At 34.3% G+C, this 144179-nt stretch overlaps 4 protein-coding genes and 1 long non-coding RNA gene across 6 annotated transcripts; 4 read left to right on the forward strand and 1 right to left on the reverse strand.

Annotated features, from left to right (window-relative positions):
- The first annotated feature begins 30663 nt into the window (after positions 1–30663).
- On the forward strand, positions 30664–54023 carry LOC108347109 (MADS-box protein SOC1). 2 transcript variants are annotated; one of them, XM_052868931.1, is made up of 9 exons: positions 30664–30792; positions 31342–31415; positions 31550–31743; positions 44302–44386; positions 47362–47423; positions 47520–47619; positions 47712–47753; positions 53083–53142; positions 53447–54023. In XM_052868931.1, exons 3-9 carry the CDS (start codon positions 31562–31564, stop codon positions 53594–53596), a joined length of 681 nt encoding a protein of 226 aa, XP_052724891.1. In that variant the 5' UTR covers positions 30664–30792; positions 31342–31415; positions 31550–31561; the 3' UTR covers positions 53597–54023. The 2 variants fall into 2 exon arrangements, with proteins under 2 accessions (XP_052724891.1, XP_017441727.1); XM_017586238.2 differs by lacking the exon at positions 30664–30792 and adding an exon at positions 30854–31062.
- Positions 54024–56744: 2721 nt separating this feature from the next.
- On the forward strand, positions 56745–58410 carry LOC128194092 (uncharacterized). The gene is made up of 3 exons (XR_008245401.1): positions 56745–56898; positions 56986–57202; positions 57822–58410. It is a non-coding gene; the product is annotated as an uncharacterized LOC128194092 (long non-coding RNA).
- A 19448-nt stretch (positions 58411–77858) lies between these two features.
- On the reverse strand, positions 77859–83854 carry LOC108347189 (agamous-like MADS-box protein MADS3). Its single transcript, XM_017586350.2, has 8 exons — positions 83440–83854; positions 80273–80351; positions 80111–80172; positions 79588–79687; positions 78765–78806; positions 78580–78621; positions 78310–78449; positions 77859–78140 (listed from the first exon to the last, which is right to left on the reverse strand). The coding sequence occupies exons 1-8, from the start codon at positions 83619–83621 to the stop codon at positions 78053–78055; spliced, it is 735 nt and encodes a 244-aa protein (XP_017441839.1). The 5' UTR covers positions 83622–83854; the 3' UTR covers positions 77859–78052.
- A 23040-nt stretch (positions 83855–106894) lies between these two features.
- Positions 106895–112242, forward strand: LOC108346349 (uncharacterized). Its single transcript, XM_017585418.2, has 6 exons — positions 106895–107911; positions 110319–110374; positions 110476–110706; positions 110911–111202; positions 111456–111652; positions 111747–112242. Exons 1-6 carry the CDS (start codon positions 106988–106990, stop codon positions 111898–111900), a joined length of 1854 nt encoding a protein of 617 aa, XP_017440907.1. The 5' UTR covers positions 106895–106987; the 3' UTR covers positions 111901–112242.
- A 28635-nt stretch (positions 112243–140877) lies between these two features.
- On the forward strand, positions 140878–141366 carry LOC128193872 (secreted RxLR effector protein 161-like). Its single transcript, XM_052868061.1, has one exon. It carries the CDS (start codon positions 140878–140880, stop codon positions 141364–141366), a length of 489 nt encoding a protein of 162 aa, XP_052724021.1.
- The last annotated feature ends 2813 nt before the right edge of the window (positions 141367–144179 follow it).

Consider the following 144179-nt stretch of genomic DNA (forward strand, 5'->3'; position numbering starts at 1 on the left):
AAAGAACTTCTCTGCAACCCAAAACCTATACGACAACAATGCAGCAAAAAATCATGACAATTGATAGACTATGACAATGGTCGTTGACAAAGAGAAATAATATGATCAATGATAATTAGCATTCATGCTGTAGAAACTTTCGTTAAAAAAATATTAAATTTATTTTTAGTCTTTAAATTTAAATGAAATTAAAATTTATTTTTATTCTAAATTTTAATATAATTTAATTTCTAAATTTTGATATATGTTAATATATATTATTCCATTTCTCTTTGGAAGTAGTAGCTCGACTCCACTTTTAAGAATCTTATTATATCCACTTTGAAGCTCATCATCCAAATTTAGTAAGAATAAAATATTTCAGCTTTAAATTTAGAAATTAATTATTAAACTTAAACAGTACATGTATATACATATATATATATATATATATATATATATATATATATATATATATATATATATGATTGTTGTTATGCATATACAGGTGGGGCAACCGTGCATAAGGGTGTGGTGGATATTACACAGATAAGGTCCTCTCACAGTTTGACTTATATTAATATATTCGTGGTTGTTTCCTTCATCTGAATCTTTACCTTATCCCCAACAAAGCGTGGACCCATATTTGCATGCAAATGTTCTTCTCTTACATTTCAGAAAACTGCACATAATTAACTGTTTCCATTTCATTTTTCTGTTACATTTCAGAAAACTGCAAATGTTCTTCTGAATTTCCTCTAACAAGCTGCTATGATTATTAAATGTGAGTTAATTCCTGTTCATGTGATTTCAGATGGAAAGTGGGGTCATTTATAAGTTCAGAGTTTAAAGGTTAAGTTGAACAAACTAGTAAAGGAGAGAATTGAAGAATAATTAATTAGCACCTAATAGCTCTGATATCAATATTTGTTTTATTTTATGATAGAAGTATTGTTCTATAATTATGTTTAGAGAACAAAAATATAGAGAAGAAATCTCCACTAAATCTGATCTACCATATTTTTTTATGGTAGTTAAAAGTTAATATAAGATCTTTAATGAATAAAAATAATTGTTCAAGTTTTTTATATTTGAATCTAAGGGCTGTAAAGAGAAAAGAGAAGAAAAAATAATTTATTGATCAAAATTTTGTTTAGAGTAAGTTTTTCTTTATCTTTTTTCTTTATATGATTGCTTTATATGATTGTTTGCATATTTGTGTGTAAATGCTTCCATGTGAAGTTTGACTAACAAAGATGAATATTTACTAGTCAAAGATCATATCAGTATCTTTAGTTTGACGATCGAAGCTTCTTGTTGACATATTTGAGTTACTTTTGTGAATCAAGGGTCAGAGTTTTGTTAGAGTGCTTAGATTTTCCAAATAAGGGAAACTACTCTGAATGATCTTAGTGATGACTATGAAATAAGATCTATTTTATTGGTGAAGGTTCAGTAAATCAATGTGTATTACATTTTGAGTTTGAAATTATTTGGTTGTACTCAAATCTAAAGTTCTTCAATTGCATGTGAGTCTGTAGTTCATCTTATACATGTGAGTCTAGAATTTGGAGTTCATCTTGCATGTTAGTATGATGTTCTCCAACTATATGTATAATTTTAGGTTCACCTACTATATATGAGTTTAATGCTCTTTAGCAACATGTTTAATCTAACATTCTTTAGTTGCGTTTTTGAATATGAAATTTTTGCTTAGCATGTTCAAAGAAAGTTTTTCTTTATCAACCTTTGTAGAGTCTTCATCTTGTTTAGTCTTAAAAAGTAAATTCATTGTGGTTTCTTAAAGAAGTGATTTTATGAATTGGGATGAGAATGTGTTCCAAGTTTAAGGGAGAGTTTCGCTTTTAGTAGTGTCTATGTGACAAGGCAGAAGGTTTTGTCTGAGCCATTAAGTGATAGTATTCTCTTAGTTACTCCCCTAAGTTCTTCATTTATTACAATAGTGTAAAAAACGTTTTTAACGTCATCAATTAACAAAATTTATAAAATTTTTGTCATACAAAAAAACACAATGATAATTTTGTAATTAACGAGACAATTTTAACGACAGTTACTTTGAAACAATTGCATAAAAGTGAAATTTTAGAGTTTTAACAATAGTTATAAGAGGAACCATTGTTAAAAAGCTAGGCAAGAGACTTATAACAACAATTCAAATTGAACTGTATTTAACCGTGTGAGCATAAGACTTTTAATGACGATTGCATGCAAGAATTGTCACTAAAAGTTTGTTCCCCTCTTAAAAAGGGCTTTACCTTTTCACTTTCTCATGTTGAGTTCGTTTTTTCTTCTTATTCTTTTTGTTCGTCACCACTTATCATATTTTTGTCTTTGTCCCATGGTAGTTTTGCCACTCGTCCTACCTTCGTAAGTCATCACCCTCTGTCGTTAGTGTTGTTGTTCACCATTCACAAACAAAGCTTTTGTACAATTTGGTTTTCGTGCCTTCACTGCCTTTGCATTGTGCTGCCTTTGTCACCATCGAGCATCCACTCGCTTGCTTTGCAGTGTCATGTAATTCTTCCTTTGCATCACTCTTTTGCTTGTGTTTCATTACTCTTTTTTTATTTTTAAAATTTGAACTTATAATGATGGTTGTACCCATCGTCAAATTTTTAAGCTTATAACAACGGATGGATTAATAATAGTTGTGGAACCTTCTTTAAGAGTATTTTTTAACCTTTGTTAAAAGCCTTGTGTGTAGTAATGATACCATCACTGAATGAAAGGGGGCACACTTAAGAGATATTCTCTTAGTCGCTATAATAAATGTTTCATCTGATAGAAAAAGGCAAACATGTTTAAGTAAAGATATCGTTTGAATAATTTTAATAAGTGTTATCATCTAATACCCATGTTTAAGTAAAGATATTGTTTGATGTCTATTTATGTCATTTTTCATAGTTTATTTAGATATACATGTTATATGTGAAGTTGCAAGGGGAACACAAAAAAGAAGGGGAGGAGGTGAATAGTGTTTTATAAATTCTTTTTACAAATTAGTGTCAAATAGTTTATAAAGATGGAGTGCAAGATTTTAAAATGATTAGACACTAGGTTATAATGATATAGGTAAATGAAAAACATTTGAATAGAGAATCAACATATCGTAGATTTTTATACTGGTTCACTCAACCCGAGCTACATCCAGTTCTCCCTTAAGAACTCTTAAGGGGTTCCAATAATATTTTCTAAGATTACACGATTTTTGCCTCTCCAAAATCCCATCGAGTATTCTCACCGCTCCTAGTTACAACGAGTATTAGCACCACTCCTGATTTCCTAGTCAACTTTACTAGATCAAGTTTAGCCTCTCAAGGATTTAACCCTAGACAATTGTCTAGATATTCAACTTAACCTAAGCTGAACAATCAAGTATTTGAATTCTCTTAAGAACTTACAATAAATCCACAAATGGATTTTTCACAAGGTACATATGAATGACTTTTAGTGAGAGGATATGTGTACAAATACAATACAATCTGTGACACTTGAAAGTGTTTATCTCTTTATAAAGATTTCTCTCTCAAAATATATTGAGCATTAGACAATGTAAGATCACTTTGAGTTTTTCTCTCTTTTCTTGTTGCTTTTCTTCTCATGTAAATATGTGTTTTTTTCATCAACAACATCTTCTCTTCAAGCTTTATTTTGTATATAGTTTATGTTGTAAGATGCCTATTGGACCAAAAAGTTAACTTATGAAGAGTTGGTAGTTTTTTATGCAAAGTCTGACTTTAGTCTACTTTGTAAGGTCTAAAGCTTATTATCATAACCTTAAGCAAAATTTGAACTTGTACGATGTGACAAAGCAAATGGCTTCAAGGAAACATTCCCAAAATGTTCTTCTCTCACAACGTCTTTTTCTTGGATGTCGTGATTCTAATCATATCTTTCTGCTTTATTGATATACACGTATATCAAAAAATAAAGTATACAAATATCAAAATATTATTTTGTACATGCATTAAATATTTTAAACATTAATAAACATCAAGCAGTGTAGCATTTTTAAGACACTTTGTTACTTGTCATTTCATTAATAAATGAATCGTTTGTGTATATTCATCAGGTATGATCATAAAATGCTTTTCTTCAAGACTAAAGCATTTAGTGGTTACTTATCAGACGATATTCTCTATAGAAGGCTTTGCATGATATAACACTGTTTGAATTGAAACATCTCCTTAATTTTTAGTGTTATATAAGAATTGGACTTTTGTTTTCATGAAAGACTAGCTTATTTTGCTCATATAGAAGGCTTTGCTTGATATAAAACTGTTTGAATTGAATCATCTCCTTAATTCTTAGTGTTATATAAGAATTGAACTTTCGATCTCTTGAAAGAGTAGCTTATTTTGCTTATATGGTCTATAGAGAGATTTCAGTGAGAGATATTTATCCTTAGACGTTGTTTGTGATTTTCTAATTCACTTAAATAGTTTGGTCTAGAAAGCATTGCTTCAGCTTTTGGCTTTAGGCGTTATAAAATACTTCTTGACCATACGCTACACTAGTAAAAATAAAGGATTTTAACTTGCGTATTTGACACCGGTTTAGTCGGAACCGAAGCAAAAAATGTTGCGGTGGCATTTTTGTAATTTTTCTCAAAGTTATATGCCTCGGTTCCAAAAAAAACGATGTTTAAAACTGGCGCGGTAGCATTTTTGTAATTATTGCATAAGTCTACGACCTTGGTTGTTTAGAGAATCAAGGCATAAAGTAACTGAAATTTTTTTTAGAAGGTTTAGGCATGGTTCTTTATAGAACCGAGGTCATAGACCCTTATTGCCTCGATTAAAAAACATAACCGAGGTAATAACATCTGTTTAGGGTTAAATTTTGTGAACAAATGCATTTTCAAACACAAGCTTTTCTGTTTGTGTTGTGCGACACTGCTCTCTTTCTTCCATTTTCGCAGCCATCTTCTTCAACTTTTCTTGCTTTTTTTCTTTCATTTTACGTTGATTAAGTGCTTAGGTATGATTTTTTTTTTTTTTTGACCAATTGATTTTGTGCACAAGTGTTCTTCAACTCTTCGAATAGATGCTTTAGGATGTTCATTTCGTTTCGTTTCAGCCCTAAACTCACCTTCAAGGTTAGTTTCGCTTTAGGTTTTTCAAGTTTTCGTTTGATTGATTGTTCTTCATACACCATACACATCAAAACATAGGTATATGTAAAATTGAGAGTATGCTCAAACGAACTCTAAATGAAATGAAAATTTGTATGAAGATCTAAAAAATCATGAAATCCCTGCACAAAAGAAATTCCCGATAAATAGAAAAAAATGTTTGAAAAAGAAATTCCCGATAAATAGAAAAAAATGTTTGAAACATAGGTAACTATTTTAAATATTTTTTTAAAGTTTGAAAAAAAACAAAAGAAATTCCCGATAAATAGAAAAAAATGTTTTCTGCGTTTGTTTGTGTTTCTCAGATTTTTTTCATATGGTTTATGTGATACAGAAACAATAGTTTCTTTTTAAAAGAAAAATATACTTTAGACCGCGGTTCTCGTAAAAGCTGAGGCAAAAAAGGGTCTATTATCTCGGTTCTGGATCCAACCAGGGCAACAAACCCTTTAATTAATTAATTGTAAGGGTCTACGACCTCGGTTCAAATTAGAACCGAGACAATAGACCCAATTTTTTTTTTAATCGTGTTACTGCTTTGGATTTTTTGAACCGAGGCAAAAAGTCATAACTTTTTACCTCGGTTGAAATATATCTCAGTTGCATAACCACTCTTATAAATCCAAAACAATCGAGATAATATCCCTTAGTTACATTAGTGCTACTTATCTCAAACAACTTTTTCTATGTAATAATATTTTGTTTGTTAAACTTCAAAACTTGAGTAACTTAAATAATCATCTCTCTCAAATATTTTTATCTTAACAATATGTATGTTTATATCCCAGAATTATTAAATTGTATACTTTAGCGAGTTATTACTTTAATTAAAGTGGACTGAATACATACCAATGTACTGAAGATATGAATGACATATGTTTATGTATAACATATTATTTGAAGTCATCAATATGATATGATTTATAGAAGGCATCCATAGATATTTCTTAAGTAACATATGATAATGTGTAATCTATATTTATATGTACATGTCTCTAATAAATCAAAATGACAGTGTAAAATTATAAATTTCAAAATTAAATTGAATAAATTTAAAATTTGTAATATTTTTTTAATTTCTCTTGACCACTTCCTCTTGTATTTGTTACTTTTGTAGTGACCAATTATAATGTATACACGAGTAAACCCACGTAAAATAAATGGGTAATATGTGTGTTTCTTATATTTTAATGACATCCCTCGTTCTTCCTTAATTAGGTTTTAGGACAAACAATATTAAGAAGCATACATTATTTTACAAACATTTTCACTTATAAATAAAGTACTAAACAAAAACGTAATTATACTTAATTATTATAAAAATAAGTATATTAGTAAAAGTTATTATATAAAAATAAATAATTATTCTTAACAATCTTTATCAGTCACGTTTGCTCATATATAAAGAAAATATTTAATAAAATTCTTCACGAAAACCAAAATAGCATAACACTTAAATAAAGAAATTTTAATTGATGGTATAAAAAACCTTGGTTATATTAATCTTAATAGCTACATTATCACCTTTAACCTTTTTATATAAAAGATTAACAACTTTAGAAATAATACAAATGCAATCTTTCACACTCTTCCCTTTAATGAAACCACTTTGATTAGGGAAAATAATTATACTAACAATCACCGTAAGCTTATCAACTAATTTTTTGTGATGATTTTGAAATGAAAAATAGTCATTGTTATAGGAGCAACATATAAATTAGTAAAAAAGACAAAATAAAATCTTCAATTATTTTTTCATCAGAAATAAATCGATCATCATGACAACTTAAAAATATCGTATGTATTATGCCTCTTGCGTACTACAACATGAAAAAAAAATGCAAGATTCGTATTCCTTTCTTCAAACCAATTTGTATTTTCATTTCAATAAACAATTTGATAATCTAAAAAAAATTAAATCATATTTTATATTGGACTTATGAATTACCAAAACATCTCAGATGAAGAAATATTCAAAATACTTTGTTGAATAATAGATAAAAGGCTTAATTGTTTTTCTGATCTCTACATTCAAAGTGTTGTTGCTCGTTAGTACTTGCTTTTAAAAATCCTTCTATTTGGTCCTATATTGTGGTATAAATTATATCAATTAAGTTCCTTCCGTTAAATTGGCATATGACGTGGTTATGAAATCTGATTTTTTTCTTCTCTTCTATACTTTTTCTATGATGTGACGTCCAATTTTTCATGCTAATCTTTTCTTAAATCTTGATAAATATTTTCAATAAAAAGAAAATATAGACAAAATTGTTTGTCCTTATAGTTATAATTGTTTCATAATATTAAAATATAATATTTTAAATGAGATCTAAATATTTCTTGTTTGATTACTTTTTTATAGAAATGTAAACGTAAAATGGAGATGAACAAAATCTTAGTCCAATTTTTACTCTTGCCCAATATCAGGAAATTTGGAATAGAATAAAGGTGTTTAAACCATTGTATTTAAAAACTAACTAAATTTATCAGTTATAATAAAAATTATAAAAGTATGAAAATAACTAAATTTCTAAAATTTGTCCTCTTCTCCCTTGGAATCAAATCGGAAAAGAGATATCCTATACTGAACTTTCAAAGAATTATCAAATGGTTGTTTTATATGGAAAAAGAATTTTCTAAAACATAATTTCTTGTATTATTTCGATTTTTCTAATTTCCTACTAACAAAATAAATCTTCCTCTCTCTCAACTAAATTCTCTCTATATATATATCCCTTTCCTCCCTTTTATTATATGTATATGCATAACAAAAATATTTATATGTTATGTATATGTTAAAAATAATTATATATAATAAATCTTATTTTATAAATATAATTATAAAAATAAATATAAATAATTTTTAAAATTTTATTACAGTTCTTAATAACTTTGTAGATAATTTTTATTTATTTAATTTTTAAAAATGGTTAATTTAAAAAACAAAAGGTAAAATTGGAAAAAAATATAAACACCAAAAGTTGAATCTATTTATATATAACAGTACATAATCAATGTAAATAATAATTATATAATAATTAAATATAAAAGTATTCATTCCCACAAATACAACTAAGAGTCTCATGGTAGATCGTTCAATGAGATGTGCTAACAAATTTAATTAATATTTAAACAAGATCGTTGAATTTGAAGGCTTACAATGGGCATAAAAAACTCATCAAATGTTCTAGATTAAGGAGTGTACGGTGTAAGGATTTTTTTTTTCTTTTGCGAATTATTTTTTTCAATAATCTAGGTTAAAGAACCTGAAAAGTCTCAGAATGAAAAACTAAAAACTCTTAAAACACGGTAACACCCATAAAAAATATTTATCTTAATAGTAATAATTTTATTACTAGATTTTTTTGTGAATGGAAAATATAATAAGTTTATGTAAAAGAAAAAAAATGTGGAAAGCTAAATAAGAAATTTTGGTAGCTTAATTGGTAGAAAATTTTGGTAATTTTAAGAACATGGGTTCAAACTCTTTTCTATCTTTTTCTTTAAAAAAAATCAAAATATTGATAGTGGATAAAACACTCAGATTTTAAGGCATTATTGAGGGATCCAATATGTCAAGTGGTGATTAAAATATTAATATAATAAATAATATTAAAATAATAAATAATATTAAAAAAATTGGTGAATAGTAAAATTTTTGGATTATAAATAGCCATGAGAGAGGAGGCAATTCTGCACAAAGAGAGGAAGAACCAAGTGAGAAAGCTTGAGAAATAGAGAAGAAAGAGTTAGGAAGAAATTTTTAGTTGCAAGAAGAGTAGAGGTTCTGAAGGGTTTTCGGGGAAACAAATTTTGAGCAAGAGATTAAGTCTGCATTAGAGGTAGGGGACCTAACCTTTCTAAGCTTTTATATTATGATTTAGTATTGTTTTATTACTATTCATGTCTTGAAATTTTGTGTGAATACTATTAATGAAAAACATAGGTGCTTACTGTATATCTTTCTATAGTGAATTTCTGTGCTAATATTATATGCTGTTGTTTTGAATCTGTAAATAAGAAATTTGTTAAAACTAGTTGAGGAACACTTTGGCTAAGGAAAGACTTGGTACTTAAGTTGTCCATTGTGACGCACCTCTCTTTCCTGGAAGTCTACTCGACGAGTTTTTAACTTAAATCTTGTTGAACAGATTATGTACTGTTAAATTATTGTATCTTGTTGGAATGAAAATTTCTGATGAATTCATGTTTTTGTGGTAGATATGGAATTATGAATTATAATTGTGATGGTAGGATAGAGGAATCTTAAAAACTGGAGTTGATACATCACTGATCATAGAGCAGCCCTGGTCAAATCTAGTAAGTTGTGACTAGTCATATGTACTGGCGTTTATGGTGAGTTTGATTCGTCAAACATTTGATTCTTCTCCGATGACCATTTATGGTGATATTTTAGTATTGTTAATTTATTGTGATATATTCATTTTGTATGATTTTTGCGATGATTGGATTTTATTATATTGGATTTGAATTTATGCATTTGAACATGATATGAGTATTATGGGGAGATTTTGTAAGGGTATAATGTGAGTTGAGGAATATGAGTATGGTATGAGTCTCGCGGAGAGATTCAGTAATGATATGATATTTGTGTATATGTTGATGTTAAGGGTCCTGTAGTTGGAGGTTATCCTGATACTCTAATAATCATCCAGTCTCAAGTAGAGAATGATGAATTATGTGGTGAGAGGGGCAGGAGGTCCTGGTCTATGTGCCGGTTTCGGACATAGTGTTGAGGACTAACCTTGTGGATGGTATGGAGTATTTTGGAAGTGTATTTGTAAGAGGAAGTAGAAGGCATCACAAGTGCATAACCTCCCGTGACCGCTCATCAACATATCATCGGAATGAGTGTCTATTGGGTATTGTGGAATGAGTGTCTATTGGGTATTGTGGAATGAGTGTCTATTGAGTATTGTGGAACGAGTGTCTATTAAGTATTGTGGGATGAGTGTCTATTAGTAATTGTGGTATTGTGTGATGAGTATCTATGATGTGATTGTTGTATGATGGTATGAGGGTGTCTGCCATAATTATTATATGAGGTTTGTTGAGTGTATCAAAGTAATTATGCATGTTTTATAAATGATTGGTTGCATGTTAGCTCACCCTACTTGTTTGTATTTGTGTATGTGCGATGATCGTATAATTCGTTATACGGGAAGCAGATGGAGGAATGTCGTCTGATTCAGTGCCAATGAAGAAAGAGATAGAAGAATAAATTAGAAGAATTCGAGTTATATTTATGAGTTTATAGTTGAAATTTGAGTTTAAAACATATATATATATATATATATATATATATATATATATATATATATATATATATATATCAAGTGTGAGATTAAGGGATGTTACTTTAAATGTAATGCTACAATATATCAATTATGAATTACTAACTGTGAGATTACGAGATATTACAACGACACATTTTAAAAAATTTTATTGATATAATTTATACCACGTTGAGACCAAATAAAGATATTTTTAAAAACAGATACTAACGAGTAACATATGGAGACCAAGAAAGCAATTAAGTTTAGATATTTTCAATACTTTTTTAATTTTTCAAATAAAAAATACAAAAAATATTATAAAATATGGTTTTACTAATAAATTTTCATATTTCTATATTCTTTTAAATAGTTATTGCTTAAAATATATATCTTTGTAAATAATTATTTTATTTAATTATTTTTACATAAATATTTTTCTAAAAAGGTATTTTTCAAAACCAACTGTGTTTCGAAATAATTACTTTTTAAAAATCCAAAATTATAAATTCTATTTCTTTTTAAATAAAAAGCAAAATAAAATCAAAATTGGTCAATGGTTTCCGGTCAAACTTCACGTAGTCTCGTTTAGAATTTTGAATTCTGAATTAGTACAATAAATCATGATATTTAAGTAATGTTTTAATATATTCGTTTTTTGGAATAAAAAAAAGTATGGTGGAAAAAGATTATCAATTCAGTACTGTATTTGGAAAGAGTATTCTCACATAGAAATGTAAATAAAGAAAAAAGCTGTGGCACGAAATAAAAGGAAGAGAAATGTGATGTGAGGAGTAGTGACATCATGAGATTAGGTTTAGGTTTAGGGTTCAAAAAATGAGATGTTTTTTTTGTGGCGTTGGATGTTGGATACTAAATGCATGTTTGAGTGTGACAGCGAAGCACGCTGAGTGGTCCCCTTCATTCTTACATTGGCACGTGTTCTGTCAGTCTCCACACACGTTTCGTTGCCACATAAACCTAAGTACTTTGACATAAATGGCATATCCCATCTTCTCACACCTCACCACGCAACCACTACCACATCAATACTCCATACCTTTCACATGCCATCCTCACAACTTTTTATAAATATTTTTTTTTATATCACTAAAAAAACTTCATTTTTATTTCTCTTCTCAACAACATCTTCATCCTTTTCTTTTTCATGTTTCAAGCCTACCATATTTTCATGCATTACTATACTGTGTTAAATTAGTGATTTGTGTGAATGTATGTAAGACAAATAATAGTTGAGAACTGTAAGATTGATAACAAAATTATGTAGAGAGTAAAGAGAAATTTAATTTAATGAAAATACAAGGTACTAAGACCTATAATAAAAACAATACTGAGAAATCGGAAGTTAATATCTCATGGAAACATGAGATAAAATCATACATCATGTCAAATAATTTATAAGAATCTTCTGTCCGTGACAATAATATCTAACAACAAGGAATAGAAATAAATTAATTAATAAACGTATATACATTTAACTACATAAAGTTCCAGAAATAAATAAATGAACGTGTATAAATAAATAAATAAATATAACACTAAAAAGTAGTGAATTTTCTCAATATATTATTTGTTTCGGAGGTGTTGGGACTGTGCGGTTCTAAACTTTCCGATTCTCCTTCGATCTTGTCTTAACGGTGGATCTTCTTCCCAAGCTTTGATCTTCCTCTTGATCCGGAGGGGTGGAGACCTACAAAAGATTCTCCGATGCCAAATTCAGTTTTTGAGCAATGGCTTTTCTCAAGGAATAGCAATAAATATGCATTCAATGTAACCTAACCTACCACTCACCGTGAACCTGTATTTATAGTTTTTGCTATGGGCTTAGGATTAGTGAAAAGTTAATCACGGCCCAATAGGCCCAATAGCTTCTAATTTATACTTACCTCTAGATCAGGTCAATTTATCTGAGTCAGGCCCAATCAGCCCAATAGCCACTAATTTATACTTATCTCTAGATCAGGTCAATTTATCTGAGCCACAGTAATTAGTGATTTTGGTCGGTCAGTGTGGTTCGGGCGTCCGCCCAAGTTATATGGGCGTTCGTCTTCCCTACGGACGACTCGGGCATTACCTTGGGCGGACGATCCTCTACACGGTCATCCGACATTTAGTTGGGCGGATGATCCTCTACACGGACGTCCGGCATTACCTTGGGCGGACGATCCTCTACACGGTCATCCGACATTTAGTTGGGCGGATGATCCTCTGCACGGACGTCCGGCATTACCTTGGGCGGACACTCCTCTATATGGTTGTTTGGCATTTCGTTGGGCGGATGATCCTTTTGCTGCTGCCGATCCTCTACCCGGGCGTCCATATGTGCGACGTCGGACACTTGCTGGTGTAGGAGATTTTATAGGGGTCCAGGTTTAACCCGTACCTATCAGGGCAGTCAAGACTAGGGCGATTGAGCATTTGTCTGTGACGGGTGTGACATGGGCGTCCTTTGGGTGGCACCCGTCACCTCAATGGCGTCCTTCGTACGGCGCCCGGCTCTCTCTGGTACACAAGCCCCCCAAGTCCTAGTGCACGTAGTGAACGTAGGATTTTTGGATACGTCGCGTTCTGGATCAGGAACCCGCAATTGGGCTTTATCCATTGGGCTTTTTGAATTTTGATTTTAGGCGGGAAAACACGTGGCGCGTTTCCATTGACGGAATGCCGACCGTTGTCAAATCCGGAGCGTTGGTCGTGCTAAATCTAGACGGCCAGGATACACCCCACGGTTTCTAAATTTTCCCTATAAATAGCGGATTAGAGGATGTCATTTTCACTTATGTTCATTACTCCAGAGCTCAAGATTCCTTTTCCCTCAGGTAATAAATGGCACCAGTGTCCATCGAGTCAGGTTCGGGGTCGTCGGGCGGAGTCCGGGAGGGGTCGGCGCGGGGCAACAGCAACGATTCTCTCAGCTCAGTTTCTTCTCATTTTTTGGAGGAGGCGATTGGGTCTTCTGGGACGGACCCTGAGTCTCCGGTATCGGCGGATGAGCGGATCTTCCACGGCATACCGTTATTCCTGCTTAAGGGCGGTGTTCGTGTAATCAGGTCCCCCTTCGAACCAGAAGGTCAAGGGGTGGTGGCGTGTGACTTGGCTCCCCCTATTCCTAGCCGATATGCATCCTGCTACGCTTTCCGCAAGGAGTTGGAGTGGCGGATCCGCCATACCCATATCGTCCGGGATGTGGAAGACTCGAAGTTAATTCATGCCGGGGTGACTTTGTTAAATGAAAGGGTCTTCCATGATGGGCGGTCTAGTCCGTATGATTTTTTCTTCATGTATGTGACTTTCTTCACCCATCTTTTCATCCGGATTCCTTTTACTAAGTTTCAAATGGCAATTCTTCGGGAGGTCAATGTGGCTCCCACACAGCTGCACCCCAATTCTTGGGCGGCCGTGCAGGCGTTTTTGGCGATGTGTTTGGCAGTGGGGGTCACTCCCACCATCCCGGTATTCTTTCACTATTTCGAAGTTCGCCCTTCTCGTTCCGGCGGTTGGGTTTCTTTTACCTCGGTGCGGGGCAGGACCCTTTTCCGCCCCTTCTCTGACTCATTCAAAAATTTTAAACAACATTACTTTAAAATAATCGTTGACAAAGCCGGCGTCCGCGAATTTTCTGATAGTGAAGGGAGATTGTTGTTTCCATTCTATTGGACAAGAGATCCCCGACATATAAGGGCGACTCCCATAGGAGCCTTGACAGCACCAGACCTAGAAGCTGTGCGCACCATTAACGCCCTCCCCCGCCGGATCTCCGCCCGTCACTTGGTCGAATGCCTTAGTCTCGAGGATTGTGGACCAAAGGCGTTCGGTACGGTCTTGTCACATTGGGTGTGTTTGTTCTTCGCATACTGACGTTAAATTCTGAATTTTCTTGTTTTTTGCAGAGCTAATGACGAATCCGGGCCCCCGCAAATCCAACTTTTTGGCTTTAAGGAAGAAGTCCGGGGCTAGTTCGTCGACCGCCCGGCCGACCAGTGTTCCGAATGCGCCCCGTCCTCCCCCCTCTGGAGTCCGTCTGACGGCTGCTCGTGCTATGCCTAAGGCAGGAGTCCCCCCCATATTCAAAACCGGGGGCCCCCATATCGAGGTGCCGCCTCCCAATCCCCCGCCAGAATCGAAGGCCGCCCAAGCGGGTCCGTTGTCTGAGGCGGCCACTATTTCTGCTGATCTCTTGAAGCGCAAGAGAAATGAGCCCGCTGCTGAAGGGCGTAGAGATAAAGAGGGGTCGTCTTCTCGCTCCGCTTCAAAGAAGGCCCGGAAGGGTAAGGACACGGAGAAAGACCGGGGGAAAGCCCCGACCATCCCTCTACCAGGCGGCATTTTTAGCCCCGCCTTCAACATGAGTGACCGGGCTAAATTCCACATGAGTTCCTCCCAACGGGCGCTCATCGAACCTCTTTCTGAGGTGGAGTTGACTAACGCCATGCTGGAGATGTCTACTCGGACATCCGCTTTGGCTTGGTACCTAAGGGAGTTCGCCGATCGTCCCGGAGTGGCGGAGGTCCGTGCCGAGCTTGACAGAGAGAAGAAGAACGCTGCCTCTCTTCAGCTTACTTTGGAAGAGATGGTCCTCAATCAAGATGAATATGATAAGAGGATCGAGCAGCTGGAGGTCGACCTGGAGAAGGCCAAAAGGGAGGCCGCCGAAGGGTTGGCAACCGCCTGGATCGAGCAGGAACGCTTGGCGGAAGAAAGTCGCCAGAAGATTGAGCTGTTGGAGGCGGAGGTAACCCGCGCCAAGGAGGCTGAATCGTGCCGGGCCAAGGCTAATGAGGGGCTCACTCTCGAAGTGGCCAAGGCCAAGGAGCAAATTGTTGAGTTGGAGTCCACCATCCTTTTTGAACATGAGGAGGGCTTCAACAAAGCCCTTCGGCAAGTGACTCTTCTGGCGGGCGTCCAGGATCCTTTTGCTCTTGGCGTGGATATAGAGAAGGACGTTTTCAATGGCGTTCTCGTGGATTTGAATGCCGCCGGAGAAGATGAGCCGGCTACGGAGGCCGCCGTCGGGAGAAAGCATTAGGATTTTTATTTTTAACTTTTTGGGACGTGTATCTTTCGACCGTCCGTCCAACGTCTGGGGTTGTCCGGATGTTGGGCGGATGGTCTTTTTTGTAATCCTGGCGCCTTTTAGCGCAAACGATTAATACACTGACCTCTCGAGTTATGCTTTTCCTTACGTACGCTGTTATTTCTTTAGCGATAATTTCTTTAGTTAATTGTCCGGCCTTGGTGGAGACTTGCCAAGGCGAACAGTATCGTTTATCTTCAGTTTCTGGCTTCTTTTTTATCCGAGTTTTGTAGGGCGGACGATCCTTTCGTGGTGTCGCCCAACCAAGCCTAGAGTTGTTCTCTTTGAAACACTCGACGGCTTGGAGTTTAGTAGGGCGGACAATCCTTTCTTGATGTCGCCCAACCAAGCCTAGAGTTGTTCTCATTGAAACACTCGCCGGCTTGGAGTTTAGTAGGGCGGACGATCCTTTCTTGATGTCGCCCAACCAAGCCTAGAGTTGTTCTCATTGAAACACTCGCCGGCTTGGAGTTTAGTAGGGCGGACGATCCTTGTGCCTCGGTCGACCGAGCCGAGAGTTGCGCCGAAACGCTGTTTGTACTAAGTACCTACAAGATGCTTCGCAGGAGACAATAGATATTTCGTTTGATTGACTGGGGATTACATCAAGAAAAGTAATCGAAATTAACTAAAATAGAATTTCAAATGTGTGGCGTTCCAGGTGTTGGTGACGGGACGTCCGTCCATGCGTTCCAGCCTGTAGGCCCCGTTCCCGAAGGCTTCCCGTATCTTGAATGGCCCCTCCCACTTGGCGGCGAGCTTTCCATGCGCCGGGTTTCGGCGGGCGTCACCCGCTTTCCTCCATACTAAGTCTCCTTCTTGGAAGCTTCTCGGCCGGACTTTGGAGTTGTACTTTCTCTCGACCATTCGCTTGCATGCTTCGGCTCTCAGTGCCGCCCGGTCTCGCCGTTCGTCCAGGGAGTCCAACTCGATCCTCAACTCTTGGTCATTGAGGTTGAGGTCTTCAACCTCCCGCCTTAGCGACGGTTCACCCAGCTCAACCGGTAACATGGCATCAGTACCATAGGTCAGGTTGAAAGGGGTTTCGCCTGTGGTTCCATGAGGTGTGCACCTGTAGGCCCATAGAACCTCGGGTAGTTCGTCCACCCATGCTCCCTTCCTTTCTCCCAAACGCCGCTTAATCTCTGAAACTATGGTCTTGTTCATTGCTTCTGCTTGACCGTTTGTCTGTGGATGCTCTACGGAGCTGGTGATGTGCTTGATCCCTAGCCCTTTGAAGAACTCGGTGAGTTTTTTGTCAATAAACTGCCTGCCATTATCTGTAATGATGGACTGAGGGAGGCCGAAGCGACATATCAATTTCCAACAGAACTTCTGGACCTGGGCGGCCGTAATGGTTGCCAAAGGTTCGGCCTCTGCCCACTTGGTGAAGTAATCCACCGCCACCAGAAGGAACTTCTTCTGTGCTTGCCCTACTGGGAACGGTCCTACGATGTCCATTCCCCATTGGGCGAACGGCCAAGGGGATGATATTGAATGTAAAGAATGTGGCGGAAGATGGGAGTTATTGGAATGTTCCTGACAGCGGATGCACTTCTGGACGAACGCTCTCGTATCCGCTTCCAAGGTAGGCCAATAATATCCGGCTCTCAGTAGCCGGGCTTTCAACGTTTTCCAGCTCGTGTGAAGACCACAAACGCCGTTATGAAGTTCGTCCATGACATAGCATGCCTCTTCATCCCCCAAACATTTAAGAAGGGGGGAGGAGAATCCCCTTCGGTATAAGTCATCCCCCACGACAAGATAACGGGCTACTTTTTTAGCTTCGCCCGGACCTACCTTCCGACCCTCATCCTGACGGTTCATGATTTCCCGAATTTCGGCACGCCAGTCTTGTCCTCCGCCGGATACCGCTGAGCATTCCACGGAAGGCTGCAGTAGAACCTGCCGTACGACGGTAGTCAACTGCCCCTTTTCCTTTCCCGAACTAAGTTTGGACAGTATGTCCGCCCTCGTGTTTTGTTCCCTGGGAATATGCTGTATATCAATTTTGTCGAATGCTCTGGCGAGCTCGGTCGCTATCTGGTAGTACCGCAAAAGGCGTTCCTCTCTGACTTGGAAGTTGCCATTCATTTGGCCCACCACCAGCTCAGAGTCCGTCCGACAGGTTATCCTTCTCGCCCCCATGTCCTTTGCCAGCCCGAGACCGGCGACAAGGGCCTCGTACTCGGCCTGATTGTTGGATACTTTAAATTTGAATATCAAAGAATGCTCCAGTAAGAATCCATTGGGGCCTTCAAGTACGATGCCGGCCCCGCTGATCGAGCGGCCGGAAGCCCCATCCACATATAAGTTCCAGTCATCTTGGCCGGAAGGGGGTAATTCGGCCGCGAAATCCGCCAAATGTTGGCCTTTAACTGATCCCCTTGGTTCATAGCGCAAGCCAAACTCTGAGAGCTCTACCGCCCATGCTACCATCCGTCCGGCCAGGTCTGGCTTCCTGAGGATTTTGGAGATTGGGAAGTCTGTCCGGACTATGACCTGATAACTTTGAAAATAAGGACGAAGTCTTCGAGAGGCATGTAATAAAGCCAAGGCCACCTTCTCTACCCGTTGATACCGGGTTTCTGCGTCTAAGAGCGTGCGGCTCACGAAGTAAACTAGCCTCGCCTGAGGCCGTTCTTGCATCAATACGGCGCTGACGGCCGTGTCGGACACTCCTAAAAAGATGTGCAAATCTCCTCCCAGGATCGGGCGGTTCATGACCGGTGGGTTGCTAAGGAGGGTCTTGACGTCCCGGAACGCTCGCTCACATTCGTCGTCCCATGACGGGCCGGTCCCTTTCTTCAACTTACGTAGGACCGGCCTCATCCGCTCCGCCAACTTGGGGATGAACCGGGATAAAGCAGTGAGGCGTCCGACCAGTCTTTGCACTTCCTTAAGGGTGGCCGGACTCTGCATTTGCAATACAGCGTCGCACTTGTCCGGGTTGGCCTCAATCCCCCTGGATGTTAGCATGAAGCCCAAGAACTTTCCCGCTGCTACCCCGAACGTACACTTTGCTGGGTTCAAGCGCATGCCAAATTTCCTTACTTGGCGGAAAACCTCCTCAAGATCCTTGAGGTGTCCCTCTTCGTCTGCCGACCGGACCACCATGTCATCCACATATACATCCATGCACCGGCCTATCTGGTCACGGAAGATTCTGTCCATCAGGCGCGGGCGCCGTACGAAGGACGCCATTGAGGTGACGGGTGCCACCCAAAGGACGCCCATGTCATCCACATATACATCCATGCACCGGCCTATCTGGTCACGGAAGATTCTGTCCATCAGGCGCTGATATGTCGCCCCCGCATTCTTCAGGCCGAACGGCATAACTTCGTAGCAGAAGTTAGCCTTCTCCGTAATGAATGCTGTCTTTTCAATGTCTGGCCCGTACATGGATATCTGGTTATACCCGGAGTAGGCATCTAGGAAGCTCAGTACCCGGTGTCCGGAGGCGCCGTCCACCAGGGCGTCAATGCTGGGCAAGGGGTGTGAATCCTTCGGGCAGGCTTTGTTCAGATCCGTGTAATCAGTGCACATGCGCCACTTCCCGTTGGCCTTCTTCACCATGACCACGTTAGCTAGCCATGTGGTGTAAGTGACTGTCCGGACGAAACCAGCTCTCCTCAACTTCTCCACCTCTTCTTCCACAGCCTTACGCTTCTCCCCGCCCATTCTCCGCTTCTTCTGGGCTACGGGGCGAGCGTTCTGGAAAAGTGAGAGCTTATGGTTCATTACTGAGGGATGGATGCCCGGCATATCCGCTGCCGTCCACGCAAATAGATCCCGGTTTTTCCATAGGAGTGCCCTCAGCTTCTTTTCCATTTCTGGGTTCAGCTCCCTGGCGATGAGGGTGGTCTGAGTGGATTCCCTTCCTATCAAGATAGGCTGGGTTTCCCCAATAGGTTCCAGGCGGTCCTCGGTATTCGTCCTAGGGTCGAGGTCTGCCATGGCCACCTCAGAGCCGGCCGGCCGCCTTTTTACTGGACGTGCGTGCAACTTCAACCCCGCCGCGTAGCACTCTCGTGCCGTCTTCTGGTCCGCTCGGACCGTACAAATAGTTCCCTGCTCGGAGGGGTACTTCATCGTGAGGTGGGGGGTAGAGACGATCGCTCCAAAAGCGTTTAAGCACGGCCTTCCGAGGAGTACGTTGTAAGACGTGTTAGCCTCCACCAGTAGATACCGGACCCTCTTCTCCTCGCTAGATCGTCCGGTCCCCAATGTCGTCCTCAACTCCACGTATCCTCTCGTGTCAACTTTTTCTCCGGAAAATCCTACTATCTGGCCATCGTAGGGGACGATCAGATCTTCTGAGATATCCATCTGCAGGAAAGTCTTCCAGTAAAGGATGTTGACCGAACTTCCCTGATCAACCAGAACTTTGCTTATCCCATACCGGGCTATTTCTGCCGTGATGACCATTGGGTCGTCTTGGTCGGGATCAGGGGCGTGAAAGTCGTCGTCCGAGAAAGTGATAGGCGGCATGGAACGGCGCGGCTTATTGACCAGATGGACGGAATGGAGGGCCCGTATATGGCGCTTTCGGGCGGAGGAAGATGATCCCCCTCCCGCGAATCCTCCAGAAATGGTATTGATATGCCCCCTCAAGGGGCGCTCCCTACTGCGACTCCGACTTCGGCTTGGACGCCTCTCCTGCCGGGGCCGCTCCACTTTTGGATTTCGCGGCTTATCCTTACGGTAAGCCGGTCTCTGTGTAGGTCGTTGGGTCGATTGCGGCGGACGGTCGTCTCGGACGTATTTCTTGAGCTTTCCCGCCCGAACGAGTTCCTCTATTTTGTCCTTGAGGGTCCAGCAGTCTTCGGTGCTGTGACCCATGTTTTTGTGGTAGGAGCAGTGTTTGCCCCGGTCAGCGTTCTTTGATGTTGGGAGTCCTTCGTGCTCCGTTATCAACTCTGCATTCAGGGCCTCCCGGAGAATTTTCTCCCTTGAGGCGTTCAGAGGTGTATACTGTTGAAAACGGGGTCCTTTCTTCTGATCCCCGGGTCTAAGGCCGAACGTTTTCCTTATCGACGAACCGGTTTTACTACCGTCCGTCCTTTCTCCCCTAACTTCTTGATTCTCTTTTTTGTAGGAGAGTTTCATCTCCTCCACCCTTATCTCGTCAGCTGCCCTCTCCCTCAGTTCCTCCATTGTTTTAGGAGCACGCCGGCATACACTATCCTTGAACGGTCCCGGCTTTAGGCCCGGCAGGACATAGTGAAGGGCGAGTTCGGGGGTCAGGCCTTTTACGCGACGGACAGTCTTCTGGTACCTATCCATGAACGTCCGTAGTGTTTCGTCCTTCCCCTGCTTGAGGGTCATTAATTCAAACACGGTCAGATCTTGATTGCTGCTGGCCGCGAATTGTTTGATGAACAGTTGTTTCAATCCAGTAAAGTTTTCTATTGAATTAGGAGGGAGGGTGTTGAACCATTCCAGTGCTTCGTCTTCTAACGAGAGCGAGAATGCTCGGCACCAAATGACGTCGTTGCCTGTTCGGAACGCCATTGCGTTCGAGAATGTCTGGATATGGGACGTGGGATCCGTTGCCCCGTTATACATTTTGAACTGCGGAGCCATAAATTGCTCCGAGATTTGGACGTTCATTATGTTCTGGGTGAATGGAAGTAGTAAGGTGGACGAAAGCTCCGACTTGACTATCATCCGCCCGTCCTCTGCAGCGCTCTCCGCCTGCACAGATTTGACCTTGCTTTCTTCTGCCTCCGATCCGGAAGGCCTCCAAGTCTTATCGCCCTCGGTATCTGTGGGCGGGCGCTCTCCTTCCACCCCTTTTCCTTTATCCTTCACTCGTTCTCCCTCGTCCAGTCGCCCCATCTCCCGGGCTATCCGGGCTTCGCAGTCGGCTCTTACCGCTGCCATCTCTTCTTCGTGACGTTGCTGCATCTCGTCCATTTTTTGTTGTAGCACGCGCATCATCTCTGCGGTATCGTCCATGCTCATGTTTCTCGTGGTCACCATTGGGTTTTTTGAATCACACGGCCCCACGGTGGGCGCCAAATGTTTCGGAGGTGTTGGGACTGTGCGGTTCTAAACCTTCCGATTCTCCTTCGATCTTGTCTTAACGGTGGATCTTCTTCCCAAGCTTTGATCTTCCTCTTGATCCGGAGGGGTGGAGACCTACAAAAGATTCTCCGATGCCAAATTCAGTTTTTGAGCAATGGCTTTTCTCAAGGAATAGCAATAAATATGCATTCAATGTAACCTAACCTACCACTCACCGTGAACCTGTATTTATAGTTTTTGCTATGGGCTTAGGATTAGTGAAAAGTTAATCACGGCCCAATAGACCCAATAGCTTCTAATTTATACTTACCTCTAGATCAGGTCAATTTATCTGAGTCAGGCCCAATCAGCCCAATAGCCACTAATTTATACTTATCTCTAGATCAGGTCAATTTATCTGAGCCACAGTAATTAGTGATTTTGGTCGGTCAGTGTGGTTCGGGCGTCCGCCCAAGTTATATGGGCGTTCGTCTTCCCTACGGACGACTCGGGCATTACCTTGGGCGGACGATCCTCTACACGGTCATCCGACATTTAGTTGGGCGGATGATCCTCTACACGGACGTCCGGCATTACCTTGGGCGGACGATCCTCTACACGGTCATCCGACATTTAGTTGGGCGGATGATCCTCTGCACGGACGTCCGGCATTACCTTGGGCGGACACTCCTCTATATGGTTGTTTGGCATTTCGTTGGGCGGATGATCCTTTTGCTGCTGTCGATCCTCTACCCGGGCGTCCATATGTGCGACGTCGGACACTTGCTGGTGTAGGAGATTTTATAGGGGTCCAGGTTTAACCCGTACCTATCAGGGCAGTCAAGACTAGGGCGATTGAGCATTTGTCTGTGACGGGTGTGACATGGGCGTCCTTTGGGTGGCACCCGTCACCTCAATGGCGTCCTTCGTACGGCGCCCGGCTCTCTCTGGTACATTATTAAACATTATTTTTGCTATAAATATTTTGTAATTATATCATGATGGAATTTGGAGTTGATCCTGTGTGGAGAGCATGTGTTGGAGTCTATAGTTTATCTTATTATAGTGTATTCTCTTATGGTATTCATTGGTACTCAACCACAATTTAAGCCAAATCATGATAATATTTGAGTTATGAATGAATCTTTTATTAAGAATTATATATGTTTCTACGAGTGGTGGTCTGTTAGTTGATTATGATTCTTTGGTTGATATGTTTTTTTTGGAGGATGTTACTCCCATTGTCAATAATTTACAAGGTTTATAATATTTAGATTTACCTCATTGTAATTCTAAGACAACTTCTAATTTTTTTTGGCAATTAAAGAAGCTCGTTTTATGAAAGAATTGAAAATAACCTTTAAAGAAGCTAATATGCTTGATGAGATAATTCTAATTATGAGGAGAATGATAAGTCATTTCAAAACTATAAGAAAACTTTGTCATGATAAGTTAATATTAAATCTTTCAAAACAAGATTTCTAAAAATCTTTAATAAGTTTTAAAGGCCTTATGTAGATATTGAGCGAATTTGTTAACAATAAATTTGTTAATATGTTGATAAATTTAATTATTGAGCTTTAGTTTTCTATTAATGTTGTATGGTTTACTTTTTTTCATCTATGAATTTACTTAATTTTTTCATAATAGGTATTTTTTACCTATGTGTGTGATATATTTTTAGAATGAATTTGGTGTGGTCCATCTATTCTTTTATGTTTTTTTCTTTTTATTTTTTATTTTTTATTTTTAAGAAAATCTTCATGATGGTACGAAAGTTATACCTAGAATAATTCCTTTTTGAAAGTTCATACATAGTTTTCATTAAAATATAATTTATTTATTAAATAATTTTATTTTTAAAATTTAAAATATTTTGTCTTTTTTGAGTTTAAGTTTAAAATATTGAAAAAATTATATTTCTTGGGAAAATCTTATTGACTAAGTGATGAGTGATACTTAAATAATGAAGAGTCAATATTTTGAAATAGATTTTTTTTGAAATTTGGTGACTTGATGCAATAAGCTACACTGATCAAACACTAATGTAACACTTGAGCAATAAAGAGTCAACATTTTGAAATAAATTTTGAAATTTGGGCCTCTAGGCCACCAGTCAGCCCTCTGGCCATCACTTGGCCTTCTCGGCCCTCTTGGCCACCACTTGGCCCTCTCAGTCATCACTCGACCTTTCAACATAACGATCCTCAGTGTAATACCTGGCCCTCTCGACCACTACTCGGGCTTCTCGACCACCACTCAATCTCTCAATATAAAGATATCATCAATGTACTACTTGGTCCTCTTAGCCTATAACACCTTTAGCCTCTAAGCATACTCAACCTCATGAATACCACCATTGCCTCTCTCAATCAACTATTTGAGAAACTAATCAACACTTAACATAATTAAATAGAGATTATACACAAAACAAAATCTAAATCATGATTAAGATATGATTGGGCCCTCCTTAATCACCTGAAAGTAAAAGCCCAATAAAAAAATGCTATAAATAAGCAAACACCCAAGGTAAATGGAGGTGAGTTTCTCTAAACTATATGACTTGTCTGAGAACAAACTATCAACACAACACTAACTTAAGCTTCAAAGTGTCCTTGCAGGTGTCCCAACCACCCGAGACCAGCAACTAAAGCTGAAAATGTAGATAAGATATTGAAGATCGAAGAAGAGTCCATGATTTGTTAATTCTCTAAGGTTAATCCAGCCTTCTAAAAACATGTGTAGTACCTGAAACTCTCGACCACCACTAGACCCTCTCGGCCACCACTTGGCCAATCCTTTCAACCACCACTCACTAACAGAAAAATAGCTTTTAACGTCTGTTATTTTAGGCTTTTGACGTTTGTTAAATGTCCGACGTCATAGCGGGAGACATAAATTGACGTCTATTGTCTTTGAACAGACGTCAATTTATGTTTGTTGTATTTATATTAGTCGTTAATTGACGTCTGTTGTAAGAACAACATACGTCAATTTGTGGGCTTTTTTAAAAAGAAAATTTTGCTGCCGTGAAGGTGAGGGAGTAGACAGGTGCCGTTATGAGGTGAGGAGAAAAAGGCGCATAATAACGGTTCGAAAATTGTTGCCACAGTTGTGCTAGAATGAGCTCAAGAATTGCACCAAAAGCCAATGAAAACGATTTTTAATCGGTACAAATTAAAGATAAGAGTTCAAAACGTAATATAATCGGTGCAAAATGATTTTAAACGGTGCAAAGTGGAAGAAAACGTACCTGAACGTTAATGGCGAACGAGAGAAAGAAGACGAAGAAGATGAACGCAGCGAGAGAGAAAACACGTAACTAGTGAACGCGAACAAAGCAAAAACCCAAACGAAAACGTGAATGAAAGTGAGGCTCGCATTTTGAGTGTTTGGGGTTTAAAAGGACATTTGACATCGGCCTCCCTGTAGAACCAACGTCGAATTAGTAAAAAAATCCATTCTGGTGCTACTTTTGGGATATTTTCACAGCTTATTGACGTTTAGGGAAGGGGATTCGACGTCTAATGTGTATTAGACGTCGACCCGTGCTATGTTTGACGTGTAACATTTGCAAAAGTGACCTTTCAATTTTGATTTTACAACTTCTGGAAGAGGTTTTGACGGGACATCGACGTTTATTTCATAAAAAAATTAATATTGACGCTTAAAATGATATATTTTGAGACCTTTTTGATGTCTGATCTGGGAGGCCCGACGTCTAAAGAAGGATTTGACGTCTGATTTGGGGAGCCGACGTCTAAAGGAGGATTTGACGTTTTATTTACGAAAATGTCACTATTATACACGTGACGTTAAAGGCTATTTTTGCACTAATGACTTGGTCTCTCACCATATAGATTCAATTATTTAACGTTTTAAAAATTAATGTTGAATGAAGTATTTTTTAAAATAAAAATTAATCTTTTATACTGTGTTATGATCACTAAGATTGACTAAACTAACTTCACCAGCATCTAACTTCATTAGAACCAGCTAAGCCAATGATACCAAACTAACGTAAATATTTATTAGTTCAAAAAATTAGAAATATTTTTTAAATTTAAAAAACTTAAGATTTTGTGTCACAGACTTAACTAAACAAACTCTAACACTCACAATTTAACTGACGTTAATATTTAAAAGTCAATTTAATATTTTATTGTAATGTACTTGTATTGTTTAGATATATATGTAGAAGATGACATATGCGCTATTGGTAACAGCGTAATAAAGATGTGATGTTTTGTTTAATACATATCTATATATATTGGAAAAGTATGTTGATAGAAATATAGAAATCCTAGTATAGTTAAATGAAGATGTTAGATGGTAATTTTATTGTAGTAATATAGTTAATTGTATTGTAGAAGTAGTTGACTTTGTGATGTGGCAGGGAGTCAATGCAGTATACAACTACTAGATTTCTTGGCATGTTTCATTCATAACATTCATCATGAGCTTATTTTTATCCTTACTTGGTCACCATTCTCGCATAATACAAAATTAGTACCTGAATATGATTAAACAAGTATTAGACACAAAGTACAGTCTAAATGACGAGTAGGACTTTCCTTGCTCGTATCAACAGTAAAAGGTACAATAAAAAAAATACTATAAATAGGACAATCCTTTCTTTACAAGACTCAGAATCTAACCTAGTTATAATGGTAAGTATCACGAGAGTTGTTGTTTGTTTTTAGTCACAATGTGTGGTGTGTTTTTCGTAAAATCATGAGTTTTGATTCTTCTCAAAATCTCTCCTCCACCTTTAAATAGGCGTTGAGTGCTTCCTCCAAAATTACGGAATATATATTTCTTTTATTTCTTTCTTCTATTTGATTCTGTTCTTTTTCTTCTTCTTCTTTTATTATCTTGGATATATTTACTCTTTTTAGAGTTGTTTACTAAGTCTTATATCTTAAAACTTTTAAAAAATTTTAAAAGTTTTTATTGTATCATAGGAAACTTGATAATATCTCACAGATAAGTCCTCAAACACAATAAGCTTACTTTTTTTATTTATGATTTTGTAAGTGTTTACAACATATTTTAATATTGTCAAAAAATTTATATAAATATGTAAAAAAAATTAAAATACTAAAGTATATTAAGGAACGTTTGATCTTGTAAGAACATAAATTTTATATGAATATCTTTCATTTATGTTGCATTATAAAATTAAAAAATAATTTATTTAATTATATACATTATGGATATTCTTATAGGCGCTTTAGTAATAAATTTAATTCAGAAACTTTGAAGCAACATTTCCCAAGCAAGCCTATGATATATATATCACCTTATTTGTTTTGTGAAATTATAAAAAAAAAAAATATGTCATTTATTATTGAAAGCATATTTACCTATAGATTATCAGCATCCCAAAGACAATACTTTCTTTGCCATATCTAACTCAACTTTTCCTAATCTACGTTTAAGAAAATATGTATTATAACAAAAGATGTTAAATTATTTATAGATGACACGTTTCAACATATGATTTAACATATTCACTGTATACGTTAGATAAAATTGCATTTACTCGTTGAAGGAAGATATTTGTTGCACTGTTATGGTTCGTCTGTCGAAGGAAAGTGTTTCCTACTTGCTTCTGATTCGTTTGTCGAAAAAAGTTTTCTTCCAATTCGTTCGTCGAAGAAAGGTTTTATCACTCTTATTTCATTCACTATATTGTAATCTGTAAAACTGCTTTTAGTGAAAATGTTAATCACTATTCATAATGATTAACGATTGGACGTAGAATCTTTTGATTCGAAACAGGATAAAAATCATTTGTGTGATTTTTCTATTCCCTACGCTCTTTATATTTTCTGCTCATCAACTGTTCGATAAAAAGCTTATAAGAAAATTAAAGGAACCATTTTTAAATTTGACCGAACACGCTTTTCGTAAGTTTTTATTTCGCTGCGCGACTCGAAGATACTGATTGTTCTAACCAACAAACCAAGCTTAAGATTTCTACATTCTTGACCAAATTGGGGGAATTGTTGATCAATATTTTTGCATTGCTTTGAATCAATTGGATGACGAAGCAACCTGTCAATTTTTCTCTCATTTGCATGTCATCTAAGTTTTTAGCATCTTTTGGATTTGCAAACAAACGCTTAAGTCTGGGCACAATTAGAAGGTACCAAACTAGTTTCAAAGCAGATCCATTTTTTTCTATCTGACCATTATCTTCACTACTATTTTTTTTACTTGTATCGTGATAACCCACATTTTGGACACTTTTTTAAAAATTCAAACATTTCCTATATAAAATGTAGTCATGGGACAAGCATGTATCCTTTTATACTCCATACCCATCGGACAAAGAATTTTCTTCGCATCATAATTACGAGTGGGTAGTGTATTTCCATCTGGCAACATTTCATTCAACAACGTCAGCAATACTGTGAAACTCTTATCAGTCCATCCATTGGTCACCCTCAAATTCATGAGCCTTAACACCATTGACAACCATGTGAACTTAGTTGAACCAACATATAAAGGTGTTTCCGCATCAGTCGACATCGTCTCATACATATGAGCTTTGGAAAAAAAATTTGCACCAACATCGCAAATCATGTCCTCAAATTTGTCTTCATCCGGTCGACTTTCTTCCATGGTGGAATCAATAACATTTTCAGTTTGGAAGATAGTCGAAAAGTGTATTTCTTCGCCGTGTCATATCCATGTTGTATAGCATCGTAGGAAACCATCATAGAGAAAGTGTTCCCTATTTGGGTTGCATTCAACTTTCTTCCATTCAAACAGTTCACACAAGGACATCTAAACTTCACTTCATCATCACTTCCTCTGCCCCTCTCTCGTACTCAACACTAATGCGTGGTAAATTAATCCAATTTCGATCCATACGATCCATACATAAATAATCTGAAATATTCTACAAAATTACAGTACAAAAAATAATTTTTATATTGATCATTTAATAACAAATTCAGGTTAATTCAATTCAATCATAGAATTAATAAGCATTGAAATAATCACATATTCAACATAAAAAGTTATAAAAATAACATTGCATAATTAAAAAAGTAAACTTTAAAATCATACAATCATACAAAATTGTACACATATTATATGATCATCCAAACAGATATTCAATCATACAAAATTATATGATCCTATTAAAAAGTAAACTTTAAACATTAATATAAGAACCTGATAGTGTGAAAAGCCAATAACAATGGAATATTCAAATATTCAATCATACACTCAAATGATCAATTCAAACATTCAATCATACATAATTACATATATTCAACATACAAAAAAATTAAAAATTAATAAAAGAAATTTAATAAACACAATAATGGAAACTTGAGAGCATGAAAAAGCAAACAATATTATACCTCGGTTGCCAGGAGAGTCGATGCCAAAACACATAAAAAAGGTATATTTTAATTATTTTAAAAGTCAGAAAAGGGCCTATAGCCTCGGTTCCCTACAGAACCGATGTCATATCCCCCTTTGAAAAAGTATGTTAGTTCAAACGTTAGAGTACAAAGCAGAAATGTCAGTTGGAGTAGAGGGGTTTTGACATCAGTTCTAAGAATAATCGATGCCAAAAGATCTACATAGAGATTTTGTCAGACTACAGATAGGATTGTTAGTTGGAGCAAGGGATTTTGGCCTCGGTTGCTCTCAGAACCGAGGCAAAAAACCGTGCACATATATCTTTGTCAGCTAAAAAGTTTTTTCTTGGCATGTGTAACAGACTCTATGGCCTCGGTTGCCCTAGTAATCAAGGCCATATAAACTCTATAACTTCGGTTGGGAGAGAACTGAAGCATATACTTTTCTAATAATTTTAAAAATGTCACCACGTCACGTTATGCTTCGGTTTCTAGCCAATCAAAGCATAATGGACGCTTTAGTAGTTTTTTTACTAGTCATCATTTAACAAAACATAAATAATTAACTTTTATCTCTTTAGATCATTTAAGAAAGTGTAAAATAGCTTACTTCTAACTAGTTACGTTCCCGTGCCCGTTTTATGACATCTCAACTATCGGTGTTTTGACTAACATCTCTATGTCCTTATATATTAAATCTTTAAAATTAACCACTCATTTTATAAATTTTTAAATTATTGTAGATATTAAAAAAATACTTTTCTTGACAAATTAAATACTACTTAAAAATGAATTTTAAAGACAAAAAAACATATAAAATAAGGAATGAGAAAACCGTTCAGAATTTTAAGAAGAATCGAATTATGTACTGGTATAACAAATTTTATTTAAACACGATGAATTCTGCTCGAGTTTTGAACCCGAACTTATATCAGTTACAGTAAACGAGTCATTTATGCATTACAAATAAAGAAAAAAAAACAGAGTGGTGTGTCAATGCAACATAATGGTCATAATTACTTTTGATGGCAAGTTTCTTTGTTTTCGAGGTATTATTGGTCAGTTTTTGTACGATGTTGTACGGACGAAGTTGACGTGTTTCTAACACTGTACCGTTTTCTCTATTTTTAACTGTGATGCTGTGCCACCACAGTTCCTGCACCACCACCACCCTCCCACTTTCCTTTTCTCCTTTCCCATGTTTCACTTTTCACACTTCCTAAATATCAAACTACCTTAACTACAATTTACAAACATTATTATCATGCCATTAAACCAAAACCAGTCTTTCACCATTCATCCTCACTGTTTTTCGCTATTTTTATCACCACCTTTACGTAAATACCACTTCATTTTATGTTTCATGTGTTGGGGGTAGCAATGTAAATGCATAATTGTTTACTCTTCTTTCCCAAACGAAAATATCTTCAGAAGCCACTTTTTGAAGGTATCGAATAATTTTTTTCTCTGTTTTTTTATATTATTCGTAGTACAAAGAAGACGAGCAACGAAGCAAATTGAAGCTTGCAGTAATGATATAAATAAAGGTTTCCATATATATGGACTTCCCTGTCGTCCTTTATATGCATATTTTTTTACATGTCCCTTTATAGAAAAATCGAAGCATCATTTTCATGAATATTTTTTTATTGATGTGGAAATTTCTTTTTGGGTGGTTGGTGTGTTGTTTTTACTAAATGAAGCAAGGGATGAGGTTTGAATTTTCCATAACCATGTATAAAATAATTTGTTTCTTAATATGGTGTTGGGAACACAAGGTGGATGAATAAGGAAAGATGTTCTGTCTATGTGCTTTCTCTCTTGGCTAAAGATAGGTCAAATCCAACTCATTTTTCTTCAACGTATCTCAATTATGTAATGCCATTCACTTTTCCTTCTCTTTCTATTATTTATCTGCAGTTTCTGTGCTTTCTCTTTTGGGTTTCTTGCTTTCTTTCTATTCTCCCCTTATTTTCTCTCTTTCCCATTCCTTTTCTAGCCTCTAACCCTTTACTATTCCTAGCTTCTTCTCTTGGTTACCAAGATTTCCTTTGATTTTGCCAATTTGGTGCAAATCTTCTTCCTTTTCCTAGCTCAACTTTTTCCTTTACTTACCCAGAGAGGCCTGCTTGCGTTTTCTTCCTGGTGAGTATCTAAGCAGCAGAAGAAAAAAAAAGAAAAAGAAAAAAAAAACCTTTTCCTCTTTGGTGTTTAGATACTTTGCTGGGAAGAAGCTTGAATTTGCTCATTTTTTCCTTTCATAATGTTTGTAGGAATTTTGTTTCTGTCGTAGTTTTTGTTTTCTTCTACTTTTTCTTTGACTTAACTTCCATCCTTCATAAATATTTTACTTGTTTTTTGGAATTTAATGAACCCTTTGACTAGTATCACTTCTAATCTCTTGCATTTTTCTATCTGCTGCAGCTTTCTGTGTCTTCAAGTCTAACTCGGAGGGTTGGTATCTGCTGCAAATCTTTCCATTTTTCCATCATCACAAGGTTCAATTTCTTGGCCTGCTCTCTCTTCTTCACCCAATATAATATGTGTGCGCATAAACTATTTGTCTGGGTGTCTATGAAAGGAATTTTCTAGTTTCATATCTATTTTGGGGTACTGATGATTCTATGAGCAGAAAGTAGAAGAGATGGTGAGAGGAAAGACTCAAATGAAGCGTATAGAGAACGCCACAAGCCGGCAAGTAACTTTCTCGAAGCGGCGAAATGGGTTGCTGAAGAAGGCTTTTGAGCTATCAGTTCTTTGTGATGCTGAGGTTTCTCTTATCATCTTCTCTCCAAGAGGGAAGCTCTATGAATTTTCTAGCACCAGGTACCACTATTCTCCTCTTTCAACTTTCCCTTTTCTTGTATGAATGAATCCTTCCGCTTCTGGTAATTTTAGCACCCTTCTTGAAACCAAGATCAGTTACTTTAATCTGTGAGCTAGTAAATTTCATGCATACCTATAAGATACATATGCGTGTATATACTGTTATGTAGCTGTCCTAAACACGAATAAACAGTGGTGGACACTGCATATAGGTCTTGTTTTATTTGTTATCTGTACTTTTTGTATTAGTCTTTTGGGGTGGATTATGGGAGCTAAGCAAAGAGATTTTTATAAAAAACTTGAAATAATGCATGAACCTACACCCTAGAGAGAAGAGAGGGACTATAGTTGTAATATGATTGAAAGAAGAAGAAAAGAGAAATGGTGTGTCCGTGATTGTCTATACTAATTGGTGATTGTCCAGATATAATTACTTGACATTAAGAGACAAAATTGACTGTAGTTGGCAATGTTTGACATCTTCAATGAACTTGTTTAGAGCTTAACATAATGAAGCAATACTTCAAACCTCCTCAACCAAAGGTTGGTGGAATGAATAGAGGAACCTTGTTCCCTCAGTAACGGGCAAAGAATGAGCTTGTACATGTAGGTTAGTGATTTCTGATGTATCATATGTACTGAAAACTGACATTTACAATATTCATGGGATGGATGGAGAGAGAGATAAAGATATTCTTGTGCAGTACCACAAAACGATGATTTGATTCCTCCTGTAATATCAACTGATCAATAAGTATTTTATTTAGAACTCACAGTAGGGTCGACCCTACTTTTTATCATCGAACAAAGTGAGGAAAAACCTTAATGTGGTGTTCCAAAAGTAAAGAAAAAGAAAATATAATTCTATCTGCAAGAAGCTAGTGTTGTTCCATGAAATAATGTGCAGTGTGGTTTAGTATCACGAGTTCACACATTCTAATGTGTATATTATTATTCTTGGATGAAGAATCTATGCATAGAAAGTTTTTCTTTTCTGTATGAATCATCGTGCAGGTGCATTCATAACATTAAATACTAACATTATATGAATTATTATAGCCCTCTTATATATGTGTTTGTTTATTTCAAACTGCAAATGTTGAACTTAAGATCTACTCTATTTAGTAATCAAGTCCCAGTCAACCATGTAACTAAGAGTCATATGTGAGCTTGGTGTAGCTTTTATTACGTATATAACAACTTTGAAGTGACTGTTTTATGCATATATAGCCTTAAGTGATGTAGACAAGAAGATTTTCTAGTTGGAATTCAAACTTGGAGCTTCTCTTTGTTGGAACACTTGAAAATTGCACAGTTTTAACATTTCCTATAATAAACTAAGTTAAGGGTGATGCTTACAAAGCATAATGAAATGCTTCATAAAATAATTGAGTGTCTGCAAACCGACTTAGGAGTAAGAGTTAACAAACAACATGAAGATACTTATATATGAATATAACATTTTTCTATGCTTGTTCCTACAACTTTATTCATGTGGTTTTCTGAAATTTAATTTTTTAGTACTGTTCAGTTGTGTCTGTTTTTCCTTTTTTGAGGGGGGCAGAGGGGTATGGTGGTAGTGGTTGTCTCCCTTAATCAACCCTTTCTGAAATGCTAAGGAAACTAAACAAAATGAAAAATTGACTGAAACACAGAATGATGTGAGGAGACATGCATTCAGATGAACTTATCAATATTTCTTCTGATCCTTCTTACAGGAACAATGAGAAATATCAATTGAAAACGGAACTTCTTATACCTAAATAACAAAATTTTACATCTTTTTGCACCAGGAAAAACGATGCATATTCATATATATTTTGGATCACTATTTTTTTTCCTTAAGTTACTAGTTATCATCACGAACTTTTAAATTATCATTCCAAACAAAAGCTTCTACAGAACCTTGCAAATTATGCTATTAATGAGTATATGACTTAAACTCTCTAGATGTTGTATAGCTCAAACTTTTTTGTTGTAGGAGAAAAGTAGTTGATTATACTCTTTGCCAAGGTAAAATATTTTGCTACATTCATTTGGGACCAAGAAAGAAGATCTTAGTGAGGGTTGATGTCATAACAATGCTCAAATACTAAAATGGTTTCTTTAGTTAAAGCTTACATTCACTTCTATGTTTCTATGTTTTTTTGCATTTTCTTTACTGTTAAACTTACAACCATTTTTCTTTCCTTAAGAAGTTAGTCTTTGAATTTTATTTTCTCCTTCTGTCTTCTTTTTGCAGCATTTACAAAACATGTTGAAAGGTTTCAAAATTTGGCAACTAAAATATGGCAAAAAGTTATACATAGGCTTATGTGTTATGTTTTTTCTATGCACTTTGTTCTTATTATTTACTCAGTACAGATAAAACAACTTCCTTCTTAACTCAACAAATTGAAATGAGTAAACTATATTAGTAAAAGTAAAATGAACTACAACTTAATTTCTTCAACCTCAAAAGACTAGGGTTTCTTTTAACCCTATAAGAAAATATTTGTCCTACAGATTTCTTTCAGTCTTTTATTTTGATGCATTAATTTAATAACATTTATTAACTAAAAGAATATCAACATTTTTCTCTAATGAAAATTATTAAAGGGTTTTTAAAGTACTAAGACTCTAGCACTATATATTCAAGTTAAGGAAAATGTTCTATATTTGTATCTTATAAAAAGTTTACTTTATTTTTACTTTTTGATTCTGATTATAAAAGAGAACTTCTAAAGTAAAACACAAAATAAATTATGTTCAAAATTTCTTGTATAAATGTTTGACATTCTCTCAAGAAAATTGACAATACTATCTTATAGTTTGGTAGAAAGGAGAGGAAAGAAAGAGATAATTAATTTCAGTGGTTTGGTTTAGAGAGGAGATAGAAAAAAAAAACATATTTCAATTTTTTTTACTTTCTTTAAAATTGCTTAAATTTTAAAACATTTTCTCTTTATTCTTTTTACTTATTTCTATTAAACTAAAAACTAAACAATTAAGTTTATTTTTTTAGTTTATTGATACTCTACTTTTACTCTCTCTTTTTTCTTGTAAACTAAATATACCTGAGAGAGAGAGAGAGAGAAAAAAAACAGTACTCTGAAATCAAACACCGTTATTTTCTTTCCTTGTCATGATGTCACTCTGATTCAAAGAAGTATTTAATTAAATGCAATAGTTCAGCTTTAACACTTAAACCCTCCAATACTATAACTGCTTTTCTATTATAGTTCTCACAAAAGTGAACATCTTAGCATCTTTAATAGAGTTCCTAGTTTCACACAGTAACAAATAAGTGAATAAGTTTAGATATTATTTTCCATAAAAACTTGTATTATTTAGAAAAGTTATATTTATTAACTAATTAAGATTAAAGAATATTTGAAGAAATGAAAAATATTAATTTTTAATTATAAAATAATTTTAAAATTGTAGAAAATAATTAAATTGATTTAATGAAATAATTGGTAAGAATTTCATACATTAAATCAATATTGTCTTATCAATTTTTATTGTAATTTTGCATTAAGTTTAATATTCTGATGTTATGAATTGTTATGTTAGATGTCCAATGAATTAGTTATTTTATTCTAGTCTAGGTTCTGGCCTCGTGTTATATTAAGATACCCATAAATATGTAATCAGTCAATTCATATAGTTAAGATTGAAAATATAACTCAATAGTAATGAAAAAAAAATATATTGAATAGTAAAAATCACAAAAATTGAAGATACATTATGTCCAACTCTTGTGGATAAAGGAGTTAGTATATTCCTATACAATTTCAACACTAGAACAAGATTAATGATGAATGCCTCCAGCCTCGAGAACGAGTCTTTGTCGTATATATCTTAAAGTTAGTTTCCTATAATCTGAGGGTGTGTTTTCTAATTTTTTCAAACTTCCTATTTATAGGATCCAGGCAAGTTTGTTTGAATTAGACTGAACCTGAAATTTGTTCTTGATTTTTATAATTGAAGTAATCAAATATATTGACAATTGATTTTGTTGAGATATTTTTCATTCTTCAATAATTTTTGCTTATTTGCACAATATTTTCACAAATAAAAACCAAATATTTCTATTTCTCAATTTATTAAATAAAATTTTTAATTCTTTAAATAGTAATAATAAAAATATCAGTAAAAGATAAAAATAAACAAAATAAAAACAAAAACAATGATAATATCATTTAACAAAATACCTCAAACTTAAATATTGTCATGTCTTCATAAAAACTCAGGTTAATCTATCATAATAACTCAAAGCAAATGAGTTCTCATTCTTATACAATAGAAGAAAATTACACTTATAGTTCCCAAACTCAAGATAGGATGACATGATTTTCATTTTTTCACTTCATTATCCAAAACGATATAAGAAATAATAACTAGACTATTAAATTTAAAATATCAATAATCACTGACATAAAAACCTTAATTTTCTAAAAAGAAATAATAAAAATAAAAATAAAGAAAATAAAAACAATAATAATGCTAATTATCACAAATCAAAATATTGGTATATAGGGTTGGAAAAAAGGTTTCCTTTTAATGGTTGTAGTTGAAAAAAAGCTATTGATTCAGATACCCTTTCTGGAATAGTTTTATAGTCTTATAGCATGTTTGAATCTAATTAGGTTGTTTTCATGTAGTTTATTAGCTGGGTTTTTCATTTCTGTATATCTTTCTATTGGAGTTCCCTTAGTGTACTAGTGACTAGGTTTCTTCTTTTGCAGATAAAAAGTAGAAAATGCTTTTGTAAAAGAAAGAGAGGTAGCGTGTGAGGGGGTAGGATGTACTTAAAGGTTTACCCTTGGTTGAAAGAAATATAAATGATCAAAATAAAAAAGAAATAAGATAAGGGAAGATAAATAAATAAGAAATAAATCGTTGTTTGGTAGAGTAGAAATATATGAAAAATAGAAAGATTAAAAATAATAAAGTGGGTTCTACCATTTTCTTCTCCTCTCTCTCCTTTAAACCAGATAATTTAATTGTGAAAATGAAAGATAAAGCATGAATATAAAGTTTCTAAAAATTGTAATATTAGTAGTTAATATATATTGTGTATATTTTTGTCACATCTTATTTGGTGTAATGATAACTATTTATAGTACTAGTTATATGTTTTTGTGATATGTTTTAAATATCCTATTTAAAAGGTTTTATGTGACAAACAATTCCTCTAGATTGCCACTTGATGTACTTCATTTAGTCTAATATAAACCTAAAAGCATAAACTACTTAATTTATATATACTTCATTAATATATATGTCTATCTATGCTAGTGAATTACATTGGAACAAGCAAAACTAAGTTGAGTTTTAATACTAAAATAACTTATAACGGCATAGTTCTTGGTTTTTTGTGTTAGAATTTGTTGCACATTTCAAGAAACTATAAGAGTAATGAAGGAAAGGAGAGAAAAGCTTTAACTAAAATAAGTACAATAAAACAATGATACACTTAATGAAATACACTTTTAAAAGCTGTGTAACTTGCCCAGAAAACTTATAAATATTTTACTGGCAAAAGTATTTTACTTTTTTGAAGATTTGAATAAACATTTGACAAAACTAATGTTAGATGGCATTATTGTAAACTTATAAGTAGATATATTCTGTAAATCATTTTTATTAAAAGAATTTAATTTATTTTAAGAAGACATGATACATGTCCATAAACTTATAAATAGATGCCTTATGACAATTTTTTATCATTAATTAAAATTAATTTATTTTACAAAGCATGTCTATTTATAGCCATTGACTGAAAATACATATAGGCATATATAAGATACAGAAGATATACCTCTACTCTGCCAACCAATGTAAGTATAAAGAAAATTGTAATATTCTTTTAATAATGTCATTTTTTTTTAAATTTAAAACTCCTCCCAAAATCCTTCAGCAAGCTTAAAAATTTTGAAACTCGAAATTATGTATGGTTGGAATTAAGTTCATTTTATCAAAGTCTTGATATGAAGACATATTATGAAGTATGATTTAAAGGGACTTGGCTAAGTTTTGGTTTGTGATAACACTTTCTATGAAGTAATTTTCAACTTGATCAGTCTAGGGTTTTGCCTATCATGAAGAACCGTAATAAAACTGCTACAAGACACTCCAGAAATAAACCTTGTATGTGTTTGGTTGGATGAAATGAGGATGGAGAAAAATAAATAAATTTTAAGTAAAAAAAGAAGAAGAAAACTTTTGAATTATTTTATAGAAATCAATCTTTCTTTTCATTTAGCAATCATAGTTTCCCTTTAACAAAGGGAGGATTTTGGTTTCTTTCCATTCACCCTATCATTACATTAATTTATTTGAATCCATAAAGACTAATAAAAATGTAATTGTTTGTGTTGTTGTTCTTATTTACTTGTATATTCCTTTTAATTGCCTTTGTTTATGTAAAAGTAGGTATGTAAAAAGGTTGGAGATTCTAAATACTCCATATCTATTAATTATTATTGATAAAAAAAATATATTCTTTTGAAAACATTTTACTTTCAAGTTGAATTTAACTTTGGTTAAACATCAGTTAATTTTGAAGAAACAAACTTAATTTTATATGAGCTAAACCTTGAAAGTTTAAATTTAATCATTATTACGAAGAAGAAACTAAATAATACTCATCCACACAAAGCAATACTAGAATCATAAAAGAATATTAAGCAAAACTCAAGAATGACAATGAATTCTTATAGGGGTCTCTTTTATCTTAGCTGTCAGATTTCTTTTTGGGAATTAGCACTCGAACTTTTATAAAAAGAAAGAAAAATAAATGAGACATTTGAATATGATTTTCCCTAACCTTCACCTAAGGGCCCTTAAACGTTCATTCGTATTCAAATTAAAAGAATTAAATTGAAGATTAGATTAAATATGATTGAAGTTTAAAATACATAAACTTTCTCTCGAGTAGAAACCTTAATTCCTTAAAAATCCGAAATTAGAAAAAGTATTAAGTTTGAGAATGTGATTTTATCTTGAATCCTTGCTCCAATTTATCAATTTCCTTTAGAGATTTATCATGTCTCCCATGAATAATCAAATCATAGGAACATTGGCATTAATCAACATTGACATTCTTTAACTACAAAAATTAGTTACACATAGAATGAGAATCAAAGGTTCCATTACAAGTGATGAACTTTGCAACATCATTTCTATAAAACTGAAGTTTCACCTTAGACAGAAATTTGAGTTCTAATCTCACTTGCAGAACATGAGTTATGAGCTTTAGTTACTAAATATTTATGTGTTTCATAACAAAAATTTGAGTTCTTATCTGCTTGTGTTTCGTAGCTTACTTATTTGTAGTGTTGATGTACATGACTTTCCGTAATGATCTCTATTTATAGTGGTGCTGAATAACTCTATGAAACAAGTATCACATATGTAATCATGTTTTAATACGTGTAAGTGTACAAAATTTAATTTTAGTTTTTATACAAATGTAATTTGTGTTTTATCCCCAAACATAGAATAATGTAACCTCTTCAATATAGTAAAAATTATGTATGAAATTATTTTTTTTTTTGTTAAATATATATAATAATGTATTTATAACAAAAAAAATATAGATTAAATTCAAAATACACATAAAGAATAATAACATACTAATTAAAGATAAAAAATAAAAATTAAATATCTGTCTAATATATCCAAAATAGCTAAATTGTTTCACTAAGGGTTACCAAAACAGAAATTTTTTGTAATTTTAGAGATTGAAAAAAGTGTGATAGGTTTAATCATAAAGTATGTTCCCTTTTTCATTTTTGTGATTAGGGTTTCTAGCTTTCAATAGGAAGGTATTTTCAGAAGCTTTCGTTCTTTGGATGAATTATGCAATTAATCCTTGGTTTAACTTTAAAACTCTTCATCACTGATGGATTTGTACTTCCTTTTTCATATCTTATAACTTAAAAAAAAGTTACGTTTGAGGTGATTTTCTCAAAGTCATTATAACTAGCATTAAAAGTTTATTTAGGCAGAGGAACACATGTAGTTCCATTCTCGTTTATATATAAGTATACAGTTTGGAGTACTCAAGTATTTCATATATAATATTTTATTTACTTGTGACAATATTTTACAAAGAAGTTATATAATAAATTATTATGATTAAATAACTAAAGAATTATACATATGTAAGCATTCAGTCACAATATCTACATCTGGTTTTTCTTTCAAAATTTATCAGTCTTCATTTTTTTTCCATGTAAAGGGAGAGAATCCCCACATGGTTGAAAAACTCAGTATATTAAGGGGCTAAAGAGAAAAATTTATAATGATATAGCATGATAGAAGGGTTAAAAAATCATTTTTGCTTTCTTTGAATGTAGACATGTATAAGTGATTCTGTTAGAAATAGTTTGACTCATTTTAATTTTCAATTTTTCTTCAAGTGATTTTTTGTCATGGTGTGTTTGTTTTTTTTTTCATTTGTTTCCTTTCAAACATTGTTTGATCCGTAGTTTATGCTTTCAGTAGCTTTCAAACCAAACACTTATAGTTTAACCAAAGAAGAGATGAGAACAAGAGAAATTCACCCCATTAATATACGCTGATAAAGTATATTTCCTTTGTTTGAGAATCTGAAATTATTATTCAAAAGTAAATATATTCTAATAAGTTGTTATTAATCTTACATTTTATTTCAAATTTAACTATAAATTTTAATCTCACATTAAATATAGATGAAAAAGTTGATCACATCTTCTAAGAACGATACAGATTTATTCTCTTCAGTTTTGGATTAAACGTGGTATCAGCTTTTATGTGAGTAGATTTAGGTTTCATTGTTGTGAATAGAAATGCAAAAGAAGCTAACTTAACTAATAGAGGTTGGTTCACCACCCGTTGAGTATAATTAAAGTACTCACATATTTAATCAAACATTATTATAAAGATAAATAGTAGTTAGAAATTAAAGTGTTAATCTACATAATTTCACAAATAAAATTAAACATTCAAACTATTAAAACATTATTGAACTACATTTTAATCTTTAAGAAAATCAAATTGTTAATCTACGTAATTATAAATAGTAAACAATTATTATAAAAAAACTTATAAAATATAATAAAAAATAATAAAACATTATTATCAGTAGGTTATTAGTCAATCCATCTTTAAACTAATTCGAATTAGTTTAACCCATCAAAAGTGAGTTTGATTTAGTTTGATTCACATCTAAAAAACTGTTTTTTTTTTCAACCCAACCTTGTTTGAAGTTGTGATGAGTCGGGTTGATTCAGGTTTAAACCAATTTTGACATCTCTATTGTTAAAACTATGATGAATCTTGAAGAAAAAAAAAACTCATAATGGTATTAGAGTCTAGTTTATCTTGCTGGCCAGTTCAAACCAATACAATGAGTTAAAAATTCTAATTGTGAGGATTCCTTCAGTTGAAAGTTTTCCCAACAAGAGTTTCAAGCAAGTGTATCATATTGTAATATAATAGGAATATAAGAAACTCATTATTATATTTGTGATTGGAAATACTTCCATTCAAGGGGAACATACCAACGTGGGAAGAATTCACTTTGGAAAATTATTGAAAATCTAAGTCTAATTAGTTTCAGATTTGATAGAGATGAAAAACTTGAATACTTTATAAGAAATAAATATATTATTTTAAAGTTTTTTTTTTGTTGAAGGTATTGTCAAATATCTTATATGGAGTAGACTAAGATCTTATTATTTTTTAATCTCTTTACTTAATCTTCTCCCATCACCTATAGGAAGATGATTACATTGCAAAAAAAAGTATTAAACAAATGTTTTATAACAAAGTCAAGTTATATCACTTTTAACCAATAAGATACACTTATTTCTTATAATAAATCAAATTTTCTAACATAAGCTCATGAATGTATGAAGTAAAAAACATAATATATTTTTTAATCAGGAATAACTAATAATAAAATTAAAGAATGAGACATCAGATATACTGTAACTCGTGTACAAAAGTATAAAAAAAAATACAAATATACATAGAAGACAATTTGGATCCTGGATCGTCATTTCCTAAAACTAACATTACAAAAGCAACACTATCTCCGCAAAACAAATCATGTATTATATTAAAATTTATAATTCAAACCTAAATCATTACAAAATACTATTCAAATTATTTATTGTTCCCCTGAAATCTATATACACAAATAAAGATAAAAATATAGAGAACACCAAACATAAAAAAATATATTATAGTAACCATTTTGAGTTACTGTTGTAAAAAAAACCCACTTTCTTTTTTTCCCTAAAAGTAAAGAAAAATGTTTTTACATCACTATAATAATTGAAATCCTACCAAGATTAACATCAAACCATTATTAAATATTTATTATCCTAGCTAGTATTAATTGACACCAACAATTTAAACACACAAAAATCACCATATGCTTGTATAAAAGTTTATAGACAAATTTAGAATCTTCAAATTTAGAAGTTTCAAATCTTTAGAAGTTGCTAACATGTGTCTTAGAGTACGATATAGGAGAAGTTGAATTAAGAATACAGAACTTCAAATTTAGGTTGTAATTTAACTGAGATTACAAAAGAGTTTTTCCTTTTTTTAAAGGTCAATTGAATTTTAAATTTATAAGAATATAGAAATTTTAAAAAATTATTAAAAGGGTTTTATAATATAAAATTATAGGATTTGAAAGGATTTATGAATTTACTAACAATTAAAGAGTTTTAAGTATTTAAAAAATATATATTTTTGCCTTTTTCCAGTAAATTTATTTTTATCTATTATTCTATTATGTAAAATTCCATAAAAGGATGAAGTCGCAATTAGTGTGAATATAATGTTAAATGATCCGAGGTACGAACAAAGTTTGATTGTAGATTTATAGGTCATTAATAAAAGCAATAAATTGTTCTGAGGTATATCAAATGTTAAATATCTAATATAACAAATTAAGCATTCATTGTCTCTAAAAAGTAAACTGGGTTTGTTAAGTAAGAAACTACAAAATGACTATCACCATCAATAAGAATTAATGCAAATAAATGATAAGATTTGAATTTAGTAAAAGTAAACTGAATTTATTGAATAAGAAATTACGAAATAACTAACACAGTAAACTTTAATGCAAATAAATGATAAGGTTTGAATTTAAAAGTGTAAAACCAATACAAAATATTAGAACTAATTGGTTTTAGTTTATTATATTCTTATATTGTATTTAAAGTTATAATCTCAATTAATCGATAACTTCGAATAGAAAGATTGGTATACTGATTTAATAGGAAATTTATTACTTTGACAAAACAAAATAATAGAAATGGTTAAAGTAATTATTTTTAACAACTTTTTAATGTATACAAATCCATAATGATATTTACAACTCTTGATTGTTCAAAGAATAAAAGATTATTTGGTTTGTTTTTTTTTTTATAACTTTTTTAAAAACATTTATGGATACTCGTTGAAAATTTTGATTATAGAAAAAGAAATTTGCAGTAGTTTTTAAGTACATATCCATAATACCATTCACAAGAATAATTAAGTTTTTTGGAAGATTCAACAAACTTCTTTTAAAACTTAAACCCTAACCTTTTTAATTAACCTTTTTTAAAAGGCCTTTTCAATGGAAAGAGCTAGGATTTATGTTGTCAAAAAATGCTTCAAAATAAGACAAAAGAATTCTATTATTATTATCTAAGATTGAGAAAAGGTCTCAATAAATTTAGAAAAATCTCATATTTAGGTCAGATAGTCTCACAAATAATCTACTATAAAACTTGTATGATTTTAAATATCAAATAATCTATTTAATCTTTTAAAATCTTATTTGAATTGCAATATATTTTGTTAATTTTAAAAAATAAATCCTCATAGTCGTGATGAAATATTATATTTTTTTATTGTTTAAAAATCTTGATTGAATGTTTTTAAAATTATAGATAACATAGAGAAATGTTATAAATGGTGGATTGAACTTTGAAGAATCACCTACTTTCTTCCTGCAACTCATACTCTTGATATGCTAAGGAATATCATATTTCACGTTTTAATCTATTACAGAATTAATTATGTCTATGCAATTTACAATTTGAATTATTTCCTCCTTTACTATGGAATATTTATTAATTAGTTTGTAAAATTATCAGAAGTTAAATTTATGCAAAATACACCAAAATTGTGTATAGAAAAAGTGGGGTAATGGAAAAAACAGCATATATTAATTGGTTTTTTTCAGTTCAACAAAGTAGAAAGCTGCTTAGTATAATTATAAGTAAATAAGAACTAAATAAAGTACTGTCTCATCATTAAAAAGAAATATTTTGCTGCTAAGTTATAGAAGAAAAATAAAAATTGCTGAGGGAGACATGAAGATAATTTATTTGTAAATAATAGAAAAGCTTAAAAGTTAATGATTTTGTGATTTTTCTGTCTGATCTTTATTTGTTTCAACTATTTATATTGCATTGAAATTGTAAGTAGTAGAAAATTTTAATTTTTTAATTTTCTTAGGTTGTTTTGAAACAGAACATAGCCCTGGAAGATATTGATTATGTGTTTGTGATGATACAGCATACAGCAGTCAATAGAACGTTACCGCAGACATACCAAAAGTGAAACCTCAACTACATTCAGATCAGTTGAACAAAACATGCAGGTTAATTAACCACTTCCTTGTCTTCTCATGCTCATCAAATGTGTATCCTTTTAGTTTTATCTGTTTTTGGTTTATTCATTTCTTCTTTCTATGTAAGAATCTGTTTAGATATGTTCAATACAGTGAAAAAATTATCTACTTTTTGTGTGTTTAATTTACGTATTTATAATAAAAGAAATATGAAATAAATTCAAAATACAATTAAAGAATATTAACCAATTAACTAAAATTATAATATCTAATAATATAATATATCTAATAGATTAAAAAAAAGTGTTTTTTAAGTAAAAAAGCTCTATATTTATGATAAAAAAGGTTTTGAAAGCACTTAGCTTTTATCCAAATAGGTTTGAAGGATAAAACATAGAAGCCTTTGGTGTATCAATGATGAACACCAAAAGATAATGGCTGGAAAAAGAGGAAGAGAAAAAAATAATATATTAACGTTTAAAGATTGAACAAATGTCAACAAATTAAAGCAGAACATGGTTTATGTTGGCATAACATAAAGATAAGTTAATTGAAAACACAAACTCAAAACCATTATCATAAAATGAAAAGCTTCCATTCATTTACTTAGGGTTCAACTAGTTCACTAGAAAGACAGGTGTTTCCGTTCAAAAGTCCAAAACTAATAAACTCTGCACAAAATGTGTTGAAAACAGCGGTATTTGTTCCCTCATCTGCTAACCCAAAATGGGCACTATACGGAAGCGTAAAAGTAAAAGTGTATACATAAGAAAAATAACACCGAAAATTTTAACGTGGAAAATCCTCTCGAAAAAAACCACGGGACCTAGTTCAGAAAATTATCTTCACTATGAAAGTAGGATTACAGTGTTTCTCTCACTCTCTGAGGATCTCTCAATAAATCTCACCCTCTCAGATGGTATACAAAAAAACTCTCTTTTGCACACTCACAGTTTCTATTACACAGTGTCTTTCACCTCTCGGTGATGTTTCTCTCTTCACAGTAGTACCCGTGGCTTTCTCTCTTTCTCCTCTTGAATTCTTTCTTCACCGTTTGATTCTTGGTAAGTTGTGTTTTGCTGCACATTTTGCATTCATTTTATAATGAATGAAGGAAGAAAGGACAAGAAACATGGTTGGTGCATTGGAGCAATTTACGGAGCTTTAGCAAAGGTGGAAGACATTCTTCCTCAATATATGGTATATGAAAACATTGACCCTTCTTTTCAGCATGTGGATGGGTCCAGTTTTGTTTTTATCCAACAAAATGAACTTTTTTATTAGCAATAACTAAGGTATAAATAAACCGAATTAATATTAGGAATATCTCAATGTAAAATATCATTAAATACATTAGATATGAGATTTTGAAACTCATAAATAAACCACTTTTTAATTAATATCGTATCAGAGTTATGATTGGAGCTTTTCTTAGCGAGATCTATGTGGACATTATGTTCCATCTGTTATTGGACCACTATCGGATCACCCATTAATTCTACTCTCACGCTCGAGATGTCTATATCTCGGCATGAAGGGAGTGTGTTGAAAGTCACACATTAACTAGAGATAAGACCAAATTATAATATATAAGTGGAGTGCAAACCTTACTTTATAAGTCAGTTTTGTAAGGTTGAGTTAGGTTTAAAACCACCTTCTAATATATCTCTTTTCCAATATACAGATCTCACATATAACATTCAAACTCCCATAAAACTAAATCAAAATTATGATGCATCTTATAATCTATACTGATGCAAAACATTACAAACAAAATTCTATTTATTTAATATTGTACTAAGATAGATATAACATTCTACATGAAACATACAAATTTGCATAAAAAAAAATCTGAGGTCGAAAAAACCTGCCTAAAGCATCGTTTTTCACTAAAGTCTATAAGATATAGTTTCGTTTTCAATATAATTTTTTCTGATTATTCTAATATATAACCACCTCCATTACAATAAGATTGCCTAAGAAAATCTTAACCATAACATAGAACCATCATGGATTTCCTTAAAATAACCATCAATTTAAAATCCACCAATCTCAAAACATTCATGAGGTCTTCACCATGTTGTTCAAAAGACAGTGTCCAACCATCACAGTTTCCTTCAAAGACCAGCCAATAAAACCTATGACTCAAAACAACAGTATACCCAAAAGGTAATCCTTCATTGTAAAATTATTCAACACATTAAAAAATATATATAAAAGCTATAGAACTCCAAGTTCAATGAAAAAATGATGTTAATTAAGATAATTACGGATAGCCCACATAATAATATTTCATATCTTAAGAAGTTTGTTCCTCCAATAAAAGAAATAATAATGAAAATGGTCATTAGAAAGTGTAAGTTATGCACTTTCAACTTTGGAGAACCCTATTCAACTAAACATTAGAAAGAAGAAATGGTAAGGTTAATTAAATGAAATCCTCTAAAAGTTATAAGAACCCATCAGAAAAATCTACCAAACATTCTTCTCATTATCATTTTCTTACACAGCCACTACTAAAAATCTCCACTTTTGTACTCATGAAGACACATAACGAAGGAGAAAATGCAAAAAAGTGAGGAGATTTTGCAACAGAGGGAAGAAAAAATGAGGGTTGTGGGTTTTTTTAAAAAAATCCGAGTCTTTACTTTTTTTTCTTTTTTAAACCAAATTTTTCCTCTAAAAGTAGAGGAAGTACTAATTGTAAAAAAAAAATTAGAGTTTTGTGGTGAAAGAGAAGTTTTGAAAAGTGGTCTTTAGATTCATTTCTTGATGCAATTATTTCTAAATTCATTTCACACAGATTCATGAGATAAAAAAACATTTAAAGTGGTCTTTCGATGACTCAATGCAGAAGTAACTTTTTAAGTATTTACAATTTCATCTTCGTGTAAATATATACACTTTGCAGAAGTTAATTTTACTTGCTTACCGTATTTGCTTATCATAACACTCTTTCAACTTAAAGTGCTGAAATTTGAATAACTTGCCTGATATGTTGGCAGCAACTGAAGCAAGAAGCAGCAAACATGATGAAGAAGATTGAACTTCTTGAAGCTGCAAAACGGTGAAGATTTAAAAATTTTATTCACGTTGACAAATTGTTTACTTTCACTCACTCACAATGGAAGAACATGGTGCATTTGTGATTTCATTCCTCCAGGAAATTCTTGGGAGAAGGTGTGGGGTCTTGCTCCGTTGAGGAATTGCTACGGATAGAACAACAGTTGGAGAGGAGTTTAAGTAATGTTCGAGCAAGAAAGGTTAGCATGATTAACAAGCATGTATCATTTTTACTATTAAAATTTCTTTAAGTTATGATAGATATTTAAAAATCTCGACTTTCGATCTTCAGCTCCAGCTTTTCAGGGACCAAATTGAGCAACTGAAAGAAAAGGTAACATGTCTGCATTTCTTCTAAATGGTTGCAAGTTATTGCCTGTTTTGTATCACTGACAAGGGTAGAGTTCACTGCATTTGTAATTACAGCTTAGTGCAGTGAAAAAATGGATTTTGCTGTGGTTGAGAAAGATTAAAAGTACTTTTATTTCAATTTATGGCTTCAATCGTGTGATTTTGTGTTGAAATTCGTAAAGTACTTTTGTATAGTTAAACCAAACATGCACTTAGAAGCATATTTTGTTGGGAAAAAAGCTTTAATGGCTAGAAGGAAGTGTTTAATATTGGGAGAGGTTGGAAGATTTTGAGAGAAGAGGAAAGACTTGTATTGAGTGCTTCTAAACTTTTTGGCTTGTTTTCAAATGATACAACCATCCCCTATTTATACTAATGGCACCTCCTTAACCAATGGTTAGGATCTTGCCACTTCAACATTCATCTAAGGGCTATAATTTATTCTCTAGAACTTTCTAAAACATTCCTATAATTCTAAACTTATCTAGAGACATCTTATGCATAAGCATCTCTAGATATTTTTGTGGAACATTCTAGAATCCTTCTAGATAGGATTTTCTAGAATGCTATTTGGGCCTTTGCTAATATTGGGCTTTTATCTTTTAGGCCCAACATACAAAATCAATTTATATTCCAACACCCCCTCTTAAACTTGATTTTGTACTCCAAGCAAACTTCTCAACTTCATAAAGACTTCTTTCTTCAGCGGTTTGGTGAAGATATCTGCTACCTGATCATGTGTCTTCACATATTCCATTTGCACATCCTTGTTGCTGATGCATTCTCTAATGTAATGGTAACGGGTGTGGATGTGCTTACTTCGATCATGGAAGACTGGGTTTTTTGCTAATGTTATTGCCGACTTGTTGTCCACGAAAATCTTTGTTGCCTCCACTTGTGGCAATCTTAACTCCTTTAATAGGTTGCGTAGCCAAACAGCATGACAAACACATGAAGTTGCAGCTACATACTCTGCTTCACATGTAGACAAAGTGACAATAGGCTGCTTCTTGGACATCCAAGTAAAGGCTGTGTCTCCCATGTAGAACACAAATCCACTTGTGCTCTTTCGGTCATCCATATCTCCACTCCAATCACTATCGCTATATCCAACAAGCTTGTAATCGTTAGAAATGGAGTAGTATAGGCCATAGCTTGTCGTACCTTGGATATATCGAAGAATCCTCTTCGCAGACTTGAAGTGAGTAGTTGTTGGAGCTTCCATGTACCGACTCACGACTCCAACGGCATAGAGAATGTCTTGTCTTGTACAAGTTAAATAGCGCAAACTTCCAACAAGACTTTTATAGAGGGTTGGATCTACCTTTTCTCCCTCTTCATCCTTACTCAACTTGATGCCGCATTCCATAGGAGTACCAACTGGATTAGCATCATCCATCTTGAACTTCTTGAGGAGGTCTTTGGCATAGCTTTCTTGAGTAATAAAAATTCCTTTGTTTCCTTGTTTTACTTCAATTCCGAGATAATATGCCATAAGCCCCATGTCGGTCATTTCAAATTCCATTGTCATATCCTTCTTGAATTCCTCAAACATGCTTGGATTGTTCCCTGTAAAAATCAAGTCATCGACATACAAGCATACAATCAAAATATCTTTACCTTGAGCTTTGATATAGAGTGCATGCTCATATGGACACTTGATGAAATTCGCTTCTTTGAAGTACTTGTCAATCCGAACATTCCAAGCTCTCGGGGCTTGTTTCAACCCATAAAGAGCCTTCTTTAATTTCAAGACTTTATCTTCTTCACCTTTGACTTCATATCCTTGTGGTTGCTCAATGTAGACTTCTTCTTCAAGAACTCCATTTAAGAAGGCGGATTTGACATCCATTTGATGTATCTTCCAATTATTTTGAGCTGCTAATGATATAATAAGTCTTACAGTTTCTAGTCGAGCAACTGGAGCAAATACCTCGTCATAGTCGATGCCAGCCCTTTGACTATAGCCCTTCGCCACCAATCTCGCTTTGTATCTCTGAACTTCTCCTTTGGAGTCTTTCTTTGCTTTGTAGACCCACTTGACACCAATTGCTTTGTGCCCTTTTGGAAGCGAGGCTAGCTCCCAAGTATCATTCTTCTTTATTGCCTCGATCTCTTCATCCATTGCATTTCTCCAACTCTTCTTTTCAATTGCTTCTTGGAAGTTCATGGGCTCACAGTCTGCAAATAGACAAAATAAGGTAACATTGTCTAGATTTTCAGTTACCTCATAAATTTCTTGGAGACTTCGAAAACGTGGCATTCTTTCACTTGAGCTTTCATCATCTTGAATGGTTGTATTTGGTGAAGTGGGTTGAGTAGCAGGTGCCTCTTGCGGTTGTTGTTGTTGTTCCACATCCTCTTCTTCAATGCACGGGAAGAAGGTATGATCTTCACAGTTTGTCGACCAATCCCATTCTCCTTCTTCGTCAAACACTACATTCCGGCTGATGATTGTTTTCCTTGAATCAGGATTGTAGAGTTTGTACCCTTTGGAGTTGGCGTCATAACCAATGAAGATGTATTTTTCACTTTTGTCATCAAGCTTACTTCGTTTCTCATCTGGCACATGCACATGAGCTATGCTTCCAAAGACTCTAAGATGAGAAATACCTGGCTTTCTTCCGCTCCATGCTTCTTGTGGTGTTTTTCCACTAACGCTTCTTGTTGGAGAGCGGTTGGTCAGATAGACTGCACATGCAACAGCTTCAGCCCAAAACTCCTTTGGAAGTTTCTTGCTTTTAAGCATGCTCCTTGCCATCTCCAGGATAGTTCTATTCTTCCTTTCAGCCACTCCATTTTGTTGAGGGGATCTTGGCACTGTCAACTGTCGTCTGATTCCATTGTTTTCACAATACTTCTGAAACTCTTTTGATGTGAACTCTCCTCCATGATCGGATCTCAAAGCTTTGATCAGAAGGCCACTTTCCTTCTCAACATGGGCTTTAAACTTCTTGAAGTTCTCAAACACTTCTGATTTTTCTTTTAAGAAATATACCCATGTTTTTCTTGAAAAATCATCAATGAAGAGAAGGAAATAATTACTCTTACCGAGTGATCTTGGCTTGATTGGTCCGCACACATCTGTGTGTATGAGTTCTAATGGCTTTTGAGCTCTTGAGTCCGACTCATTTGGGAAACTCAATCGAAATTGTTTTCCAAGTAGACATCCTTCACAAACTTGGTTAGGGTGAGTAATATGAGGCAGTCCTTTCACCATTGCTTTCTTGAAGAGCAACTCCAATCCTTTAAAATTAAGATGGCCAAATCGAAGATGCCAAAGCCATGATTGGTCTTTGTAGCACATCTTGAGACATTGTGGGCCATCACTTTGAATGTTGAGCACAAACATTCTATTTCTTGTCATTGGCACCTTTGCAATGAATGTACTTGTATTATCTCTTATCGAAAGGTTATTATTCTTAAGTTGAATATCATAACCTTTCTCTAAGAGTTGTTCTAAGCTCAAGATGTTGCTCTTCATGCTTGGCACATAATATACGTTGGAAATAAATTGATGTTCTCCATTCTTTAGTCGGATGAGGACATTACCTTTTCATTTCACCGCCACCTTTGATTCATCTCCAAAAGCCACGTTTCCTTTTACTGATTCATCAAGCTCCACGAACATGCTTCTTTTCCCACACATATGGTTACTTGCTCCACTGTCCAGGTACCACTGATTATCCTCACCTCTATCTTGGCCCTTGTAAGCCAATAGCAAGGTACCATCTTCTTGACACCTTTCTTCAGCATAATTGGCTTTCTCTTCGACTTTATTTTTGTTAGGGGCTCTACATTCAGAAGCATAATGTCCAAACTTATCACAATTGTAACACTTGATTCGTGTCTTGTCATACCTTGAATTCGGATTTCCTCTCCCACGACCTCTGTTAGAGCTTTCTCCTCTTTGGTTATTGTTGTTAGGCCTTCGTCCTTGTCCACGCCCATATGCACGCCCTCGTCCTTGTTCTTGACTATAACTTCGTCTTGATTGGTTGTGTATTTTCTTCTTTTCTTGAATCAACGTGTGCCTTGAGGACTTGCTCCGTGATCTCTTCCTTCTTCTTTTTCTTTTCTTCATAAGCTTGCAACGAACCAAGAAGTTGCTCTATTGACATGGCCTCCAAGTCTTTTGTTTCTTCGGTAATGGTGACAATATGTTCGAACTTTGGATCTAATGATCTAAGAATTTTCTCCATAATTCTTACATCATCTAGCTTCTCACCATTTCTTTTTAGGTTATTAGTAACCGTTAAAACTCTTGAAAAGTAATCAGAGACTAGTTCACCTTCCTTCATATGCAAAGCTTCAAACTCTCCTCTCAAAGTTTGAAGACGTACCTTTTTGACTTGATCTGCTCCCTTGTAAGAGATCTTAAGCTTCTCCCATGCTTCCTTGGCTGACTTGACTCCAGAAATCTTCTCAAAAGTATCTTCATCTAATCCTTGATAAATTAGACAGAGAGCTTTCTTGTCTCTCTTCCTTGAGTCTCTCAAGTTATCCTTTTGAGCTTGAGAAAGACTCTCCAGATTCTCTGGCTCAATGTGGCCCTTCTCGACCACCTCCCAGACATCATGTGCACCAAGGAGAGCTATCATCCTTAAGCTCCAATTGTCATAGTTGCTCTTGGTGAGCATTGGGACTTGAAAGGGAACTCCAGTATTTGCCATTTCTATGAAGATCTTATGGCTCTTGATACCACTTTGTTGGGAAAAAAGCTTTAATGGCTAGAAGGAAGTGTTTAATATTGGGAGAGGTTGGAAGATTTTGAGAGAAGAGGAAAGGCTTGTATTGAGTGCTTCTAAACTTTTTGGCTTGTTTTCAAATGATACAACCATCTCCTATTTATACTAATGGCACCTCCTTAACCAATGGTTAGGATCTTGCCACTTCAACATTCATCTAAGGGCTATAATTTATTCTCTAGAACTTTCTAAAACATTCCTATAATTCTAAACTTATCTAGAGACATCTTATGCATAAGCATCTCTAGATATTTTTGTGGAACATTCTAGAATCCTTTTAGATAGGATTTTCTAGAATGCTATTTGGGCCTTTGCTAATATTGGGCTTTTATCTTTTAGGCCCAACATACAAAATCAATTTATATTCCAACATATTTGTGACCAATTATGAACCTGAAGGTTTGTCTTAGAAGCATCACTATTCTGTATTATTCTGTTTATGATGCCTGCAAAAAATTGTTTCAAGGTTCAATTCCTTTTCCATAAGTTCTGAAAGCTTGAAAAAATACCCTGTAAGAATTATATCAAAGAGATTCTGACTAAAGTGTTTGTAATTTTATTCAGGAAAAAGCCCTAGTAGATGAAAATGCCAAGCTCACTGAAAATGTAAGGCTAGCTGAGAAGGTAAAGTCACTGCAAAATTTGGAGTCAGTTCATTTGGAAGAATATTTTAAAACTGGTTTAATTTAAGAATTTTTTTCATTTTTTTCTATTCTTAAAATGGTAACAAAAATAGAATAACATGAAATTTTTTGTGATTATCAATGAAAATATAAAATATTTTCCCAAATGAGATATGCTCTTAGTCATCCCTATGGATTGTTGAACTTCAATTTTTTGAGGTGAAATTAATACATGAAACAATCCCCCCTAGTTTGCATATGTTGCTGGATATGCCAAAGTATCATAAAACAGAAATTTTCTGCAGCATGGCATGCATCTACAGCTAGCAACAAAGGATCAGAATGAAAATCAACCCCAAAACTGTGCAGAAAGTAGCCCAAGTTCAGATGTGGTGACTGAATTGTTCATTGGACTTCCAGATACAAGAACAAAAGGCCTCTCTCATCAGGTCTAGTAGAAGATTGTTTAATATCTGGCTATGCAAAATTGAAATAAGGGTAAGGTCTAGTTTTATCATCAATGTATATGTAACCTAGATGCTCTTGAAAAGAGAGTAATAGAATAATTCTAAATCTTCTTACAGTATCTTTCTGATAATCCTTCTAATTATCAATCACATGAAGAAAGTATTAATATTTTTGGTGTTTCAAAAGTGTTAAATGTTTTTGCATTTCTATTTGATACTTTCTTTATGAAGAATGAAGAAAATTATTTGGAAGGATGTTGTAGGATGATATATTATTTTAAGTGATAGTGGTAACTGTGTTGTGGGAGTGATTAGCTTAACTCAACAGTATCCTCAAACCTATGGGCTAAATGACCCTTTGTATTCATACTTATATTTTGGACTCCCCAGTTGTAAGGTTGTTGAATGCATGACTTTCCTTCATCAATTAGTCTTCTTTTATGGTACAAGTTCTGTCTGATATGGTATAATGATGAAGAACAAAATAAAATTTTCTGCACATGTTTTTTTCTCTTTTTCATTGCTTGTCTTGTCTTTCAAAGTTTGATGAAATTTAAATATTTACAATCATTTATATGTTTCTCTCATGATATAGAATCTATGCAATACACCAAGTTCTGTTGGTTAGTGACAGATCAAATGAAAATAATAATTTAGTTCATAGTTATCACTTTGTGCATGCTCTTAAGATTCCTCAGAAATGAATCCTCTACTAAAGTTTGTACCATTTGGTTCCACCTCCATCTGAAAACCCTAGTTTTAGTTTGCATTTCTGCTGCAACTCTACATTTTTAAGTTTTTTATTCATGGAGGAAACCTTTCACCAGTATTTAGAGCTCCTCATTCACCAAAAAGAAAAAGTAGTTTGCTTCAACTTCTTTTGATTTGGTATTATAGTTGTGAACTTACTTCATCATCAGATTTTTCTTCCTCAATTATTTAATAAATAATGAACATGTATATCAAAAGATGTAGCTTAGCTTGCAGTAAATTAACATGATACTTGAGATCTGGTTTTGGATCAAGTGCTGGAAAGTATTCCACATGCTTACTGCTAACATGGGACATAATGTTTGGCTGAAGTTATGAATGAAAGACTTAGTTCATTCAATAGACAGATCCTCACAAAATTGTCTTTAATTAGAATTGTAGTTTGAGGGTGTTGGTTAAGTAATGCCATTTGAAATGATTCTACTGATAAAATTATGAGGTTTTTGAGTTACACTTCAAATTTATTTTTATATCATTCATTACCTTTGTTCTACATCCACCGAAAAAGAATTTCACTTGAATATTACATGTTTTTGGACAAAATTTCATATTTACAAGTTTGCTCACTTGGAGTAGTGACCCCCTTCTCTCTTGATTAGATTAGATGTATATTTTCTCTTTAATCTCTTCATATAATAAAAATGCGTCCAAAATTTACTTTACAAATAAAATTTAGTGGATTTTAATTATCCTACCTCTTCAACTAAATCTCATTTCGACAAAACAAAATTCTCCAAAAGTGAAGTTGTATTTACTGTATTTTAAAATAACAATATTTTGTGATGACAATTGATGATGAACGTCATATCAATCAGAAATTATATTGAATTTTATAATAAAATTTTGAAGTTTGTGACAAACATTGAATAGTGATTAAGTGTAACGAATTTCGTAGAGAAACTGTATCATCGCCAACTATTTTATTTCAAAAAGTTTCTAAAACTAACATAGGGCATGCATTTAAAATATAATGCATAGACATCCATTACTTCCTTAAGCAATTCCACTTAAAGTAAAAATAAAAAAAGGCCTAACCTACGGTGTTTTAAAAGTTCAATTCTTTATAATTTATCTTCATATTTTGGCTGATTATATTTTATAAGAAATTATGAAATTCAGAATTTAGTTTTATTATTGTTTTTTTATTTTTTGAATAAGATTTTATTTATTTAAATTTTATAAAATAATAATTATGTTATCCATTTTTTTGTTTTCTTTAATTTAAAAATATATATATATATATATATATATATATATATATATATATATATATATATATATATATATATATATATATATATATATATATATATTAAAAGTTTATTAGGAATGTTACTTGAAGTGCTATTAAAAATAGGAGTGGCAAAACGGACTAATTCAATATAATTTTGATTTGCCAAAAATGGACTGAGCTAGGTTGGCTCACGCACTTAAGAACGGGTTGAATTTTATAACCCGACTTGTCAAGCTGCCAAGCTATCGAGTTGTTGGGCTAAAACAAGCTTATGCCAGGTTGTTGTGCTTATGTCGGGTAGCAAAACTGTATTTGAATACTTTATCACTTATTTAAATTTACTATTACTGATTCCAGGTTGGCCAGACTGGTTTGAGTGTTCTCGTGGGCGAGACCAGATTCCTTACATTTAGGTTTTTTAATAATACTAGGTTGTCGAATTGTCCTACGAGGCTGACCAAACTATCTTCAATGTTGTCGTAGATGAGACTAAGTTTCTTATATTTAGATTTTTTAAAATGTCGAACTGGTCGAACTGGTTTGTTGGAATGATCTACTAAACTGTTAGACAAAAACGATTATATTGGGTTATATCAAAGATTGTTCCAATCCACTTTTGTTTTTATCATGCTGACAGACTAGCTCGTCCTACTTGATATTTTTTGCCACCCTAATTAAAAATGTGTAATATTTAATTTTAAAATGTTTGCTAGCATACTTTTAGTTGGAATATGTTACATATTTATTTAAAATTACAACCCTCATATGTCCGAATTGGATAAAGGGTTGCAAAGTGCATATTGAAATTTAGGACACATTTATCATAAACATAGACAAGAAGAACATCTCTTATTGTTGATGGAAGTCTTTATGTTAGCGCATTCAACCCTCATCACACACGAGCTTATGTTCCTCCTCGTCCATCGATCAAGTGGTTCTTTTATAAAACTAAATTATGAGAGTTGTTAAAGTTCTAGACATGTTCATTAATGTTCTCAAGCCATTCCAATGTCATACAAAGGGAAAACATTAAGTTGCAGCTAAATCTTCAAGTTATAACACTAACTCTACCTCCAAAAACAACGCAAGTGTGGCAATAACTTATTTATCATGCTAATTGACTCTCTTGATTTGTTTTTATCTCATGAGCTTTGTTTATTTGATGCTTAAAAAAAATTGATTTTAGCAGGAGTTTATTAATGAAGGTTATAATAACCTCTTACAACAAATACTGGAGTTTTCCAAACCCCGTTGAAACTCCGTTTATCTGGTCCCTGTTATTGAGGTGGGTCATCCAATTGGTACTCTTTTTCCTCTTTCGTTCTTGATTTTGCAACAGTGTTTCTCACTTTCTCAATTTTTAAAACCCTAGGTCAATGGTTTCCAAACCCTGTTTGTCTCCTTCAACAGATTTGTTCTTATGTTTTCGTTCCAGAATTGTGTTTCCTCTGCTCTCTGCTTCAGAAGCTTGCAACTACTTCGCCAGGAGAAATAATTTTCTCGCAAATAATTTTGCCTTGTTCTAATATTTCAGATATCAAGAGCTAATAAAAGAAAGTTCGAGGATGATGTTCTTTGGTTTAAGAAAGGTGAATGCATCTCTTCCTGTTCCTGTTCCTCTGGTAGCTTTAAATTATTCTCTGGATTTTGGATGTGTTTGGTGTCAGAAATTAGAGAACTGAGTTTGTATTATTGTTATCATGATTTCTTCCTCTCACTAGATTTTTTTCAGATTCAAAATCTATGATTCAAACCATTCTAGTTAAGCATTTTAAGTTTAATTGTTATCGTGATTCATCATCCTTGCATGGTGCTCCCTCCTTGGATAGTTTTTATTCATTCTTTTCCTGTAACATTTGAAGTTAATTAAGGTCGTGTGTTTTACCATTTTAACGGATAACTTTTAGTTGTACCTATATTTCTTATCATGTTGTAAGGTTGGAATATGTTGGTTATATTACTGTGATGATTAATATGTTATCTGATAGTAAAACAAGGTTATTCTTTGATTGGGTTGAAGAAACTTTCTTGGTTGTCCTCTCTACACATTGAATTTTTAATAAAATGTAGTTAGCAAAGTTACATGGTTGATTACCAAGTGTGATCAGGTTCAATAAATGTTGAACCCATGCATACATCACACACCTTTTCTTTTTCTTCGAAAGAGCTTATGAAATTGATCTGTGACAGTACTCTCTCACTCTGCAGAAACAGCAGAGTTGTATGGTGTGTCACCATTATGCATTGAAGACATTACTTATGACATGATGTTGGATGATAGTTATTCTTTGGTGGCTAAATGGTTTGGAGAAGTAAGAGATAGTAAAGGAAATCATCTGCTTCATTTTCTCATTTTGCTCCGAGAACAAGCAAAGACTAATGAAAGTTCTTGAAGTCATTTCAGAATATGCTAGTACAATGAGAAGTCATTTTCTGGAAGTTGTTTAAAAGTTGAAATTTGAAGGTGTTGAAGTAGCTTGTTGGAGGGAAAACAATTCAGAGTACTTGAGAGAGTTGTTGTGAGCATGGTTATCAAACTCTCGAGTTAACTCATAAACTCGAGTTTACGTTTCCAGACATGGCTTCCGAGTTAACTCTAAACTCTTTCTGCGTAAACTAGATAAAATCAACTCTGAAAATCGGTAGGATCGTGTAGAATCGCGAGTTTGAAGCGATTCTGCGAGCTTAAAAGGAAAAAAAAACGTCGTATGGGGTTTAGGATTTCATGATCTGATTGTCACTATCTCTAGCACCCCCTATCTTTCTCCATGGTCATGTCATCGCCTCACCTCCTTAATGAAATGCATCAAAATTAATGATAATAGTCCAAGTATTTATGTTTTACAATATTTATTTTTATGAACAATATATCTATAAATTTTATTTATTTAAAGTTATATAATTTTGTAGACTTATTTGAATTAAGATATTATTTATATAATATTTTTTCATATGAAGTAACGAGTTTATGAGTTGAGTTTACTCGACTCTCACGAATTTAGGTAAACTCCCAAATTTGATAACCTTAGATGTGAGAGGAAAAACTTCATAATAACTTTTCATTGATTTTTTTGAACACCAAATGCTTAAAAGTAGTTAATTCCCCTTTTCATCGATTCTCAGTGTTCTTTTGTTATCTCAGTGTTCTTTTGTTATGATTTATGTTTTATGATTTGATTATTTATATTTTAAGTTGTTTCTAAACATTGCAAAATGTTTTTATAACTTGGTCTTTGGAATTGAACAACTTGTATGATTGTAGACATAATTTTATATTTTGCGGTCATTCTAACACTCATCCTTCATGTGAATCATTAGTAAAAGAATTAAGATATTAATATTTCTTGCATTTTAGAACTGTTTTTAAAGAATTAGAACTAGTGAGTTTTTGTGTAAATGTTGAAGTTATAATAAAATTATTGGTTGAAAAATGTTCATAAAGTTCAACCTCAAAAGAGAGTATTTATCCTCATTAAGTGTTAAAGTCATGCAATAAAAATATTAGTTAGAAAATGTTCCTTGACTTGAGTTTATAAATTCCAACCTTAGTAATTATCCTCATTAAGTTATATAATTTGTGGTTCATAACCTTAAATACGCCTTAAATATTTTAAATTTAGAATTATTTTTACTCTTCAAATTTGTTTTTGTTTTTATAAGATTTAGTATATTTGTCAAAAGTTAACATGTGGTTCAACCATTCCAATGTCACACAATATGATTATATTAAGAAACGAGACCGACATGGCTTTAGAAACCAAACTGCAAGAAAGAAAAAAAAAATATATATATATATATATATATATATATATATATATATATATATATATAGTTGCAATTAAATCCTCAAATTCTAACTAACTCTATGACAATGCAACCAATGATCTTAAATAGAAGGCATAATACCCAATTTTGTCCCCACTTTGGTTCGGAAATCTCAAGTTAGTCCCTTTCTAGAAATGTGAGTGCAATGGATCCTTACTTGTAATTTTTTGAGTCTAATGAGTCCCTTCCGTTAAATAGAAAGAAACAGAGTTAGTGGGCTGATGATGTAGCAGTACTTATTGATTACATGTCAAAAAATGTGCTTACGTGTGTTGGTTAATTAGGAAATAAATTAGGGAAGAAAGGATTTTATTCAGAAATTGGGGGAGGATGAGACCTACCGCACGACGCCAACCCAAGGACTCTTTCCTTCCTCCACCGCCACCCACTCCAGTCGACTTCCACCGCCGCCAGTACCCCTCCCGCGACTCCGACGTCAGCAGCCGCCCCTCATCCGTTGGCGTCGGCGGACGCCCCACTCTCGATTTCTACAAAGACCGCCAGTTCCAGCAAACGGTAGTTTCCACCATCAACTCCTTCCTCTCCTCGCACAATTTCCCAATCACCTTCAAAACAACCTTCCCCTCTGCCAAAGACATCCTCGAAACCCTAAAATTCCTCCTTTCAAGGATGAGTTGCTCACTTTACAGGTTTTATAGTCTCTTTCCTAAACCTCAAGCAGCAGAGCATATGTTCATAAGTTCATAACTTAACTCCTCGTATAACTAACTAAAGAAGCACAAAGAAACACAAGTACCAGAAAGAGAGATACTACATACAGTGGTGGCCTTTACTAGCTGCAATATGCAAGGGATCAAATCCCGATCGGTTCTTCTTGGAAACAGTCTGAGCAGTGGAATGGTTGAGAAGCTCCTTCACGACATGGAGATGACCCTTTTCAGCTGCAGTGAACAAAGGGGTCTCACCGAGCTCGTTCTCTTCGTTGACGAGGCAAGCTCGCACTTCCGCAATCTCGATGTCGAGATCGTCGTCGTCGCCGTCGCCGAGAGTTCCCATTCCTTGCCCGTCATATCTCAGAAAGTGGATTCTGAAAGGCTGATGCTGGGATCGACGATGGGGGGTCCTTTTCTCCTTGCCCGTCAGCTCCCGTTCCTGATACAAGCAAAAGGGTGATCGAAAAATGAAAAATTTAGAAGAGTGAAGAAATATAGAAAGAGAGAGAGAGAGGGAGAACCTGTTTGGTTTGGGTGAGAGGCCATTGAGATGGTGGAAGAAGGAATAGAGGAGAGTGTGGAAGTGAAGGGAGTAAGAGGAAGATGGTTTTGGATTGTTATGATTTCAAGATATTGAGAATCTTAAAGGAAAGGAAGATGGGTGGAAGGAAAGTGGAGAAACAAACTCAGAAACACGAAACTTCAGAGAAACACACACATTCGGAGGAAGACACTTTGGACTTTTGACACGTAATCAATAAGTACTGCCACATCATCAGCCCACTAACTCCGTTTCCTTCTATTTAACGGAAGGGACTCATTAGACTCAAAAAATTACAAGTAAGGATCCATTGCACTCACATTTCTAGAAAGGGACTAACTTGAGATTTTCGAACCAAAGTGGGGACAAAATTGGGTATTATGCCTAAATAGAATTACCACTAATTTTTTTTTTAATTTATTCTTTTAGTTTTAGTTGTCTAAGGTTTTTTGAAATTCTTATACACATTTTAAATAAAATATTTAAAAATAATAACTTTATGTGCATATCTTTCCACACACCTTTAAATTAAATATTTTAAATATTATATATATATATATATATATAACATATTCAAATGAATAATAAATTAACGTCACATTTTAAAATTATTATTACACACTTTTCTAAATTTAATGAAATCTAAAAAAAATCAATATAATTATTTCTTTTTATTGAAATCTAGAGCATGAACTTTCACTCATAGCTAAATCTAAATGGTTGAGGAATACTAATGGATGTATTGAGACTGATACATAGAAAAGAATCTACATGTTAAAGAAAGTAGATATAAAAGGGTTTAAATCCTTTAGTTGTCCCCGTTTATGTGTGATTTTTCCATTTTGATCATCTTCTTATTAGAATTCCCAATTGAGTCCTTAAAAGTACTAATTTGAATTAATTGAGCCCATGTCGTTAAATTTAGTTAACGAGATTAAGTTTTTGTAAAGGTAGGAGGTTGATGTGTCAATTTTTTGAAACGTGACATGCTGACGTGAGAGTAATATGCTTGTGAACCTCTCTGATTGTTTTTTCCAATTTTTCATATAGTCACTAGAGTTCATTGTCCCCTCCACCACCAATGCAAACCCTCACGCCACCGCAAGAAGAAGCCATCGCGAGACGCAGCTCCTCGCTTCATCTCCTTTATCGCGAAACACTTCCTCGCAACCTACAAAACCTGAAACACAGAAAGTCCCCAAATCTCTTCGCACCAGAAACCCTAAATTGCAACTTTGCTCATCTTCCAACCACCATGATGGAGCAACTCCTCCTTTATCGTGAGCCATCATCTTTGCTGACCTGCAAATCGAGAGCAGCCACCTCGAGCTTCTCACACTATCAGAGCAACACATAGCCACTAAGGTTTTTTCATTACCACAATCACATAGGATGCAAATCACAAAACTTTTTCCTTCGCCCAAATCGTGAAATCACGAAACAGCTCCTCTTTGTAAAACCCAGAGTCGTGCCTCTTTTGCTTTCTACCTTGACCATTATCACGATTCACAAAACTATTTTCCTTTATAAGCATCCTAGAAAAGCCGAAACTCTTCCCTCCAAGTTCAACATTTCTCTCCACCATGCCAATCGAACAAACCGCTCCCATTATTGTTGTCCTCGACAATAACCAAGAAGAAAAATGAAACAGAACAGAGGAAATGAAAACCCAACGAATGCGCGAAAAATAAAGAGCATAACTGAAGTTAAAGAAAGGAGGATTATTGGATTGGTAGCTTTAGAAGGGGAGTGTACCTATTTACAGAAAGTGCTGAGAATGGAGAAGAAGATTGAGATTGGGAATGGCGAGAAGATGTAAAAAGGAGAAGAAGATGACCAAATGTCATGTTTCAACTCTAAACATGCCACATTTAAAGAAATTACTACGTCATCCTCCCACCTGTGTAAAAACTTAACTCTGTTAACTAAACTTAACAGCAAAGCTTAATTGATTCAAATTAGCACTTATAAGGACTCAATTGGGGATTCTCATAAAAAGGGAATCAAAATGGAAAAAATCTCACATAAATAAGAATAACTAAAGGGTTTAAACTATATAAAGGAGTATGTATTTCTTGATAAAAATAAATAATATCGAAATTGATATCAAATAGTATCAATAAAAAACAAATATATATGATAATTAATATAATAATCAAATACATTACCAAATATTATATAAATATATTATATTAAAGAATACTATTATTAATCAAATTATAGAAATTTGATCACATATGTTATTAATATAATAATATTTACACCAATAAATATATATTAAAATATTTTTTAACTACTTTATAGATAAAAATATTAATAGATTTTATTGAATTATATTACTTAGCATAATTTGAATCGGGTATATATATTTCTCTTTCACACACAACCTTACATATGACACATTTTATACAAAAATTAAAATTGAATTTAGCTTAAAAAAATACTCCAAAATAAAATTTTAAATTTCAAAATATTTTCTTTAAGAAATTGAACTTTTAAAAACTTTACGCAACTCATAATATTTTTTTTTCAATTGAGTGACGACACGTATGATAAACATCTAAGCATTTTCAGTTAAGTTTATGTTTAAAGTTGTTTTGACCTACTTAAGATCAAAATTATAAATGCATAATCTCATTCAAACACTACAATATTCACTTTAGTGTTAGTCGCATGAAACACAAGTAAAGCAACCATCCTTTTTGTATAGTGTCATTAAGGGGGAGAGTGATTGGGGGAGAGTGATTGAGTGGATTTGAGGGGATTTGAGGGTGATTTTTTTGTGTGTTTATTTGAGTGGATTTGAAGGTAATTGAGAGTGAATTTTGGGTTGAAGTTTGTGAGAATTAGTGTAGGATTTGATTGATGTGACGATTTTAAAAAATTAGTTTAATTGATAAAAATTGAAGATTACCAAAATGTCCCTAGGTATTAAAGTAATATAAAATTATATTTGTTAATGTTATATTTAATTGTAAAAATGTTTATTAAAAGTTAAAAATTTGGAATAATTATTAAAAATAATTTAAAAAATATAATTAAATTATACTTGATTGAAATTAATTTTTTATTAATATAGCATTAATACAAGTAGTGATCTAACACATCCTATCAATTTCCCCCCGAAGATATTTTACATAATTTATTCCACCGCTTATGCAGTGGAAGTCCCATCAGCCTCTTCACACATGTGGGATTTGCACATAAGAAGTCATAGCATTGCTCCAACAAAGTCTCATCAGATATCTGCATCCCACTCAGCATATCGTAAATGTCAGCTTCTGTATATGTGTAGTTCGGGGTCCGACGAAGAATTTCTGTTTGAGAACGTAATATTTCATTCTTATCTTTCATCGTCGAAACTTGTTCTACGGCTGCATTAGAAATGACCCCGAGATGCACATTTGAAGAGGTAAGGGCATCAGTGAAACCGTCCAGACTGCTCCTCAATGCACTAAAGTGAGAATCAACGACATCGACCAGCGGTGTCTTCCTTTTGGAGCCTCTTGAGGATGAAGTTCCACCAGATGGAACGGAAGGCACAGATTGAGTATTCCCTGGACTATATTCATCTACAGATGGAGGAGGTGATGCTGGAGTTGGGTCTCTGTATGTCGTCCAGTCAGGTTGTTTTGGAATGTACTCAATGTTCTGATTCAAATCAACACTAACACGAGGCGTAATCTGACGACGTGTTTGACGAGCGGTCCGAACACCACTCCCAGTAGCTCGATCAGAAGCCCACAACTCCACCATTAAATCATAATGTCTTATGCTGGTAACTCTCCACTTTGATGCAGTTGGCCTCGACTGAAACAACGTACATGAAAACTTTAGTGGTTGAAGTTATATATTTTAAGAATGTACCAAAAGTCAATGTTTAACAAATACCTGAATTAAGTCAGCCCAAACCTCATCTTCAGCTTCAAACCTCATAGTGACACTATTCCAAGCAAAGCCACTCAATCCACTAAAGAGGTCATGAGCCTCCCGCCATCTGTCTTTCAATACCTTTTGACGATTTTTTACATTAGCTTTAGTAACATAAACATAACCAGCATTATGAAGGAATTGAACCATGTTATTGTATGCTTGGGTTGTCCAACTACCATCAATCCTATTCCCCAAACGATTCTCCTCAATCATAGAATGCAAAAGTTTTGCATCCATGTCCTCAGTCCATTTGCAAAACTCTCTCATACCACCAGAGGTATCAGTCGCAGCACCCTTACCCCTGTCCATATTAAACCTATTTGATAGAGAAACCAGTAAGAAGTGAAGTTCAATTAAACATAAAAGTAACAGCATGGCATATTCAAATCATATAGTCATAACAATATATTAATTACAATAACTAAGAATTTTGATAATCTCGCCACATTTGATCCGCTATGGCATCCCTAATAGTACTACCAACCCTATAATCATCTTCACGAACTTGAGAGGATGACACATTCTGCTCTTCCCTTTCATTTAACTCGTTATCAACCTCATTAAGCAATGGGTCATCCCTATCAACTCCACGGATAAAGTTGTGTAGGATACAACAAGCCAAAATAATATCCGTCATCGTCTCCAATTCATAATGTGGTTCAGTGCCACTTGCAATGATAGAGAACCGTTTCTTCAATACACCAAATGTTCTTTCAATAACATTTCTAAGTGATGAATGTCGATGGTTAAAGAGCTCTCGTGCATTTTGTGGTCCTCTGCGAGAAAATTCTTTAAGGTGATATCTGACGCCTCTATATGGTGTCATAACCGTACTTTTCAACATAAATCCAGCGTCGCCGAGATAGTATTTTCCTATAGGTATGTTCACATCAGTACTGATTAATTATAATAAATTCTCAATCATTATATTCCAATGAAGAGACTTACCTTGGGGGATGACCAACGGATCATCTCGATCAAGAGCATTTTTTAAGATTCTAGAATCAGATGCTGTGCCTTCCCACCCAGCTAGAACGTATGTGAATTTCATATCAAAGTCACATGCGGCAAACACATTTTGAGTTGGCCAATCTTTTCTACCACGAAATCTTGGAGCATCTTCTCTTGGCACCCTTACACGAACGTGAGTACCATCTATGGCCCCTAAGCAATCCTAAACATTGAATTAATAAGTCATCATACAACTGCATAACATTAACATCCTTTCATAAAATCACAGTCTGACTAACACATTCAAATCATTACCTTGAAGTAAGGATAAAACCGATTGTTGTTCAACACATATGGATGAACCTCATCTCCTGATGGCTGACTTAAAAATTCTGATTCTAGAGTTATAATAGCATCCAGCACATTATGAAAGAATTTGCTTACCGTCGCCCCAAATCGATGAAAGAAAAATGCGACACTCTGATTCTTGACATTATGCCCAACTATATAAAGAAATTGAGCTACTTGTTCCTCCACTGTAGACCGAATGACGTCTTTAACTAACCCAGTTGATCTTAATCTCTCACAAAGATTAATAAATGCCTCTGGACCCATCCGAATAATGTCACGACACTGAGTAGTATGCACCAGGTACGACATTAACTCCTGTCTGCGACGGTCTTTGTCGGGAAGGAAATTGCTAACACTGCTTGCATCACTCGAGAACATATTCAATATATTCAAGGCATGACAAACAATGCATAACATTGTTAGTGCAGCCATTGAGGTTGTTATTTGTAATTGTTGATGTAACATTGCGACTATATTAAAGTCTACACCAACCACATCGTCGTCTATATCTTCACGGTCCAAGTACGACAAATCTAATTCTTCTTCCATCTATTTTTACTTAAAGAAATAATCATACTATAATTAACATCATGCATTGATATTTTAATTAAACATATCTTGTTCATATTTTAATACATTCATATATCATATATTCATATAATAAATAAACAAAATACAGTAAAACATTCATATATTCATTCAAAATATAGCAAAAAAAATTATACAACACATTAAAAAGGCATTCGTATTTTCCAATTAAAAACAAACATATTTTCAAATTAAAAACAAACAAACAATAACACTTACCTCTTGAAGATCTGTGTAGTGGAAATGATCAAATAAAAAGGCGAAAGATTTCACTGAAACTCCAACCAATGTAGTCAAACAATCACTGATTATGGACGTTCCACCTCTTGTCTATGTATATCAACTAATACGGTATCACCAAACCTGTTAATATCATAATATTACATACAGGAGAACTATCACTTCTAGGATTTTAAATTGTTCAAAATATATATTTAATTGAACTAAAATACACTCTACAATCTCAAATCAACAAAAATGATTTTGAACAAATAAAACAATTAAATAATATAAACTAACACATTTTTTTTTACATACAACTGGAGAAAAGGTAAATATCACAAATATGTATTTTTCTGATAAAACAAATTCACCCACCCATCAAACACCAAAATTAATTAATTATTATTTAATTCATAATCAAATAAAACAAATTCCCGATGCATATATACTGTGTCCCTTTCTTAATTTATAGAAAAACAACACATCACAAAGAATGCTACGGTCCCAACAACGGCTAGATGCACAATTTTATTATATGCCTTTGTATGTTTTTGTTAAATAATTCAAATTCTCATATTTTGCAAATATATTATTTTATATTAAATAAAAGGTATATGATGATTAAGTTAAAATTGAAATTGTAAAATAAAGTTTTGTAAAGAAATTGAGAAGGGGTGAACTGGCTACTGGCTGTCATATTAGGTTGAGGTTGATCGGGTGTATGTCTACTACGTACTTACCCTTTTTCACACCACACCTCACAGTGCTGCTGGATTAGAGTCCTTCTTCTTCTTCTTCTTCTCCCACTACCCTCTTATTTCTTCTCTGTCTCTACTCTCTACCACTCTCAAACTCTTCTTTTTAAGTTCCTTTTGATAATGTAAAAAAAAAATTTGCGAAAAAACCAACCAATTTTTGCGAAACAAAATTATTCATAGCTATCACGTGTTTCAATAAATCTAAGATGTTCTTCAACACGACAAAATTGTAGCTTTGCATAACAAAAGAAAGCACAGAACGTACCAAAATCTGAACTCACAATAATGAACAAATACAGCACAGACGTAAACAACTACAATCATACTTCACGTTACCTTTGTGTGTTCCTCCGCACTCAAACTCAGTTGCAGCACCTCCTTCACTTGCACATCACAATGGTGTTCTTCCTGGCTGAATGCTGTCATGGTTGGATTAATTAAGACCCCCACAACCACACACGCAGCACATATTAATAGTTCTTCAACACGGTCAAAAGCTAGTGCCTCTGTATTGTGTGACTAATGCATGCGAGAATCGTCTATGTTGAAGCGAATATTCACTGTTCAAGAGAATCTTCACTGTTGAAGACCTGTAATAAGCTAACCCTCAGGAATCTCTGCCATTTACAGCTTTGAATAACTCAGATGCACAGTAGCCAAATTTTCGGTTTCAATGCATGGAATTTGGAAATGTTTGAGGGGCACATGAGACATTTCGTCTAGGATCCCTCCAAATCGTCGCTTTCCCCCGGGTGACGAAAAAGGTCCTCATCCCGCAATTGCCTCCCATTCCTTCCGCGCGGTTCTTATCAAACGAACACGACTTTCACTTCGTTTCATCGCTCCCAAATCATCGTTAACCGTAAAATAACCCCATGTGAACACAGCCTAAGTGATTTGTTTACTTAAGTAATTTTGTCTCAACCAAGAAATATATATATATATATATATATATATATATATATATATTTTTGTTATCATGTAACTCTTGTTACACAATTAATTTTAAAATTTCAAAATATATTAAAAATTATTATATTAAAGCATTTTAAAAATTCAGTAAAAGAATAAAAAAAAAGTATGCAGAGAGAACCAAGAAAAACATCCTCTTCAGTGCAGATTTATTGGCACTAAAATGGAGAAACTGAAAGAAAAACTATTAAGCTGTGACAATAAAAGCTCGAAAACTCGACCATCAAACACGGCCATGTCAAGAAACTCAAGAAAACATGTTTGTTTTTTCCAAACAGAACAAAAGTTGAAATATACTTTCTGTGAGTGCTGAATAGGATTAAGTTCTCTTAAAATGAAAAAAAGACTCAAAAAGACATCATAGAATTCTCCTTAAAAAGTCTCTTTATTTTATAAATATTAATGACCAAAAAAGAATACATAAAACTCACCACAGTTTAATTTTTTCCCCATATATCTTAGCATATAGCAATCAAACCAAGCACTGAAACAAAAACCAGAATAAGAAAAAAAGAGTTCAAAAAAAGACAAAACTCAAGATATTCATGATTGACACTGAGACACAACCAATGAACAAAATAACCAAAATGGTATGAAAAGAATGAAAGAAGAGAGGAACAAGGCATACCAAAAGAGTAACTTGCAACCAGCAACATCAAAAACATCAGCCTGCGACTTTTTCCTTCCACCATATATATAGATTTTGCTGAAGACCACAACGTGAGAAACTCAAAATTCTTGAAACTTTAGCTTAATTTCTTTATCACTGGTAACTTCTTCACATATTATGCAATAAAGAAACACGGCAAGTTGATGAAGAAACTGTGGCACATTTTCATTGAATAAGAGGGAGAAAATGTTAGGTGGAACATCAGAAAATAAGAAGCAAAAAGGAAGAAAATAAGAAGCAGAAAGAGAAGAGTATTGAATAATGGAAGCAGAGGATAGCAGAGTGACAGGGAAGTTTGAGAAGCCAAGAGGAAAAGCAAGTACGATGTGTCAGAACTGCATCAATATTTGAACTTTTTTTCCTTTTTTAGATACTTTAGCAGTGGCCAAAGTTCTATCTTTTCTCCATATTTCATCATTTTTCTTAATTAAAAAATTATGTACATTTAGTATCTTTATTATGTAAAATTACATTTATCTTTTTTCTTTTAATACAAAAGAAGCTTACATAATGATTTATTCCTAATTTTTGTTAAATTTTTTTAATTTGGTTTTAATATTTTATTTTAATTTAGTCATAATATTTGTTAATTTTGTTTAATTAAATCCTTACAACGTAACATCATTTTAATGGTTAACCACACGATATATAGGTTGACAAAATTGTGTTACATGAAATTTTTTTATCTTACGTGTTTTATTGATAAGCAATGATGTGTGTCTTTCTTCTTTGTCTTTAAGGGTATGTTCACTTTTGCTGATGTACTGCTGAAGAAGATGAAATTGTGAGGAATTAGGGGAGATGTAGATGTTCACTTCAGGAGATTTGTGAAGAATTAAGAGAATGATTTTAGAGAATTAAGAGAATATTCATTTCAGGAGATTTGTGAATAACAATAATGGGATTTTAAAAATTAATTTTTTATTTTTTCTCTCTTTATAATAATTTTTACAATTATATATAATATTTATAATTATCATTTTATATTACTAAGGGTAGTTTGGTAATCTTCAATTTCTATCAATTAAATCATTTTTTTATCTGTCACATCGGTCAAATTCTACAGTAATTCTCACAAACTTTACTTCCAAATTCACTCTCACTCACCTCCAAATCCACTCAAATAAACAACAAAAAATTTACTCTCAAATTCATCCACTCACTCTCCCTCAAATCATCTCCCTAAAGTAAACACACCCTAAATGAGAAGGAGAGAAATTATTTTTAGGGTTTTATGAAATAAAGATTATCTTCTTCACCTGAAAAAAGATATTTGGTTTCATTGGCCAACTAAAGACGTGTAGGTGGGTATGTCTTATGACCAATCTTCTTCCTCTTATTATAAGACTCATTTGCAAAGTTGTAGTTCCTCCTCTTATGGTGGTGGGTGAAGGGTTTGGGCTTAGCACATATTTGTGATTGTGGAGAACTTGTAGTTCTAAAAATTACAAGAAATGTAGAGAATGTTGATAAGCAATTTTAGGGTTTTGCTAATAACAAAGTCAGATTCATTGATCCATTTTTTTGGGTAATGTTTTATATAATAAAAATGTGGCATTGAAAATTAATGTTAGGTTTTTTTATTTTGGTGTTTGATAACATAGTGTGATGTTGGGTAGTATAATATTTTCAAATGTGCTATGAAAATGTAGATGAAAGAGATTATATTATTCTCAGAAAAAGGAAGAAGATATAAAATCTGGAGAATTCAATGAAGGTTTTGAATAAAAAGGTCCAATTATTAGTAGGAGTGGTTTATGTTGTTGGTTTAATTAACATAGTGTTGTTGTCTCTCATGTTGAAAAATTGATGGTTTATATTAATATGTTGTGTAGTAAGTGTGTTGATAGGTGTAGTATTTTGGGGCTATGAATGAAGCAAATGTATTTTTTATATTATCTTAAGGTTGTATGATATTGTTGTATAATGAATGAATGCAATGGTTGTAACGTTAAGACATGAATGAATATCATGTTCCTTATGTGTATTATTTTGTTCGATGTTGTCCTAGTTATAAAAAAAAGTATGTTCAATTTAGTCTTTTTTATGATGATAAAAAAGAATAGTAATAACACATTTTCTTAATTTGTCAAAATAACAATAGTACCTATCAACTTTGACATAATAACCATACAATACAATAGTAGAACCTATGTATAATAACATTTGTATTATTGAATGTATTTGAGGACAACATACATTATTAGCTCATGTTTTTAGCTTCAGAATAAAGTTCTCCAAAATACATATGATCTAATTCTTCCAAAACAATACAAAATCCAGCTAGTGGACCCAAATACATTATAAAGTTTATCCAACATCACAAAATAAACTTCAAAAGTCATACATGTCCTCTCTATAGTTACAGTTTCTCACTCTTGTGTGTGAAGCCATATGCTGGTGGATGAGTGAGATTGGTGAGTTGGATATGGTGGTAGGTCTCTTAGGTATGATGAATTCGCGTTTTTGAGAGGTGTTGAGGTGGGTCTGTCAGTTGTGAGAAGTGGGTGTCTGTAGGGGGGTTGTGGTTCAAGTGGTTGTTAAGGGATTTATGGACAATGATTTTTGTTGTGCCCAACTTCATGATAGTTACTGCATTTTTTTCATCGTCCACCCTTTCTTAATTGGGTGTCATCTTTCTTCAACTCCCAAAATTCCATCCTTCTCTTCTTTTTTAGTCTCCTAGATAGCCCCCTTTTATCCAAGGGGAATAAGTCAGGGAAGGATGTAAGCTCCCACAAAAGTTGCTCATTAACAGGAAGTTGAGTGTGTGAACTAATGAGGTATATAATCTTCTCCATTCAGGTTCAAGAACTTCATGGTAGCAATTGCATGGCAATAAGGGATGTCAGTGATCAACCATTTCTTGTAAATATATTGTTGGGTGTCTAAGTTCACTCATGTACTTGTCTACAAGGATGGAAACGTGTTGTACTTCAAATAATTTTTCTCCTGATCAACTGTCACATAAATATAGACATAAAAAATTATTACCTTTACATAAATACAAACACATCATCAAATAAGTTTAGATAACTAAATATTTCCTTGGGATCCAATATTTCAATTTTTTAGCTTCTAGTTGAAATCTCTTGTGGATTTTAGGGCACATAGAACTTTATAATCATTTTACCTTCTCTACATGTTGTCCATATATTCATCATGTATAGTATGATATCCTTCAACAAGTTTATAATTAGCTTACCTCTTACATCAATAATAACACTATTGAATGTCTCACTTATGTTTTCACTAGTGTGTTCGACATTGCTTGATTTGTGAACCTAGACCTACACCAATACTTGTTTGAATAAAAAAAAAATCATGTTGACCAAATTCTGACACTAAATACAATACTATTTTTAGTGCAATAGACAAACCTTGGTGGAAAAGCTATTTGAAAGCACCTTACATTGACTTGTTTAATATTTCTCATCTTTATGCGACAAGATGTGTGCTAGCGACAACTTTCCACATTAATACCACTACCCTACAAGTTATAAAGAACGACACATTTGTATTCCATTTCCTGAAAGCTTTGTTACATATATCCTTTACCTTCGATTTCGAATTTTCCATTGATGAGAATTGTAGGATGTTACTCAACCATTTTGCATTGATCTTATGAATGTTAAACTCTTGGCTAGAATTATGACTATCCAAAACTTTCCTTAATTGCCAAGAATTACATGAAGACAAGTAGGAACAATAAGTTGACCATTCACATTTTCCTCGGGCCCCATGCATATAACTCTTACTTTTTCTTTATCTATTATATGAAATTTCAAATTTCTCCTAGAATGCACAACATAAGTTCTAACAGCTTAAGTTGATGCTTATCAATGAAAGTTGTTCTTACTTCTCATTTATAATCAATCATAGATTTTGGCATAAAAAATGTGCCAAATGGACCAGAATTGTCTATCTCATCCCCTATCGTGTCATTATGATTGTCTTCACAAGTAACCAAGTTTTCTGATTATTAATCATCATCAGACAATCCTATATCATTTTTCTTCGCCATGTTGTTTTCATTGTCTTCTTCAATTGAGTGCCCACTTAATAACTTCCACAAATCCTTCTACAATATTTTGTAGACACTTGTCAACATTGATACGAACATCAACATGTCCTTCAATATGTCCAACTGTATCATCAGCTACCATATCCTTTTTATTAGTTATACTATCACTTCCACTAAAATACTTAAGCTTAGTATCAATCAAGCTCTACACCACAAACTCACTCTCAATTTCACCATCAGACTCACATTCATGTAAAGCATCCTCCCCTACCTCATTCCTAAGCTTTCTCTCCTCACCTTCACCCTCAATTTCATATACATGAGCTCACACCTCACCCTCAGACTTCCTCACCTTACCTTTACCCTCACTTTCACCTACATCAACCCTCAATTGACCTTTGGGCTTCCTCACCTCACTCTCACCCTCACTTTCACTTATGTCAGGTCCCACCTAACCTCTAGACTTCCTTTGATAATAGTTGATTTTACATGTTTTTATATGTATGTTTTTATGAATGAATCAACTCATTCGTAGCTTTGATCTTATTTTATCCTTAAGTTCAATGTGTTTTCATGTTTTCTTGTGTTTTATTTAGTGTATGCCTTTTTTTTACCTCTAATATCTCTTTGAGTGTGTGAAATAAAATTATAAGAAGCAATTCTAGTGGAGGAAAACAAGTTGGAACTGAGGGAAGCATGACTAGAAAGAATCATTTTTTACACATACCCACTTTAGATAGAATCACACCCAATGCTACAAACATGAAGAAAAGACTCACTTATAGGATTATATGGCCATGGACCGCTCCCAAAACACACAAAAATTACTATTGGGCGTCAGGCTGACTTGTTGGGCAAGTTGCCTTCTCGCTGAGCGAGAATGACAACCCAAACTTGTAGTTTTTGAGTCATTGGGTGAAAAAACGGCTTGCCCTGCGAGTTACAAGTCAGAGAGCATTGATTTTAAGGCCTCGTTGGGTGATAATGAAGCCGATGAGGGAGTCTATCAGCCCTGGTACGTGAAAGTGAGTATTTAATCATGTTTTTTCGAGGGTTTTGGGAATTCCTCATTTTTACACGAATAGAATTACCTAGGGTGCTTGGGAGATACTCTTGGAGGGTATTTGGAGCGTTAGGAAGCTCTCCCTCTCCTTCTTGGGTTTCCTCATTCATCCATGGTGGTTTTTCTGCTTTAGAGGTTGAGGAGGAAGATGGGTCACGAATTAGAGATGGAATGCAAAGAGGAAGCGCGACTAGAGCATAGAGTAGAGGCAAACAACCTAGGGAAGGACGTGCATCTCTCTTTGGTTTCATTTTCTTGCTTATCTCTTCAATTTATAGAACCATAAGTTTTCCACTATTGAGGGATTTTCCTATTTTTTGAGATTAGTTGTAAAACATATAACTCTTGTGTAGTTTTTTTGTGCTATTAATGATATATGCATTTTCAATTCATGTTAGTATTCAATTTGCATGCTTAATGCTTGATGTGGATTGTTCCCATGCTTGATTTGTGATTTTTGAGGTGTTGGTAAAAATCTTTAGAATCTAGACTTGAAATTGAATTCCTAATGGAGGCTTGTATTTAAGAATACAACTTGCTTCATTAGTAATTTTAAACTCTCACTTGTGAAGTTAAAGGCAATGGCATCGGTTATTTTAGCCTATAGCACCGGTTCTTGACCCGAAGCATATATAGACGAGATAAAAAGTCTGCACTTTTATGCCTTGGCTGTGAACCAAGGCAAAACGATATAGGATTAGAACTCAGTTCAAAGGGAACCGAGGCAGTATGGTCTTCCTGGTTTCCCCATCAGGACGCCGCCGACCACCACGAGATCGTCATATTTTGCACCGTTCAGTTTGAATTATCTTTCGTCTTTCTCACGCTGCCAAACACCACACGCCGCCAAACACCACCGTCTTTCTCACATCGGACCACCCAAAACACCACCGTAGACCACCTTCGTCCTTCACGAGAATCTCCCTCCCACCCAATTTGCGAACCACCATCTTCTTCGTCCATCATCAGAAATTTCCAGACCTGCAAAAATACCTAGTCAAGAACCCAGTTCATCATCCTCCTCACGCAATGCCTCCATCAATCATCCAACCACCTGCAGTAAAAGCCAAACCCCACTCACACCAGCAATCTCATCCTAGAAACCACCATGAACCACCAAAACCCACCATCACCACCGTGCGCCAAATTGTGAGTTCCTTCATCTCCAACAACCTCCTCATACTTCGTCCATGAAACCTGCAGAAAAATCCCCAAATTAGACCATGGAAACCCTAATCGCAAATTTGCACCTACACAGAAAACTCCAATTATTGTCGCCACAAGAAAGGACTTCGCTTGAGACAATGCAGGCGCCGGTGGTGGACGAACTGTGGCAGCGCGACCTTTGACACAGCGAGAGAAACGCGACAGAAGGAGGGGCGAGCACGCGATGAAGGAGTGAGAATGCGACAGAGGGGCGAGAACGCAACAGAGGGGCGAGCACGTGACGGAGGAGCAACGAGAAGCGGCAGGGGAGGCGGCACCGTGGACTCCTTGGACGAAGCACTAGAGGCAGCACCGACGATAGTAGGGAGGCACCAGCGTTGAAGAAGAAAGTGTGAGAGAGAAAGGAAGAAACCAGCGCGAGGAAATTTTAACCTAACAAAGGGATATTGTCTCGGTTAAACGAAAAACCGGTGCCTAAACGCTTAAAAAAATTTAAAATTAAACTTATATGTCTCGGGCTACAGCTTAAACAAAGAGGAAAGTCCCTACTGCCTCAGGTTTGAGTAAAACTGAGGCAAAAGGCTTGAAAAAGTCTGCTTTTGCAGATGGGGTAGACGGGGCTGGTGAGGTGGCACGTAGTTTTATGATTCGGTTCGCGTAGCGACCGAGGCAGTAGAGGGAATATGCATCAGGTTATGAATAACCGAGGCATATAATGTTTCAATATTTACATAAATGCCACCGCGTTTTTATATGCTTCGGTTTTGTAATAACCGAAGCGTATATAACGCGTTAAAAGCCTCCTTTTTTACTAGTATCTTGAACTTAATGCATGGTTGCTTGTTGAGGATTCAAGGGATTGAAACTTGATAAGTTATCATAAGCTCAAAATCACTAGGGATAGGATTTAAGTAGTCTTGTAAGTTGATTTTGATATGAATATGGAATTGAGATGTTTATCAAAGCATGAGAATGAAGTGGTTGAACTCTAGTCTCAACAATTTATAAATAATCTATGTTACATTTCCTTCCTTGTACACCAACTGTTTGATAAAAATACAAAAAGAGTTTACTTTGTGTTTTTGTGAACTTTGTGGTCTAATTGAGTTATTTAGTGCAAGAGATATCGAGTGTTGCACAAGTTCCTTGAGAGAGAAAGATATTTATCACTTGTTACGTGTGACCGGTGCACTTTTCGTGTAGTTGGTTTTCCACTAACACTCACCTCACCCTCATTTTCATCTACATTAGCCCTTACCTCATCCTTTGACTTGTCCTGTTTGTCAACATGTGGTGCACCATTAATACGACTAATGTATTCACTCTTTAAAGGTACCTTACACAAATATTCTCCTTGAACTTTTAAGTCATTTTCTACCACTTCTGGTTTTGAGACACCGTATACACAAACAAGTGAACTTCATCATAACACTTGGCAACGTTCACCATATTTATTGACCCATTGTCATCGTTTTACAGATGCAACATTTTCTCTACAAAATACCACAACTCCATAACAACAACACACCTTATATCCCTATGTTCACCTAACACTTCAAAATAACTCCAAGGATCAAGGTCACATGACAAATATTCTAAATAACATAAATAAATAAATATATAAAGTAGTGATAAGTTGAGAGGCATTCAAATGGAGTATAGATTTTACGCAAAGAACTACCTTAATGTGATAGAGCTAAGGTTAAAATATAGAAAAAGTTTGGAGTAAGACAAATATTAGTTTCATGTGAAACATGATTGGTACGAGGCTTACGGAAAAATGTCGAGTTGCATTAATTATCCTAATATGATGAAGCTGAGACTTACGTGCCCAAATTGTTTATATGGAATCCTAATAACTTATTGAATGATATGTATTATGTTTGATTTAAGAATATTTAGTAATGTTAATTTTATGGATTTTTAAAATACAAGATGACAAAGATAATATATATATATATATATATACTATAACTATACTTAATATTAGAATAAATATTTTTAATGGATAAAAATAAAATATGTATAAACATGAGAATAAATATGTTCTAGGTTCTCGGATAATATCTCCAACGAGCATAGAAATATTACTATCTTCTCTTTATATGTTTGTGTGAGGGAGATCGATAACATAATTATTTAAAAATTAAATGAAATTTAAAGTGAAAGCTGAAAATCACCAAAAAGAAATCATTAATTGAATTAAAATAGTCTCTCGATCGCTAAATGTTAAGACTCGTACTAAGAAAATATTTATAATATAGATAATAGACATGAAAATAAAGAAAAGATTTTAAGTAAGAGTTTGAGCCCCACCAATAATAGATAACATATATTGTGATAATATTAAAAGATCCGAAAGATGGAAATAACCGAGAATTGATTGAACTATATTAGCAAAGAACTGTTTTTCTGTGGTCTTTTTCACCTTTGATTTATTGACTTTGTTCCCATAAATAGAGAAAGATTTTTGTGGTGAAGAAAGGAGAAATAGACATGCACAAAGTTAGAAAGAAAAGCATTGCTTTAACATATGGTAAAACCATTGTCTGTACTTGTATCCAATTACAGAAAACACTAAACAAGTCTGAAACTTTGCTGCTCACAAAGAACATTTAACAACAGCCAAAACACAAAGATAAATCCTTGCATATATAGACAATAACATAAATCATATACTTAATTCAATAACATTATTAATCAAAGGATCCATCCCTGCATGAAGTTAGTCTCACAAGCCATGCTCTTTGGAACATTAGATGCCTCAGCTTGAACATATTGTTGGTACCTGTTCAATGTAAGACCCTAATTTAGAATTTCTCAACTTTTAATGTCAATCAATCAATCTTACACATTTCTGATATTTCAAATGAAGTTTATGTGTGAGTAAGGTGTTAGACTAAGAACAAGTGTTGTTGAAATTTGATTATCATTTGCATAAAGGAAAATTTCATTACCCTATTTGCAAAAAGGGTTCAGTCTGGTAATCCAAAGGGTTGGTTTGAGGAGGTTGAAAGGGAAAGGCAGTATTTCCAGCAGCTGAAGTAGAGCTCCACAAGCTTTCCATAGCTTTAAGATTAAATCCCTCTGATTCAAGCTGAAAAGGGATTCGATTGACGAAGAAATTAGAATGAGAAAAAAAGAAAATGACAAGACATGAATCCTATATACTACAATGGTGCAGGGTGTCTTAGGTACAGAAATTGTTTGGTTCCAAAGTATAAAACCTTCAGTCTGAGCTGCTTGTTCATATCTCCAAGATGGCGCTCCTGCAAGATGAGTAAAAATTTCTCACCTTAATTTTTCAAATGTCTTACAAGTTCATACTTGGATAATTAGAAAACTAATTTTGACAAAAAATAACAAGAATGAAAAAAAATTGTAACACCAAAAGTGTCTGTAACATTCTCACCCTTCTGCGGAGCTCTTCCATTTGTTCAATCATGATTTGTGTCTGCAATTGAAATAAATTTTAGGTATAATATCATCCAAAATCAATATATCTTTCTACCGTATTAGCCAGTGATTGTAAAACAGATTGAAGCCAGCACTTTATGAATGAACTATACATAAAAATTAAACCTGCTTTCAGATTTCTTCAAAGCTTCAAATACAAATTTCTTTAGAAACTTCGTCATTCTAGCGATTACTTCCCTGCAGATAATTCTAATTTACCTAGAGTCTCACGATTTTCAGTTTTTGACCCATCTAAATCAAATAGTATATATATATATATTTTACTAAAAAAAAGTTTATTAAAAACATGAGATGGTTGAACTATAAGAATCCTTAAGAGGGAAAAGGGAGAAAATTAAACTTTGAAGTAAGTATATACAGTTTGTTTCATTTTCAGAAATTTACTTTTCATCCATGGATAATGCTTTAGAATTATTAAATCATGTTAGAAGTACAAATTAGGGTTCTGACATACAAGACAACAAAACTAGCTCACTTTACATAATCTTTCGGAAATTAAATCCCTTTCTCTCTCTCTCTCTCTCTCTTTCTCTCTCTCTCTCTCTCTCTCTCTCTCTCTCTCTCTCTCTCTCTATATATATATATATATATATATATATCAGAAAGAGTATGAAGAATAGTATAGTTAGATTAAAGTAGTGCAAAGATTGTTGTCAGTTTCTATTATATAGGCACATGGTTTACAAGCTAATTAAGGTAAAGTACCAACAAGAAATCCAAAGAGCAATAAAGAGAAAGTTCTATATATATGTTGGCACCTTCCTTTGTCTGGCTTGTGCTAATGCCCCTTCAAGCTGTTTCTCAAGATTCTGCAACTCCTTTATGTTCAATGGTCCAAGATCTTCTCCAAGCAAATGCCTAAAATGACAATAAATTCCAAAGTTAATTTTTACATGAGCTGGTATCATTTTCTAAACCATATTAACTTCTCTTTGTTTCTGATTAACACTCACTTACATCTCACTGTTGAAAATTTTTTCTTGAAGTTCAGTTGTAGTCTTTCTATATAAAATTATCCATTTTTAGTCATTATGAATGTGCCATTTTGTAATGATTTAAGAGACCATTTTATTAAGAGACAAAAAATTATATTAGATAGCATTTTATAGAGGAAAAGGTTATTTTAAAAATAACACTTTGAAGGATTAAAAGTTATATATACATTTTAAAATGAAAGAAATTAAAAAAGGGACAATGTTTTTAGATAAATTTAAAATAAAGTTTAAATATTTCATAAGTATATTTTTATCACTATACATTTTAGAATATAGTGAGCATTACCTCTGGGTCCTTTGCAGAGACTCGTACTTTGCCTTCAGCTTTGACACCTCTTGGTACCAGCTCTGATAGCCAAAACAAAAAATTAAAAATAAATATTAACAAGATCAAATTATATACATATAAAGATGCATCATATATATCATTAAAAAGTTTAATACATACCTGAGTTTCACATTCAACATGTTGTTCATCTTGAGGAGTAAACGAGCAACGTTGGTATCGGTCAATAGTTTTGGTAATGCTGCGAATTGAAGGAAACAGATTATTGGTCAATATTTACACCAAAAATTTTTATTTGTGTAATAATGCAAACGTTGGTCCTTCATGTTGTATTAAGGAAATTAAAATAATACCCACTTAAAAAAGAAAATATGAACGATGATGAACATTTCAAAGTTTTCTGGATCATTGAAGTTTATGTAAACAGAATTTTGAAACTTTAATCAATAGTTTGATTATGTATGCAATTCCAACTGGTAACTCAAATTTGTAAAATAAGTACTTCAAAAATTTTATATGTTTAGGTTTAAATTTGACCGATTTCAATAGGTGGAATGATTAGAAGTTAATTTGGAGGATAAAAGTGGATTAAAGGTTCAAATTCTAAAATTTAAGCCATAGGGTTTGCACCGGATACATTATTTAGCATAATATATTATGACACAATTTTTTTATGGCTAAAAATTGATGTTTGGAAAACTTTTTCTGAAGTTTTTTTTTAACCTAATTTTAAGTATAACTTACCAGCATATTATTTCTCTACATTAAAAAATGTATATGCACACAAAATTCTTCACATTATTTTTCTTTACTTTGGTTTCTTTACACAAAATTATTTAAAAATCTTATTTCTATAAATTCACCTCTGTAACATAAAATCAGAAAAACAATATTTAAAAGCAGCTACTATTGGATGATTGTACTCAAAACAGACAATTACCAAGTATGCTTACAGCCTGCAGACATGTTCTTCATCAAACCAAAATATCCATACAAAACCAATGACAACCAAGAATAAATTATTTTTCTCAAATATTTTACAATTTAAATAAGCTTCTTTTTTCACAAAGAAAAATTATTCATTTACATGAAAAAATTCATCAACACTTGATATACACCTAAAAATATAATATATTTATAGAATATATGAACAAATAAGAAAAAAAAAAGGATAGAAAGAAAAAATAAATATTTAATATATGCTGTATATAAAATGAAGGTGAATGTGTATGGCTTTTTCACAAATAATCCTTCATCCATTTGGTTATTGTGAACACAAAACGTTATGATTGTAACAATTGAAGATGACCCAATTCTTATATTTTGAAGATGTAGAAAATGGAGAAATTATGGTAAGTGTTTCAGATCAAGTACGGCTACACCTTTCCATAAATCATGAATAAAATTTCATATGTATCTTATTCCATGACAGATAAAGATAAGATAACCAAATGATCTTCAAAATTTGAAAGTGACTCTCCCAGATTCAAAAAGAATATCTCTTTGCAGTAAAAAAAAAGAAATTAAATACAATACATAGATATATAGTGACGCTATTTTCTACCGAAGAAAAAGGTATCATATTCAAAGAACACCCAAATAATTGTTTTCAGGGAAAAATATATGCTGAAATAAGTGAGAAGATAACGCACAATTCGAAAAACAGTAAAAGAAAACAAGACAAATCCACTTTCTCAGTCTCTAAGGTTATGACCACATAAACTCAAACATCTTAGCAGCACATGCGAAATTTTGCGACAGATGTAATCATGTTCACAATAATATGTTAACATCACAGAAATTGTAATTTTAGCTTAAATTTAGAACATTTAGTTTTCTTTTTCTGGTATTAGTTTTCTTTTCTTTTTCCCGTTTTCATATTTTGAACAAGTCGTGCCTTGACTAGGGCTAGCAGAAAAGGAAGAAAAAAACATGTTTCCTTTTTATTTTTTTAATTTATCATCACCCAACAGATGAAAATAAAACCTAATTAAACTAATTGCAATGCTGAATAAGCAATCTTTCCTGTCCATAAACATGAAAGAAAACGCAGGATAATTAAGAAGATTCCCTGAAAGAGAGAGAAAGAGAATCATTTGATCATGTAAAAGACCTAAGAATAAAAGACAACAAAGAGAAGCAGCACCAATCTTTGATTCCAAAGTCCAAACTCAAGAAATAGAGACAGCAATTTATGTTATGAGAGACACATAAGATAGAGAGTTCTCCGAGAAGATACAGTGATAGAACCAAAAGATCAAAGAAACAAAGGTTAAGAACCAGATTCTGGAGTGTTAGGAACTTTAAGGCTTTGTTGGAAGCTGAAAAAAAATGATATTATATTGTTTCCATGTAGAGGAAGATGTTGTGAAAGCCCTAGATCTTGCACAACGGTACAAGGAGAGTTATCAGAACCATGTCCTTTTAATTAATTACACTATGTTACGAAACTGGGTACATATGATTGCTTTGTTCCTTTATTTTTCTGAGAGAGAAGGAAACAGATTGTACTGTTCCATCAGTAGATCAGTGTGCAAAGCCGAAAGCTTTATCTCACAATAGAGAGATATCAGGTGGGAGGACTAGAAAACGTGTCGATCTGTAATTGGAAGAGAGAAAAACTCCTGAAAAATTTCCCCTAGAATCCATGCCATGAAAGTTCCTAATAGAACCCCACAAGGGTAAGAGAGATGATAAAAAAGAAGGAAAATAGGCTTAATTTATCACAGAGGGTGACAAGATCCAGTGATCCAGAAAAGGAGAAGCTAAGAGAGAGGGGGAGAGAGGAGGAGGGGGGGTCTAGTGTCAGGTGCAAGTGTTTGAGAAACAAGTTAAACCAAGAACGGTGACTGATAGAAAGAAGAAGAACACAAGGTACAAAAGAAAAAAAAAAAAAATAATGGGTGGAAAGTGAGTGATGAAAGAGGTGTGTTGGGAAAATCTTAAAAACATCAAATTCAGTCGTGGCAAAATAAAGGAAAGCAGAAGCAGAAACCAGTGGCCATTTTGGTGAAAGAAGCTGATGCAAAGAAGAAAGTGAGTTTGCTCAGAGAAGAGAAGAAGGTATCCATATCAGCACCACCCACCACACACACAGTCACTCAGAAAACCCAAAATCTAAAATTTTAATACCTATTGGGATTTGCACCTCACAAAAATGGACACAAAACTTTCAAAAAATAAATCAAAATATGTGGACAAATTAAATAACTGCAAGGGTAGCTAAGATTTTTGCAGTTCACACACAGAGACAAAGAGAAAGAGAAAGAAATAGAAAGAGAAAGAGAAAGAGAAAGAGAGAGAGAGAGAGAGAGAGAAAGAGATAATACCCAACATTTCCAAATTCATAGAGCTTCCCTCTGCTTGAGAAAATGATGAGAGCAACCTCAGCATCACAGAGAACTGAGAGCTCATAGGCTTTCTTGAGCAAACCGTTCCTTCTTTTTGAGAAAGTAACTTGGCGGTTGATTTTGTTCTCTATCCTCTTCAGCTCAACCCTCCCTCTTCCCATTCTCTCTCTCTCTCTCTCTTTTTCTGTGTGTCTCGAAACAATAACTCTAACTTTATGAATTATTATTAGAAATTGTGTGATCAACCCTTGATATAGAAGAGAGAGTGTGGTTTAGTGCAAAAGGGGAGAGAGAAATAAGTAGTAGTGGCAGTAGTGGTTGTTGTTGTTGTTGTGATGAGATAATATGGTGTGTGTTTCAGAGAAGTGGAAGTTAGTGTGCTATATAGAAATAGACAATGAACACAGAAAGGGGCACACTTGATCTTCTTTTACAAAAAAATGGAAACCCCAGTTATTCTTATTTTTATCTCATTCTCTTTTCCCAATTTAATTTTAGTAAATATGGTCCCTTCTCTATACCTCCCTGTTATCTCTTCCTGCATACTTTTATTTTTGCTGCAGTTTAGGGCAAGTGAAAGGGAACTCCCACTCTCACGCGCCACTTCCCTCCACGCTCCCATGTGAACCCTCTTCACACTTTACAACTGATACCAGTATTTGTGGAAATGCACTAACCACTGCCTGCTAACTCTGTTTACCCCAAAACTGGTTACCATCACCAAACCTTTTGCAGCACCAGGTTGACCAATAACTTGTACAAATATCACTGGGATATCTCACACCATCATATGCATTTTATTCAACTTCACTTCCAAAAATATGATATATTAATGACTGCACATATGTATATTTACACTCTAAATCATCTTGGTATGCTGCTAGTTTTGTAAAAGTTAATACTTTTACCATAAAGAGTAATCCATTATTGAAGGGCAATAAATAAAACTGTTTTATATTTTCAATGTTGAGGTTCTGATCATGATTAATAATTTCATGTCCATGCAGTTTTGTTTTTATCAAGAGAAAAGTGAGAGTGCAGAAGGATATTACCTTAAAACCACTTTTTACTGTCATATTCTGCTTAGATGATTTTGCACTGACATAAACCAATTGTCATTAAAACATTATTACTGGAGCTTAATTGTTATAAGTTGTTTTTGAAATGTAAGAAACAACTAATTAACCATCAAATTTTTCAATTCAAGAAGCTCTTCTAATGGAAGAGATTTAGTTGACTTTTTCTTATCATATATATACATATGACAGTTTGATTTTAAGTTTGATGTTGGTGGTGCATCTAATCAGATAAAACTGGTTTGGAAGCACATATTTAAAAGGTTATGAAAAGGTTGTGGAAGACAAAAAGCTTTATACTTTATCCATATGATAAAGATTGATGCCACTATGTATGTACTAGCTAGAACACAAATTCTATTGTCAAGAAATTTGTGCACGTTTTGCTCAGACTAAATTAATTAAGCTAAAATTGAACCTAAATTTCTTGGTCCAAAAGTTTGTCTTCTCCAGTTTAGCATAGACGAAGACATATAGTGGTTGTAGAGAATCATTAGATTACAGACATTTGGAAAAGGAGGTCATGGCCTCACACTGCTCAAATTTATCATATATAGTCTGTTACATTTTAATATAAAGAGATACTATAGCCAAAACTACAATAGAACATGATACACACTATAATAACATGTCAGAAATTCTCAATACATTAAAACAACATACCATTTACATGAAATTCAAAATTCTTAGACAAAATGGTAAAAAGAAAGAAGCTAATTTGAACAACAAAAATAGAAAAAACGCGTAGACATCTGTAAACAAACTGTTTCAAATACAGTACATGATTAATTAATAGCTGGTGTGATAAGCATATGATTTTAATGTTTGTATCTTGACTAAAATTGCAAGTAAATAATTTCACTCAACGTCAACACATGAAAAAAAAAATAACGTGTTACTCGAGTAGCTATGAGATATCTTTCACATATAGACAAGAAAAAATTGGTTGGCAATGTGGATGATAATCACTTCAACCCCACCAAAGTCATACATAAAGGTACTGAGAAGTTCCAAAGAGTTTCAATTGGCTTAAAAAGCATCACACTGTACCACTAGTCTCACATAGCCTAGTAATATTCATGAACTGACAGCACCTTTGTATTAATTCAATAATATACTTCAAAAAAATCTCATATCAGATAGCAGAAATCACTTGTTTAGAAACATGTTATGTCTTCAATCTCTTAAAAGTGTGTTTCTAAGATAAAATCATAATGAAACAAACTAAATATGTAGAGACAACAACAACATGTAAGTAATTGTAACAAAGTCAGGAAGATCGAAATATTACTGTGATAAGATTCATATACCTTGTTATGTCTTAACCTGAAATGAAAGGTTTGTTATGATACATACAAAAACTTCACATGTTTTGGGAGTCAAAGGTCAAGTATACTTTAGAGCAACTTTTAAATGGACCATACACTGGAACAATGTGTGTGATATGTACTGTGTGACTTCTCATGAATTTTATGTGCAAAAAATGATGAATCTCATTTAAGGCCACTTCCTCCTGCTACCCCTATACTTTTACTTGTCGTGGATCACATCTGAACCCTTCATATTCATCAGTAGGACACACACTACACTGCTAGCTATCACACCCCTCAAAGTCTAAGGGTAGATTTCCATCTACATATACATATTCATATTATTGGTGTTACTTCTTAGTGTTTCCTTTTACCAAGCTTTTTGGGTCTTAAAAAATTTCATTTAGAATGATTCACAGATGGTTGAAAGTGTAGAGACACACACACACACATATATATATATATATATATATATATATATATATATATATATATATATATATATATATATATATATATATATATATATATATATATATATATATATATATATATATATGGAAACTAAGAATATAAAATTTTAGTAAGAAAAGGTCTTATGATGCACTCAAATATGATCTTATAATGTTATTCACTTGTATGATTTATATGATTTATCCCTTGTTCTTAATGTCCTCATCTTAAAGTTATGATACGAAAAGTAGAAAGAAAAAAGATATAATAATTCAAAGGAATTTAAAGCTAACTAATTCGAGAATAAATAAAATAAGTTAAAATTTGAAGATGGAAAACAGTAATTTGAAAAAATTAAAAATGATTATGATTTACGCATAAAAATTAAGAATCACAAATAAGAGGTTAACATAAAAAAAAATATTTTGAAAATAATAAATACATAATGGGCGAGCTTAATAAAAACGTGTTGTTAAAATAAATATATTAGACAATAATATACAAGACTATTTCATTGTCAAGAGTGGTTAATTGTACCATTACCATATATATATCAACAAACTTTCTAGTACACATCTTTTAGCATATTATTATTGGATGATTTTAAGTTGACTGAAAAACATGAAAAAGAAAAAAACATGTTCAAAAATATGTTGGTAACATTCTTTTAACATGATTAACATGCTTAATTACTATTTGTGGCAAACAAAATAGAAAGACTACCAACGGCGGCTAAGAAGTGATGCTGCTGTATAGCCTGTCTCAAAGGCATTTTCCTACTACTCTAAGATTGTCTCTTTTCACTTTTGAACAATTCAATCAAGTTTATGGTTTCATGTCATAATCGTCCCTGATTTAGGAATATTAATCGTATTAAGAACTATTGCTTTTTTTGGAAGTTTTTTATAAACTTTTTATCTCGTGTGTATTTCAAGAAAGGCACACGACAACAAATTTTCTTTTTCCTCTCTACTATTTTTTTAATCTATAATGTTATGGTAATTGAAGTATTAATACTTTAACTTTTTCTTGGTAATTAGTGTTCAAGACTAATATAAGAGGGGGAGGGTATTTGATGTGGAATCTGATTTTGAGATATTCTTTTGATAGTTGATTTCTAGTGAAGTATCTATAATATGCTTATTTAAATTATCATATAATGTTATGATTATTTAAGACTTTGTTATACAAGATTCATGAGAAAACATTTTTATGTGTTGAGTAATTTGCAATGTTTTATTATCAACTGATTGTGTTTGTAAGCTAGTGTTTCAAGTCTATATTCGTCTTTGTATCTAAAAAAACAAAGTATTGTAATTTGTGATAGAAATCATTGGGTTGTAGTCAAAATCATTTATTTTCACTTAAGTATCACAACCAGCTCAAACCAATTTTTCCAAGTTAATATATGTTGGTTTAACTGTGACTCTTGATACTTTCCTACTTTTAGAGTTTTTATCTTTGCAAACAAGTAACTTTTCTTCTTTCCTTTAACTTTTTTTGTTTTCTTAAGAATTCTAGAATCTCCTTTGTAACTCTAAGTTTTTATTTTATTGGTGACCTAAATTTTGAATATATAGATAAAGTTATAAACAAGCACAGGATGTATGATGGGTATGTTTATCTTTTATTTGTATAAGGTAAGTAGAGTAGTAACAAAATTGAATATTTGGGAAAGTTTTGCTTTGATTTTTGTAGGTAAAGCATTAAAATGCTGAGTCAAGGTTTGAAGCCTAAAACCATAACATGTTTTTTAGAAATAATAACGAGTCATAACTTTTTTAGGTTATTAGACTTTGTCCCACTTAATAACCGGATACTAATTTATCTATTATTTGCTATTGGCATATATCCATTTAATGTATTACTCAAGATAAATTGTATTCACAGATACACACGTGTTAGTTTTTTTTGTGTAGTTTGATTAAGTTTTTGTAGTGTGTTTTAGTCCCACATTGTTTAGTATTGTGAGATGGTGTTCTTCACTTTGCTATATAAGAAAGCTTATGTAAGGTTTACAAATGCACCAAAACAAATACTTCTTAGTATTGTTTAAATCTCTCTTCTCTCCTTTATTGCCCTTGTTCCCAACAATTGGTATCAAGAGCCCATTTCTTAGTATGCTCTGTGGTTGCAACAGCGTTTGATCTTCCACATCAGAAAAGATTTGGTCAGAGTAAATTTTCTTAGTATGCTCTGTCGTTGCAGCTGCGTCTGATCTTCCACATCAGAAAAGATTTTTTCTCTTGTTCTTGGGATCTCAGTTTAGAGAATTAGTGGGGGCTTTTCTTCAAAAGCAGTAGGAGCAATGGCAATGGACGAAGGCAAGATGAAGATTGAAAAGTTCGATGGTGCGGACTTTGGCTTTTGGAAGATGCAAATAGAGGACTACCTGTATCAGAAAGGCATGCAAGAACCTCTCACAGGCAGGAAACCAGAAGCTATGAAGGAAGATGAGTGGAGCTTTCTAGATAGAAAAGCTCTCGGAGCCATCCGTTTGACGTTATCTCGTAATGTTGCTTTCAACATTGCAAAAGAAAAGACTACAGTTAGTCTTATGGCGGCCCTTTCCAGCATGTATGAAAAGTCGTCGGCCGCAAACAAAGTTCATTTGATGAGGCGGTTGTTCAACCTACGGATGACAGAAGGCACATCAACAGCGCAACATATAAACGAACTCAACACAATTACAATCCAGTTGAGTTCAGTTGGAATCAATTTCGATGAAGAAGTACGAGCTCTAATACTTCTTTCTTCCCTACCAGAAAGTTGGAATGCTACTGTCACAGCTGTGAGTAGCTCCTCAGGAAGCAACAAGTTAAAGTTTGATGATGTTCGTGATTTAGTTCTCAGTGAAGAGATCCGACGGAGAGAGTCGGGTGAACCCTCAACCTCTTCAGTATTGCATATAGAGTCAAGAGGTAGAAGTTCAACCAGAGGAACTGGACGCGGCAAATCAAAGGAGAGGCAGTCCAAATCCAGAAATCATCAAAGCTCTAACAAATCGAAAACTATCGAATGTTGGAATTGTGGGAAGACTGGTCACTACAAAAATCAATGCAGGAGTGTCTCGAAGAAACAGGAGGTGAAAGATAAAACAAACGTTGCTACGACCTCAGGAGGAGGTGATGCGCTGATATGTTCGTTGGAAAACAAGGAAGAGTCTTGGGTGTTAGACTCTGGAGCATCCTTCCATGCAACCTCATAGAAAGAACTATTCGAGAATTATGTTCCTAGAAACCTTGGTAAGGTTTACCTTGGTAATGAGCAGTCATGTGAGATTGTAGGTAAAGGTGTAGTAAAGATTAAGTTAAATGGGTCTGTATGGGAATTGAAAAATGTCAGACATATTCCCGACCTGACGAAGAACTTAATCTCAGTGGGCCAGCTAGCCAGTGAAGGCTACACGACAATCTTCCACAGTGATGATTGGAAGATTTCAAAAGGTGCGATGACAATTGCTCGAGGCAAAAAGAATGGTACTCTTTACAAGACAGCAGGAGCATGTCATTTGATTGCAGTTGCAACAAATGAAAGTCCCAATCTATGGCACCAAAGACTTGGGCATATGAGTGAGAAGGGGATGAAGGTCATGCACTCAAAAGGAAAACTACCAGGTCTTCAGTCAGTAAAAATTGACATGTGTTAAGACTGTATACTTGGAAAGCAGAAGAGAGTGAGCTTTCAGACAAGTAGAAGAACCCCAAAGAAAGAAAGGCTTGAGCTCATCCACTCCGATGTTTGGGGACCAACGACTGTCCCATCCGTTGGTGGGAAGCAATACTTCGTGACTTTTATCGAAAGGTATGGGTTTACTTTCTGAAACACAAGTCTGAAGTATTTGAAGCTTTCAAAATTTGGAAAGCTATGGTGGAGAATGAGACAGGATTGAAGATTAAGAAGCTCAGATCCGACAATGGTGGTGAGTATGTAGACACCAGATTCAAGAAGTTTTGCTATGAGCACGGAATCAGAATGGAGAGAACCGTGCCAAGTACGCCTCAACACAATGGTGTAGCTGAGCGTATGAATCGAACGTTGACTGAAAGAGCCAAAAGCATGCGTGTACAGTCAGGCTTACCAAAACAGTTTTGGGCAGAAGCAGTCAACACAGCAGCTTACTTGATTAACCGAAGTCCATCGGTACCATTGGAGCACAAGATACCGGAAGAGGTATGGAGCGGAAAAGAGGTAAAACTCTCACATCTTAGAGTTTTCGGATGTGTAGCATATGTGCATATCAGCGATCAAGTTAGAAACAAACTTGATCCAAAATCAAAGAAGTGTACTTTTCTTGGTTACGGTGAAGATGAGTTTGGCTACCGCATATGGGATGATGAAAACAAAAAGATGATCCGCAGTAGAGATGTAATCTTCAATGAAAAAGTGATGTACAAGGACATGCATAATACTGACACCAAAAACTCAGAAACAAGTGGACCAGTTTATGCAGAGGTGGAAGATATCCTAGAAAGTCCTATATTGAGGAGTCCTCAGCCAGAGGAATCAAATGAAGAAAACAATGAACAATCAGAACCTCCTACTCCAACTCCTGTATTGAGAAGATTCTCTCGGCCCCATGTGCCTAACAGGAGATACATAGACTACATGTTACTGACTGATGGAGGGGAGCCTGAAGATTATATGGAAGCTTGTCAAACCACAGATGCCGACAAGTGGGAGCTTGCTATGAAAGACGAGATAAAGTCTTTGATCTCAAATCAGACATGGGAACTAGTTGAGTTACCTATGGGAAAGAAAGCACTTCACAACAAATGGGTGTATCGAGTGAAAGAAGACCATGAAGGTTCCAAGCGATACAAGGCCCGACTGGTTGTCAAAGGATTTCAGCAGAAAGAAGGAGTTGACTACACTGAAATCTTTGCTCCAGTTGTCAAGCTCAATACTATCAAGACTGTGCTAAGTATTGTGGCTAGTGAGGAGCTCTACCTAGAGCAATTAGATGTGAAGACTGCATTTCTTCATGGAGATCTAGATGAGGAGATTTACATGCACCAGCCTGAAGGCTTTTCAAAAGGAAAGAAGAAAAACATGGTGTGCAAATTGAAGAAGAGCTTGTATGGCCTGAAACAAGCTCCAAGACAGTGGTATAGAAAGTTTGAAAGCTTCATGCACAAGGAAGGTTTCCAGAAGTGCAATGCTGATCATTGTTGTTTCTTCAAAAGGTACAAGTCCAGCTATGTCATTTTGCTACTTTATGTTGATGACATGTAAGTAGCAGGATCAGATATAACAGACATCAGAAATTTGAAGATGCAATTGTCAAAAGAATTTGACATGAAGGACTTAGGCCCAGCAAAGAAGATTCTTGGAATGCAAATCACGAGAGATAAGCAAAAAGGAGTCTTGCAGTTATCTCAGGCAGAGTACATCAACCGTGTTTTGCAGAGATTTAACATGGACAAGGCCAAACCAGTTAGTACTCCTTTGGCCAGTCATTTTCGTCTATCCAAGGATCAGTCTCCTCAGACAAAAGAAGAAGAAGAAATTATGGCTAAGATTCCGTATGCTTCAGCCATTGGAAGTCTGATGTACGCGATGGTATGCACAAGGCCAGACATTGGCTATGCAGTGGGAGTTGTAAGCAGGTTTATGTCAAATCCAGGTAAAGCTCACTAGGAAGCTGTGAAATGGATTTTGCGATATCTACGAAAAACTAAGGAGAAGTGTTTGTGCTTTAGTAAAGGTGAACTAAAAGTACAAGGTTACGTAGATGCAGACTTTGCTGGAGAAATTGATTATCGAAGAAGTACCACTGGCTACATATTTACTGTTGGAACTACAGCTGTTAGTTGGATGTCACAAATACAAAAGATCGTTGCTCTATCCACTACAGAGGCTGAATATGTAGCAGTAACAGAAGCTAGCAAAGAATTGATATGGCTTCAAGGATTGTTGACGGAGTTGGGATTCATCCAGGAAAGGACTGTTTTGCACAGTGATAGTGAAAGTGCAATACATATGGCTAAGAATTCAACTTTTCACTCCAGAACGAAGCATATTGATCTCCGTTATCACTTCATCAGATCTCTGCTTGAGGATGAAGTACTAACGTTGAGGAAGATACTGGGAAGTAAGAACCCAGCGGATATGTTGACAAAGGTTGTCACAACAGAAAAATTGAGGCTTTGCAGTACCTCAATTGGCCTTCAAGAATAACTGATGATGAAGGCAATTACACTATGTAATAATCAAACTCCAAGTGGGAGAATTGTTAGTTTTTTGTGTAGTTTGATTAAGTTTTTGTAGTGTGTTTTAGTCCCACATTGTTTAGTATTGTGAGATGGTGTTCTTCACTTTGCTATATAAGAAAGCTTATGTAAGGTTTACAAATGCACCAAAACAAATACTTCTTAGTATTGTTTAAATCTCTCTTCTCTCCTTTATTGCCCTTGTTCCCAACAACACGAATATGAATATTTTTATTTTACAAGAAGCTAACCTGTATAAGAAGTCAACACTATAATTATTAGGAGAAATTACATGTTACAACTTTACACATTCAAAGCCATGTTTGAAAGCAAGAAATCAATACGCAGAGAAAAATGTGATTATGAACAAGAACCAAAGTAACCTTGATCATATATCATGTCCACTTCTTCATAGTTGATTTTAGAAAAAATTTAACTTGCTTTTCTAGTTACTTTGAAGTGGTGTTAATGGTATCTTTTCATTGTGTGGTCTCAATGGTCAAATATTCACTTTCTAAGTGGTCATCATGATTATTTGGTAGGTATGAATGATGTGTTATTCACTAATATCGATTTTTAACTTTCATTTACTAATAGTTCAAATTACCCCACAACAATTGATACTTAATTCTTGACCTCACAAAAATAATTATATACTAATGAAGTTCCAAATTCGCATTGGTTTGGCCAACATTAACGATAATAATTTAAAAAAAAAGAACTATATAGTACCTTCATGTTCAAATAATATAATTGAAAAAATAGGAAAAAATTATAATTAATGAAAGAAATAAGTATAAATGAATGTGGATAAAGAAGATGAGAGAAAATAACTTAGATGAATGAGATGTATGTGATGAAAAAGATGATTGTAGATGAAAGATATGCATGTGGACAAAGGACATGAATGTGGAGTAATATTAGTGAAGAATATGAGTGTGATGAGTTATATATAGAAAGTGAGAAAAGAAAATTGTGAGTCAGGAAATTGGTCATCTTTAAACTTTTACTAACACAAAAAATATTTTTTATTTATGTTATTTTAGACTTTTTTATGTTTGTTGTAGATCAAACGTAATTGCAAGAGACGTAAATTTACATGTTAAAATTTCCTACGTAAAGTTATATTTGTTTAAAGTATACTAGAAATAAATTTACATCTTTTGAAAAGACAACAAATGTAAATTTTGAAGTTTTTGTTTAATTTTACTCAAAATCACTTCATGGAGATGCAAAATATGACATAGCCATCTCAAAATCACATCATTCTCGTTTCAAGTTTAGGTTCGAGTCACCTCATCCCAACCATTGAGCTTGTCATGCGCTTCATCCTTCTCTATAACTTCAAAGTCATAGCCATCTCAACCCTCACACCCTCCCTCTACCACTTCTCACTGCCCTTGTTAGCCAAAAAAATATGACATTATTTTCTAAATTAATAAAACTCACATTCAAAACAAACAAGAAAGTCATTCATGCATAACTATGACTAATAAAGTAGCAAGAAGTATAGGAAACTAATCTCAATGTAGAAAATTACGAGAAGGAAATATGTTTTCCAATGAAGTGTACATGAGAATTGCCAAAAATGTGACTTTTGATCACTAATGGAAAACCTCACTCATAAAAAAAAGCATCGTCAGCGTCAAGAGAGAACTTCACGCAAGGAAAAAAGTAAGGGAAATGTTAAAAGGTTTTTTGTACAAATTTATGTATGACCTATAAAGGACATACGTAAAAAAGGGTTTTTATGTCCGGTCCTTATAGGATAAATGTAAATTTACGTCTCTTAAATACCTGTTAGACATAAATTTATGTCTGGTCCTAATATATGCAAATTTACGTCTATTTTATAGGGATAAAACACAAAATCACCTTTTACGTTTATTATTTACAAATTTGACATAAATATTGATAATTTATTTATAAATATATTACCACACATTTTTCATGATTGTTACCTACACGTTAGATATAAATTCAATGACGTAAAAGACTCTTTTTATGTTAATATTCAATCTTTAGATTAAAAATAGTTTATTATTCAAATTCATTGTGAAAAATAACATAATTGAGTTAACTCTAATTAACTTAAATAAATATAAATATTAAAATTAAATGAAGTTAGTATTAATTAAGTCAATGTTAACCTTTTTTATTTTAATTATTATATGATAAACTAATGTTAATTTATCCACTAAATTAATATTAACTTATTTATTTTATTTAATGTAAGTTAAGTCAATATTAACATAAGTAAATATAAATATTAAAAATAGATCAAGTTAGTGTTTATTACGTTAATATTAATATTTTTTATTTTTAATATTTATTTTAATTAACATCTCTTAAGTTAATATTAACTTATATATTTTTAATATATTAATTAGCATATGCTAAACCAACGTTAATATAAATGTTTATTTAATAAAATATTTAAAAATAATTTTATATTTTTTTAATGTTTTTGTTTTAAAAAATTAACTTAACATCAATTTAACTTACTTTAATAACATCAAAATTTAAATTATACAGTAATAAACTATATTTATATTTTATTGTAATAAATATTGGTGGATATTACGTTTGGTTCGGGCGTACAGGAGCAACTGTAAATATGAAGTGGATCCTAGTCATTTATTCGTTCTTTCTTATGTACAATGTGTGATGATCCGACTCGGTGTTTAATGTTCTAGAAGAACCTACACATTCAACAAAAATATCTAAGGCACTTTATAGTATAACTTTTAACCTTCCCTTAGCCTATAAAATACATAAAATTCTTCAATACTTTACGTGAGCCCATCTTCATAAAACGTATTCAACGAAATCTAAAACGTATACAAATCTAAAACGTATTCAACGAAAATTCCAGCGTTATTCTTTTACCAAAAGTCAAGGGTCAATGGAGTTTAAAAGGAAATATTGGTTCTCCAAGTTTTTCCTTTCAGGTTAAGAAGTTGTTTTTAAAGTTTTTCCTTAAAAAATTAAATAGAATTGTTTTTACAATACTGACTTACAATTAGGGAGAAGTATAGTAAGACAAATTGGCTTGTAGTCAAATAGATTATCATTAACTTTGACAAGAAACACATGAATGAATTGGTAAACTATTTCATAACACAAATTTTTCTATTAAAATTAGTCTTCAGTAAAATAAAAAATAAATCGTACCGATAATATGATTATAACAAAAAGGCACAAGCAAATATCTGTGTATATTTTAGTTGAAAATATTTTTTTCTCTAATTATCTAATCTATTTTAACTTTTCGTTTGGGAAATTGAAAAAATGTGAGAAATAGTGCATGCTAAGTCTAGAATGTATGAGCATGTTATCCATCTTGAATCAATGAGAAGCAAAGAAATGGAATATTTGCTCCCCAATTAGCCTAAGTTTTGTAGGACAGCTTCCATTTTTCCTAAAAAGTTCACTTTAATAAATAACAAATAGGGCAATTTATCAATATTTCATATAATACGAACCACTAATTTTAGATTATTGTATTTACTATTAAAGGTTAAGGAATCTCAAATTTTCTAACTTGTATATATTAGAAACTTAATTAATTGATATTTTCTATATTTTGTTTCTATATTGGTTTGAAAACTGATTTTTTTTTAATTTTTTTTTGTGATTAAGAACGAATGAAAAACTTTCAAAAAGGGCTACATTTAAAACCAAATCATAATCCAAATAATCAATATATAGTTTTATAGCTTTGTTTTTAAAGATCGAAATATGTTCCACCCATATATATATATATATATATATATTAAGGGTTTTTGACACATACATTAAGTTTTTTTTTCATTATTGGTTATCAGCTAGGTATGATTAATTATACTAGGTGTTTTAAGTAAATTCATTATCAACATGATATTATTAACAACTTCTAAAAATTCATATTTTAAGTAATATTAGCCGTCGTTAATTATTTTCATAGTTGATGGTATGAAAAAAATAAAAAGGTTTAATAGTTTTTTTTATCCCCAGTTTCGTTGGATAATATCAATTTAGTTCCTCCTTTTAAAAGTGTTTGAAATGGATCCTCACATTTAAAATTTTGAGTCAAATTAGTTTCTTTCGTTAAATATAACCAAATGGAGTTAATTGGGTGATGGTCTGGCAACAGTTAGTGGTTACGTGTCATAATTTATTTGTGTGTGTGGTGACATGTTCCTTAATTACAGAAGATAGGTCAGCCTGGTGGGTGGTTGGCCTATTGGTCGGCCACTCGGTCTGGTGGTCGGCCGACTTGGTGGGTGGCCTGGTAGTCGGCCACTCGGTCTGATGGTCGGTCTGATGGTCGGTCTGCTTGGTGGGTGGTCGGTCATTCAGTCTGGTGGTCAGTTGAAATTGTGGGTGGTCGGTAACTCGGTCTGATTGTGGTCGGCCTGGTGGTGCCTGAACGAAGGTGTTTACAGCTTGACTTCGTTTCTGAATACCGTACTGTCTCCTGGCACCACCAGGCTGACCGACCACCAGACCATGTCGCCGACCACCCACAAGACTAACCGACCAGACCGAGTGGCCGACTACCAGGCTGACCACCCACCAGGTCGACCAACCACCAGACCAAGTGGCTGACCACCAGGCCAAGTGGCCGATCACCGACCAACCGACCACCAGACCGAGTGGCCGACCACCCACCAGATTGACTTATTTTCTATAATTAAGGAACATATCAGCACGCACAAAACAATATATTGACACGTTACCAATAACTGGTGTCAGATCATTGACGCATTAACTCCGTTTGGTTATACTTAATGGAAGGGACAAATTTGACACAAATTTTTATAACTGTAGACATATTTCAAACACTTTTAAAAATGGAGACTGAATTGACATTACCAACAAAACTGGAAACTAAAAAAATCTATTAGGCCAAATAAAAAAGTGTTCACAAATTACTTATGTTTCATTATAATAATAATTAAATTGCATCATAACATCAGCTTATTTTGCAAATTATTGAACTGATGATAAATAAGGTATTACAGGAAACTTGTACAACTTTCTTTAAATAGAAAGTACTTAAATGCTAGTCAGATAAACTACATTTGTTTCTTTAATAAATTCAACTATTCATTGTCTACAAGAAACGAATAAGTATATTTTTAAACTACCTCAATTAATTAGGGTATTTTAATTTTTGGGTCCCTGAATTACTTCCACAAACTTTTATATGTGTATTTTTCATTATTTAAATGAGATCATTAAACTGTCCATTAATTAAGAATATTGTAAACTTTTGCAAAATAAGTTTACTATAACTTAAGAATTAAGATATATAGAAAAATTAAATAAATATAAAAAAACTGAGAAAGTTAGACTACACACGAACACAAACATTTCATAGGATCTGAAAATTGTTTCCAGAAACATCATGGTCCCATTTAGTTTCGTTGCATTATTGAAGGTGCTAATATACTAAAAGTATCATTGTTTTTATATTCCTTTTTACCACATATGCAAACTTGAGAGGCAAATTTTACAGACTCTATCTCTTAGGTCACGAAAAACTTTTCATTACATGTATTTACTACTCTATTGTTTTAGTATATTAAATAATTCTCGTATAAGAGTAAAAATTAATGAAAATTTTAAATATATTTTTCTCTTTTAATTTTTTGAACAATTTTTTAAAATTAAAATTATAACAAAAATTTCATATTTCAAAACAAAAGAAATTTCATATGTAAGGATGAATTTTAATAATATTGTTCTTGTTATACTCCTTAGTCTCATGTTATTTAAGAGTTAAAATTTAATATAATTTAACTACTAATTTCTCTATAAACCTTTTCAAACGTTTTTTAAGGATAAAATTATGACAAATCTCTAATTTTAAACAATATTTTGGATATATAATATTCAATAAATTTGAAATGGAAACATTAATGCTTATCATTATCTGAATATACATAAAATCGAAAGAATAATACATTGTTATATAATGAATTAATATGTATGGGTTTATAACCTTGGCATTGTTGAGCACACACACACATAACCTTGGTATGAAGTGGAAAATCCAGAAAGCAAGAAGGTTGAAGAAGAAGGGTGTGAGAATAGGAAGAGAGTTGAAAAAGATAAAGGGAGGAGGGGGTGAAAGAAAGTGAGATGTGACATACATGATATATTAAAGAGAGTGATAATAATTTAGGGTAAAAGTGGGTCCAAGGAGTTCAAAATACCAAAAACTTATCCCTTAGGGTTAGGGTCTAAAGCATGTGGGGTAGTTTTGGGGTTTCTACTTAGAGAAAAGGTTCCATTGCTATGTGAAGGACATTAATGCCAGTTTCCATTTTTGGGTGTGGACCCTCAGTGTTGCCATCAGCCAGAAGAGCTTTCAAGTCCTTCTCTTATTTATTTGAATTGAATTATATATTATATATATTATATAGTTATTAAAAAAAGAAAAATGAAGTTAGTTGAAGTGAATATATTTAAAGAGAGGATGATAGTGGAGAGACATGACAGAAGAGGTAGCTATTTGCCAGCATTCAGAGTTGAACTTTTAAAGAAGGAAGTTTGATGGGAGAGAAGGTGATGTGGGCTAGGGTTACCCTTTTCATATTTTTCAATGCTTCTTGCATTTCGATTTCGAATTTCTTTGGGGTAACTTCATTCTGCCCTACCCTTCTTTTTTCTCAATAAAATAACCTTAAAAGCTCTATTATTTTTTGCCTTTTTTAGTTAGTACCATTTTTTGTCTTTCCTTTCCAAATTTTAACCAAAAAAGAAAAGAAAAATAATTTCACAATAAATAATTCTTTTCCACCGTATTATATTCATGTTATATTTTATACATTAATCACTTCCTTTTTAAACACCTAAATATTTAAATTAATTTTACTTTTTAAGTAGAGTGATTTGATATATAAATTTTAAAGGAAATATAACATTAATATAACATAAATAACTTAAATCATTTTTAAAAATTAAAAAATTAAAGTGAATTAAAAAATAACTAATTGAATTTTTAATACAAATTAGAGGACAAAAAGGATTTTAACCCTACATAATATTCCAAAAAGAATTTTGTTAATTATCATTATAAATTGTATGTAATTTAAAATAGAAAGTGGATAAAAATATATTTTTTTTTTATATTCTACATTATTTAGATGTAAAGTCAAATTATACTATATAATGTAAATCAGTTAGTTTTATAAGATTATATTAAACATAAAATATTAGCAAAGTTTTTGTTAGATTAGTAGTAAATATTCACACTTAATATATTTGTATTTTAGAGTGAGAAGTAAATATTAAAAGTTTCGCAATCTGATCGGACCACCCAAAATTAAAATTATATATATATTTTGGGAGTGTGTTAAAAATCTAACATTTATTAAAAATAATATCAATCCATAACGTATGAATGGATGAGGAAACGTCTCCTTACAAATTGATTGTAATATTGAGTTTTAATTTCTTAAGACATCCATTAAAAAAATCAAATTATAACATATAAATAGATTATGAATATTATGCATAACATTGTTCTTATATTATTTATATGTAGGCCATGTAGCCACAACCCCGTTAATGAAACGTTAATAATTTAACGTGCACATGTCCACACGTGACCTTTCAAAAAGTATATTTTAAATTACTTCAAAAATTCCTTAATAGCATGTTTTTAACATGTTTCATACCGAGGAAGCACTTCACTACAGAACAAAATCAAATTCCCATCCAATTTCACTCATTGCTATAAGAAACTATTAGTTAAGAAAAAACCCTAACAGCCAACTCATATGACTTATTTCTACTTTGGGAGATTTACCATATAAGCTTTACTGGCTCAAATTATTATTAAATAGTATATCTTTAATTCAATTATTTCATATTTTTCATTTAAATTCAATTATGATATACCACAATATCTATTAGTACAAATTAATTAAATTCTCAGGAATATTATCAATTAAACTTATATTAACTTAAATAAATATTATATTACTGTTGATTAAACTTAGACTATTTTAAATAAATAAAATCAGGATCAATCAACTAAAACAATTAATATGGATTAAATCGATATTAACTTTAATAAATATTTAAAACAATTATACTAATATTGATTAAATTAATTTTAATTTAAATAAATACAAATATTAAAATTAAATTACATTAATATAGTTTAAGACAACACTGACTTTAATATAATTAATTTTATCAATTTTCTTTGATTTTGACTTTAAAATACAATTGATTAATAGAGCTTATTTTTGTTTACTTGGATCATATAATTGATTTTATTATATTATCAATTATATTTATTAGTGTGTAATTTTAGATTTTGAATACACATTTGATGAAAGATGTGTGTAGGTGAATGTATAGATATTAACAAGATAAGGAAAATATTGAATATGGAAATAAGTAATGAAAAGTTTGAAAAGTATAAAAGAGTTAATTTGTAGTTAAAATTGTATATAGGACCACAAGATGTAAAAGTGTGAAAGTGGTATTATGAGCCATATATGGAAAGAAGTTACCTAATATTTCTAAAACATCATTTAGAAATATAAAGTAACCTCAAATTGATGATAAATATAGAAGGGTTATTAATGCACATTACCTATAAATTGTAATATAGATGACTTGTACCAAAATTTATAGAATTAGTTTTATTATTGTGAGAAAAAAATAACACCTAGTTTTAACAATCATTGAATAGCCTCCAATCACTTTCGATCTTTCCACGGATCACACCTAACACAACACTCACTCACCATATGCTACCACTCTCATCATCCTCTCAAAACCATCAACCATTGTTGCTTATATATTATATATGCACACCTTCCTAACTAAATGCACCCTAACTATACAAAAATCCCATGCCAAACCCACAATAAAAACATCACTACAAATCCTAAAACAATTCAAAAAGAAATTAATGTTTAAACACTAATTACTAATTACAATGAAAATTTTTATATTGGATTATTGTATGAGTACAACTTATCAGCTATCCGTCTTAAATGAAAAATTCCACTTGATATTTATTTTGTTATTTGTGGAATAAATGTGAAAAAAATATTTGTGGATTTTTTCATACTTGTCAATATTTATAGATACTTACGAATTTTTATTTTATTTTTTTTTCTTTTTTAATTTTAAATGAAATTACTCTATAAAATATTAATGTATATAAATTTGGTTTTCTTTAAAAAGTAAATTTAAATGAGTTACATCTAATTACAAATTTTAAAAAATTAATCTTTTATTAAATAACTTCAATTTTATAGGTAAAAAATAGAAATATTTAAAGTCAAATTTTAAATAATTATTCCACAATTAATATTTATTTGATTTTTAATTTTATTTTGGTCATTTGATTTTAAAAAAAAACACTCAAATAAAATTTACTAATAATTATTAGCTAATAGAAATATTTGTAAGTTTATGCATACCCATCCTATCAATAAATAAGTAATTAAATATTGATGTTTATTATTTCTAGTTATGATATGAATTATTTTTCATTCCTAATTGTGTATGTATACCATTTTAAAATTATTTGGCTTACAATAGAAAGGGTTAGTGTGTGCAAAAGGAATTGCCAACTAGAGGCGTGATGAAGGAGGCAAACAAAGAGATAAAAATAGTTACTATAATGATTGAGGTTTGCATTGCATTGCATTGCATTGTTATGATGTGGTATTGGTCCATGGAATAAGGTGGTCAAAAGTTTTGGAGAAATTAAGAATGGGAGTTGCACTTTGTATCACGACTTTTTTACACAAAGATATGATAATTTTAGAAGAAAGGGAAAAAAGGATTTATGGGTTTTGGGCCATAGATATGAAAATGGCATAACTAGCAAAATGTTACGTTTGATTTCAAAATTATAATTTTTTTAATTTAAATTTCCAATTGTAGTGAAGGGTAATTTTCATCAGCTGCACCCACAAAAATTATTGCACTAAATATGACTCTTCTTACCTCTAAACTTCACCACTCCAACCCAACCATACTCAGACACCAAAAGGTAAATCTGAAAACTTGTGGAGGTGCATTTAGCAATTATGGGATAGAGGAAGCAAAAACCCAGTACACTTTCTTTCTCCCATGATGAGCCTCTTCGAGCCCTGTCTCAAGCACGAACGTCATTTTCATATCTCTCTACATATAAATATATAAAAACATCTTAACATCAATTTACATAATAATAATTTACTCAATCCATTAAATAAATAGAAAAGGTTTAAATTTGGGGTAAATTAGATTTCAAGATATGAGTTGTGAGTAGTTTATGAAAATTATAAGTAAAATTCATTTAACCCACAAATTATGCAAAATATATATAAAAATTAGAAATTTACGAAAAATAAAATTGAAACTCATATTCTTATTATTGTATCGTACCCAGTGGAGGCCGAACGATTAACAATCAGCATCGTTCAGTCCATCCACTCAGGTGAAAGATTGGGTCGCAATTGGACCAGCACTTAAGTTATTGTTGGGCAAACAGTTCAGCCGATGATAAAATAATCAAAGAGTATCTAATTAAAGCTATTGATAAAGCAGGTTATAAACAACCAACCAGATTCTCAGGTAATCTGTCTACATCTTATTCTGTTTATATTTTATTGGGCTTATATCAGCTCAGGATCCATGAGGTAAATTATAAATACAAAGCTAGAGCCGAAAGTCAGGTATGTTCTACTTACGCATTATTCAGTCTACGCTACTCTCAAATACTCAAACAGTGATAATCATTCACTAAATATTCAACCAAGAGCCGAGGCTCTTCAACAAAACGCTTAACTTGAGCGTCAGAGTGCCTTTTGCAGGTACATCCCCCCCTCGTCAAGAAGGAGACCGATCGGTCAGCAGCAGGAGATTGAAGGTGACCGAGCGGTCCACACTCCACACTAAAGACCGAGCGGTCCACACTAAAGACCGAGCGGTCCATACTAAAGTATGGTCGGCGATCCAGGCATTCGGAAGCATGGAAGACACGTCAAAACAGGTTAGTTTCTCGGTCCCATAAAATCCTACTAAAACATTTTGGCTTCCACCGTGGGCCGGGGGGCATCCTACTGAAACCGCAAGGAACCAGACAAGGACGCAACCTCAACATCAACGTCAACAAGATTCTACGGCTTTACAGATAATTATTTCGATATAAATTTATTTTATTATATTTTAACTTAAATATCTTAATTCAATATTATAATATTGTGCAAAGATTTAATGACACACTTACCACCTAGCCAAATTTGGCATCAAGTGTTCAACAGTGTAACAGCTCAACCATTCGGCCTTACTGGTATTCAGCCGTTCGGCTTCACAATGCAGGTGTCAGGACCATACAAACCACTCGTCCAAGAGGAGGGCAAAAACTGAGAGGTAAATCCCTCTCGTCCATTAGGAAATTCTCTAGCAATTCCTAGGTCAAAGTCAAAGACCGAGAGGTAAATCCCTCTCGTTGAAGACAAAGACCGAGAGGTAAATCCCTCTCGACCAAAAGGTAAATTCCTCTCATTGAAGACAAAGATCGAGCGGTAAAACCCTCTCGGGTCGGGAGAGAGGTAAATCCCTCTCAAAGCCGAACGGTAAAGCCTGTTCCCTAGGAAACAGTCCTAGCTACAAGACCGAGCGGTAAATCCCTCTCGGCAGAGAGGTAAAGTCCTCCCATTAGGAAGTTCTCCACGAACTCCCAGTGTAAAGCCGAACGGTAAAGCTTGTTCCCTAAGAAGAACTCCTAGGTCAAAGTCAAAGCAGGGAGGTAAAGCCCTCTCAAAGCCGAACGGTAAAGCCCGTTCCCTAGGAAGCACTCCTAGCTAAATGACCGAGCGGTAAATCCCTCTCGACAGAGAGGTAAAGTCCTCCCATTAGGAAGTTCTCCACGAACTCCTAGTGTAAAGCCGAACGGTAAAGCATGTTCCCAAGGAAGAACTCCGAGGTCAAAGTCAAAGCAGGGAGGTAAAGCCCTCTCAAAGCCGAACGGTAAAGCCTGTTCCCTAGGAAACACTCCTAGCTAAAAGACCGAGCGGTAAATCCCTCTCGGCAGAGAGGTAAAGTCCTCCCATTAGGAAGTTCTCCACAAACTCCTAGCGTAAAGTCGAACAGTAAAGCTCGTTCCCTAGGAAGAACTCCTAGGTCAAAGTCAAAGCAGGGAGGTAAATCCCTCTTAAAGCTGAACGGTAAAGCCCGTTCACTAGGAAGAACTCCTAACTCAAAGACCGAGCGGTAAATCCCTCTCGCCCAAGGGGTAAATCCCTCTCGATGATGTTGAAGACCGAGCAGTAAAACCCTCTCAGCAGAGAGGTAAAGTCCTCTCGATGATGGTGAAGATAAAGACCGAGAGATAAATCCCTCTCGGCCGAGAGGTAAAACCCTCTGCAACAAACAGAAGTTATAAACCGAACGATGAAGACAATCCCCCGTGTACTATAAATCGAACGGTAAAACCCGCTCCCAAGGAGGAACTCCTAGGTCAAAGTCAAAGACCGAGAGGTAAATCCCTCTCGGTTCATGTTGAAGGTCGAGAGGAAAATCCTTCTCGATTCATGTTTACATGGAAAGCAAACTCCTCACTACAGGAAAAACAGCCTCCCCCAAACTCATAAGTCCTATAGTTAACCACGGCTAAAGCCGAACGCTTAACTCAGACTTGGGGGACATAATGTATCGTACCCAGTGGAGGCCGAACAATTAACAATTAGCACCGTTCGGTCCATCCACTCAGGTCAAAGATTGGGCCGCAATTGGATCAACGCTTAAGCTATTGTTGGGCCAACAGTTCAGCAGATGATAAAATAATCAAAGAATATCTAATTAAGGATATTAATAAAGCAGGTTATAAACAACCAACCGGATTTTCAGGTAATCTGTTTATATCTTATTCTGTTTATATTTTATTGGGCTTATATCAGCTCAGGATCAATGAGGTAAATTATAAATACAAAACTAGGGCCAAAATCCAGGTAGGTTCTACTTACGCATTATTCACTCTACGCTACTCTCATACTCAAACAGTGATCATCATTCTCTAAATATTCAACCAAGAATCGAGGCTCTTCAATAACATGTCTAACTTGAGCGCCAGAGTGCCTTTTGAAGGTATATCCCCCCTCGTTAAGAAGGAGACCGATCGGTCAACAAAAGGAGATTGAAGGTGACCGAGCAGTCCACACTCCACACTAAAGACCGAGCAGTCTATACTGAAGAAAGACCGGTGATCCAGACATTCAGAAACAAGAAAAACACGTCAAAACATGTTAATTTCTCGTTCTCATAAAATCCTACCGAAACAATTATGAATTAAGTAGTTGCGAAGATTTTCTTAGTGTGTATTCTAATGCATTAATATGGCAAACATGAAGAAGTTAACTCCAAAAATGTCGTGAATCTTGAGGTTTAGCAGGAGTCTCATGTTTTAATATTGGACATGAATAATAATAATAATAATGTAGTGTAGTTTGTGGGTTAGTTGGGGGTTAAGACGGTTTCTGTCTGTTGTTCATCTTTGACTCTTCAAACTTGTCAACGCTACACAGTTACAATCCCAGTCAACATTACATATATTATAGTCATTTTAATTGTTTTTTTATTTATTTCATTTACATTAAAGCTGTTTAAAATCAAATAAATTCCTTGTTAAACCACAAAACTAATAGGAAAAGATAAGACTCACTTAAACTAAACAAAAGCACGTAATTGTCCTTTTTATTGTGAGAGTTTTTTTTATTGAAAATAATGTATAAACAATTTTTTTTACAAGTCAAACTAAACTACATAAAATCATTGTTGAATTTAATATTATATATAAAAGGCAATAAATGGAACCATTTTTTCTTGCTGCATTACTAATAATTAATAATTGGAAATCATAAGTTAAAGTTATAAGAAAAAAGCAAGTACATATATACTAACTTTTGAAGTTAGCTACAATACAAATAATTGATTTTCTAATTAAATATAATTAATATACTTTATTCTCCATTTTTTTAAAAATTTTAAAGTAGTCAAACATATATTTTATGCATTAATTCTTAAGTGCGCATTAATAGAACAATTCGAATCCGAAGTTTTTGTTTTAAGAAAAAATAACGTGTAAAAGTTGAACTTGACATTATTTTTAATAATTAATATTTTTAGAAGATGGAATGGATTACAACAGATTATTATTGAATAAAAGATTAACATAATAACCATCCAAAAAATTGACCTTTTCTTACATTTTAGTTTGTACAAATTTTATATAAAAATTTTTGTAAGAAAAGAAATTGTAATTTTAACTAGTCAATAAATTAGTTTCAATTTATAAAAGTTGTTTTCTTTTTCCATATTTTTCTGTGCTTGTGCTTACAAGTTCAAAGTTCAAGTGTTTTAAAATCAATGAGCTATTAATGTATTGTTATTTTGAAGTCCTTAACTGCATAAAACCCCATCAATTTCAACCTTTTTCATAAAAATCCTTCTTCTATGATTCTCTCTCATAATGGGCTCAGAAATCGAGATTCCAACGAACACCCAACAACCTCATAACCAACACAATCCTAACATCGCTTCAACCCAAAATCACGGTTACGAATCGGTTACCAACAAAAGTGAAAGCACTCACCGTTGTGGCGGTGATGACGTCCGCAGTGACAGCCGAGTAACGTTAGTCCACCCTCACTCCCTCCTTCCCATGCCAGTCCCGCCGCAGAATTTCCAATCAAACCAAAACGACGTCGCTCTGCCCACCTTCTCCGTCGGAAGCTTCTTCCGCCAGCGGAGCAGCGACCTCTCCGCTGCGATCGTGAAGCGCGTCTCGTCGCTCCGCGAGTCTGTGGAGGAGGATAACGACGGCGAGGGCGAGAAACGAGGAGTGACGGAGTTTAATCTCTCCGGGGTGAAGGTTGTGGTGACGGCCAAGCCAGAGGAGGAGGAGGCGTCGTTGAGAGGACGCATAAGCTTCTTCTCTCGGTCCAATTGCCGAGACTGCACCGCGGTGCGGAGGTTCTTCAGGGAGAAAGGACTGAGGTTCGTGGAGATAAACGTGGACGTGTTCAGCGAGAGGGAGAGGGAGCTGCGCGAGAGGACGGGGACTGGTTCTGTGCCGCAGATTTTCTTCAACGAGAAGCTGATCGGAGGTCTGGTGGCGCTGAACTCGCTGCGGAACAGCGGGGAGTTCGACCGGAGAGTGGCGGAGATTCTCGGCGGGAAGGCGGCCGATGGAAACGCGCCGTGGCCGCCGGCGTACGGGTTTGATTGTGCAGAGGAGGATCGCGAGGACGAGATGGTTGGAGTGGTTAGGGTTCTGCGGCTGAGGTTGCCGATTCAGGACAGGTTGCGCAGGATGAAAATGGTTAACAACTGCTTCGAAGGAAACGACTTGGTGGAGGCGCTGATTCAGCACTTCCACTGCGCGCGTAACGAGGTACGTTTTTCCTTCGTACACCCTATGCCTACGTATTTCTTTTTCTTTTTTGTATTTTTCCATTTTTCATCGCTCAACTGGTATATGGTATTGGTATTCTCATTGTATACGACAATATTTTTGAATATTTAACAGTCACGGTATCACTCTTAATCGATTTGTTACCAACAAATTTTTTTGGTAGATCAACACATTTAGTTTAAATACACTTCTATAATTAATTAGACATCATAAAATTTAATATATAAAAAAATCATGAAATTTAATATATATAAAAATATGAAAGCTCATATTTGGTTTTAATGGTTTTCGATCACAATTTTATATTTTTAATATGATACATCAATTTAACCAATGAAAAATGTAGTAAAAAACATATTCTTTTTTATTAAGTTAAACCAGACTAATAATAACATAACTATAATTTTAATATCTTTTCAATTTTTTTATAAATTATATTTATATAATTTTAATAATAGCTTCGATTCTTATAAACCGTCACGTCGGCATCGATATATATACTTATGGGCATGACATTTTATTGTATTATTAATTAATGTGTTTTAATATTATATGTCATTAGTAAGTTAATAGATAAATAAAATATATAATTATAATTGTGGGAATAAATTCTTGAAAAATGGTGAAATTGAGAAAGTAAGCTATCAAGCTGCAAGAGTGAGGTATGTGGGGATAAGGGAAGGAGGTTGTGGGTATTAATTTTTCTCTTATTGAAGAACGAGGCTTTTGGTTGTTTTTGGGGTAGAAGCTTTTGGATATGGCAAAGAAGCATAAGCTGTAATAATGACACACATGGGCAGTACGATTATAACAATGCTCGTGTTTTGGAAGGTTATGATTTGGTTTTCAAAAGAAAAATGATGTGGCCTGTCTAAGTATAGATGTGTAATATTTTATTAAGACAGTAGGTTCAAAACGGCTCTAGAACGAATGTTTATGCCAAATAGAAGTGGGGATTGGTGGTAGCTTTTAGACGTAGTCCAATGGTATTAGATAATATGTTAACTGATTTTTTTTTTCTTTAATGTGACTGTTAAATGTTTATTCATTTTGTTATCTCACTTTTTTTTTCTTTTCCAATTTGAAGTGGTCAAATTTCAAGATTGCTACTAAAATTGGTTATGTGGTCAAATTTGATGAGCTTAAACAATTTATAAAGTCAAACCTAGTTACACAACAGGGGTCCCATGCACAAATGGAATGTGTTGGCTGCCTAGTGCTGATCACATCCTGTGGAACAGTCAAACAATTACATATTTTGAAATTTTCAATCCCATCTTCAATTTTCTTTTTTTTTTCCTTTTCTGCTGTTAGTTTGTGGTATGTCAAGGGATGTTTTATGGTTAAATAAAATAGTAATCAGTGTCATCTGTAAATAAAACGAAATATTCATTTTTAGTTTTACAGAAAGTCATGCTTGGCTCGTTCGGCACGGCATCTTGATAACCAGCCACTTGGGCTGCGTCAATGGCTAAAATTCGCATGGATTTTTCTCTATTTTAAATAAACAAATATTCAACGGCTTTTAATTCATTTGGAGTAGTGCATCTAACCTAATGATAACTCAAGGTGGTAGTGGGAAAATTACGCAATCATCTACTTCAAAGGCAACTACGTGCGCATCATTTAGATAAATTCAACCACAAACAAGAGATATTATGGCTGTTTTAATATTTTTGAGGTATTTTAACATCAAATATTTTGTGGTGAAGGATTGTCAGGTCACTGTGGGTTTTCAATTTTTTAATGTTACTCTCTGAATATGATATTTTATGTTCCACTTTCAAATAGTTCTCCCAACTTCTGTTTCCGTAACTCATGATCTGCCGTCTTACAAATATTGATTATAAATTTTCAAAAAAATATATTTGTAAAAGTTATTAGAACATCTAATATGTCTATTTTTGTTTATAATCAATTAATAAGGGACAAGTGGTGTGTAAGTACTTTTTAAATTTTGTGATTCTTAAAAATTATTCACACCACCGTAAATACAGGCTGTCCTAGCAAAGAAAATAGTTACTTCAAGTAATTGAGGGAAGTCACGTACCTAAGCAAAAAAATATGTGTGAGATAGTCTTTAAAATCTTTTATTGAACAAAAAAAAATGTTATTATTCCTTGTACCTAAAGAGCTCAGGTTTGTACGGGATGGAAAGGTTTTTTAAATTTTCTAATAAAACGGTCGTTTAACTAAGATAACGAATATTTGTTAAGGTGTTTTCATGAACATAGACAAGGAATGTCAAACTATCTTTAATTTATTTTCATTGTATTCTCTGTGATGAACTATTTTTGTATTGTATCCCATCTTTTGCCCCCATTGTGTATGGTTTATCTCCCAACACCCTGATTTTAAAATGTTTGTATTCCAAAAAAATATTTAGGCTGTTGAAATCGGACAACAATTATCCAAGAAGCACTTCATCCATCATGTTTTCGGGTAAGAAAAGAGCTTTTGAGCCTAATAAGCTGGACTCATTTTAATATGGATCATAGTCTTTTCATAATTTTCTTACTGGAACTGGTAACTTTATTCTGCAGGGAAAAAGATTTTGAGGAGGGAAATCATTTATATCGTTTCCTTGAACATGAACCTTTTATCCCCAGATGTTTTAATTTTCGTGGTACCACAAACGACAGCGAACCAAAGGCAGCTGCTGCAATATGCAGTAGGCTTGCGAAGATTATGTCTGCCATTCTTGAGGCTTTTGCTTCTGATGACAGGCAACATGTTGATTATGAGGCCATTAGCAAAAGCGAAGAATTTCGTAGGTATGGTAACACTTTATGCAGAGTTCTTATATTTTATTGTTTTGTTATTGCATATGGTGAATGCAAAGGTTCTGCAAATATATTCACTTATTAATCGTTTATAATTTTGTGATTCCGTCAACTGTGAAGTTTGCAATGCCTATTGTTTGTTTTTGCGGTGATTCCATCTATTGTTTGTCAAGTTTCTTCTCCTTCTAACTGCAGGTATGTAAATATGACTCAGGATCTACAGCGTGTGAATATCTTGGAACTATCAGAAAACGAGAAACTTGCATTCTTCTTAAATTTATATAATGCTATGGTCATCCATGCCGTTATTAGCGTAGGGTGTCCAGAAGGTGTAATTGATAGGAGATCCTTCTTCAGTGATTTTCAGTATGTGGTTGGAGGGCATCCTTATTCTCTTAACAGTATCAAAAATGGTATCCTCAGATGCAATCGGAGGTCACCTTATTCCTTAGTAAAGCCCTTCAGCACAGGAGACAAGCGGTTGGAGGTAAAATAACTTTTTTTTTTCTTTTTCAGTTATGCATTATGTTTATGATAGCATTTTAAAAACATGTGTGTTTTATTTTTCAGAAAGTTTCTTACACTGAAATGCGATCTTAACTTTTCTGTATTAATTTTTCATTCGTCCTTGTATCTTAACATTAAATTTCTATACCCTATCTTAAGAATTACTTCTTGCCATTTATAGTTACTATGATTGGATATATGAATGTAGTTAACCTGTTCCTGACAAATTGCAGGTTGCTCTGGTCAAGTTGAATCCGTTATTGCATTTTGGACTTTGTAATGGTACAAAATCGAGCCCAAAAGTTAGATTCTTCTCACCGCATAGAGTTGTAGACGAGTTAAGAGTTGCTGGAAGAGAGTTCTTTGAGAATGATGGAATTGAAGTGGACCTGGAGAAGAGAACTGTTTATCTAACTCGGATTTTCAAATGGTAATTAAGCAGTCATTACTTTTTGTAGAGTATTAGTTCTGACTTCATTAAATTTTCCTAGCTCCATTCTTATGACTCTCTTACACTTTGGCAGGTTCAGTGGAGATTTTGGACCAGAGAAAGAAATATTGAAGTGGATACTAAATTACTTGGATCCAAATAAGGCTGGTCTTGTGACACATCTCTTGGGAGATAGTGGACCAGTTCATATCTCTTACCAGAATTTTGATTGGTCAATAAATTCTTGAGTAGTATGCCATTTAATTTCTGCCACTGAATATAGGGTATGCTTAATACACGTGTACCATATTCTGGTATCTTAGGAGACAAGTAGACAGAATTTAAGTGATAATTTGATCTCTAAATAGATAATTGTAGATTTCAAATCATTTTTGCACGCCAGGTGCAGATCAGTTATTGTAGAAACTCTAGATCATATATAGTTTGAATTGAGAATTTTCCTCAGAAAAAAAAAAAGGAAAATTTGTGGGTAAGTAGGAACAGATTCTACATAGAATTGGCTGATAGAATGTGGACCCATAGTTGTTTCTTGGGAAGGTATTAAATCATACCATTGCAAATATTATTGAGCTTGTGTGGTGTCTTGAAGGTTATGATCCGTTAATAGTAATTATTATACAAAAAAATTTACATGACCTGTTTTTGTATTAAGGTGCATGTCATTCTCAGAGTGTGCGAATGCAAAAGAAGACATCTATGTGAGAAGACGGAGCAGTTATTCATAGAAAATAGTACACTTTTTAAATTATGGAATATGACATTGTTCCTGTTAAAGTTGGAAAGATGCAAAAACTAAAAGAAAAATGTTTTTTTAACAATTTTCTTGACAATTTCAAGTTCGTTTTAAATATTTTTTTGAAAATAAATTTAAATATGTTATGAAAAGTTGTTAATATATTCAATATATATCACTTTTCACTTTGTATTAAGAACAGTGGAATTGTGTGTACTGTTCCAAACCTAATATCAAAATTTAAATATAATCAATTATTCATTTCAAGATCCAGACTTGAAATCCCGAACGGGTCAGACATCATAATACAATAAGTAAAATTATTTTAAATTAACATTTTTGCAAAATCTAAAACACACTAGGGAATTCAAATTCGGGAAAGAGATGAGAGATTATACATACAAAATTAATACAATCTATCCAATTTTTGCAATGTTATAACTGGGTAATGAAATGGATGAGATCCATCGGGTTAAATCATTTAAATTTCAATGCATTTTAATTAATTTGTAGGCACGAGTTTGATTACGAGTATCCATAAACAACTCAAATATTAGCATAAAAAATATAAAAAAATTTAACGTAATTGGATTAAAGAAAAAAAAATTCATTCACTTTTAAAGATTACGGATCAAAATGTATCAAAATTATAGATAATGATAAATTTGTTAAAGTTCAGGAATTAAAATCATATTTAACCCAAACTTAAAATAAGAAAAATGTGTATATCTTAGATTAAATGCAACGTGTTTGTTTTTAAAGAGTTTCAAAAATTTCTTTGTATACAACAATTTTAGTGTTGGTAGTGACCTTTCCATCTTTGTCAATTAAGAATTTATGGCCATATGTGAATACTGGACGTAGGAGATAAAGTCCAACTCTTGTAAGAGAATATTCTTGACTCTTGTTGATTGTTATTACAAAATAAAGTGATATTGAAAATTATCTTCTTTGAAATTTAAAATGCAATCCAGAATCAGAAGACATTAAATTCTTGGCATAAAAATCTTGACCAATGTTTTCTCCTGTATCACAATAACAGAAATCATATTTTTGCCTAACTCATTAACTTGCAACATTGTGTCATTACAAAGACATTTTGATTAATCAATGTTTCTTAGAAGTAGAATTAACACACCTACTTTCAACTTTGATCAAAGATTTTGTATGTCTGAACATTTTATCTCATAAAAAATCTTATGTAAAACACTCAACTTGTATTTCTTGATCTTTATGTGATTGACAAGATGTTTTTGAACTTAAGTATGCAATTTCTTCACCACTTATGAGAACATGAAGTCATTAACATGCTCTACATATTCAATTATTGGACATAAAATTGTTCCATCATAAAAAAAATTCAGAAAACATCATATTTAGCTCAAATTCAGGATAGATAAATTAAACTCATGTTTCTACTAAAATGGGACGAGGATAACGCCTACCACTTCTGCTCGGGAGTGCTTCAACTTCCACTATCTTCAACCAGTCGGTCCTACGTACTTCAGTCTTCACGCCTAGATTTCTCCTTGTAAATCTCTAGCAGGAGGGGGTGACCTGTAGAAAACACTCCGACGCTCAAGTCATAATTTATCTCCGCAAGTCTATCAATAATTAGTCAGAGATCTTTACCTTCCTAATAAATTGTTATTCATAGGGCCTAAAGAAATCTAATCAATTAATTTACCTCTTAATGAGAATCAATGCAAATCTTAACCGCTCCATGGTGATTGTTACGTCATTAATTGTGCGTTTAATGACATTCAAAAGTTGTCTCGAGCAAACGGCTACAGGAGGTTCTCCACGAATATTACGCCGATGACCGATTGGGAACAAGTGACCCCGTTCGTACTAACATGGTGAGTTCGACCGATTGGTCAGACTCACTCAATGGTAACATAAGCCTCCCAGGCCCTAACAAAATATTTTTTGCGTAGGGTTCTAAAGTTGTTCCTGATCGGTTCGAAGCTTTTCTTGTCATGACCCTTAGATGTATGTCTTCAACTTTTGCCCAGTGACGGGAAGAGGTGAAGTCATAAAGTCACGACTGTAAAAAATAGGCGGGAAAAAGTAAAAATGAATCGTCCATTAGATCTTTTTCATTTGACGCTCTAGATTTGCTCGACGAATCGTTTTTTACCCTCTATAAATAGCAATAGATTTGCCCTAATTTTTCACCCTCTATCTGCGCCCCCTCTTTTCCCAAGTGCATTTCTTTCTTGACTTAATCTTCTGCTTCAGGTAACTATGTCTTCTTCTGATTCTGTCGGTGAAGAGGGCAAGGGGTATACCGATGACAAGATTGCTACTTCTTTGTCTTTCTCTTCTTCGGGTGTCGTCGCTGGTCAAGGTACTATGGCTGTCGATTCTGCAGTGCCCTTGGACCATGGGGATTCTTCTAACCTTCTTGAGGATAGTGATGCTCCCAAGGAGGTTGCTATTCACGTGGATTCCGTCGGTGCTTGGGATGGTAAACCCAAAGATTGGCCTGTTGTTCCTGGCTATGACTAGGCTCCCCCTGAGGTTAGGTAAATCTCTTCCTCTTTCTATCATCGCCGTCCGTTCAAGGAATTGGCTAGCAAGGTTTGTCTGGTGAAAGCCGCTCAAGACGCTAGTCATTTTAAGCTTGCCATTTGTAAAATGACCGAGCGAGTGTGTCATGGTCGGGGAGACTACCCCTCAGATGTCTTTTATGTTTATGCTACTATGTTTAAGGATTTGAAAGTTCTTCTTCCCTTTTCGGAATTTCAAATGGGCGTTCTTAGAGAGCTCAATGTGGCTCCCAACCAGCTGCATTCGAACGGTTGGGCATTTATGCAAGCATTCTCTACCGCCTGCACTACCCTAGCCTTATAACCCACTCTTGGGGCTTTTCTTTACTTTTTTCACGTGCAGTCTCATCCATCTAAACCCTGGGTTTCCCTCAGAACAATTTCGAATAGGCAGCTTTTGACGCTGTTTAACAGTTCCTACAAGGATTTTAAGGGAAACTTCTTTAAGGTTGTACCTTTGGAGGCTGGTTATACGAGCTTCTGTTTTCCGGACGGGCAACCTAAGTTTCCCTTTTATTGGACCAACCATCCCAAGAAGGTTATTTCATGGCCCAAGTCCTGGATGACACCCGAAGAGTTAGACTTAATAAGCCAATTGAGTTAGTTGCCCTGAGAGTCCTCTTCTCGTGCGCTCATCAGTTTTCTAAACAACAAAAATCTTCACTCTAATGTGTTTGGTAAGCTTCTTTTAACCGCCTTTTGTCGGGCAACCATTTGTAACTTATCTAAATTTATTTTTGTTGTGTAGATTACTTAACCGAGATGCATCCAGCAAAAAGCAACACCTTCGCTCGTTTATTCGCCAGAGAAGGGGAGAAATAAGGAAAACAATAGAAGGAAGCTCTTCTTGTACGCCGATCACTGCTGCCATCCCTGCGACGTCCTTGTCGGCCCAACAACCACAACTTCCTCCGCCCGCCGTTGAAGTCCTGACGACCAAATCCACCCGTCCACCTGCTGCTGCTGAAAAAGCTGCTCGGGAATCTTCTGTTTCGTCCAAACGTAGTAAGCGATCTCTACCGGACGGTCCTCCTCTCTCCAGGCCGCTCATTTCCAACTCATGAGTGGCGAAACACATTCATTTCGATCTTTTCACTGAAGAAAAAGATCTGATGAAAGGGATGACCGAAAAGGAGGCCTCGAATATGGCTTTGGAGTTAGCCGCCCGTTCCACGATGTGTTTGGCTTACGCTGCCCAAAGGAAGGTCGCGTCTTCTACAGAGCTTCAATCGCTTCAAGAAAAATATGATGCGATTGTGAAGTCCAATCAAGAATTGACGCTCAAGTTGGCTGAAGCAGAAAGGATAGCGGATGAGGACAAAAAGAAAGCTAACACTTTGCTCGCTGAAGCCCGCTCTGCTCAGCGTCGACTGCAACGGTCCTCCGATGATTTGAAACTTGACCTCCAAAAGTCAGTTAGTAAATACAAAGAGCTAGTGACCGACAGGGACGGCCTCCTGGCCGAGCATGATGCACTTCGGGATAGGGTGTTGAAACTGGAAGTTGACAACAAATTTTTGGGTGATGAAGTAGTGAATGAACATCTACTTGGTTTTGAGCAGGCACTCGCCCAATGTAACGTCCTTTTCCAAATTCTGGTAGAAGACCCTCGTCTCGATGTTAACATGGTAGTGGTGGATGGTAAATTGGTTCCTATCCATGTTCCTCAGCCTTCACCTTTGGGTGAGAGTTCACGAAAGAAATCTGCCTCACCGCTCGGTTTAGGTCTTAGGAGTTCACTAAGAGCATGCCCTAAGACCAAGGTGAGAGTTCACGAAAGAAATCTGCCTCACCATCAGTTTAGGTCTTAGGAGTTCACTAAGAACGTGCCCTAAGACCAAGGTGAGAGTTCACGAAAGAAATCTGCCTCACCGTTCAACTGCATTGATGAATGATGGAAACCATAATATTATTGATTTTTTTATAAAAATTACAATGTGATCTCTTAACTGAAATAAAATTTTAAATGTGATGCATTCCAGGTATTCGGGATGGCCTTCCCTGTTGGGTGTTCTAAACGGTAGGCTCTATTTCTCATATTTTCAATCACCTTGAAGGGACCCTCCCAATTCGCGGCTAGCTTTCCCTCTGCTCGGTTTCGTCGGGCGTCTCATGTCTTTCGCCACACGAGATCACCCTCGACAAATTGTTTGGGTTTTACCTTGGTGTTATAACCTCTTGCGATAAGTATTTTCTGGGCCTCCGCTCGAATCATTGCAACTTCTCTTCTTTCATCTAAGGTGTCCAACTCCGTTCGAAGTTCGTCCTTGTTGACCTGCAAATCTTCAACTTCTTGCCTGATAGTAGGTTCCCCTACCTCTATTGGTAGCATGACATCTGTTCCATATGTAAGGTTGAACGGGGTTTCTCCAGTTGTACCATGCGGTGTGCAACGGTACCCCCAAAGAACTTCTTGCAACTCGTCCACCCAGGCTCCCTTAGCACTTCCTAATCTCTTCTTTAACTCTGTCACAATGACTTTATTGGCGGCTTCAACTTGTCCGTTCGTCTGTGGGTGCTCCACCGAGCTAGTAACATGCTTGATTCCTAACTTTTTTGTAAAAATCTGCCAATCGTTTATCAATGAACTACCGCCCGTTATCTGTAACGATTGTCCAGGGGATTCCAAATCGACAGATAAGTGTCCACACGAATTTTTGAACCCTTGCAGTAGTGATTGTAGCGAGAGGCTCTACTTCTATCCACTTAGTAAAATAATCAATTGCAACTAATAAGAATTTCTTTTGTGCTCGACCTACTGGAAAAGGTCCCACTATGTCTATTCCCCACTGTGCAAACAGCCAAGGGGATATTATGCTTTGCAATTCTACCGTCGGTAGGTTGAAGTTGTTGCCATGCTCTTGGCACTTTAAACATTTCTGCACAAATGTTTTGCAATCCTATTCTATTGTTGGCCAAAAGTAACCTGCTATCAGCACCTTTGCTCACAGTGCTCGTTGCCCAGTATGCATTCCACACACCCCTTCATGGAGCTCCCTCATAATGTACTTGGCTTCTTTTGATGACACACACTTTAATAAAGATGACGAGAACCCTCTTCTATAGAGATCTCCTCCTAATAATAAGAACCAAGTGGCTTTCTTGGCTTCTACCGCTCGTATAAATAAGTCATCCTCTTGTCTCTTAATTATATCTTCGATGTCCTTCCTCCAATCGGGTTGATCGGACACCTCGTGAACCGACAAGCAATCCACCAAGGTATTAATCATAACCTATCTTATGACCGACGACAACTGACCCTTCACTTTGCAATTGGCCAGTTTAGACAAAACATCTACTCTAGTATTCTTCTCTCTAGGTACATGTTTGAATTCCACCGTCTGGAATTGCTTCACTAGATCCTTCGTTTTATGATAATAACGGAGCAGATGGTCATCTTTGGTTTGGAAACTTTCATTCAGCTGCCCAACCACTAGTTGCGAGTCTGTCTGGTATTTGATGGAAACCGCCCCCAGGTCCTTAGCCAATTTGAGGCCGGCAATCACTGCTTCGTACTCAGCCTGATTTTTGCTTATCTTGAACCAAAAAACAATCGTCTGTTCAACGATAAAGTCGTTCGGTACCTCCAAAACAATCCCTGCTCCTCCTCCGGAACGTTCGAACGAGCCATCCACAAAAAGGTTCCATGTCTGAATAGATTCTTCCTTAAAAGGTAATTCGGCCACAAAATAAGCTAAATGTTGCCCTCTCACTAACCCACACGGTTCGAATTGTAAGCCGAATTCGAATAACTCTACCGACCACCCTACTATTCTTCCCGCCAAGTCTGGTTTTCGCAGAATTTTAGCGGTCGGATAATCGGTTCTCATGATTACTTGGTGAATTTGAAAATAAGGCCTCAAACGCCACGCCACTATCACAAGGGCTAAAGCAATCTTCTCCACCTGCTTGTACCTTGTCCTGGCGGCCTGCAACGTTTTGCTGATGAAGCATACGAGTTTAAACTCGGGTTGCTCTTGTATAAAGGTCGAGCTAACCGTGTCTTCCGAAATCGCCAAGAACAACTATAGGTCATGCTTGAGATCAGGTCGTCCCATAATTGGTGGGCTTGCCAGTTGAAGGCTTGCTCACACTAGTTATCCCAATTGGTGCCTACACTCTTCTTCATGATTTTTACAATAGGTTTTATCCGTTCGGCTAGTTTTGGGATAAAATGTGATAGCGAAGTCAACTATCCTACAAGACGCTGAACCTCCTTCAAGTTCTGCGGACTCCTCATCTCAAGTACCACTTTGCACTTGTCAGGATTTGCCTCTATTCCCCTGGTCGTCAGTAAGAAACCTAAGAATTTTCCCGCCGGTACCTAGAAAGTACACTTTGTTGGATTGAGGCGCATATTATACTTGCATACTTGATGAAAAACTTCCGCAAGATCCTTCACATGGTCTTCAACCGAACAACTTTGTACCACCATGTCGTTCACATACACCTCCATGCATCTACCAATCTGGTGACAAAAGACTTTGTCCATCAGTCGTTGGTAAGTAGCCCCTGCGTTCTTCAGACCGAACGACATAACCTCGTAACAATAGTTTGACCGCTCGGTTATGTGTTAGCAAATTGATAAAGATGAAGTTTTGATGATGTCCAATTCAAAGTCAAGAACAAACAAGACTCATGAAGAATGATCTTTGAAGACTTGTAATCTTTTGTAATAATTGTATGAACATAGGAAAATTAGTAGTTTTATGTATGCATTCAAAAGTGATGTAAAAATAAGCCATAAGCAAAATTCTGTGCAGTGCTAATCGATTAACAAGAGGTGCTAATCGATTAGCGTTAATCGATTAACAAGGGCTGTTAATCGATTGTTCCAGTGCGCCATGAAGAAGCCAAGCAGTGCAGTGCTAATCGATTAACAGAGGGTGTTAATCGATTAGCGTTAATCGATTAACAAGGGCTGTTAATCGATTAACAAGGTGAACGTTTGAAAAACTAGCCGTTTTTAGAGCCGTTGAAGTATCCGTTGGGTTGTTAATCGATTAACCACTGTAGCTAATCGATTAACACTGTCAGAAAGTCTAAAAGCGAAAATGGAGGAGCCTTTGGATGAGTCTATAAATAGACTCTCATTTTCTCTTAACTCCAACTCTTCCCTTGTGCAAATATACTCTGAAACTCTTGAGATTTGTGTGCTTTTGCTCAGCTAAGGAAACTCTGTCTGTAGAGTTGGTGAAATACTGCTACGGTGATAGAGGAATAGCTGGTTCATCCTTGGTGTATCTGAGGAAGTGTTTGGAAGAGGAATTCATCCTTCGTGAAGTATTCGGAGGAAGTGTTTCATCCTTTGTGAAGATTCAAAGGAGGTGTTGTCTCATCTCTTGTGGCTTCAAGAGAGGTGTTTTCTAAACTTTTACAAATTGTATCTGTGTGATTGTAGTTTGTAATAGTTTTGTGATTAGTGAAGTGTTTATCTTGTTTTTGAGATAAGCGACTGGACGTAGGATTGGTAAGATCCGAACCAGGATAAAATCAACTGTGCAAATTTCTCTCAACCTTACTCTATTTTATAGTCTTTATTATTTGCTAAGTAAGTTTAATTGAGTAGAAATTTTTAAGGCACACGATTTTAGTAAGAACCAATTCACCCCCCCTCTTGGTTTGTTATCCCACGCTAACCATTCCGCTGCAGCCGCTCTGACAATTGGTATCAGAGCTTGCTTTGATAGTCATTCAAATGGCGGGATCACATCAAACCTTTGCAGAGGGTGCTTCTATCAATAGACCCCCACTATTCACTGGTGAGAACTATGCATTCTGGAAGGTAAGAATGCAAATATTTATGGAATCTATTGATATAGATATTTGGGATGCTGTTGTATCTGGTCCTTTTGTTCCAATTAACAATATGCAGGAACCAAAGCCCCGTGACCAATGGACTGTTGAAGATAAGAGAAAATTTGGTAATGATGTAAAAGCTCGTAATATTATTTCATCTGCTTTAACTGTTGATGAGTTTTACAGGATTTCTATTTGTAAAACTGCACAAGAAATGTGGGAAGTACTTAGAGTAACCCACGAAGGTACAGATGATGTTAAGAGAGCAAGAAAGAATACATTAATCCAGGAATACGAAATGTTCAGGATGAAGCAAGGGGAAACAATAGTAGATGTTCAGAAACGCTTCACCAACATCGTAAATCATCTTATTGGATTAGGTAAGTCTTTCGATACTGATGAGCTTAACATTAAAATTTTGAAATCTTTAGACAGGTCTTGGCAACCAAAAGTGACTGCAATTTCTGAGTCACAAAATCTCAACACGATGACAATGGCTGCATTATTTGGAAAGTTGAGAGAGCATGAACTTGATCTTGGAAGACTTGATGAAGAAGAAGCAAAAGCCAAAAACAACAAGAAGAGTTTGGCATTAAAGTCGGAAGTTGAAAGAAACAAAGGTAAATCAGAAGATGAAGACTCAGACGAAGAAGAAAATTTAAGTCTCATGATCAAAAGGTTAAACAGGTTCATGAAGTCTAAAGGTAAAGGAAGATTTAGATACGAAAAGAAAGATAATCAAGCATCTTCCTCAAATTACCGATGTTACGGCTGTGGAGAAAAGGGGCATCTAAAAGCAGACTGCCCAAATCAAAAGAAGGGTGAAGAAAAGAAGGAGAAAAGATTCTTCAAGAAAAAGAAGGCCTACATTGCCTGGGAAGACGACAATGAGACCATTTCAGATTCAAGCGACTCAGATGAAGAAGCAAATATCTGTTTGATGGCAGATGATGATAACGTCAGCCAAGTAAGTAGTTCACACTATTCTGATAATGATAGTCATATGGATGAAGATGAACTGCATGATACTTATGCTGCTTTATTAGTAGAATCTGAAAAATTAGATATAGCTCATAAGAAATTGAAAAAGGACTTCAAAAAGTTAAAATTGAATTTTGAAAATATTCTTGAAGAAAATGAAAAATTGAAAATTACTTCTGAAAACTTCTCTAAAATAAATGATAATTTGAAAACTGAATTTACAAATTTATCTGAAGAAAACAGAAGTTTGAAAAATAAATTTTTATATCAAGCGGAAGAAATTAGAAATTTAAAAAGTAAGGTTTTATATTATGAAAAAGAAAAATATGTTGCTAAAAATGAATGTGAATCTTGCATAAAATTCAAATATTTTTCTGAAAATACAACCACTGGAGAATGTAGTAAAACTAATGAAAATAAGGTTGTTAAAAATAAGTATGTTCCTAAAATTAAACATAATCATAGAACTCGTAGAACTTGGGTACAAAAAGGAACTACTTTTAGGAACACAAATGTTGCATCATGCTTTTATTGTATGAAAAAGGGTCATACATCTAATAAATGTAAAATTAAGCATTATGGTGTTCCAAGTGGTAGATATGCTTGGGTTGCAAAATGATTTTAATCTTTTTAAATCTAACCCAAAGGACCCATACAAAGTAGTTGGGTACCTAAATAGCTTGTTCTTTTTATGTTGTAGGAATTATCAAAACCAAGGAAGTATATGTGGTGTCTTGACAGTGGATGTTCAAAACACATGACCGGAGATAAAAAGAAATTTACAAGCTTCCGGAAAAAGGAACGAGGCTTTGTCACCTATGGTGATAACAACAAAGGAAAAATCCTTGGAATTGGAGATATTGGAAGTGAAGATACCTTGATGATTAAAGACGTGCTATATGTGGAAGGATTAAAGCATAACTTAATTAGCATTAGTCAATTATGTGATAAAGGATTCAAGGTAACCTTCGAACAAAATTCTTGCACTATTTATAAAGATGATTCTTCTGAAATTGCTTTGAAAGGAATTAGGCATAACAATATTTATTTGATTGATTTGGAAAATGCATCAAATAGGAATATTTCATGTTTAGTAGTAAAAGAAGAAAATCCATGGTTATGGCATAAAAGAGATGCACATATTCATATGCAACAATTGAATAAACTCATTTCTAAAGACTTAGTAATTGGTCTACCAAAACTAAAATATGTGAAAAATAAATTGTGTGATGCATGTCAAAAGGGAAAACAAGTGAAATCATCTTTCCATTCGAAAAATGTTGTTTCTAGTTTAAAACCCTTAGAACTTTTGCACATGGATTTATTTGGTCCCTCTAGGATAAAAAGTTTTGGAGGAAATTATTATGCTTTAGTTATTGTGGATGATTATTCAAGATATACTTGGACTTTCTTTCTTACTCTTAAAAGTGAAGCTTTCAAAGAATTTAAAAAGTTTGCAAATTTAGTTCAAAATGAAAAGGACTTGAAAATAAAGGCTATTAGAAGTGACCATGGAGGTGAATTTCAAAATGAATCTTTTGAAACTTTTTGTGAAGAATATGGCATTTCTTATAATTTTTCTGCACCTAGAACTCCTCAACAAAATGGAGTTGTAGAAAGAAAGAATAGATCCTTAGAGGAACTTGCTAGAACTATGTTAAATGAATATAGTGTTCCTAAACAATTTTGGGCTGATGCTGTGAGTACTGCATGTTATGTATTAAATAGAATGCTTATTAGGCCTATTTTGAAATGTACTCCTTATGAACTTTTTAAAGGTAGAAAACCAAATGTTTCACATTTAAGAATTTTTGGATGCAAATGTTTTGTCTTAAATAATGGAAAACAAAATTTAGGAAAATTTGATTCCAAATCCGATGAAGCTATTTTTCTAGGATATTCTCTAACTAGCAAAGCTTATAGAGTTTTTAATCGGAAAACACTTGAAATAGAAGAATCTGTGCATGTTGTCTTTGATGAAATTGTGGACCTTGAGGTAAAACCTCTTGAGTCAGATGAATCAGATGCAGGTGAAAATGAAGACTTGCAAAAGACAACCAATGAAGAGAAAATGAATAATCCTCAAGATGATGAAGATCTAAACAAAATATGGCAACAACCTAGAGGATTATCATTGGACAACATCATTGGCGACATATCAAAAGGGGTAAACACTAGAAGAAATTTAGTTAATTTTTGTATGAATGTAGCTTTTATGTCGCAGATTGAACCTAAGAACATTAAGGAAGCTCTTCAAGATGAGCAATGGTGTATAGCAATGCAAGAAGAACTCAACCAGTTTGAAAGAAATCAAGTTTGGGAATTGATTCCTAGAGAAGATACTCATCAAGTAATTGGAACAAAATGGGTATTTAGAAACAAACTGGATGAAGATGGAAACATCACCAAGAATAAAGCTAGGCTTGTGGCTCAAGGATATAGTCAAGAAGAAGGTATAGATTATGATGAAACATATGCTCCAGTTGCCAGGTTAGAGGCAATACGCCTACTTCTTGCTTATGCATCTATAATGAAATTTAAATTATTTCAAATGGATGTTAAAAGTGCATTTCTAAATGGTTTTATAAAAGAAGATGTGTATGTTGAACAACCACCCGGTTTTGAAGATTTTAAATTTCCAAATCACATCTATAAATTAAAGAAAGCACTTTATGGGTTAAAACAAGCACCTAGATCTTGGTATGAAAGACTTAGCAATTTTCTTTTAGAAAATGACTTTAATAGAGGAAAAGTTGATTCCACTTTGTTTATTAAGAGAGTCGGAAAACATATTTTGATTATTCAAGTATATGTTGATGATATTATTTTTGGATCAACTAATAAATCTCTTTGTGAGGAATTTTCTAAGACTATGCAAGGTGAATTTGAAATGTCTATGATGGGAGAATTAACATTCTTCCTTGGTCTTCAAATTAAGCAAACGAAAGAAGGTACGTTCATTTCTCAAACTAAGTATTGTAGAGAAATTCTTAAGAAGTTTGAAATGGACAAAGCAAAGGAAGCATCTACGCCTATGGGAACCTCATGCTATCTTGACAAAGATGAGTCAGGTAAAGAGGTAAATCAAACCAAATATAGATGTATGATAGGTTCTTTGTTATATCTCACTGCTAGTAGACCAGATATTATGCAAAGTGTTTGTGTGTGTGCTAGGTATCAATCTAGTCCTAGAGAATCTCACCTTACTGCAGTTAAAAGAATATTGAAATATCTTAAGGGAACTGCATCCTTTGGTTTATGGTATCCATCTGGAACGGAACCTAGTCTTGTAGGATTTTCAAATGCTGATTATGGAGGTTGTAAGATAGATAGAAAAAGCACTAGTGGAACATGTCATCTTCTAGGTAGCTCCTTAGTTTCTTGGCATTCTAAGAAACAAGCCTGTGTAGCCTTATCTACCACTGAGGCTGAATATATTGCTGCGGGAAATTGCTGTGCACAAATCTTATGGATGAAACAGCAATTAGAAGATTATGACATTCACTTAGATCATATACCACTTAAGTGTGACAATACAAGTGCAATAAACCTTACAAAGAATCCCATAATGCACTCTAGAACCAAGCACATTGAGATTAGGCATCACTTTCTTAGAGATCATGTGCAAAAAGGAGATTGTGAAATAGAGTATATTGATACCCAACACCAATTAGCTGATATTTTCACCAAAGCATTGCCTAAAGATAGATTCTATGAGCTTAGAAGAGACCTAGGGATATTAAAAACATGTTAAAAATTGAAAAGCAGAACAATTTGCTGATTTTCGGAAATCAGCGTCTGTTAATCGATTAACACGTCCTGTTAATCGATTAACGTTAATCGATTAACACACCCTGTTAATCGATTAACAACGGTAACCTGCAGTAAATTCTGCAGAATCTAGCCGTTATAAACGGCTATAAACGGTAACTTTTTGAATTTGAACGTTGGGGGGTCATTTTTTTTGCCTATTTAAACCCATACCATCCCTCATTTTTACCCACTCACTTTACCCATCCCTCTACAACTCAAAATCACTTCATTTCTTCTCTCAAAATTCAAATCTCTTGCTCTCATGGCTGAACCATCAAGAAGAAGAAGAAGAAGAAGCTATGGATCGGAAAGCACACCTATTGCACGTGGTCCGAACATTCAAGGGTGGATTTCCGATGATGGAAAGCATGAAGAATATCTACAAATGTGGAAAGAACGCAAGATTCTTCGTCAAAAATTTGTAGATCTCAATTGGTTTACCACACATCAATTTCAATTTTCTCAGCAATTGATTGAGCAAGGTGTCCAGCATCTCCTGCAACTACAAGGGGATTACTATCCAGATTTGGTAAGAGTATTCTACTACAATCTAAAATCCCAAAATGGTATTATTTACACTCGTGTAAAAGGGATAGATATCATTCTGGATAATGACATTTGGACCAATGTTGCTCATCTTCCCATCTTTGAAAATACCATGCATGTGCCAAATGACTTTGGTGATTTTAACAAAATTTTGGCATATCGTTCTTTCATGCGCAACCCTCAACAACCTCTACCAAATAGGCGATATCTTCTTGTAGGAAATCTTAGAATGGAGGAAAGGGTTCTTCATTATCTTATTGTATGGTTGTTGTGTCCAAGAGGCTCAAACCTAGCCCAATGCTTTGAAATTGATCTCATGATCATGTCTGCCATTACTCAAAATATCAAAATCAATTGGGTGGATCTTATCTCCGACACTATTGTCCGGGCAAAGAGGTATGATAGAAGTCATCTTCCATATCCCCTCCTTATTTCCTTAATATGTGTGTATAAAGGAGTTGATGTCACCGGAGAGAAACATCTATCCGTCTTAAGAAGTCATGAAATTGAGGAATCAGCTTTGCATCAAATGGGATTTATACGCCAAGGAAATATGTTTGTCCGTGCTGAAGATGATATTGCACCAGAAGATGATGCATCAGCTGAAGAAGATGAAGATATACCTATGCCTCATCCAACCAATGTTGCTGGACCATCCCATCCTCCCCAAGAATATAGTCTAGAGAGTATATCTAGACAAATTGCAGATATGGCTTCTATGCAACAATCACGGATGGATGATATGATGGCTTATCATGCTCTTAGATATGATGCAATTGATAATCATCTTAAGGAGATTGATGAAAAACTGGCAAAACTCTATGTACCCGATAGCGATGATGAGCCCTAGGAAATTTATGTTTCTATGCTTTTATTAGTGTGTGCTCTTTATATTTCCTTGTATGCTTGCATCTTAATATTCAATAAAATGTATGTTGTCTTTTCTTATTCTATGCCTACATGCTTTTATTAAGGGGGAGTATAATTTCTAATCAAATTAGGGGGAGCACTTATTCATCACTTTTTCATAATGATCAAAAAGGGGGAGAAATATTTAAAGCCTTAAACTTATTTCTAAGTACCCTAACCATTATTTCTTCCTTAAGTTGTGTTTCAAATACAGATTATTACCAAAAGCTTTAAATCAAGAAAGTTTTGATCATCATCAAAAAGGGGGAGATTGTTAGCAAATTGATAAAGATGAAGTTTTGATGATGTCCAATTCAAAGTCAAGAACAAACAAGACTCATGAAGAATGATCTTTGAAGACTTGTAATCTTTTGTAATAATTGTATGAACATAGGAAAATTAGTAGTTTTATGTATGCATTCAAAAGTGATGTAAAAATAAGCCATAAGCAAAATTCTGTGCAGTGCTAATCGATTAACAAGAGGTGCTAATCGATTAGCGTTAATCGATTAACAAGGGCTGTTAATCGATTGTTCCAGTGCGCCATGAAGAAGCCAAGCAGTGCAGTGCTAATCGATTAACAGAGGGTGTTAATCGATTAGCGTTAATCGATTAACAAGGGCTGTTAATCGATTAACAAGGTGAACGTTTGAAAAACTAGCCGTTTTTAGAGCCGTTGAAGTATCCGTTGGGTTGTTAATCGATTAACCACTGTAGCTAATCGATTAACACTGTCAGAAAGTCTAAAAGCGAAAATGGAGGAGCCTTTGGATGAGTCTATAAATAGACTCTCATTTTCTCTTAACTCCAACTCTTCCCTTGTGCAAATATACTCTGAAACTCTTGAGATTTGTGTGCTTTTGCTCAGCTAAGGAAACTCTGTCTGTAGAGTTGGTGAAATACTGCTACGGTGATAGAGGAATAGCTGGTTCATCCTTGGTGTATCTGAGGAAGTGTTTGGAAGAGGAATTCATCCTTCGTGAAGTATTCGGAGGAAGTGTTTCATCCTTTGTGAAGATTCAAAGGAGGTGTTGTCTCATCTCTTGTGGCTTCAAGAGAGGTGTTTTCTAAACTTTTACAAATTGTATCTGTGTGATTGTAGTTTGTAATAGTTTTGTGATTAGTGAAGTGTTTATCTTGTTTTTGAGATAAGCGACTGGACGTAGGATTGGTAAGATCCGAACCAGGATAAAATCAACTGTGCAAATTTCTCTCAACCTTACTCTATTTTATAGTCTTTATTATTTGCTAAGTAAGTTTAATTGAGTAGAAATTTTTAAGGCACACGATTTTAGTAAGAACCAATTCACCCCCCCTCTTGGTTTGTTATCCCACGCTAACCATTCCGCTGCAGCCGCTCTGACATTATGAAGGTCGTTTTATCACTGTCTGGGGGGTACATTGAGATTTGATTGTATCCTGAGTATGCATCCAAGAAGCTTAACACTTGGAACCCCGACGCCTCATCTACTAAGGCATCAATGTTACCAATAAGGAGTATTGGTAAATCTTGAAGAAATTTGTTTTGATGATGTTACAAGAAGTTTTAGTTGCAGAAGATATTAGAATTAGTTAAAAGCAATTTGTAGAAATTAAATGTAGTAGGAAATTCTTGTAAACCTTGTAAACTTACATTTTTAACTACAATAATCGATTATGATGAAGCAATAATCGATTATCACAAGTCATACTTGAATAATCGATTATCACTTCATATAATCGATTATCACATTTTTGAAAACCTATAACGGACTTGAATAATCGATTATCACTTACAATAATCGATTATTCATGACAGTTGGGAGCTGACTTTTGGCATTCAGTGTACTTGGCTATATATTTTGTTTTGGAGAAATTAGAACGTTAACGTTGTTTTTGAACTGAGAAAGCTTAGAACACTGTGTGTCAGAGGAACGTTCTCAGAAAGCTTTTTGTTCATTGTTCCCTTGCTTGGTCTTGTGAAAGGAGAGGCTCGCGTATCGTGTGTCGATAGTCGGAGCAGACTCTCTTCAAGTTAGCAAGGTGCTCTGCCTGGTCTTGTGAAAGGAGAAGCTTGTGAATCGTTGGTCAATTGCTGAAGTGGTTCTCTTCAAGTTGGTAGAGTAGTTCTATTCATTTTTATTGTTCATTATCTTGTAATCTGTTAAACAATTTTTAGTGAAAAAGGTTAATCACTATTTATAGTGATTAACGACTGGACGTAGAATCTTTTGATTCGAACCAGGATAAAAATTCTGTGTTGTTCTTCTTATTCCCTATACTTATTTTATTGTACGTACATCAACGGTTTGGAAATTTGTCTCTAAGAAAATTAAATTTCTAAAACTGACCATCTTATTAAGAGTTTGACTGAACACGCTTTCCGCTTTATAAGTTATTCCGCTGTGCAAAATTCTATAACGGTACTGATTGTTCCAACAATTGGTATCAGAGCTTGCTTTGATATTTTTTCAAATTTTTTTTCGAAAATGGCCGGTCATCAAACTCAAGTATATGCCGAGGGTGCTTCAATCAACAGACCACCACTCTTTACTGGTGATAACTATGCATTCTGGAAAGTCAGAATGGAAATTTTTATGGGGTCTGTTGACAGAGGCATCTGGGAAGCTCTACTAAATGGTCCCTATATTCCAAAAAGAACTATTGATGGTGTAGAAGTAGAAAAACCATACTTTAACTGGACTCCAGAGGAAAATAGAAGAGCTCAATTTGATATTAAGGCTCGCAACATTATTTCATCTGCTGTTGTACTTGATGAGTTTTATAGAATTTCAGTTTGTAAGACAGCACAAGAAATGTGGGAGGTTCTCAGAGTCACACATGAAGGAACAGAGGACGTGAAACGTGCAAGGAAGAACACTCTCATTCAGGAGTATGAGATGTTCAGAATGCAACCTGGAGAAACAATTTCTGATGTCCAAAAGCGGTTCATTCACATAGTGAATCACTTGACAGGGTTGGGTAAGACTTTTGATACTGATGAATTAAATGTAAAAATTTTGAAATCATTGGACAGGTCTTGGCAACCAAAGGTGACTGCCATCTCTGAGTCTCAAAATCTTACTCAAATGTCTATGCCAATCTTGTTTGGGAAACTCCGTGAGCATGAACTTGAGTTGAGAAGATTGACGGCTGAAGAAGATCAAGGCAAAAGAAAGACACTAGCCTTCAAGTCCGAGATCTCCAAAGGAAAGAACTCTAAAAGGATTGAAGATGATGACTCCGATGATGATGAAGAAAACATGAGTCTTATGATTAAGAAGTTTGCAAAATTTATGAAAGCCAAGGGAAAAGACAAATACCGTGAAGAAAGGAAAGAAAATCATGGATCTTCTTCAAGCATTAAATGTTATGGATGTGGAGAAAGAGGTCATGTGAAGACTGACTGTCCTAAAAATAAGAAAAGTGAAGAAAAGAAAGAAAGAAAGTTTCCAAAGAAGAAGAAAGCTTACATAGCTTGGGAAGAGAATGCTTCTAGTTCTTCAAGCTCAAGCGTTTCAGATGAAGAAGCAAATTTGTGCTTAATGGCAGACCTAGAAGATGCAGGAAGCCAAGTAAGTGATTCTAGCTTAGAGTCAAGTAATGAGTTTGACTTACAAAAGACATTTCTTGATTTGTTAAATGAATCTGAAAAACTTGATGTTGCTCATAACAAGCTAAAGAAAGAGCATAATGAATTGAAATTGAGGTATGAAAAAGTACTAGATGACGAAGTTGTTTTAAGAAACAAAGTTAGTAATTTGGAAACTAAATTATCTGAATCTGATACTATTGTACAACCTATTGAATGTCTATCATGTAAAAGTCATCTGTTTGATATAGATATTCTTGAGAATTTACTTGCAAAGGCAACTAAGTCTAAGTCATATGCCAAAACAAACCTTGAGAAAAGCAATGCAAGAAGTGGAAACACGCATCTACACAAAAAATCTAAAGTGATAAGAACTCGTAGAATTTGGGTAGAAAAAGGAACTTTTGTGAAAAATAAAGTGTATGAGGCTTGTTGTTTTTACTGCATGAAACTTGGTCACACCTCAAACAAATGCAGCATCAAACATTTTGGTGTTCCAAATGGTAAATATGCATGGGTTAAAACTGTAAAATGATGTATGTTTGCATAAACTAACCCCAAGGACCCATAATAAGATTGGGGACCTAAAGTCTTGCTCAAATTTGTTTTGTAGGAACTTATTAAGTCAAAGAAGTCACTGTGGTATCTTGACAGTGGTTGTTCAAGACACATGACCGGTGACAAGAAAAAGTTTATTTCTTTTGAGAAGAAGAAGCAAGGCTTTGTGACTTATGGAGATAACAACAAAGGTAGAATCATTGGAAATGGAGACATTGGAGGAGGAAACACATTGACTATAAAGGACGTATTATGTGTTGAAGGTCTCAAACACAATCTCCTAAGCATAAGTCAATTATGTGACAAGGGTCTCAAGGTAACTTTTGAACGTGATAGATGCAACGTATATTTTAAAGATTCTACTGAAATTGCTTTGCAAGGTGTTAGGCATAATAACATTTACTTGATTGATATTGAAAATGCATCTAGTCATAATATAACATGTTTAGTTGCTAAAGAGGAAAACCCTTGGCTATGGCATAAAAGAGCTGCACATATACATATGCAACATTTGAATAAATTGATTTCAAAAAATCTTGTGATTGGTTTGCCAAATTTAAAATTTGAGAAAAATAAACTTTGCTCTGCATGTCAAAAGGGAAAGCAAACCAAATCCTCATTCTCATCTAAAACTATTATTTCAACATCAAAACCTTTAGAACTTTTGCATATGGACTTGTTTGGTCCATCTAGAATTAAAAGTTTTGGTGGAAACTACTATGCTCTTGTGATTGTTGATGATTACACTAGATTTACTTGGACATTCTTCTTAACCCTTAAAAATGAAGCTTTTAAAGCATTCAAATCGTTTGCAAAACGTGTTCAAAATGAAAAGGAATTGAAAATCAAAACCTTGAGAAGTGATCACGGTGGTGAGTTTGAAAATGAATCTTTTGAAAAGTTTTGTGAAAAACATGGAATTGCTCATAATTTCTCCGCTCCAAGAACTCCCCAACAAAATGGTGTTGTTGAAACGAAAAATAGGTCATTAGAAGAACTAGCTAGGACTCTTTTAAATGAATCAAATGTGCCAAAATACTTTTGGGCTGATGCAGTTAGTACTGCTTGTTACGTGTTGAACAGAATGCTAATTAGGCCTATTCTTAAGCTAACTCCCTATGAACTGTTTAACGGTAGAAAACCAAATGTATCTCACTTGAAAATCTTTGGATGTAAATGTTTTGTTTTGAATAATGGTAAAGATAATTTAGGCAAATTTGATGCTAAATCTGATGAGGCAATCTTCTTAGGATATTCTTTAACTAGCAAAGCATATAGGGTGTTTAATAGAAGAACCTTGACAATTGAAGAATCAATGCATGTTGTCTTTGATGAAATTGTGGACCTTGAGGTGAACCCTCTTGAGTCAAATAAATCAATTGCAGGTGATGAGGATTATTTGAGGGAAGCTCTTGAAGAGATGTATCTAAATGAAAACTATCCACCAGAAACTCAAAATGAACATCCAGTAGTTGATCCTAAAAGCTATCAACAACCAAGAGGACTTTCTCTGGACAACATCATCGGAGATATATTAAAAGGGGTAACTCCTAGACACAATCTTAATAATTTCTGCTTAACAGTAGCTTTTGTGTCTCAGGTAGAACCTAAGAACATAAAGGAAGCTCTTCAAGATGATAAATGGTGTGTTGCTATGCAAGAAGAACTTAATCAATTTGAAAGGAATGATGTTTGGCAACTCATTCCTAGACAAGATGATTTTCAAGTCATTGGAACAAAGTGGGTGTTTAGAAACAAGCTTGATGAAGATGGAAACATCACAAAGAACAAAGCCAGGTTAGTTGCAAAGGGCTACTGTCAAGAGGAAGGTATCGACTATGATGAAACTTACGCTCCAGTAGCCAGGTTAGAAGCAATTAGATTATTACTTGCTTATGCCTCTTTGATGAAGTTTAAATTGTACCAAATGGATGTGAAAAGCGCATTTTTGAATGGTTTTATTAAAGAAGAGGTATATGTTAGTCAACCTCCTGGTTTTGAGGATTTTAAATATCCTAATCCTGTTTATAAGTTAAAAAAGGCCTTGTATGGTCTTAAACAGGCACCTAGATCTTGGTATGAAAGACTTAGTACCTTCTTGATTGAAAATGATTTCTCTAGAGGAAAGGTTGATTCCACCCTATTTATTAAGAAAGTAGGAAAACATATCTTGATTGTTCAAGTATACGTAGATGACATTATTTTTGGGTCTACAAATAATTCATTATGTGAGGGATTTGCACAAATCATGCAAGGTGAATTTGAGATGTCTATGATGGGTGAGCTTACCTTCTTCTTAGGGCTGCAAATAAAGCAAATAGATGGGGGGACTTTTGTCTCTCAAACTAAATATTGTAGAGAAGTACTTAAGAAGTTTGGTATGGATACTTGTAGATAAGCCAACACACCTATGGCAACGTCTTGCTATTTAGATAAGGATGAATCTGGTGAAGGGGTAAATGAAACCATGTTTAGAGGAATGATAGGATCCTTACTGTATCTAACTGCTAGTAGACCAGACATTATGCAAAGTGTATGTGTGTGTGCTAGGTACCAAGCTAATCCTAAAGAATCTCATCTAATTGCTGTCAAAAGGATTTTGAAATACCTTAAAGGAACCACTTCTTTTGGACTCTGGTATCCATCTGATGCTTCACTTAGTTTAATAGGTTATTCTGATGCAGACTATGGTGGCTGTAAAATTGATAGGAAAAGTACTAGTGGCACTTGTCATTTTCTGGGTTGTTCTTTAGTGTCTTGGCATTCAAAGAAACAAGCTTGTGTAGCTTTATCTACTACTGAAGCTGAATACATTGCTGCTGGCAATTGTTGTGCCCAAATCTTATGGATGAAACAGCAACTGGAGGATTTTGATATTGTCAGAGGCGGCTGCAGCGGATGGGTTAGCGTGGAACAACAAACCAAGAGGGGTTTCTAATACTAACGTGTGCCTTTTAATTTCTACTCAATTAAACTTACTTAGAAATTAATAATAACAGTTAAATAGAGTAAGGTTGAGAGAAATTTGCACAGATGATTTTATCCTGGTTCGGATCTTACCAATCCTACGTCCAGTCGCTTATCTCAAAACAAGATAAACAGTTTCACTATCACAAAACAATTACAAACTACAATCACAAAGATACAATTTGTAAGAGTTTAGAAAACACCTCTCTTGATACCACAAGAGATGAAACTACACCTCCTTTGAGTCTTCACAAAGGATGAACACCTCCTCCGAATGCTTCACGAAGGATGATTCTCTTCCGAACACCTCCTCAGACACACCAAGGATGAACCGGCTATTTCCTCTGTCACCGTAGCAGCACTTCACCAGCTCCACAGACAAGAGTTTCACAAGCCGAACAAGAACACACAAGTCTCAAGAATTTCTGAGTATTTAAGCACAAGGGAAGAGTTTCTGTGTCTCTAGATTCACAACTTGAGAGGAAATGAGAGTCTATTTATAGACTCATCCAAAGGCTCTTCCATTTTTCGTTTTCAGCCTTTCACACTATGTTAATCGATTAGCTACAGTGGTTAATCGATTAACACCCCAACGGATAGTCCAACGGCTATAAAAACGGCTAGTTTTTCAAACGGTCCCTGTGTTAATCGATTAACACCCTCTGTTAATCGATTAACACTGCACTGCTGAATTTTTCCATTTTTCTCTGGAACAATCGATTAACAGCCTCTGTTAATCGATTAGCTACAGTAATTTGCTACAGTATTTTTTACAAAACACTTTTCTTTTTCTAATCTAAGTCCTATACATATTTCTAAGAGTATTACAAAAGCTTTCCATCACAATACAAATCTTCAAATCATTTTGATTCTTGATTGGTCTTGACTTGATTTGGACATCATCAAAACTTCATCTTCATCATTTTGCTAACAGATATCTTCCTTGATCACATTCCTTTGAAATGTGATAATACTAGTGCTATCAACCTAACTAAGAACCCCATAATGCACTCAAGAACTAAGCACATTGAAATTAGACATCATTTCTTGAGAGATCACATTCAAAAGGGAGATTGCCAAATTGAATACATTGACACGATACATCAATTAGCTGATATCTTTACTAAAGCCCTGCCTAAAGATAGATTCTATGAGCTTAGAAGAGAGTTAGGGGTATTAGACATGTCTTAGACTCCACATTTATGGTTCTTTGCAAATTTTCATAAGATGAGTGTTAATAATCGATTATCATCAGGTCATAATCGATTATTACAAACCTGGGATACATCCTCTACACTAAGATAATCGATTATCTTACCCCATAATCGATTATGAATCTTCAAACTCATCCCTGGAAAATCATGAGCAAATAATCGATTATCTTCATACATAATCGATTATCGCACAATTTCTGGAAAGTGACCAACGAGCAGATAATCGATTATCACTTACGATAATCGATTATCACGCAAACATTTTCGAAAATAAAGCCGTTGGAGCCTCCCATAACGGCTCCAAACGGCTATAAACGGCTAGTTTTTCCCTTCTTCTTATAAATAGGCCCCTATAATCGATTATTGGCCATCTCTTTGCTCCTAGAAACTGCTGAAATCAAAATCTTGAGCTTCAAATCTCTCCAATTTTACTCAATCTCTCAAACATCACTCCCTCAACCTTTCTCCATGGCAGATTCAAGGAGACATCGCCGCAGAGCTGTTGGAGCATCTTCTTCCTCTCAACCACGTCCGGCAACGATTGATGGATGGATTTCAGATCAAGAAAGACATGCGGACTATGTTTCTTCCTGGCAAGAGAGAAGAATCATGGCAGTAAAGTATATTCGCCTTGATTTTTTCCGTTTCTATGGATTTCAATTTCCAGAGTTTTTTAATGATCAAGGACTCTCAAATCTGGTGGAGCAAAAAGGTTGCATTTATCCCGATCTTATCAGAGTGTTCTATTTCAACATGAGCTATCGAGATGGGATTATTTCCACTAAAGTCAAGGGTGTCCGCATAATTTTAGATGATGATGTGTGGACCAACGTTGCCCAACTACCCATCTGGGATGATGCTGTCAAAGTTCATCTCGGACTCCAAGATTTCGATCGATTATTGACCTTCCAATCCTTCCTACGTCACCCTGAACAACAGACTAATCGAAGGCAATTGCTTGTTGGAGGTTTCAAGGTTGAAGAAAGGATGATTCACTACTTACTTGTCTGGATCCTATGTCCTAGAGCAACCAATCATGCTCAATGCTCTGAACAGGATCTACTTCTTCTGTATGGGATCCTAAATCACATACACATCGATTGGCCTGCTCTCATTGCTGACACTATGGTAAAAGCTAAGAAATCCCCTTCCTATCACCTTCCTTATGCTCTTCTTATTTCTAGAATCTTGGAGTACAAAGGTGTCAATGTTGAAGGAGAACTTGTCCAAGCCACTCAAGTTGTTGGCTCGGAAATTGGTGATACTACCTTTCGTCAGATGGGATTCATTACTAGAGGCAGAGTCCTTATTCACAAAGATGATGATCATCCTGATGTCGATGAAGATGATGACATGGACACTCATATGGCTGACCCAGTAAGTGCTGCTGCTCCATTTGATGCTGGACCATCCAACATACCCTCTTCTTCCTCAACTTCTATGGAAGAACATTTTGCAAGGTTATCTAAACAATTGGAGGATATGAGTCTTGCACAAAAGACTCACTTTGAGGAGATTTATGATTGGCAACGATCTGTTGAAGAGTACATGGTTGATCAATTTCTTGATCTTGATGTTCGCCTTTCTAACATCGAGCATCATCTCAACATTCAACCTCCCGAGAGATCTCCTAGTCCTGAGTTTTAGATATAGGTTCTCTGTAAGACTGTTTTGTTGTTTACTTGCCATTTCATCTATGTTATAATTTAGTCTGTTATGTGTCTTCTTCCAATGTAATCTTTATTTTCATAAATAAAATGATCTCTTGATTATATGCATCCTTTGATTAATTAAGGGGGAGATCATATTTAGGGGGAGCCTTTAACATCTGATCTTTTTGCTTCTGATCAAAAAGGGGGAGAAGTATAAATTATTACAGGTATTGCTAACCTTGTTGTTGTTTGTTAGCTTGTATGTTTTGCAGGTAAGCCAAATTTGCTTTTAAAATTGAATTTTTGATCATCATCAAAAAGGGGGAGATTGTTACCAATAAGGAGTATTGGTAAATCTTGAAGAAATTTGTTTTGATGATGTTACAAGAAGTTTTAGTTGCAGAAGATATTAGAATTAGTTAAAAGCAATTTGTAGAAATTAAATGTAGTAGGAAATTCTTGTAAACCTTGTAAACTTACATTTTTAACTACAATAATCGATTATGATGAAGCAATAATCGATTATCACAAGTCATACTTGAATAATCGATTATCACTTCATATAATCAATTATCACATTTTTGAAAACCTATAACGGACTTGAATAATCGATTATCACTTACAATAATCGATTATTCATGACAGTTGGGAGCTGACCTTTGGCATTCAGTGTACTTGGCTATATATTTTGTTTTGGAGAAATTAGAACGTTAACGTTGTTTTTGAACTGAGAAAGCTTAGAACACTGTGTGTTAGAGGAACGTTCTCAGAAAGCTTTTTGTTCATTGTTCCCTTGCTTGGTCTTGTGAAAGGAGAGGCTCGCGTATCGTGTGTCGATAGTCGGAGCAGACTCTCTTCAAGTTAGCAAGGTGCTCTGCCTGGTCTTGTGAAAGGAGAAGCTTGTGAATCGTTGGTCGATTGCTGAAGTGGTTCTCTTCAAGTTGGTAGAGTAGTTCTATTCATTTTTATTGTTCATTATCTTGTAATCTGTTAAACAATTTTTAGTGAAAAAGGTTAATCACTATTTATAGTGATTAACGACTGGACGTAGAATCTTTTGATTCGAACCAGGATAAAAATTCTGTGTTGTTCTTCTTATTCCCTATACTTATTTTATTGTATGTACATCAACGGTTTGGAAATTTGTCTCTAAGAAAATTAAATTTCTAAAACTGACCATCTTATTAAGAGTTTGACTGAACACGCTTTCCGCTTTATAAGTTATTCCGCTGTGCAAAATTCTATAACGGTACCGATTGTTCCAACAATCAATACTTGGTAGGGGATAAGAGTCCTTAGGACAAGCCTTGTTCAAGTTTGTGAAGTCCGTGCACATTCTCCATTGGCCGTTCGACTTTTTCACCATCACAACATTTGCCAACCAAGTTGTGTATTTAACTTCACGAATGAAATTTGCTTCCAATAGTTTTTTGACTTCGTTCTCCGCCGTGAGTCTCTTCTCTTCCCCCAACCTCCTCTTCTGCTGATCCACTGAGCGGGCTTCTTTGAATAATGCCAGCTTATGTGACATAATTTTTGGGTGGATTCCTAGCATATCAGCAGCAGTCCAAGCAAACAAATCCCTGTTTTTCTTCAACTCGGTTCCTATTGATCTGGCTTGTTCCTCCTCCAACTCACTTCTAATGGAAGTAATTTGGTCCTCCTTACGCCCAAGGCTGAAAGGTCTTGTTTCTCCCATTGGTACCATCCGGTCATCGGTATTAGTTCTTGGATCTAAGTCCGCCATGGCTACCTCCGATCGTCTAATCCTTTGTCTAGAGGAGGATTTTTGAACTTTCAGTTCTGCTACATAACATTCTCTGGCTATCCTCTGATCCGCCCGAACGGTACAAATAGTTCCTCTATTCGAAGGAAACTTAAGTGTGAGGTGGGGCATGGAAACACCTGCCCCGAATGCATTTAGGCAAGGTCTGCCTAACAATACATTGTAGGATGTGTTTGATCTACCAACAAAAACCTGGTCCTCAACTCCTTTTCATTTCGCTCGGTCCCTAGGCAAGTTCTTAGATCCACGTATCCTCTTGTATCCACCCTTTCTCCAGAAAATCCTACGATTTGCTTGTTACATGGCGCTATCAGATCCTCCGACAAATCCATTTGTTGAAATGTCTTCTAGTATAGGATATTAACCGAGCTTCCCTGATCTATCAAAACCTTCCCCACGCTGTACCGAGCGATAATAACTGTTATTACCATCAAATCATCTTGATCGGGATCAGGGGCATGAATATCTTCATCAGTGAATGTGATCGGCGACATTGAGCGGTTCCTCACATATACCCGGTGAACACTTTTTAACTCCCTCAGGTTTCTCTTCCTTGCTGACGTTGATGACCCTCCAGCAAATCCTCCAGAAATAGTATTTATTACGCCGCGTAGTGATCAGTCATGACTACGACTTCTACTTCGCTTACGATCTGAGCGTTTATCATCTCTTCGATCATTTCGTTCAGTCCTAGCCCTCCTGGGTGGACTTCTCTCCCTCCGTTCGTCCTTCACAAACTTCCTTAGATGTCCTGTCCGAATCAGTTCCTCCACCTTATCTCTCAACATCGTGCAATCTTCAGTGGTATGTCCTACATTCAGATGATAGGTATACAATGCTTAGTTCCATTGGCCTTCCTCGAGGACCGAGAAGGCCTCAAAGGTGGGAGAAGATCAACACTCAGGGCTTCTTCCAAAATTCTAGCCCTTGGTGTGTTCAGTGGGGTATATCTCTCAAATTTGGGCCCTTTTGGACCATCTTTGTACTTTTGGCCTTTTGGGCGCTCGCCAGGGATGAACGTCTTCTTCCCTTCTTTCTTCTCTTGTCCTGAAGTTGAATTTTGCTCGTGTTGCTACTTCTGAACAACTCTCATCTCCTTAATTCTGATGAACCTAAGTTCTCAGCCTCTACAAGAACAAACTCAAGACCCTCAAGAACAAATGCTTCATGAGTCAATATCATTGCAGAGATCCATGAGAGAAAGGAGAAGTGCCATCCCAGATGGTTATGTAGTATTTCTCCAAGAAAATAAGGAAAATAATATGGAAGATGACTATGTCATCGTCCATCAAGCTATGCAAGATCCTAATTCAGAAAAATGAATTGAACCTATGAATGAGGATTATAAGTCCATGCAAGACAATAAAGTTTGGGAACTTGTCCCATTGCCAGAGGTGTGAAACCCATAGCTTGTAAATGGATATTTAAAACCAAAAGGGATTCTAAAGGTAATGTGGAGAGGTATAAGGCTAGTCTTGTGGCAAAGGGCTATACTCAAAAAGAAGGGATTGATTTTAAAGAGACTTTCTCTCCAGTTTTGTCGAAAGACTCTTTTAGAACAATCATGGCTCTTGTTGCACATTATGATTTAGAGCTTCATCAAATGGATGTCAAGACAGCGTTTCTCAATGCAACATTGATGAGACGATTTATATGGTGCAACCAGAAAACTTTGTGTTAAAAGATCCAAAGAATATGGTATGCAAATTGAAAAAATCCATTTATGGGCTAAAACAGACATCTCGTTAATGGTACCACAAATTTCATCAAGTTATTATCTCATTTGGTTTTGAAATAAATGTGGTTGATGATTGTGTGTATCACAAGTTCAGTGGGAGCAGATATATCTTCCTGGTCTTGTATGTTGATGACATACTACTTGCTACCAACAATATAGACATGTTGCACGAAACCAAGAGATTTCTATCTAGAAATTTTGAAATGAAAGATCTTGGTGATGCTTCCTTTGTATTAGGAATTCAGATACATCGAGATCGATCTCGCGGTATTCTAGGATTATCACAGAGGAATTATGTCGATAATGTGCTTTAAAGGTTTGGTATGCAGGATTGTAAAGCAGGAGATACTCTAGTCGCTAAGGGAGACAAGTTCAGTCTTAATCAATGTCCAAAAGGAAATCCAGAATTCAGGAAATGCAAAAGATTCCTTATGCTTTAGTAGTAGGGAGTTTGATGTATGCCCAAATATGTACGCGTCCAGATATAGCCTACATAGTTGGGGTTTTAGGCAGATATTTAAGCAATCTAGGAATGAATAATTGGAAAGTAGCAAAAAGAGTTATGAGGTATTTACAGAGAACAAAGGATTATATGCTCACGTACAGGAGATCAGACCGGTTAGAGATCACTAGATATTTTGACTCAGATTTTGCAGGATGCCAAGATAGTTTGAGATCCACTTCGGGTTACATTTTCATGTTGGTCAGTGGCGCGATTTCTTGGCGTAGTGCTAAACAAACCCTTACGGCTTCATCCACCATGGCTGCGAAATTTGTAGCATGCTATGAGGCATCAAATCAAGGTATATGGCTGAGAAACTTTGTCACAGGGCTGCTCATTATGGAAGGACTTGAAAGACCACTCGAGTTTTAATGTGACAACAAATCAGCTGTAATGTATTCTAACAACAATAGGAGCTTGAGCAAGTCAAAGCACATTGACATCAAGTTCCTGGTTGTTAAAGAAAGAGTGCAGAGTAGACAAATTTCTATAGAGCACTTAAGGCATTGTCTAGGAAGAACCAGATTCTGGGTTCGGGAGTCGGTTACGCGTAGGGAAGGTATTAGCACCCTACAACGCCTACCCTAAGGCAATACCTTTAACTAAATACACAAATATGATGTGGTTTTCAAAATGTTTAACTATCTCCTAAAATAAAACTCTAAAGAAACAAAATATATTTTTCAGTTTTTTGGGCCCGACAAAGATTGACCTTGCTCCTACGTATTCTCGTTCAGAATGAGAAATCAGGGTTACGTATTTCTTTAGAGCTGTTTGAGAAATTTGTTTGGAAATCGTTTGAAAATTCGTTTTGAAATGATTTTGGATTTTGGGAAGTGAACCTGAAAAAGACTAGCGTTGCTCCTACGTATCTCCACTTTTGATGGAGAATCAAGGATCAAATAGTTCTGGCTGAAAGGTAGTTCGTTTGAAAATGTAGATGTTTTTGGGTTTTAAAGATTTTATATTTTTTGGTATTTTTATAAAAGAAAGAGAAAAAGTTTTTAGCACAAGGATGATGCGAACGATCACACATGTGCTTAAAAAATGAAGAAAAAAAAATAGTGATATAATACTAGAAAGAGACAGAACATTTGTTTAAATGGCATTAAAAAATAACCTAATGTTAAGAAAAAACAAAAATCAAAACAAATGAAAAATGGAAAAAATATGAAACTATTTGAAGAATACAAAAGGTAGAACACTTGTTTGAATACATGAAAAATTAAAGTCGTCGATGTACCTAAAGATAAGATGACAATGAAATTGGAGAATAAAAAATTTCAAGAATGAAACGTGTTTATTAAAATGATGTGAAGTAGAACATTATAAAAGATTTTTCAATACCTAAATTAAAAGACATTTACCATTCCCATAATTGAAATTAATTTAATGAAGAAACCGCCATTTCGGTTTCTAATGAATTTATTTTAAAAAAAAACATGGACGAATATAATAAAGTCTATATAGAAATAGAGAGACATATTAATATTACATGAAACCACTTCCAAATGAAAAAAAAAACATAATTATTAGAAGAAAAAAAATGTCTGAGAATGAATATTAGATAGCAAAAGACATGTATTAGGCAATCAAGAACGGAGACAAAATGAGTCATATAATACCCCCAAAGAGGTAGAACATTTGTTCCAAAATATGACATTAAAAAATAATTTAATATTAAAAACAGAAATCAAATCGAATGAAAAAAAGTAAAAAATATGAAACTGTTTGAAGAAGCAAAAAGGAAGAACAATTCTTTGAATACATGGAAAATTAAATACATGTAAAATTATCTTTAAAATGTCGGTTATATATTTGATTTGTTGATGACAATCTTATAACTTTGTAAACACAACAAATCAACCAATAATTTTTTAAAGAAAGAACAATTTTTCAGAAAAATGACATTAAACAATGACATAATAACATATGTATTTACATGAAAGTATGATAAACATAATAAAAAAGATCAAGTGTTTGGTTTCTCTATAGGTGGGATGAAGTTTATATTGACTCAATAAAAATGTTATCAAGACAAAATCATCCACCAATGCATACCAATGCATGTAAAAAATAAATAAAAATAAGAAAAAAAAATCAGCGTAGCCAAGGTATACAATTGATAATCAAAATTCTAAAAAAAAATACATATAAAAGAAACAATTATTAGAAAAAAAAATGAAGATTGGATAGTAAAAGAAACTTATTAGGCAATCAAGAATAGAGAAAAAAATGAGCCATATAGCACCAAAAAAAGAGGCAGAACATTTATTGTTCTAAAACATGACATTAATTTCATAATTTAATGTTAAGAAAAACAGAAACCAAAACTAATGAAAAAGAAAAAAAATGAAACTAAGGCATAATGACACTTGTTTGAATACATGTAAAAATAACTTAAAAAAAGTATATATATATATATATATATATATATATATATATATATATATATATATATATATATATATATATATATATATATTTGATTTGTTGTTCACAATCTTATAATTATCTCAACAAATAATGAATTAACCAATAATTTCTATATAAAGAACAATTAGTCAGAAAAATTACATTAAACAATAACACATGTTCACAATATTTTAAGACAAGATCGTCTAACAATTCTTCTTTTAAAAATAATGCCTAATTAAAAGAAACTGTCTAGGGTAACACGGTAAACACTATATGTTGATGGGGAGCATTAGACTCCACACATATTGGTTTTTGATAACGAATGGTTAATAATGAACAAAAAATGTTTTAATAATTCTTGTACAACATAATTAGTAAACAAATGTTTAAATCATTAATCATGTTTGTGTTAGATGTATTGATCATGAGAGGATAAATGAAATAGGCCTAAACAGATCAAGAATCTATATTTCTAGTAGTATTAAACGATTACATAAGTAATCTAATCCATTAGAAAAAGCCAGAACACATAGAATGCAAAAACAAGGTAAAATTGTATGTTAATCGATTACATAAGTTGGATAATCGACTAAAGCAGAGAGATAAGCATAATTTGTTATACAGATCATCTAATCTGTTAGATAAGGAAAATGGAAGTGAAACAAGGCATAATGTCATTTTAATCCATTGTGCTTGTAACCTAATCTGTTATGTCAGTTGAAAGAAACAATATTAAGCATAATTGTCAATATAATCAATTATATAAG

This window comes from Vigna angularis, chromosome 9 (assembly GCF_016808095.1).
Source record: "Vigna angularis cultivar LongXiaoDou No.4 chromosome 9, ASM1680809v1, whole genome shotgun sequence".
Classification (NCBI taxonomy): Eukaryota; Viridiplantae; Streptophyta; class Magnoliopsida; order Fabales; family Fabaceae; genus Vigna; species Vigna angularis.

Coding starts and splice junctions, on each gene's coding strand:
- LOC108347189 (XM_017586350.2), bottom strand. CDS start 83,621: ATGGGAAGAGGGAGGGTTGAGCTGAAGAGGATAGAGAACAAAATCAAC. Junction 80,173..80,272: donor ATGTTGAATGTGAAACTCAG/GTATGTATTAAA, acceptor TTTGGCTATCAG/AGCTGGTACCAAGAGGTGTC. Junction 78,450..78,579: donor ACAAGCAGCTCAGACTGAAG/GTTTTATACTTT, acceptor ATCCCTTTTCAG/CTTGAATCAGAGGGATTTAA.
- LOC108347109 (XM_052868931.1), top strand. CDS start 31,562: ATGGTGAGAGGAAAGACTCAAATGAAGCGTATAGAGAACGCCACAAGC. Junction 31,744..44,301: donor TATGAATTTTCTAGCACCAG/GTACCACTATTC, acceptor GTGATGATACAG/CATACAGCAGTCAATAGAAC. Junction 47,424..47,519: donor CTTCTTGAAGCTGCAAAACG/GTGAAGATTTAA, acceptor TCATTCCTCCAG/GAAATTCTTGGGAGAAGGTG.
- LOC128193872 (XM_052868061.1), top strand. CDS start 140,878: ATGTCCAAAAGGAAATCCAGAATTCAGGAAATGCAAAAGATTCCTTAT.
- LOC108346349 (XM_017585418.2), top strand. CDS start 106,988: ATGGGCTCAGAAATCGAGATTCCAACGAACACCCAACAACCTCATAAC. Junction 107,912..110,318: donor TCCACTGCGCGCGTAACGAG/GTACGTTTTTCC, acceptor AAAAATATTTAG/GCTGTTGAAATCGGACAACA. Junction 110,707..110,910: donor AAAAGCGAAGAATTTCGTAG/GTATGGTAACAC, acceptor TTCTAACTGCAG/GTATGTAAATATGACTCAGG.